This window comes from Thunnus albacares, chromosome 4 (assembly GCF_914725855.1).
Source record: "Thunnus albacares chromosome 4, fThuAlb1.1, whole genome shotgun sequence".
Classification (NCBI taxonomy): domain Eukaryota; kingdom Metazoa; phylum Chordata; class Actinopteri; order Scombriformes; family Scombridae; genus Thunnus; species Thunnus albacares.
In genome coordinates this window covers 2,979,331-3,123,509 of record NC_058109.1, presented here as the reverse complement: position 1 = coordinate 3,123,509, position 144,179 = coordinate 2,979,331, and the positions used below count along the sequence as shown (strand labels likewise).

The window sequence follows — 144,179 nt, the reverse complement described above, 5'->3', positions numbered from 1 at the left end:
TATTTTGTAAGGCAAGTTTATTTGTACAGCACATTTCAACAACAAGGCAATTCAAAGTGCTTTACATAGAGCATGAAAGGCATTAAAACAGAATATAAAAGCAACACAAGTAAAAAGACATATAGAAACAATTAAAAAGTGTTAAATTTGGAAATAAAAAGAAGCTACAAGGGAATAAGACAGATAAAAAAGGGAATAAAACAGTGCAGTGTAAAATATTAACCCTCAAATTTGGTTTAATAAAAGACAAACAGAAAAGTCTGCAGCTGTAATTTAAAAGAACTGAGAGTTGCCGCACAGTTGTATTTGCTTCCTTCACATAAATAGATATTTTATCAGGATTTGTGTCACGGATGATGGATTTCTGACGTCTCCCAGTCCAGTCCAGTTTTGGGATTTTATTTGTGCACAGTTTCTTGAATGCTCCATTGTTCATATTTCTGTCCCTTGTCGTTTTTATTCTGTCACATTGTTCATGCTGCGGCTTGTGACCCAGACTCTGGGCTGGATTTCCTGACAGGAAAACATACAGAGGCTCTGTGGGGAAAAGTGATCCCTGAAGTGCCCGACGCACACAGCTCGAAACATGGCCGGCAAACATCCTCGTTCTACTGACCTACTAGAAACCACAAGACGGTCTTTGCATCACTCATTCATATTTAATAATAAAAATGATAATAAATAAATATAAAAGTGAGAGTTTTGAGGGCTGACCACAGTAATTCATACTTTTGATAAACGTGTATTTATCAATAAATACAACAGTGCAAAGTGTATAAAACTGTAAAAACACTAAAAGTTGAATGTTTTTCTGGTGTTTCTACATGTCCATGTTTTATATTTGTGTTTTGAATCTGGGTGCTTTTGTTTATTAGTTGTCACAGTGAATATGTGGAAAAGTGTGTTATGTGCAGGTTGGTTCATGACGGAATAAATATAAATTAGAATAAACGAGTGCAACAGGATTCACTTAGATATTGCAGAGAGAGAGATTTCCACCATGTTTAAAACCATTTTTATGTAAAATTGTTTTCCATTTGAGTCGATAAACATTTTTATGTTTATCGTCTTTTTGTGTTTGTGAAATCTTGGAGGTAAACAACAAGTCCATCCACATGTTTTTATTCACATTTTCAAGTTGCACAATTTGAGACACCTGAGTGGAAATGTTGAATATTAAAAAAAAATCAATATATTGCAAAAAAAAAAGTTTACTCTCTGCTGAGGTGGAAAACTTTGTGTATCAATAAAAGCAAAATGCGACAAAGTGCAATGGAAACAGATTTAGTGAAGAAACAATGACGTTAATGAATCATTTAACGTCACCTGAAGAGACGAAAACATCAGATCTGTGTGGAGGGATGAGGAGACTGTAATGCTCCCAAAATTAAAGAGATGTCATATTTCCATCAGGTTTTTGGATTGTTTTTCACTGTTGGCTGCTGCTCTTTTAATGTCTTCATCTCTTCTTCTGCAATAGTTTGATCAGCTCCACCTGCTGTTTATCTCCTAATATTCACATAGAGTGGAAGGAAACATGCATTTATTAAAATTCTATTTTGCTGATATCCTGGAAATTTTGTTAAAATTTTCACTATAATTGGATGGAAACCTGCCTAATGAAACGTATTATCTCACACCTGTTGTCCTGGTTACCCTATTAGGAAGTTGTGGAAGTGAAGAAGACATCTAAACTTCTTTTAATCGTCATGAACAAGCCATGTAACTAATAAAGACGTTTTATTAAATTCCACTAGTTTGCTCTTCTGCACGTTTGATTTCAGCTCCTTTTTCCTTCAAGAGCACCAGTGAATATCAAATTTTACCCGCTGAGCATCCCCTTTCTTTGTAAAGTTCCGTTATATTTCTGTATTCTGATGTCTCATTATTGTGTGAGTTTAAAAACCCCCAAATTTCTGATACACATCCTCTCAGATGAAGACTCATGGGGTCAGAAATGAACTGAGGCTTGAGGCAAAAATATGTTTAAATTACAAAACGTTTCCATGAAATTTAAACTCTGAATTCTGTTTGAATACATTCATTTCTTTCTCTGTATTGTAATTAACATGCCAACCTGCCGCCACACTATTCTCTGTGAATTACAGTTCATCTCTTACTGTCTTACTTTGGAGTTTGTTTAATTTTTTGATGAAGATGATGATTTTAACTGTAACAAAACATTTGCAAATAACATCTGTGAACTTCAACTTTTTGTTTTATTAAATTCTTAAGTTCATCTTACAAATTAAGACCAACCGACACACAGAAGTTCACATTCTCCAGTAAATAACATATCGTACAAATAAAATAACAAACAAATCCGTTTATAAAGTGTTTCCTTAAGAATAACCCAAATTCCTGACAGTCAGTTCATTTACTTTATACAATATAATGTATTTACATATAGTCACACAAACATAAGACAGATGTTGATTCAACGAGTAACCAAAAAAAAAACCAACAAACCAAACTGGTTCTGAAATAAACCGTAAACAAAAACGCACACAAAATGAAAACACGTATCAAAATAATCGTTATTGCTTCGGTTTTCATTGCTGCTCCGTACTGAGGAGGAATTATTTGGAAAGTCCTGTAATGCCGAGCGATGAAAAACTACCGTTCATCAGCACAATTCATCACAAAGACAGTAAATAATACAAGTATTATTAACAGTATCTAATATGTTTTAATTAACACTATGTACAAATTTACATATTTGAAAAAAAATCTGTAAAAAGTCAGATGAAAATCTCTGTAATGAAGATCTTAATATAATAAACTTATTTATGGGCGTGACAGCTACTGCAGGGTGTAAACTTCTCAGAACTGTGTTGACAGTTTATCTGCTGCTGTTATTTCTGCTGAGAACAATATTTACCACCTGCATCGCCTCAAAAAAGCCCTTCAGTTTCTACATTTACACCTAATTTCCCAGAATTGTAATGAGATACAGCACCAGGAATATCGTCGCACTGCTTCAACTTCTACTATTTACAGCGAGGTTTGTTCCCTGTAGCAACGTTGTTTAAAATAGGCACATGTGTACCTTTAATTAACACTTATTTTAAAGTCACTGGAGATATTACTGTAAACCTGAAGGCAGGATGATCAAGGCACATGTTGTACATTATAATACAGGAGTGTTAGAAGAACATTTTAAATCGAAGCAAATCTGTGAAATGAAAGAAACAAACTTGACGATGAAGAGGTTTTCTTTACATTTGGGTCTTTACACATATTACATCATTCTTAATTCTCTTATTTTGATTAAAATAAACAAACATTTTTTTTTACTTTTAGTTTGTTTTGTATCAAAAAGCAAAGAACAAATCTGAGCATTAAAACCCATTAAAAGTCGAACTGAAATTAAAATTATTTTTAGTCAAAACTGTAATTACTAAAAATAATATTTTCATTTTTTTATTTTTTCCTGGTAGTTTGGTGCAATATCTGTGTAGACAGCTACACAGGCTGTTAACCAGCTGAGGGCCGGTTAGCTGTCGTTAGCCGTTGTTAGCCGTTGTTTTGTCTCCTCCTTCCTGATTCTACTCGTTCAGTATCAACATTTTTGCAACTTGCCAAACATGTTAATTAACATTTCCTCATTATTTTGAGAGAAAAACATTATTCAGCAGCATTACGTTTCTAATAATACGTTTTTGCAGTTGCAATTTGGTCGTATATGAACGTAATTCCGACAGGAGGAGACAGAGTTGACAAAAGACAGACAGCGTTAGCTAGCTAACGTTAGCTCTGTGCAATGTCTGATGAACACAACACTGAGTGAGAGAAGCAGCCGATGACTCAGCAGGTGTTGAAAAGTAATGTGGGAATCAGTGTTGATGTTAGCGAGCTACGCTAACTAGCTTACGCTTTCTGAGTGGAATTACTGAACAGCATGATGGGCCCTCACGAATCTTGTATGTTTAAAGGCACAGACTCTGATATCGCTAACAGAACATAACCAGCGTTACATCGGCTGTTTGAAAAAGAAGGAAAAACTTGTCCACAAATATGTGAAGAAGGGTTTTATCCTCTTTTTAAATAAAAAAAAAACTGCAGAATCATCATTTATATTTCAAAAAGTGATTTTTAAGTCTTTTACAGCTTTGCCGTGAATTGCCTCTGAGTGTTCCAACGACAAAGACTCCACTGAAAAAATATTAAATTGTTAGTCTTAACTAGCAGTTTAAATTCACATTTTCTTTAAACCGAGGGCAATCTGTTGTCATGTTTCAGCACACAGTTCAGCTGCCATGTTAAAATTTGACAGATGTGTCTGTTAGGACGCTGATTTATATAAAACATTTGAGACTTTTAGCTCAAACCTTTTTTTTCTTTTTGAAAAATTATGATTCAAGTGTCGAAAAATCAGATCAATTTCAATGACTAATTTTGTAAATGTACAATTTGTTTCATGTGTTTTGTAAACCATGACTCCACAAAGAGTCACAACCCGATTGTACTTGAAACGTCTCCTCACATGATAAAAGAGGCGACGTGGTTTCAAGAATCACAGAGGAAAAACGCAGGAACAGACGAAGGACTTTATAAAAACAACCAAGGACACTTTTCTCCACTATAAACATGTAAAAAGAGACACAGAGGGAACGCGGTCTGGATGAGAATGTTTGCAGATGACATCAGTCTGAGTTTAATTCGAGCTCTTGAGCTCAAAGCGACTGTACACCTGCTTGGATTTCATCTTGTTGTAATGGTTCACCAGGTCCAGCTTGCTGTGGCCCAGCGTCATTCGCTTCTGGTCATGCCGGTTCATCAGCACGGGCGGGGAGAGCGGCGGTGGCGGGCTCTGCTGGCTCTCCGGCTCAGTAGGGCAGAGGTCCGGTCCCCCCCAGGGCGAGGAGCTGTGAGGGGAAGGCGGCCTCCGGAAGTTGAAGGTTTCTTTGTCTTTGCTGGAGGAGGGCAGGAAGCGCTCCTGGAGTTTGTTGAGGAACTGGTTGGAGGAAGTCCTCTGCTTGGGGGCAAGTTTGCTGTCGTTGGCTGGGGAGGGTGACGGGGTCTTGGGGTTCAGGTTTTGGCTGGGGTTACTGGGGGCAAGTCCGGCGCTGTGGAACTTGTTCGGTTTGTGGTCGTACAACCCCAACGCCTGGAACTTGGATGACGTGCCGCCTATATTCGATCTAATGATGTCCCCCGGGTTGGGCTTACTCCAGTCGATGCCCATTGGTTGACCGTAGCTCTGCGGCGGTCGCTCGGGAACCGGGCTGTGATTGGATCCTTTGCCGACGGGGACTCGTGGCGCCGGTGTGACGTGACTCTGAGGTGTCGGGGTTTGTCCTCCTCTTTCTCCGCCTCTCCTCTCGGGGCTGAGGTGGGAGTTACCGTTGAGCTCCGTCTTGTCGTGACCTTGAGTGACCTTGTACACCGTGTTGGAGGTCATTCCAGGTGCGGCCTTCACACTGGACATGCTGTTACTCGATTGGCTGCTGGAGTTTTCAGAGCACACCTTTTCCCTTTGCCTGCCGGAGGACGGAGAGAAAATAAAGATCAGCAAACTGAATACTTTTTTTAAACAAGGTTAGGAAATCTATTATTTGTGAAATTAGATACAGACACAGACAAACTCAAGTCAGAACATACTGTAGATACTTTATAAAACTACTTAAATACGTATATATTACACATTATAAACCCATCAACTATAAAACAATATAGCAAATACAAAAACATAAAACACTGCAGTTATTACTGGGGCCAACATATCAGTATATGCTGTTACTTTACCAAAAAAACACGTGAATTTAACAGAAATTCACATAATATAAAATAGTGTATTTTGTATTTATTTGGGTTTTGGATATTTTGTGTGTTAAATGAATATTTTAGATATGAAAACATGATTTCATCTGTGCTTTTTCCAGTCATACATGCTGGCAGATACATGATAAGAAACTGCAGCACAGAAATGTTTTATAGTTTGAATTTCTGAATTTTTTTTGAATGTGTGACTGTCTTAATCAAAGTTTAATATATTTATGTTTTTAAAAATCACAACTCTTTAATAAGCACGTTTGAGGCAGCCTTACTGAAAGATCATTATTTTGTTCAGCTGCTGATATTCTTATCTTACTGTTAATTATATTATTGGCCTTTAAGAATCCAGTATCAGTCGTCGTTTTTATCTCTAATCAAACAGTGAATGTTTGTCCTTGTTTCAAATGTTAGCAGGAAGTTTAGTCAGAGCAACAATAGAAATGATGAAGAAGTCAAAGGTCAACAGACTTAAGGCTCACATGCACACAGCTACGTGGATGTTCTCCTTACATCACTGATGATGTCAGCGGAAGTGTTTGACTCCTGGGTAAAGCGTGGTGAGTTTGGTAAGTTCGAGTTTGGTTCCAGTTCCTCAAATGTGGATATTATCTGGTTACTTTTTTGGCAGTGTTGCACCTTCAGTCGACCAATCATCAGCCAGACAGAAATGTGAGTGAACTGTGAATGTGCGTACGAACCAACCAATCACAGATCCCCGTTGTTTGACTGAGGAAATCCTCTTTTATTTTTATTCTAAATGAATTAAGTTTGATTTTGTTTTGTCAGAACAGACCAAACGGTGAGTTTATTCCAGTGTCTGGATCATCTATCTGTACATACTTCATTATATTCTATGCAACAGCCTGCTTAAAATAGTTTTATAATATTAAAAGGTAGATTTAGATGCATATTGAGGATATAGCTGCTTGAAAAAACGCAACTAGTTAGAGTCAGTTTTGTCTTTAGTTGGATTTTTAAAAATATGCACATTAGTGTTTGTTGGCAACACTGATCTTTGGGTTGTAGACATGCTGGGCTTTGGGAAACACTGAAACACCAAACAAGTCGATTAATCGGGAAAATAATCGACAGATAAATTGATAATAAAAAATAATTGTTAGTTGCCGCCCAACATTTAACTCAAGAAAACTTAAGATTAAATTAATAATCAAAAACTGAATGTAAACATACTTGTCTGTCTTGATTTAAGATGTAAATGTAACAAAATGCTAAACACAAACAAACCAGGATAAAACCAGGAAAAGCAAAGCATTTGTCTTACTAGCTTAACAGATGACAAGCATGACAACAAACACACTGAACAAACGGTTCGTCACAAAGAGCGGTGACCCTTTAAGTAATAATAAGGAAATAAAACGTCTTATCAGTAACAGGACTTCCTCTCGGTACCTGTCAGAGAGTAAATCCAGCCCCAGCCCCATGCCGGGCGCCATCATGGCCTGGTACGACGGGTAGTACGGCATCCCCTCCTCCTCCGGGTTGTAGAAACAGTCGATGATCTGCGAGTCGGCGTACAGACAGCGGAACTCCCGGTCGAAGCTGTCGCTGATGCGACCTGAGAAATGCATCACCATGTTGCTGTGCACCTGAGCCGACAGCCAGGTGAAACTAGAGAGGAGAGAGAAGAGAGAAACGGCCCTTAAAGGACGAGTTCACAATTTTTCAAGTCTGTCTTAAATTAACAGTCAGGAGCCGAAATAAACAGTGAAACATGTTTTTCTTGCTGTAATCATTCCTCCTGTTCATACTGACCATCAGAAGATCCCTTCCTTCTGTGCAAAAATGTATTTAAAAGTTTATCTGAAGCTAATATGAAGCTTCAGCCGTCTGAGTTAGTCATATCAGATATCTGACGTTTTTACAGTCCATCAACTCACAGATATGTTCACAGAGCATATTATACAATAAATGAGGCTCCCGCTGGTAAATAGGGAAGGATAATGTGTTCTATGTGTTGTGCTGCTTCTTAATACAAAAATATCAAAAAATAAATTAAACTAGAGTATTAAAAAAAACACAAATTGTGATGTAGATTTGTAACTGCCAGCTGTCTCTGTGTAAATTATCTCCCTCCGCCTACAGCTGATAACACTGCAGATCAGCCTAGATAGACTCTTAACAATTTCCTGGACAGTGTTGAGTCATCGTGGTGACTCATCAGCTTATCGACCAGACAACAGGTGCACGAACACCGGTGACATCCGTCTGAGCGGCAGTAATAATAATAATAATGATGCCTTCACGGCTGAACAGAGGACTGAGAGTTACAGGAACATACGAGCTGTACTGACGAGGACGAGGAAACTCAAACCTCAACAAAATATAAAAACATATTTGTATCCAAACCCTGTATTTATACTCTGGGGCTCTACTGGAATATCTTTACATGATTTACAGTTAAAAACTCTTTATTTATCTTCTACTGGTCCTTTATGCAGCCCCTCAGTTCAGCCTCTGCCTGAAACAGGCCGTTTTAGCTCCTGTCTCTTTAAGGCCCCGCCTCCTGATGAGCCCTCTCTGTTCTGATTGGTCAGCTTAAGGAAGCTTCCTCCTGCTTTGGAGGCTACGTAAACAAACTATAGTGGCAGGATTTCACTTCTTCTTCTCCTTCTTTACTTCAAATGTCAACTTCTCAGATCCACCTGAACATGTTGGAGCTGAATCAGATCCGAAATATGAAAGTGGACGACGTGAACAAAGACTACGGCACGGACAGACGTTCGCGGGCTTGTGCGACCAATCTGACGTCATCACTGGCAGGAAGTAGTTCTTCCTCTCAGCATTTGCACTGACTTGTCCCGTAAAGAGCTCCAGCAGCTATCTAGTCTTCAAATTTATCCAATTTAATGAATCAACTTTCATTTGCAAAACATAATAAAAGAACATGACTCTAATCCTCAGAGTGTTTTCAAACAACCTCATGAAGGGCCTTTAATAATCTCTGCAGAGACTAAACCACATGCAGCTCAGGCATATTTAATATTTATATACTTATGTATTTAAAAAATACATTTAAATAACTCCAAAGCCATTAGCGGCTTGCTGAGCTGCAGGGGACGCATGCTGAGACGGGACGAGTGTTTCACAGCAGCCAGATAGCTCTGAGGAACCTGCAGGGCAGCTTTCCTCAGTGATCAATCACTCACTGCTCAAATATGTTTGACAGATTTCACCTCAAGTGAAATTCCTGGTATGTTCTGAAGGGGAGCGATGAGAAGACGCCTCCACTGCATCAACCGTAAGGTATTTTTTTCTTTATGAAGGGAGGAGGTTGGACTCGTCTTACAGCTGTATATAATCACTTTATGACCTGCTTTAAGGTCGTGTTTGACACTCAAATCTATCTTCACTTTACCACAGAAGTAATATTAAATTATAAACCTGGGTCATTTTTCTATGGAAGGCCAATCATGTCAAGATAAGCTCACTTATACTGTCATCTGCTTTTTCCCATAACTGTTTATTAATTAATTTATTTATTTACACCTGTGATAATAAAAAAACGCTTTACAGATAACATTCAGCTTGTACTTCATTTCATAACTAATATAGTTCCAACAGCTCCCACAGACTGAGACGTTTTCCCTCCGGCTGGTCGTGTGAAGGGCTGCAACTGACGCTTATTTTCTCGATTCATCGATTTAATTGTTTTGTCCATAAAATGTCGTTTAACGTGACACATGTATGACACATAAAAGTTCTTCACATTTTTGAAACTGCAACCAGCAAATATTTGACATTTATCCTTAAAGCAGCTATAATCAGTATTTTTATAATAACACAGTCTGATCTGTCAGTGTGTAACGGCTTTACGGAGCTTTATAGTGAATTTCAGCTCATTGTTTATCTGTCCGGCTGCAACTTTACTGTTCTGGTTCACTCTCAGCGTCTCATAGCGTCGTTTTCAGAGAAAAAGCTGTAGAAAGCCACTGTACACTACCTAGACTAGCTGGTGAACATATTGGAGCATTTAGCAGCTAAAGAGCCAGATATTTCCCTCAGGAGTCGGTGGAGACCAAAAACAGAGCTAAAAGAGAGTGAATATTGGACTTACATTCACCAGGTGGACAGAAACACGACTCCACATGAATGATAATGTTGCTCCGTAACTGCTGGATGTGGAAATAAACAACTGTTTGCTAACAAGTTCAACATATCAACTTAACGCTGATGATGTGTCAGAGTTCACTACTTGTTTCTGCTGAAAACTAGTGGACAAAACATCAATTAATGCAGGTTTAAAAATGTCTAAAGTGATTATAAGAATAGTTGCTGATTCATTTTGTCGAGCTCTAATCGTGTCACGTCAATTTCAATAGTCGCATTCACCAGTTAAACTCTCATTCATGTCAGATCAACAGTTTAAACTGATCAATTTAATACTTTAGAACCAGGATACATGTTAAATCAACACTATTATCTTCTGCTGCTGTGTAAATACAAGCATCAGATCAGACTCACTTTATTTTTTGTGTAGAACTATAAAGAGATTTCACACTTTCTCAAGCCATATCTACTAAATATCAATGAATCAGTGTTTTTTATTTGCTTTTCAAATAAGTTTATCCGTTTCAAATCGATTGGAACGGCCACTCCTCGGGTATCAAAGTGTGATCCGGCTGTTTCATAGGTTTCATAAGAGACTTATGGACGTTTGAAGATAGCAGAAGAGGGAGAAAGAGGCGTGCTGTGGCGATAAGACAACATTTGCCTTGACTGAGCCACTTGGCGCCTCTCCAGACCTCGCCCTTCATTCCACATTCACAACCTGTCATGCCTGACCCTACCACCCATACAGGTTAGCACACACAGCTGAAACCTCGCTTCATCCACAAATAAAAACACACTCACAGTAAAAAGGAAAATACGATAATCAGAAAAACCAACCTGTGTGGACAGAACCAGGAAGGATAAAAAAGGGACACGATGTGACTTTGGAAGGAAACCAGTAGGAAGCTGGTGACACACCTCGATCAGGTGACTGACTGTACAAAGATGCAAAAATGTGTGTGGGTATGAAAATCACCTTCGTCAAATATTTGTCACCGAGTTTTAATGTCGATATGAATAAGCTGCTGGTTGATCCTGTAATTAGCAAACTCATTGCTCAACAATCAAATCTGACTTTAAGTTGGTAAATATGAGCCTCGCCAGAGTGAAGGATAGCTGCTACGTAGCTAGCTTTGACCTCTGACCTCCCTGAGAGGAACAAAACTATTTGTCTCAATGAATTGATCAGTTGTTTGGTCTATAAAATGTCACCGTTTCCCAAAAGTCCAACATGACGTCCTTGAATGTTTTGTTTTGTCCACAACTCAAAGAGATTCAGTTTACTGTCACAGAGGACTAAATAAACCAGAAGATATTCACTTTTAAGACACTTTAAAAAATGACTCAAAATGATTATTAGATTATCAAAATAGCTTGCAATAAGTTTAATAGTTGGCAGCTAATCGTTGCAGCTGTACATGAAATTATTGTAGCATTGTTTTATTTAGCTGTTGTCCTGGTAACAGCAGCTAATGGAAATCTAAATAAATAAATAAAAACAGGTGTTGGAAAAGCTGGTCGACTTATAATCAGGGTCGTCTTTCATTAGAGGCGATAATGTCTTTGTTAGAAGCAACAGTAACAGGTTTGATGCAGTCAGAGGATCACATCTGGTATTAATATTCGTCTCCACATGTGTCTCGAGTGACCACTTGTGATCCTTTCTCCGCTCTGCAAATAAACACGTACATCATTTCTGTTTGCAAAGAAGAGGAGAGACTCAGCAGACAGACATTTCTCTGTCAGGAGCAGCAGAAATTGTCACTAAAATGAGAATAGCTGGTCGAACCTTAAAGGTCAGTCCACCTTAAGTGAGCCTGGTCAGGTTAGGCTAACCCGTTGTTGCTAACTTCAGGGCTAACCTCCTTCATTTTAATCAGCAGGTGGTCTGTGAGACGTGGATGTTTCAAACTTTACTATGACACCGTTGGCGTGCAAACGAGGACATACCTCTGTTTACGCAGAGGACGTCAGTTAAGTAGACGGCCTTTCGGTGTGGTCCAGGACACATTCAGAACACACTGATAAAAGAACGCGGCCCAGACAACCTGCAAACGTGGTCTGAGTGATCGGATCTCAACGCGTCTTGAGCTGTACTTAAAGCTGATCAGATCACCAAAGACACATTTTAATGCCAGGTGTGAACAGGGCCCGAGAGGCACACAGGTAATTAGAGAAGTGTGATTAAAATGTCAAATAGTAAATGTGCTTTGTGAGGTGATTTCATAAAGCTCAAAAAACTAATAATAGTCTCCTCTTAATGAGAGCGGAAACAGTTTCCTACGTGAAGCAAAACTGTCATTATCAACACTCCCTTGTTAAGAGTTGAGCAGCACCTCCATTAATACACTACAGTACGTGTTTACACTGAAGTGCAAACAGCAAAAGAAAATGGCGCCAAGTCTGAGCTGAGGATGAATCCGTTAACAGAACACACAAGCATTTTCTTCTTCAGATCTTTATATCACGGCTAGATAGATAGAAAATATATATTTTAAAATATTGACATCACACCCATCAAGAAAAGAAACTAAAGCTGCAACCATTAATCGATTACACACAGACCTGCTGCTCTTTATACGTCCATGACACAGAGACAGAGAGCAGAGCAGAGCAGAGGACAGAGACGGAGATGTAACCTGGTCGCTACGCTACCAGTCCCGACCTCACACCCTGCATGCTGTCATTGGCTGGTGGCGACACACCCACCGCCCAAAAGGTTAACGCCTAGAAACATCCCGAACACAGCAAAATAATAAGAAAATACAGGCAGAGGGCACCGCCACACACTTCTAGTAAATGTTATTATGCCGTAAAGTTATGCATAATGAAGGACATGGCTGCTTTGAGTGACAGGTCCGCCAGCCGCTAGGTGGCTTGTTTCAGCCATTCGGCCCGCCTCTTTGCCCATTTTTGATTGGCTGGGAGTTAGACAGAGTCAAGCATTGCCAAGATGGCGACGGCCAGAGCGGCTCGCTTTGAGCTTCAAAACCGTTCTTCAGAAACCGACGGGTGTCGTCACGGTAACTACGTCCATATTTTTATACAGTCTATGGTTTTGGACTGTTGGTCGGACAAATCAAGACACTTGATGACATTACTTTAGGCTCTAGGAAATTGTGATGGGCATTTTTAACTGTTGCTAATTGTTTAATTGAGAAAATAATTGGCAGATTAATCAATTATCAACTAATCGTTACTGGCATCCCTAAAGGAAACCATAACAACACAAAAAGCTGTAGTTAAAGTGAAAGAAAAGTAGAAAAAGGAGAAATTTCTATGAAAACGTCTAACAGTGAGATCCTTTCTGTTACTGTTTATTCAAATCTGCTCTAAATAAACGTGTCTGCAGCCGCTGCTGTTCAGAGTTTCTACTTTCATTTACTTGCTGAGTGCGTAGCTGTAATTACAGGTATTACTCAGGTATTTTCGGTTTCAGATACAGCTCAGTCAGTCGGCTGCACAACACCAGCATTGTTACAAAGCTTTTCCACACAGACACATTTGCAAAGGTCCCAGAGCTTCCTCCTGTAATCCTCCACTCTGCATGTCGTGTTCGTAACTGCTTATCAGGTGGGATGCAAAGTAAATGTCAGACTGTTAAATGTGAGCGTTCCACAGACTCTGTTGCTATCAAACACTTATTTTTATGTTCATACTTTGTCTCTTTATTTCTGTTCTTTCTTACAAAAGGAAGAGTCCACCTACACAGTTTCTTACAGCTACACATCATCAGTCTGTGATCTGTTTTCATTTCATTTCAGCCTTGAGCTCTCCACCGACAAAGTGTTGCATTCTTATAACACCGTCAGACTCATGATGGACACAAGGATCAAAACTGATGCAGCTTTTTTTATTCCACATCTTCTTCCTTGTTAAAACCTGCTAATTTATTCCCAATGCAACTCGTCTCGATTCACTCGACTGTGCAGAGATGAGGAGCTACAGGTCTGCTAACCTCACTTCTTTTTAACTCCACAGATTGCTTTCACTTATCAAACTTGTCGTCTTCAGCCCCAAACGACTCAAGTGACATCATTTGAGTCAATCTATCAGATTTCACACAGCGTCCTCTGAGACACAAAAGTCTTTATACAACTTTTTACACATGGAAACACACTGAGATTGTGTGAAGCACTGACATATATGCAGCAGAGGCCGAGATATCCTGACACTTAGTCCAAAAACACTGCATCCTACATTTCCCAGAATGCAACACTACAGCCTTTTTCATAAAACCCTCCTTGACTGGTAAATGCCAACATCTGTCAAACTTTATGTCCCCGGCTTGCAGTGCAGTTTCTGCTGGTAAGTTGTGACACAGATCCTGTCACACAGCTACTGAGATAGATTTTTACTTATTAGCAGAGTTACAAATGTTAATGAGATTTTTAATGAGGTTTTCTTACATCTGGAACAGAAGATATAAGTTCCTGTTTCACTTCAGCTCTCTACTCTGTCCTCCTGCGCTAGTGGCTAACACAGCAGCAAACCAAAATCATTGATAGTTCAGAAATTTCAGTATTTTTGGGTCATTTTATACCTTTATTAGTGAGTCGATAGTGAAGAGATGACCTACAATACAATCTGTAAAGAACATTTCATGTTTTTTGAGTTAATCCCTTAAAGTCTGTAAATAATGTTATCTGGACACGACTGAAACGTCAGGAACGGTGAACTGACAGAAGTGAGAAGGTTAAGTACATGCTTAATGATTGTTAGCTCACCTGTACGACCCGGCGATGACCTCTTCACAGTCGATGATCATAAACTTCTCCAGGACCTGACCGGTGAACTTCTTGCCGCTCTTGGTGCAGTACGTGTCCCCGCACACGCTGCGAATACGCATGTTCTGCAACCAAACACACGTTTTACTGTTAGAAGTGTGCACACAGTACGGAGGCTCACTGAAGGAAAAACAAACAAACAAAAACAGAAAATGATCTAATTCAGGACTAAACAACAGAATCCTGCTAAAGTTAAAATTGTAACTTTTTTGATTTATTTCTTTTCTTCCAGGTTTTATATCATTTAATTGCACCATTAAAATCAACTTCAGCATCAAGTCACCTGCTGCTATGAGAGGTGTGTTCAAGAACGCTCGGACATCCTAATATCTCACCATGTTTCAACATCTTCTGACATTTTACAACTAGTCGATTAATTGAGACAATAACGGACGGATTAATCAATAATGAAAATAATTGTTAGTTGCAGCCTTAACTAACGAATGAGCAAAAACACCTGTGCTGCCCCTCGACTGGGATACAATGTCTTCACCTAGCGGTGGCTGTATTTTAAACCAATTTTGAATTCTGAGATTGAGTTTTGACCCTTTGAGCTTGCTGTAGATGCAAAGCGTGGAGAAGCAGAATGAGCGAGTAGCGTGAACCAGTTGGTTTCCACACAGCACATGAAATATATGTTTGTGAGTGTAAACATGTTGTTTTATAATGTTCAACATGTGAAGTATGTACATATTGGCCGTTTGTTAAAAGATATTATCATGATGCTAATTTTTGTTAGCATGTTAATGGTAAATCCCATTATGTGTTAGCATCATGCTAATGCAGTAGTTAATTGTCACATGGTTGTAGCAGTAATGCTAGTTATGTCATGTAGTTATTTTATGTTTATATTTATGTTTAAATTTACATTTTAAGACGTCACTTTGTGCTATGAGATATTGTGATTGTGACATTTTTCACAATCTTCAGATGTTTTACAGACAAAATGATAAATAGAGAAAATAATCAGCAGATTCATCAATGAAAAAATAACCCCATTAGCTGCAGCTCTATGACTCCATATATCCAATTCATTCAGTCTGCATTCAGCAACACTGCCTCTCTGCTGTCTGCTTTCAGGCCCTGAACCTCCTCTACATTAGCAGATTCAGTTGATTAGTTGTTCATTTTTTTTTTTTTTTTAAATGTGTCTTCTTCAGTCTTTGTCAAGCTGCTCAGATTTGTTCCACTTCATCACGTGAGCAGAGCCACTAACACGCATGTTGTCTCAGTAAACGGTAAAATAAATGTGAACGTCCTGACTGAACTTTAAAATAGTGGATGAGTCAGACAGTCTAAAGCCACAACCGTCATTAAAACTACAGTGGAGTCTTTTGTCTCGCACGCACCAGAACAGATTTTACATCTTTACGACACTTCAGCAGAGTGAACAAAACAGACGAAAGGTTATAGTGACTCTTGCCAAAGCACATGATGGAGCAGGCAAACAAGAAGATCCTTTACACGTCCCACCTTAACACACACACACACACACACACACACACACACACACACACACACACACACACACACAGTCTTTTCATTCCTCTTGTTGACACTCCAGTGTGACTTCTGGAAGCTGAGTGTAGAGACGATTAAACTGCTGAGTTTGCAAAATACTGTAATAAATTAGATCTGCAACGATTAGTCAATTAATCATTTAGTTGCCAGCTATTAAATTAAATCTCCAACTATTTTGATAATAGATTGTTTTGAGTAATTTTTTAAGAAAAACTGTCTGATTCCAGCTTCTTAAATGTGAATATTTTCTGGTTTCTTTTGTCCTCTATGAAAGTAAACTGAAAATCTTTTAGGTTGTGAACAAATCAAGACATTTGAAGACATCATGTTGGGCTTTGGGAAACAATGATTGACACTAATTGATGACTAATTGATTAATTGAGAAAATAATTGACAGATTATTCGATAATGAAAATAATTGTTAGTTGCAGCTCTAGTCTATTGTGTAGGGAATAGTGCTGTGTCTCAAATCGCATACTTCTGTACTTACACTGAACATTTTGAGTGCATCAGTGCGTTCACACTGAGAAGTATGGGAAAATGTAGTGCACTCATAACGGTCAAAAAGTTGAGTGTGGAACTATGGACACTTCTCACCCTCAATGGTCGCCATCTTGTCTACGTAGCGGAAGGGGAGGGACCACTTTTCAAACTGGAAATGGCAGCCGGGTACGTTGTAACTATGGTGAACATCGCCACATTATACAAATGTAAGATATACATGTGTTTTTTAGCACTAAGCATCACTATACTGTTGTTGGATATAAGCCAGCAGTATGTTTTTTGGGTTAATTTAGCAGTCTGTAATGATTTGGTAGCGCGAACGATAATGCGAATGCTAACGCTAGCTAATGCTAATTTGCGATCGTCATTTCCGGTAAGTGCACAACGGCTGTGTTTGATTTGAGACAACACTACCCTGTCAAAGTTCGTACACTACGCCAGTAAGCACATAGTGCACACGGTGTACTACATGAAAGTACTAACAGAACAGCTTAAGTGAACGAGGGATTGATTTTAAAACACAGCCATCAGCATCAGCATGCTAACATGCTCACAGTGACAATGCTAACATGTTGATGTTTACCATGTTCGTGTTAGCATGCTAACATTTACTAGCGCTAAACACAAAGTACAGCTGAAGTTGATGGAATATCATTAGTTTTGCAAGTATTTGATCATAAAATTAAGTATCGGATGTAATGAAATCTTGAGCTGATGATGGCGCGAGATGGATCACCAAAGTCAGCTGATTCATCCTCTGAGGAGCATGAATGTCTGTACAAAATCCATCCAATAGCTGGTGGGATATTTCAGTTTGAACCATAGTGGTGGACCAACCAATAAACCCACATTGCCATCCTTAAAGCGCGGCTGCCATTCATAAAAATAAAACAATTATTTAATTTAAAGAATCAGATTAATTCTCACTGGTTTCACTGTTTGGTAGAAAATCCTCATAATATCATCTTCCTTCTGTGACCTTTTGCATTTTCTCACCAACTTTCAGCCTAAAGCTGCCGAACCAGAGAAACAGCAGCTCTTCAGTGTCTGTAGCGGACGTGTATTAACTCAGTCGGGGTCTGATACTGTACGTCTGTCTGGGTCAACGTTCACTAAATGTTTGAATAAGTAAAAAACTGGAGTGTGTATGCGACTTACACTCAGGTGTGAGTTCTGGATGTCGAGCGCTGAGCACATCTCTGTGAAGTAGCTGAGGTTCTTCTCGTCCAGCAGGATGTAGACGGGGACTTTGCGTTTGTTGGACGCCTCCATCAGATCACACAGCAGGTCGACGTCTGTAAACACGTCCATCACCAGCGCTATCACCTGCAGCAGCGAGGGGGGAGACCGGAGAGACGTTAGCATGCAGCGTAACATGAAGATTTCATAGCAGCACTGACACTGACAGGTTTGATTAGCAACAACTTTTCTGCAAAGTTACATCATCATAGACTGTATATTTATTTCATATTGCTTATAAATGCATCCTTTGTCCCTCATTGGCCACTGTGGAAGACAAACAGCAGCCAATCACTTTAGCAGGTGAGAAGCAGTAGATGGCTGATCATTAATCAGCAATGATTATAATAATTTATTGTCTTTTTTAAACCAAAATTACCCAGGATTCTCTGTTTTCAGCTTCTTCTCTCTGTTTTATATCACTGTAAATTAAATATTTGTGGGGTTTTGGGCTGTTTTTAAAACTTCACTAACAATTAATATATTAAAAAATATATACTCGACTGAATAATCAATCATCAGCATCAATGCAGCTCTGCTATTATGTTTCACTTCATATTTCATTCAAGAACATTTCTACTAAAACATCCTTTGAAATGTGTCTGTGGGTACAAAATGTACGGAGGCCCGGAGGAGCCATGGAGAAAAAAAACAAACTAATTTGTGCTCTTGATTTAACAGAATTGACCGTCACTACGCTTCTCTCTCTTACTGTAAACACAACACTGATAGACTGATATCTCTGAGATCCTTTAAATTGATTCTACAGGATAAAAGACTTTCACGCTCCTGCAAATATCATCCAGTTCATAAAAACTCAGCGTCAGCGTCATGGTTACAGGAAGTAACTGATGTTACAGAGGAAACATCTTCTTTGTTGCTTTCTTCAAACCTCCAGCTGACTGAATATGTTTGGTGCTTTCTGCAAGAGGTTAACAGGCAAAACAGAATCATTAAGTAGCACTAATTAGTTTCCTTTCTCCGTGGCCCCTCCTGTGCTCCGTAAAAATGTGTTTTGGATAAAGAAAATGATACCAGCGGCCGCCGGTGGTAAAATATCAGATGGGATTTTTAATTACAACTTTATGTTACCAAGAATTTAGAATTTAAAAAAATACAAGTAGCTTGAAAGTAAAAACACTTCCAGAGATCTGAAGTCTCTGGACATTAATTTAACTTAAATAGTGTTTTTTCACTTAACAAATAAACTCTTCACATGCACTGAAATGAAACAGAGGTATGATATATGTTACACACACCAAGACTGTCTTCATGTGCACGTGGCTGTGTGCAAACACACACACATACAGACACGTGCAGCACAAATAGTGGGTTTTATACAAATATTTGTTTCATACAAATATTTAAAAAGTTATTTGTTGTGTTTCCCTGACACAAGCAAAGTGCTCCCAAGGGATTCCATATATGGGGGGGGGGGGGCAAACTTTTCAATATGATGCGCTCCAGTACTCAGACGAGGTCGAAGCTCGTTTATTGTTCTAATCTGAACTTCAGATAAGAGAAACAAACAAATGTCCAGCTCTGCTAACAGCCGTTTATCAGCTGCATTCACAGTGTCATTTGATCTCAAAGCTGCTGACTGTGCACAAACACGCCGCAAAGAGGTCAACGTCAGCGCCACGCCGACACAGAACTGCTCCTCCGACTTGTTTTTCTACAGATTATAGAAAATATCATAAGCTAAAAATGTTTTTATTTTTATTAGCCGCAGACTCAGATAACAGGAATATAAAACAAGTCTATTTATACGTATAAGAATAAGGAAGTGGAGAGCTGACTCATGCTGAGCCAATAAAACCAGCTTTGTTTCTTATTTGCCTGTTCTGTGATCAGTTTGCTGATCATGACACAATTTAGCATCATTCAGTATAAACTCATATTTATATAAGTTACATAAAAGTCATGAACTCACTGCTGTACAGTGCTGATCAAAAACAGTTAATTTAATCAGAGTTAATGATTATAAATGAGCTGCTTTCATCTCATTTTACTGCATGTAAACGTCTCCTATCTGAGGTCAGCTGACTGACTGACTGACTGACTGAGAGACGGAGCGAGCGCTCGGAGATAAGAGCTGATCAAACAGGAAGGACGCCGGCATTTGTTTGTAAGCAAACCAGTCGAGGGAGGAATGAACTCAAGTCAGGTGGGATCCATGAAAAACAAAAACACCCGACTGACAGTTTCCATTAACAGGAGACCAACACTGTCATAATGTTTTTACTCATTACAGGCTGCATTTATTAAAGATCCTCTCAATATAAAAATAAAATCCATTACAAGTAAAAGTCCTGCATGAAAAATCCTACTACAGTAAAAGTACATAAGTATTATGAGCTTGATGTAGTTAAAGTATTGCAGTAAAAGTACATAAGTATTATGAGCTTGATGTAGTTAAAGTATTGCAGTAAAAGTACATAAGTATTATGAGCTTGATGTAGTTAAAGTATTGCAGTAAAAGTACATAAGTATTATGAGCTTGATGTAGTTAAAGTATTGCAGTAAAAGTACATAAGTATTATGAGCTTGATGTAGTTAAAGTATTGCAGTAAAAGTAGTGGTTTGGTCCCTCTGACTGATATATTATTATATATGACATCATTAGATTATTAATAGTGAAGCATCAGTGTTAGAGCAGCATGTTACTGTTGTAGCTGCTGGAGGTGGAGCTAGTTTACACTACTTTATATACAGTTAGCTAGTTTAGTCCAGTGGTTCCCAACCTAGGGCTCGGGCCCCTCCAAAGGGTCAGCAGATAAATCTGAGGGGTGGTGAGATGATTAATGGGAGAGGAAAGAAGAAAAAACAAAGTTCTGATACACAAACCTGTTTTCAGTTTTTGGACTTTTTCTCTAATCTTTGATTTTTGCTGAAATATTGGATCATTTGAACATTTATTGAAATGAAAGCATGTGAGAAGTTTAGAGGGAAAAATCACTATTTGGTGGAGCTGTTAACAACTCATAGACATGTGAAATGTGACCCCGACTACACACTGCTTTTTGTAAGACGTCAAAAGCCAAAAAGGTTGGAAACCACTGGTTTCATCTTTAACAATGTGTTGTATTTTAAAAGCTTGTTATATTATCCATCTGAAAAGTAACTAAAGCTGTCAAATAAATGTAGTGGAGTAGAAAGTACAATATTTCCCTCTGGAATGTAGAAAGTAGCATCACATGGAAATACTCAAGTAAAGTACAAGTACCTCAAAATTGTATTTGTACTTAGTTACTTTCCACCATTAAAGGTGTTAAACATCAGCGTACCAGCACTAGCTTGACTGTAGTCTTGTTATAACTGGCATTGGTTCTGCAGCCCCCCTCCATGCAGCAGGTGTCCTCCCTCCCTGCAGGGCTTCTTCTCACCTGCCAACCTTCACACCCACAGAGACAAACTTCCTTCCATATCATTACCCAGCTCTCTCAAGCATCACGTTGAATTTCAACTTTATGTAGGTTGAAAGAAAGACATTTCCTTGTTCTTGTGGGTTCTTCCATCACATCACAAACTGAGTGTTACAGGTCATCATTTAGATTTCACATGAATCACTGCACAGCGGAGATGACAAACCAAAAAAAAGAAAAAAGTCTTCTGTGATGTTTGTTTGATTACTGAAAGTCCATCTCAGTATATAAGTTGTTTTCACTCTCAGTGAAGTCACACTGAGACCTGTTCTTACACGAGTCAGCTGGAACTTTTCCATCAACGAGACTCCAGAGACTTTTATTGTCAAATCATCCATACAAACAGTGCTAATGAGGTGCCAAAAGGCAACACGAGGTACCAAAACAAAAACTGGGCTGAGACTTAATATTACAAAGACCAGGACTCATCCTATAATCTCTGATTTTAAACTGTACTTAAGTGCTGAACTTGAGTAAATGTACTTATTTACTTTCCACCACAGTAAAAGACATCAGGGCTGCTAATCATTGCAGCAGGTTGTTGTATTAATATTTTATTCCCTCTTATATATAATCTGTTCTACTACTTTTATGTATTTTACTGGTTTTATTGTTTCAACTAGTTTTATTTCTTGTGTCAGTTTTGTTTTGTTCGTCATCTGTAAAACACTTTAAACTGCACCAACCTGTATGAAATGAAGTTTGATTGATTGATTGATTTTCAAGTGAATGTGTGGTGGAGGTTTTAAGTTTCCACTTGTGTAAGTCACATACTGGACCATGACTGGCTGCCAAACTGGTTTTGATGTCATATATCATCCTCATACGTCCACGCCTTAAAGGACAGGTTCACAGTTTTTTCACATGTGTGTTAAAGCAGCAGTCAGGTGTCCGTATGAACAGTGAAAGAGGTTTTCCTCGCTGTAATCATTCCTCCTGTTCATACTGGATATTAAAAGATCCTTCAAATGTCCACAGTGTGTCCACACAGTCATTTAAAGTCTCTGTGAAGCTTCTATGAGGCTTCAGCAGTCTGAGTCAGTCATATCAAGTGGATATCTGACACATTTACAGTCTTTTTAGCATCAAATTCCCTCTTTGTGTTTCCCTGTTGAGCTGCAGGTGGAAGTATAGTAACAAAAAGAGGGACTTTGGCACTAAAAAGACTGTAATGTTGAAAGATATCTACTTGATTTGACTCATTTGGACGCTGAAGCTTCATATTAGCTTCAGATAAACTTTTAATTACATTATGAAGGGATCTTCTAACGGTCAGTATGAACAGGAGGAATGATTACAGCAAAGAAAAACATGTTTTAATGTTCATTTGGGCTCCTGAACGATGAGCTCAGAGAAACTTTCCTCCTTCAGCAGATGAAACTCTGCACAGAGAAAAACATCCAACTGAAGGAACAAGAAGAAAAACAGACTTTAATCTTCCTGTTTGTCTCCGGTGGTGTCATCGTAATTGATGAAAAACACTAGAAATGCTATTTAAATCTTTTAAAATTGGACTAAAACCTTATTTTTGGTTGAAGCTTTGGCTGCTATAATCCCCTGAGGTGTAGCGCGGAGAAGTGTTTACATCATATGTACGGGAGTGACAGCATCATTTAGACTAATTTAAAGTAAATGATATGTTGTACACTACTACGCTCCCAGACACTTGACTCATATTCTACCATTGATTAACTGACAGATTAGTGTTTATGTAGGTATAAGTTTATACTCTGTGCAACTTTATACTTGATTTCAGAAGGAAATATTAAACTTTTTACTCTTATCTCACAGCTACAGTTTCTTCTTGCAGCTCAAGTTTTGTTTCATGCATGATGAGCTTATTAAATACAACACATTAAAGATTAAACCAGTGGTTTGGCTGACAACCTCTCTGGCTTGTTACCTCTTACAAAGAACACGTGTAGACCTATTTGTGTCTCTTTGTCATGTCTGTGAGCTATTAACAGCTCCACCAAACACACATTTTTATTCTAAACGTCTCACATGGTGTCATTTCAATAACTCTTACAGGTCCATGAACAAAAGGTCAAATATTCTAATATTTCACAAAACAGCAAACATTAAAGGAAAGTTTATCAAACAATAATACAAATTTGTGTGTCAGAACGTTGTCAGTCGGGGATGTAAAGTGTATAACATGGTTAAACTAGCTGCTTACACATTGATGCTTCAGTATTAATAATGTCATATAGAATTGTATAATCATGTATAAACCATATACTTCAGAAGACTTTTACTTGTAATGGAGTATTTTTACATTCATGTACTGGTACTTTTGTTTACGTAAAGGGTCACCACTACAATATTTTCATTAATCAGTAAGTAGATATAGATAGTATGTATTTTTTTTAACATAAAACCTTTTCTAAATACAACTTTATACTTATAAAAATGTATTTTATTACTTTTTGTTCACAGACTGGATGCTGTAATAAACTGTTCTCATGTTTTTGAGATCCACATCAGTGTTTTCTCACCTTTTTGGCTTTGTTGATGAGGGACCTGATGAGATCTTTGACGTTGTGAGACTTGTCTCTCTGGAAGTAGATCTGCGTCTCAGACGGTCCGTATCTCGCCGGGGAGTCCGGCCAGCCGAGCTCCAGCAACGGCGGCTCCTCGTCGGACATCATCGGGAAGTAAGTCCCGGAGGTGAGCTCGGACACGGCGTCGCCGTCCCCGAAGTCCCGGTCGTTGGGACCGGTGCCGTTGCTCTCGGGGCCGCCTGTCTTGGCTGCATTCTGGGTGATGTAGCGGATCTCCAGCGGGGAGAGGAAGTTGAGCTCCCGCTCCTCGGTGAGCACCCTCCGGTACTCCTTCTCTCCGTGCTCCAGCAGCGCGTCCGTGGCGAGCCGCGCCGCCTCGTTGTGGCTGAGCTCCAGCGTGGAGACCTGCCGCCACGGGTTCTTCACCTCCTCCAGCCGGGAGGCGAGCTTACCCAGCGGCTTCCTGCCGTTCGTGGCCGGCCGCAGGCCCTCCGAGCTGATCATAGTGCTGCAGTCAGCAGGACCGGGATTAAAGTTAAACCCACAAAAACAGGCAGGCAGTCCTCTAATTAATTAAACTATCCACCGCGATACAGGTGCTGCAGAAACATTACAGCAAAGAAGACACAGGTGGATCAGCAGAGCAATAATCCACAATATACTATACTACAATAAATACACACACACACACACACACACAGATTACAGAGATTACAGAACTCTATAAATCCTTGTAGAGGGAATATTGTTTGTAATCCAGATCAGCTGCAGTTTCCTCCGCGGCGGTGAAATGTTCCTCTGCGCTTTAGTTCCCCGTCAAGTCACACAGGATCTCCCCCCTCCCCCTCCCTCCCCCGGGGTGTGTGTGTGTGTGTGTGTGTGGTGTGTGTGTATGTGTGTGTGTGGTGTGTGTGTATGTGTGTGTGTGGTGTGTGTGTATGTGTGTGTGTTTTTCCTGCTCACCTGTTGCTACCTGTCCCGTCATTGGTCTCCAACGTGGAAAGGTACCACCCCCACCCCCCTCCTTAATCTCTCCGTTGCCATGCCAACCATTCTCACAACAGGTCTGCTGCTTCTGGGTAAGGATTTCAAATTAAAGGCCCATGCAGCTAACGATTATTTTTTTTATTATCGATTAATTATTAGCTGATTAGTTTCTCGATGAATCGTTTGAAAACATAATCATTATAATTTCGTAGAGCTCATGTTGACGTCTTGTTTTGTTGTTGTTCAGTTAAACTATCATGTTTGAAACATAAAGGCCTCAAATTCTCACATTTTAGAAAATGCAAGCACCAATCTATATAAGCCAAAATCTTTTCTTAATGCCTTTTATGCCTCATATAAATCATTTTAATTCACTCGTTGTTTAAAGGTGCTACTCAGATTAACTCTCTTTGCCTTGATGACACTGCTTAGCTGTTAAAAGTTTTAGATTTAAATCGCAGCAACAACAGTAAACATGTGGAAACATCTTGTCATTTTTCATATTGTAGTTGTCAATATCAATATCAGTATCGCTCTACTTGGATACTGGTGTTACTGGTTATATAATATGATGAGTCACATAAATGACTACCTGCTGACTACTTTATGACTACCATTCATTCAGATTTTCATCCTTGACCTCGTGTTGCATATGAACTGGATATTGTGTTCACTCGTCTGTATTGTGTGACAGTTGTATTTGTGTGTTTGTGTTGTTTATGTTTATTGTTAATAATGTTTATGCTGCTTTCTTGGAAAAGAGATTTTAATCTAAATGAGGCTTTTACCTTGTTAAATAAAGGTTATATATTATAAAATCTGATCATATTTAATCATGTATTTTAAACAGCATCAGTAGTTTCAATGCATGTTTATATAAATATTCAACAGTAGTGTTTGTAATACTGTATTTATCTACTTTTTGTTCTTTTTGAATGTGCAGATTTGACAAATGTAATGTTTTCATTGTGAAGGCAGAATTTACTTCAAAGAGAATTAAATACTTATTAATGACTTGCAGCAGTAATCTGCATCATCATTTGCATATATGATAATATCTATAAACACATTTTCTAGTGTCCCTTAAAGTTTATAGGCCTGAAAAAATCTGATTCAGTGGCAACATTTTGAAAAACAAACACCTCTGATGGGAAGTACTGACATGTTTGATGCCGTCTCTCTCGCCCGCTCTCTCTCTCTCTCTCTGCTCACATGATCTGTGAAATGGAAAACCTCCCCGTCGTCCCCTGAGACCGACTCTCTGCCTCTGTCTCTGTGGGAGTGTGTTACATGTAGGCTACAACCCCAATTCACCTAAAAGCTCACTGTTGTCCTGGACATTTCTCTTCCACCTCATACATAATAAAGACCCCATAGAATAATGTTTAGAGGAGTCAGAGTCCAGCTACAGAGCAGCATCTGGTAGAGATGCTCAAAGGTACATTTTAAAGCAGGGATCAAGTAATTATCAGGCCTATTATACCTCCATTTAGGCATTAAAAAAACTTTAAAATGTCTCTATATGTCCTCTAACAAAATATATTTGCAACACTGTTGAAATGCAGTGGAGCAATATGTATCAGTATGTAACTGCCCTTCTGTTAATATACACTTATCTTTTTTATCATTAACATTTCGGCACCTTGAGTTGAACCATATGTCACTTAGTTGCAGCCATTAGGTGTTTAAAACAGCTTCATTAAGAATGTCCACCAAAAAAAAGTGTGGAGTGGAGATTTTTATAATTAATCTTACAAAACAGTTACAGTTCACAACAACATATCCATCATTATAATTCAGCAAACTATTTAAGCTCTTCATCAACAGTGAGAACAGTAGGGAGATAAATTCTAATGTTGCTTAAATTTGATGTAATTATGCAGCTGTTATTCCCTTTTGACATATTTCTATCTAATTTCATTCACACTGGACACTTTGACAAATAAAGCCAACTGAACTTCCAGACTGAGGTTATTAAAACTGTAATTTGTCTGTAGTGATGCTTTCTGGAGCACAAGCAGCTCTGTGAGGCTGTACTGAGCTAAATGCTAACATCAGCATGCTAACAATGACAATGCTAACATGCTGATGATTAGCAGGCATTTATTTAGGTCTCTTTTAGCTCAAGGTTAATCTCCCAAGAGTCCATCAAATAAAGTATAGAATAGTATAATGTTTACCATTTTCACCACCTTAGTTTGGTGTGCTAGCATGCTAACATTAGCCTATTTGTATTAAATACAAAGTACAGATGAGGCTGATGGGGAAAAACAAAACAAAAAAACCCCAAAGAAACAACAAAGAAACATACACAGTCAACAAAATCAGTTACAACAGTTACAGACAGGCAGTGAATGGTTATTAATTATATTCCTGAAGTGTCCAAGAGGTATGAGAGTATTCAGTTTTATGTCACATTGCAAGAGCTTCCTGCAGTAACACTTAAAGCCGTCTTTCCAGGTTCAGACCCGGCACGAGGTACCTGAAGAGCCAGACAGTCACTGGAACAGGTTGGAAGTGGACCAGAGTTCCAGTGTAACAGAGATGTGATGTATGATGATAAGTTTCCAGTCAGGGCTTTATAGATATACAGATACCAGTGATTGATGCCTCTCTTATCATAGAGGATACAATGGTGAGTATTGTTGCTGTTGCCAGTAATAAAGGGCTGACTGATAAACCGAGTCTAAAAGCGTAGGTGTGAAGGCAGCGGCATTTCTGTAAATTACAACCCGATAATCTAACACTAAGTAGATAGTTGATTCAACAATCCTCTTCGCACAGGTTGGGGACATTCAGGTTTATTCATGTATAGAAAGCCAATTTTTTGTTTTAATTTGTCAACAAGGTTCTTGATACGGTGATTGAATGTGAATTTGTCGTCGAGCCAGATGCCAAGGTATTTGTATTCTATGACCCTTCTGATGTTTGAACCATTGATAGTAGAGATATGCAGATTGATGTAGTCTGAATTTTTGGATCTTGAAAATAACATAAATTTAGTTTTATTTGCGTTAAGTATCAGTCTGAGATTAACGAAGGAATGTTGCAGTGCATGAAAGGAAAGTTGCAGTTTCTCAATAGCAAATTGCACAGAATCAGCGATACGGTATAAAACAGTATCGTCTGCGTACAGATGCATTTGGCAGCCATGTAGGGAAGACATGATTTCTGATCTCATGTTTAAAATAAATGGTGAACAGGACAGGGCCCAGAATGGATCCCTGTGGCACACCCTTAGTAACAGGCGAGAATTAATTTTTCAATCTGATGGTGGTGCTAGAGGAAAAGTCAGAGGATCATCAAAGTCAGTAGGATTCATCATCTGGGAAACATGAATATTTGTACCAAATTTCATGGCAATCCATCCAACAGTTGTTGAGATATTTCAGTCTGAGCCAAAGTAGTGGACCAACATTCCCATCCACAGAGCTACACCGCTAGCTCGGCTAACGCTAATCATATAGTAGTGACTAGCGTGTCTGAGGTGAGCTGATCCATTCAGCAGGAGAACACCAAAGACTTCCAGAGCTTTTGTTTCACATCCTGGCCCCACTTTTGGAAATGATCATTTCCCCTGTGAGCTTAACTACACAATACATTCCACAAGAGGGTCAGGAAGGTCAGAGCAGAGGAATAAATACGCAGCCGAGGTCACCAACGGATTTGAACCCACAGTGTTAAGAGGCAGGAGGATGTTCTCAGATTTAATTTTTGTCTTTGTTCACTATTCTTCTTTGTCACCTAAATCATTAAATCTGCTAGTGTTTGTGTCACTTGTACTTGTTATTGAATATGTCAAAGGCATCACTGGAGAATAGAAGAACACACACTGATCGAGCAGTTATTGTAATCTGATAAGAGTTGTTCTCTGAAAACAAACATAAAAAATCCCATAAAGAAGTCATAAAATCATCACTGACTTGATTACGTAACACTGATGTGAAGATTTTTCTATATGCAGATAACATCAGAGTGAAAACAACCTGACGGAAGGTGATACGGGCTGTTGTTACAGTTTCATTCAAGCAACACGTCAATACTGCGTGACTGACAGAAGAAATGGCTTTCAAGCAAAGGGAAGAATTTTAAAAGTATTTAAAAAGACAGAATGCAAAAGCTGACTTTACCAGTGTAACCAGTGATAACGAAGATAAGCACATTATTCTCCTACCAAACCATCTGGTACTTTTACAGTGTGGTTGATAAAAAAATGAACAATGATGTTTAGTTAGAACATTAGTATTTAAAAATACTTACCTGAGCAATGTTGTTGCTGTGGTAACAACTTGCCACGCCCTTAATTATGCATAACTTTAAGCCTTAATATAATTTAAACGGGTGAGTTGTATAAAAATTCATCTCCCTACAGTTGTCATGAAAGGGGAAATTAGCTTTAGAGACCAAAATCTTTTTTTTGTACCAGGCTGTAAACATGTTTATTTCTGCTGTAAAGTTGGACATTTTAACATGGGGGTCTATGAGGATTGACTCAAGTGGCCATTTGAGGAACTGCAGTTTTTGGAACTTCAGCGTGTTGCTTGATCCAAACTGTAGAAGAACTCAAACTATGAGTTACCTAACATTATCTGTTGCAAAAATGAACAAGATGTTTTACCTTTAGAACCAGGAGGCGCCTGAAATATTTCTTCCCACTTTACAACTCTACAAATTTCGATGGTAAATCTGTCATCGCTATCATTGTAAACCGCATTATGTGCTGTGCGAGAATGAAGATGATCAGGCGTAGCAACAGTAACTAAACGTCAATTTAACACTGTCTCCAGTTTCACTATAATTAGTGTCGAAGTGCATCTTCCCATGAATTTACAGTTACACGTCCAGTTCCTTTTTAGGAAATTATTAAGAAAGCGCGAGACCTGTAAAATAAAGAGTTACTGTATAATGTGCAGTTAATTTTCCTGTATCGATGTCAGAGAAACAGAAACAGAGAACATTTGAAGGAGACTGAGAAGGATTCATCATCTCTGGCTCTGCTCCCTCGGGCCACATGACTAAATTAATACATGAATGGAGAATATATCTGATCTAGTCTGTCCTAAATGGTTTTCTGTGTTAATGGAGAGTGCCAGAGTGAAACGATCACAGTATCCTCACATTATACAAGACTTTACACAATTTCTTAACAATATAAAAATCCTAGATTGGAGAACTAAGAGGAGACAAACAGCTTCTCCTGAGGTGTGACTTCAAGTGGAAGAGGAAGGAGCTTGATATCCGTAATGGTCGTAAACATCCGTGAGGATTTCATGTTACTGTATGACTTAATGTTTACCCAGCAGGGTGAGGTGGAGGTGCTCAGACCTCAACTCCTGTTTGACATCATTGTGCTGCGGTGTTTGAATAAGTAAATATGCTTTGTGCAGAGCAAAGTGTGACAGTTATTATAAAGTGATTTCGTTCACATACAGTTTATCCAGGTCATGAGGTAGGTGGAGGAAAAAAGTAGTCCCACTAGACCGGCAACCTGTGTTAAATAGGGCATGATATACCTATGATACGCTAATGCTATGAAGCTGCAGCCAAACATGTTGTTGGTATTCTGTCTGCATGCTGAGATAGTAGTTCACAGCTCGATTTAAGCGGCACAGAAGGAGTTTATATGAACAAAAGATATATTTTCTGTGCATAGATGTCCAGAAAAAATATCAATTTTATCATTTAAATTGTTCTTTTGTTCCAAACCTCCGTGGATAAAATTCCCTGAACTCATTCAACTCTTCAGTGTTTCAGTGTCACATTTATAAGAGAGTCAGTGGAACTGGTGCTCCTGGTTTTTAATATTTTCTTGACAACACGTTACTGTTCATCTGTCGACACTAAACTTAAGATCCTGTCAGTCTGAGACGAGGCGTTTACTGTAAGTTGATGTGTTTTTCTTCAGCTTGTCCGTCAGTGAAGCTCTTTTCATTGTTGACATACTTACCTCCGCTCATTCGAACTACTTCTGTTCAAACAAACACAAAATACACGACCTGTAAGAAGTTTCTTTTTCGTGGGGAGGATCAACAGAAGACCTGCCAGTCACAAATGTTATTTTTAGTTTTTAGAAACCAGTTTGTTCAGTCTTAGAACAGATTAAAAAACATATAATCTGGAGTAGATTTAGGTTGGACTTCTACTATTTGGGTCAAAGTAGCTGCTGATTTAGAAGAAACTTGTTCAAAAATAAATAAATGTGAGTCACTTAATTTGCATAAGATCCTGTTTGGAGGTGTAATATTAACGGTCATATGTTTGAGGTGAGTCAGCTGCCATCATGATGCAGAGAAGTCACCTTCCTCGAGTCACAGTGACTGTCTGTCATCATGGAAAAACCGCTTCCAGGCTTGTATGCATAAATGAGTCACGACTGTATTACAGACGAAAGAATGAGCACACAAGACTTCACCGACATGATGAGAGGAAAAAAAAGGGCAGAAATTAGAAAGAGAGAGAGAGATTGGGAAACAGAGAGTGAGAACTAGGAAAGGCCTGAGGCAGAAATGGCTAAAAATACTGAGATGCAGGTGAGAAAACGAGTGAAGGCAGGTTTGTCCTGAAGGCAGGAGGAGGAGGAGGAAGAGGAGGTGGAGGAGGAAGAGGAGGAGGACTGGGTTCACATCCAGCAGTGAAGCTTATTATTTGCTGCCTCCCTGCAACTTTACCATGAATGTACATTTCAGGACTGCTGGTAACAAACACATCCTGTTCAGTGTTAGGAGGCAGATTTACAATTAACTACAATAAAAACATGTTTACAGTTAAATTTAATTTAATTACAATTAAATCAATTTGCACATAAAACAAAGGTTTGCCTTTAATTTTTTTTGGTTTCAATTTATTTTTATTCACTTTCGATTTATTATAATTTTTGTTTGATTCATGGGAGATTTTGTTCAATTACAATGACACAAATTTAATCCCATGAAACAAGTATTTCCTGTCATCTAAAAGACCAGATGTGATTTTTTTTATACTATTTTTTAAAGAATTTGTCTGGAGATTTTCTATATTTTTCTTCTTGTCAACAAATCTCATGTTTGAATCCAAACCAACAATGAACTGAAGTATTGTGTGTATCCAAATCTGGGCCTGCAGCAGAAATATTTGGCCCCCTTGATGAAAGTTTCATAGTTTACATCAAACACATAAAATAACATAATTTTTCACAAATCTAATGTAGATAAAAATAAACACAATTATTGTAATATGACCTTGTTACAGCCAACACTGCCCTCACACAAGGAGAGGCATTAAAACTACTGTTGTGATTTAAATGATAAATGTCGCTTAAATTAAGTCTAATAAAACTACCAGAAATTAAAGTTTTATGTGTGAATTCTACAACTTTAGCCTATGTGACCATAAGTCCTTATACAGTCCTACAGTCCAGTGTTAAAAATCTATTTTATCCTTAAATTAATTAAAAGAAATAAAGAAAACCAGCTAATGGTTGAACCTAATTACTGCCGCCCTCTTTAACCTCATATCTGAATAAATGTTCACTTTTACAAAGAAGTCATGACAAAAATCTTACGAGTTTGGACCTGAAACATTTCTGCAACCCTTTAACGCGACATAAGTCTGAACCGAATGCCGTCAGATTAACGTAAAGAAAACAGCAGCACAAAGAAAACATGCAGAGATTAAATGTGTCCTGCTGTAGTAAATCCATCATCTCCGTCTTTATCTCTTGAGCACAAAGGAAATAAAACCTGTTTAATAAATAATGAAACGCTGGGAAAGAGCCAATCAGAAGCTGTTGAAGAGATTCTTCTCATATCAGATCAGTCTATAAAAACTATAATTACAACCATAATAGTAATCTGAGCAGCTCTCTTTATACAAATTACACTTTCACTCATGCCAACTGCATGCATGAATCAATGAATATCCAGCTTTACATGCAGCATGTGAGCTAACAGTAAAGACAGCGAACGTCCTGTCATTCAATGCTTGTGCATGCTTGTGCAGCAAAATAAGCAGCAGTAAATATAAGGAAGATTTATTTCTTTAACAAATTATCCATCACTGGTAAGGCTCCTTAATTTGGATGAAGATCAAAGGAAACACACGGAGCTTCCTGTGTTTCCTTTAAAGTTACCTGCGTCTTATCAAAAGTGCTTGACCATCATAAAATAAAAAAATGATATATTTTGCAGATGATTTCCAGCTAAAAGTGTAATATAATTTGTCATTCTGCAGCATCTGCTCCCTGTGGATCAAGTGCAATTTAATTATTTGTCACCACTTTAAATAAACACGGGAGCAGCTTTGGAACAGTTGCAGCTATGAGTCGAGCACATTTTCAGAGGCTGAGTCAAGCCTTGTTGCGTAGTTTGTCAGGAGGACTGACATCAAACCGCATTGTTCCCTAAACCCTTTTTGGCCGGCACTGACTGCACACAAACCCTGTTCCAGTATTTTACCTACGAATAGAAAGGCTGCATAAATACACAGCAGTATTATGTAAGTGCTTAAAGATCAGACAGGATAAGCTTGGTGGAGGATATCTTACGTAAGCAGCTTCACCTTTTGTCAGATTTTGCCGCGTCATCTTAGAGGCCTGGTCACACCTGTATCTAAAACGGCTAAATTTTGCGACAGTAAATCAAAATCAGTGGATTCCTTGAAGAGGGTGAAGTAAATCTATGCAAGGTTTTCATGCTGAGTTCAACAAGGACCGAGTGATACGGCCAAAAAATAATATTTGGATTTTTTTCAAGCTTGGATGGAAACATAATGTTTTTTGCAGACAGTTGAGCAAGAATGATGAGAATCCTGCACCACCTGCAAGGCTTTCATCATTACACATAAAATACAGTCAATACCAGATGATTCGAGCACGGGCGTCCAGTTTAAAGGACAAGTTCACAATTTTTCAAGTCGGTCTTAAAACAACAGTCAGGAGTCCAAATAAACAGTGAAACATGTTTTTCTTGCTGTAATCATTCCTCCTGTTCATACTGATCATTAGAAGATCCCTTCATAATGACCTTACAATGGAAGTGATGGGGGACAAAATCCACAGTCCTCCTTCTGTGCAAAAAATGAAGCTGTGAAACACAAAGAGGGAATTTGATGCTAAAAAGACTGTAAATGTGTCAGATATGCACTTGATATGACTAACTCAGACTGCTGAAGCCTCATATAAGCTTCATATCAACTTTTAAATGCATTTTGGCATAAAATGACTGTGGAAACACTATTTTAAGGTTCTTGTCTTTGAGTTGTTTGCAACAAGGGGAGACATTTCCCCTCACATGGTTTCAAATAAATAGCTGTTTGAGGCCCAGAGAGGTAAAATTCTCCAATATTTCACAAAAATGCAAAGATTAAAGAAACGTTCTGAAAAATTAATCCAAATTTATGTAGCAGAAGTATCTCTATCCTCTCAAAACCTCTGATATACCTTGACCTTCAAACAGTCTCCACCTTCAGCAGCTACAATAGTAAAATGCTGCTTATGCACTGACTCATCAGTATTAATAATGTAATTTGTTAAATGTATTTAATATATCAGTCACAGCCCAATTTTCTGCAAAACGAGTACTTTTACTTAAGTACTTTAAGTAAATTTAGCTAGTAATACTTAAGTAGGATATTAAATGCAGGACTTTTACTTGTAATGAAGTATTTTTGGTACTTTTACTTAGATAAAGGATCAGAGTATTTCTTCAGCTGCTGGTAGAAGCTGGAAACTGTTCAGTCGAGAGAGTCCTCGTCAATAAACAGGAACGGAGAGCACAGGTCAGTGTGCAGAGTTTTCTTCAGTCTGTCCCTCCGGTAGATGCAACTGTTAAATTCACTATGAGACAGTCACCATCACCTGGACTCACGCCAGTCCTGTAAACTGCAGCAGGTGAACATGTAGTGCAACCAATCACGTCACAGTTTACAGGACTGTCGTGACTCAAAACAGCTAAAGTAGCAGTAAACATCTAGTTACTTTTGCACTACAAATAAACTTTTTGTGCACCTTGTATGGACATTTTATACATCACGGTAAAGTGGAAAATTCAAATTATCCGATATATTGCCAGCCTTAAGTTCAACTTTTGTGAACTTTGACCCGTGAATTTGCACTGTTGACCAATGACAAGCCGTATAGGCAGAGCTGACGTTTGAGTGTACAGAGGGTCCAAAGTGGAGGAAGCTATTGTAGCTTATTAGCTGTGTGTCACTATTCACTTTCATTTAACCTCCTCTGTCTGAGTAAAAACTGTTCCACAGAAGAAACCTGTCTTTAAGGCCGTATTCAGACCAAATCAGGCGTTGCGGCACACCTCCACAGGGTTGTGCGGAAGTGTGTGGGTGTGTTTATTTGTAACTGCTGTAATGTTTTATTTCTCTCATTCAAATACTTTCTTGCAACTACCAGCTGTCTTCATTCACTCTCTCTCGCTGGTGCTCTCAGCTCTTTTTCTTTTTCTCTTGTCTTTTTCGGGGAAGCTGTCAGCAAAGCCTAACTTTACTTTTAACGTTATCAAACAAAGAGAAATATGCTCCCCTCCCATTACTAAAGTCTTTGTCCTCCGTCATGGCAGGGTTGTACAGTTCTGATCTGTCTGATTGACGGCTGTGATTGCAGCGTGACGTCTGGTTTGCTCAACTTTCAGGCTGCTGCGGTGTCCCTGCGGCCAAAACGCACTACCCCCATTCAGATGACTGGGAGGACTGGCGTTTTCGCCCTAATGCCTGATTTGGTGTAAATTCAGCCTTATGTGCAATAGTTTTTTACCCACAAGCTGTGAGGCTGCTAAATACCCTGAACCCTGCACCTGACACACACATAAACCTGCCTTCTAAGTTTTCTACAACATTTTAATTTATTTTACTACTCAGGGACACAGAGTTCTGTATTAGTTTTTCACATAAATATCTATTGTGTGTTCTTCTTTGCTTATATGTATCTTTGAGTTGCAAACAAAAAAAATACTATCCATGTGTTATCATTAAAAATCCAAATGCACTAGACATTATTTCTTGCCCTTCAGCATGAAAAAAGTGGTTGTGATTGTTCTGATGCAACAGCTGAGGTCATATAAGAGTTAATATGAGGTGTGTCAGACGCATTCAGATGTGCATCATCAGGTATTTGGAATCTTACATTTATTAGACTTCATATTGTTCCTAAATAACTAAAATAACCTGAATCCTAAACAACAGTTAAACAAATCTTCCACTGTACAATATGTGAGCATGTACATGGATATATATAAAGTTTTGATATAAATATCACCACATAAAGCACATTTCCACAGATATTTTTGGAGCAGCTCCAGTCTTTTCTTCCACTCGGCGCCTCTGTCACTTTGCTTTAAACTCAGTTCAGAAACTGCTGCATCAGCACGTTTTCTCTTTCTGTGGAGCACAAGCAGCTACAGGCAAACAGGTCACTGATTATTGTTCTGTTCTTGTAAGGACTGACTGTCCTCAAAAGGAAAGCAAGATGGAAAATTATCATCGACTCTTAATTTAGGTTTACATCGTGTGTTTGGGGTCAAAATTACATTTAGGATTTAGTTCAGGTTGGTCGACATCATTCAGGTGAACCTCTTTGACCCACAAACTCACTCTGTGCAGCAAACATTGTTCAAACCAGCAGAACTTTATTTCAAAGGAATAGTTTGACATTATGGGGAATTTGGCTCATTTGATTTCCTTGCTGAGTCAGATGAGAAAATAGATGCTTCCCTCGTGTCTGTACGATATATATGAAGCCACAGTCAGCAGCCGGTTAGCTTAGCTTAGCATAAAGGCTGGAAACAGCTGATAAAATCCGCCTACATGTGCCTCTAAATCTCACTAATTAACATGTTGTATCTCATTTGAATGAAACCCAAAGAGTGAAAACATCATGTTGTAGTTTGTTGGACTATTTCTTGACCCGGTGCTGTGACTTCATTGAATTGTGTCGTCACTGCTCCCTGTGTTTCCTGTATTTATGCTAAGCTAAGCTAACCAGGTGCTGCCTGTAGCTACAGCAGAAGTACAGCAATGCAGCAATGAGTGGTATCAATCTTTTCTTCTAAAAGGTGTGTTTCAATCAACCTGTTTTTATTCACTTTTTCAATTTAAAAAAACCTGAGTGGAAATGTTGAATATTAGAAAAAAATCCTGAAATTCTGCATAAAAAAGATTTCACACTTAGCTGAGGTGAAAAAGTTTGCGAATTGATAAAAGCAAAATGCGCCAAAGTGCAATAGTTTAGCAAATAAATGATGACGTGCATGAAGCATGAGGAGACTGTAACATTCCTTAAATTAATACATGAAACAAACAGAAATATTTAATATTTCTATTTGTTTTCTATGTTATTTTTTTACTGAAGTTTCTTCTAAAAAAAGAAGACTGTGTCTCTGAACCAGGATAAGGCGTTTACATCCGCACTAGTATCCCGGTTATGTTTTGCACATGTAAACACTTTATCCTGGTTTTGAGAAACCTGGATATGCTGCCTGGAGTACTCCAGTAGAAACCAGTATACTGTTGCATGTAAACACCTGATCCTGGTTTCTGAGCAGTCTTTGTTGGTACAGAACATGGTGGCTGAGATGGTGAGAAATCAACACACAACTACACACAGATGACTGGAAACCTGGATACTGTTAGAATCATGTAAAGAGGGATATAAATTGTTCATTTCATTTCCTGAATATGACCAAAACCAGGATAAAACTTAAAACTGGGATACTAGTACACATGAAAACAAACTGGATTTTAAGGGGTTAAAGAGAGTTTGTGACCAAGGAAGCTCCTCACAAATACAGAAATGCAAATATGTGTTTGTGTGTGATACACTGCCAGCAGAGTAACATCCTCTTTTGCTACCGGACAGATCAGGTAAAACCTGTCATACACACACACACACACACACACACACACACACACACACACACACACACACACACAGCCCCCTGTTCAGTCTCTCTGTGTAACTCTATTCTGCTGATAAATGGGTACATTGTGTACAAGTTCCTGAGAAAAAACAGGCATTTTGGCTAAGTGTGTGTGTGTGTGTGTGTGTTGTTGTTGTAGTGGTATGTACAGTAGGATCTGTGCACACCTTAGCATAACAACAAACACTAAGACGTCATTGTGGGTTCAGTAGACTCCGTTATATAATGAACATGAACTCTGTGTGTTGGCAGTCGTCTTGAAGCGGTGTGAACATGAGACCGTTGGCCGCACTGTGAATGGCTGCGTTTCATAAAGAAACACTGATCTCTGTCCTTTGTCGGCTGGAAACAGGAAACAGTTGCAAACTGTGAAGGCAGCAGAGGTTTATAAATCCCTTTGTTGGAAGCCAAAAAACAAAACAGATTTAGAATTATAGATTTTGTAACAAGCAAGTCATTTAGAAGAAACTGGAGAGTGAAATATCTCAACAACTGCTGAAAAGATTGCCATGAAATTTTGTACAAACATTCATGATCTCCAGAGGATGAACCCTACTGACTTTGGTGATCTTCTGACCTCCTCTAGCGCCACCATGAGGTCAAAGTTTTCACTTATCTAGTGAAATATCTCAACGTTTACTGAATAGATTGCTTCCAAAGTTGGTTCAGACATTTGTGGTTCGAATCCCTTTCTGACTTCAAAAATTGCTTCCAAGAGAAGTTACTCACCTAATATGCTCCTTCTCTCTCTCTCTCTGTCTTAAAACAAGTAAAAGGTAGAAAAAGTCATTTTTTAGGCACTGCACGTGCAGCATTGTGTCTCTTGTGTCAGGTGGAACTGAGTATTGAGACCAAGTGTCTACTATCACGTTTTGAGGCTGAAGAACCTTAAAGCACCACTGACGGCTGATAGATGCTCCAACTGACTCCCATTCAAAAAGCCTCAACTTCTCTCTATAAAATATTGAGTCAGTCATTGTTTTCAATGAATCGTTAAGGTCCGGATCACTAAATTCAGGCCTTCTAAGAATACATCTATATTAAGCTGACTAAATAGTTTTAGCAGAGAAAGGTGGTATTCAGCTACGTTCAACTCTAAACAAGCTGTCAAAGTAGACAATAAAGAGAACAACACTCGCATGAAGATGTCTGACATTGTTGTTATTGTCGTTGTGTTTCTTCTTCTTCCTCATCCAATGAAATACTGCACTACTGCCATCACACTACAACGCCAAGCCAGCATTTTCACATTTACACACTCTGAAGGACATTTGAGAAAAGCTGGCTAAAATGCCATTTTAGTCTGGAAGGAGGGCTACAACAGCAAAGAAGATGCGTTTATGAATTTAGCTGGCCTAGTGTGGACATGGTCTGATGAGTGTGCCGGTGGTCATTTTGGAAATTATTTTTCTGTTAATAAGATTTGAAGACTAATAGTAGCTTTGATGTCTGCCTTGTGGGTGTTGATTGACAGCTGTGATTGACAGTTGGCTCACCTGCTGCTCTCTCCAGTGTCACATGGCAGAAGTCTTGGTTTTATTGGTGTTTTTTATGTCTTTATGGTTTGCGGTGTTTATTTTATGTTGCATGATTTTATAATGTTTTGAATTGCTTTTATTGCTGTGCTCGGTTTTATTTGCATGCTTTAAGTCTACTGTTTGGTTAATGGATGCCTAACCTCCTGCCACCGTGATCACCACTCAGTACCTGCATCTGGTTGAGTTTTTGCCCTAGATAGACATTGTCGCTGACCAATTGGACACGAGGATGCAGCCGGAGGAACCAATGACGCACGTAGGAGGAGGGACCAGACGCCTGAACACGGAAACAAGGCTGAGGCAAGCAACATGGCGAGAGGAAGGAATCGGGTGAAAAGCAAGGAGAAGAGAGAGCACGCATCAGGAGGAGGGGCGGCAGAGATGGAGAGCAGCGTTTAGTCCTGCCTGTGGTCCAGGTGAGAACCAGATGTGGCCAACTTTGTCATGGACAGCTTGAGTATCCTCTTCCCTTGGTGTACCTACGGGGTGAGAGAGGGAGAAGGCCCAGCAGGTGCCCCACTGTGGCGACCACAGAAACCAGACAGGGTGATGCTCCCCAGTTTCCCAGAAGCACCATTCCCCTCCAGGCGGCTGGAGAACATGCAGTAGATTCAGGGGAAGACACGGGGACCGCAGGCTCACCAGCATGATGGAGGAAACTACCCAGAGTACTACGGTGCAGCACAGACAACGGGCAGAGTGAGAATCTTCTCAGTTGTGTGAGTAAAAGAGAGAAAAGTACTCTTGAGCACAGGTGGGCGGGCTGGTGGTGTTGGGTCTAGTTACTGCCAATTGTGTCTTGTTATCAGTGAGCAGTGGAGGTCGGCGGCCCACAGAGGACAGCAGCTCTGGGGAGGACGAGCCAACAGGCGACTGATAAACAAGCTCCCCTTACGGATAAGGCCAGTTACCCACAGTCATTGTTAAGTAGGCCAACGGGCCAAACCCCCCCGGGTCACTTCAGAGGCGTGTAAAGACTCTGCTCCTCTCCCTAAAAGAAAACAGACTTTAATTGGTACGTTTAAGGGACAACATGGAGGTTTAATAGTTTTAGTATTGTACCTTTATTTCAACATTTATTAGTTTTAGCAGTATATTTTTATTTTTAACATTTTATAGTTTAACAGTTTTTAAACAGATTGCATTTATAACATTTTGTAATAAATTATTTCTTGACCTACTGGGTGGCGTCTGCTCCTTGGTTGCCTCAGTGTCGCTCTCTACCCGATTTTACAAAGAAGAGTCCTGCCTTTACCTACCTCCACCCTTTTACATCGGCTCCGGGACTCACACTGAGTCAGACTATTTTCACAGTATTTCACTAAGTTGAATGTTATTTGATACCTGCCCTGTTAGCACAGTTTAGCTAAAATAGCTAACGTTAGCCCAAGTGTGCATCACTCGGTGTTCCCAGTAAGCTAGCGTTAGCTTGGATCCAAGTTAGCGGGGCATTTCCAGAGTGTGAAAGGCAAACTCTGCGCTCCTTCTCTGAAAGGTCCTGGCTCCAAACAGAAAAGATCCCGCTGACCATAAGGTACGACTCAAACCGGCTCTAATAAAACCAACAGGTGACATCACACTACGCTACGTCCATCTTTATCTACAGTCCGTGGTTCAGACATTTATTTGATTTATTCTCCTTCATCTGCTGTTGCTGGGATTGTAGCTCATTTGTATGTCACTGGACAAAAGCATCTTCCAAATGAATAATTGTAAACTGAAATGTTCCAAGTGAATCTTCTGTAACTTCTTCAGTTTGGAGCTAAAGTCTTGTGTCGGCATACAGACAGACTTTCACAGTCTCTCTCCACCCACAGCTCTCACAGTCTGACTGAACCGCATTGATGAAGTTGTGCTGGTTAGCGGTGAAAGGTTACAGCTCATACCATTGAGTGTGAGACTAAGTATTGTCAAAAGACAATTTGTTCTCTCGGACAAAAGAAAAGGCCAAAATTAAAGGTTGAAATTAAAATAAATCTCACAAAAGATCCTTTGTTGAGTCATCCAGACTCAGAGTTCAGATGTTTGAATAAAACCTACATTGAGGCCTCGAAACACAAGAGATCGACTCAGCAAAACTTATTGAATTCAAGAGCATCACAGTGTAGTGCTGGTTTGAATTCAATGTCATGATTTTGTGCAGTGACAGACGTGAAGAAACAAAATATTCTGACAACCAGACACAACAGGTGTGTTTCGATCCACCTGTTTTGATTTGCATTTTCTATTTCTGCATGATAGAGTAGAAAATCCAAGCGTAAAAAAGTTTTTACACTTGGCATGTTGACAACAAAGTGCAATGGAAACAGATTTAGCAACGAAATGATGAGGTACATGAATCATGTGACTTAAACATCAGATCTGTGTGGAGCGTTGAGGAGACTGTAACCTTCCCCAAATGAAAACATGAAACAAACAGAAATGTCATATTTCCATCACGTTTTCCATTGTTTGAGCTTTGACTGCTGCTCTTGTAATGACTTCATCTCGTTGCTTCCTCTTCTTCTGCAACGGGTTAAAGGCACTGACTGGAGAATTAGCGCCACCTGCTGTTTATCTTGATGAAACAACTCCAAATATTCACACAACGACAGTGGATAGAAACGCGCATTAACAACCTAATGAATGATTCAAACATACTACAGTATGTTAAAGTCACTTTAGGTTGACATTTATTTTACTATTTATTTAAAGCTAACCCTTCATTTCTTCAGTATCAGAGCAGCCTGTAGCGGCCCGTCGAGTCTCCTGCATCACAAGCTGCAACATAACTTCCAAAAACAAAATATGTTTTAGAGATAAAAAGATAAAATAAACATAACAGTTAATCCTTTGTGAATGTAGGTGTGACTTTGTTTCATTTCTGTTTGCATACCTGCAGAGATATGTGTGTTTTAGAATTAGTAGTGTTTAATTTACCGTGAGAGGGAAATACCTCATCATGCTAACCTAGTTTAAGTTATTAGGTCATGTAGTTGTTAGTTTTAGTGACATCATTGGTTTACTAATTTGAAGTTTGTTTTTTCTGTGAAATGTAAAGTGTCAGATATTAAATATTTAGTGATAACTCGTCTCTACATGAGAACTAGTTTGTAGTGCAACCGGTTTTTATTTAGTGAAGTGTATTTCTTTAACTTACCGCGAGGCTGTGCTGCAAAAGATATAATGTGTGATACAAATGTACACAGATGACAAAACAAATGAATGAATGGAAGGAAACTGAACGATGGATCTCACTCCCAGTTTTACTGAGGACAAAAATAAGTGAGAAAGAAAGAAAGAACAAGAACAAGAGAACAAAATAAACAGATGAAGACATTAATAGAGAAAACTGCAACTGCTCAAACTCCACCAGCTGAGCAGAAAACATGAAAACTGAGCTGTGTGGAAAAATTGACAATGTGCTCGATGACTGAGTCATGAGCTGCATTATGAACACTCTGTGCACCAAAATGTCCTGACAGCATGAACATGATTAGAATATTAAACCAGTCATTACACTGTAAGCAAACACTGCTGGCCCGACAGCTGTCATTTCAAATAACAACCTGTATTTTAGACACAGTCATATAATGTTTCATAATGTCATTTGGCAGATGGCTGATTCACAGCAGCTTCATTTACAGAACTTTTTACAGTGACCATAGCTGTGTGGAAAAAAATAACACCCATGACTTTCCGTCTTACATAATATTAATAAAACTTTATTTATATACCACTTTTCAAAAATAAGGTTATAAAAATGATGTACAAAAACACAAAGTAAAGAACAATTTGGAACAACTAAAGTTCCAGAGGAGTCCTGTCCTGCAAGGAGCTGGAAGGACGAGACGTTCAGGTAGAGAGACTCCGTGAGAGGAGAGATGTTCTGGGAGACTACTTTGTCTTTGCACTTTTTCTTTGTCTTTGCACTGTTTCTTCTTTGTCTTTGCACTGTTTTTTCTTTATCTTTGCACTATTCTGTGTCTTTGCACTGTTCTGTGTCTTTGCAATATTTAGCACAGTTTTTGTTTTGGTACCTTGTGTTGCCGTTTTGCACCTGTCTTGTTAGCATTGCTTAAATGCAGCACCTTTGGCTCCACCAGAAAGAAAATCCCTTGTGTGTACTTGTTTGGATGAGTTGACAGTAAATCTTTCTCGAGTCTTGTTGAGAAATGTTTGTCGATGGAAAACTTCCAACTGACTCATGTAAGAACAGATCTCAATGTGACTCGGGGGCACCGAGAGTGAAAACAACTTACATGCTTTGATGGACTGTCAGTAATCCAACAAACATCACAAATACATAAATCATCTTTCAATCATCTCAACCTGAAAATTAGGACAGTTTAAGACTTTTTCTTTCTATAGTGTGCAGTGATTCGTGTAAAATCTAAATTATGTCAAAACACCTGCACAGACCTGACGATCTGTAACACACAATTTGTGATGTGATGTAAGCTGGGTAATGACATGGAAAGGAAATTTGTCTCAGTCGACATACTGTGGGAGTTTAGGTTGGCAGGTGAGCAGCTTAGAGGAAGCCCTGCAGGGAGGGCAGGGACAGGGAGTACACCTGCTGCATGGGGGCGGCCACTACAGAACAAATGCCAATGGGAAAAAGACTACACTAATGCTAGCGCCAGTATGCTATGCTAGCATGCTAATGTTTACCAGATGTAATGTTTAACATCTTAGTTTAGAATGTTAGCATGATAAAATATTCTAAGTAGCCATGAACACGAAGTAGAGCAGAGGAATGTCGTCATAAACTAGAGTTTATGATTGAAATTGCAATTTTGACGTGATGAAGGCACTAGATAAAAGGTCAGGTGATCACCAAAGTTATTAAAATTCAACCTTAGGGGAACATGATTGTCTGTATATCATATATATCATGACAAGTGAACCTCATGGTGGCGCTAAAGAGAAAGTAAGAGGATCACCAAAGTTATAAAGATTCATCCTCTGGGGAACATGCATATCTGTATCAAAGTTCATGGAAATCCGTTGGTCTTGAACAAAGTGGTGGACCGACCAACAGACTGACACTGTCGTCCTGAAATGGCTAAAAACTGATGCATGTAGGAGAGAACATTTGTTGGGCTGCAACTAATGATTATATTTGTTATAGATTCGTCTGTCGATAATTTTATTGATTAATTGATCAGTTTTTTGGTCTATAAAGTGCTAGAAAATGGCTTCATTTCCCAAAGCCCAAGATGTCCTCAAATGTCTTGTTTTGTCCACAACTCACAGTTTAGTGATTATTCAGTCATAGAGGACCAAAGAAACCAGACTTTGTTTTCTTAAAAAATGACTCAAAACGATTAATTGATTATCAAAATAGCTGGAGATAAATTTCCTGTTGATTGACTAATCGATTGATAGAATAATCATTGCAGCTCTAAACGTTTCTTTAAACAGTTTTTTTTTTAAAACAATGGGTAAATCAATAACATAATTGATGAAGAGACTTGGAGAGAAGAGGAGGATGTGATGAAAACCTAAAGAAGATACAACAGAAAGAAAAAGAGGAAAATCATGTACAAAGACACAGAAACACATCATGTCACCTGCAGGACGTTTGTTCCAGCAGGTTTGTTGTGAAGGAGTTTGCCCACATTTTTCTCTGAGGAGGACCAACGGTTTTCTGCTTTATGTGTGTGTGTGTGTGTGTGTGTTTAGTGTCTTAAGTGTCTGTCTTACCAGCGTGTCACCTGGAGCAGAAATGTTTTTAAAAACAGACTATAAAATCTTCTGATATATTGACGGCTGAAGCGTGGGATAATTCAGCCTGTTCAAACAGGTTCAAGCATCATGTGTTTGAATTAAATACTTTCACAATAAACCTCTGAGTTCAGATATTAAATTTACAGAAGGAATAAAACAACAAATGAGGCAAACTTTGCAACACATTTCAAATTGCAGTTAAACTTAAGATTAAAGGAGATATTAAAGAGTCAAACCAACAATCATCTGATCTACTAACAAGTATTGTGTGTGTATCTAAATCCTGATATATCTTATTCCTCCGTTGTTGTCCAATAACTATTAAAAACCCGTCAGTGAGCCACACCGCTGCACTGGGTGACATGTTCCTTCATCATGAAGAGTTTGGTCACTTTAATTTGTTTAGAAACAGCTCCAAAGCCTAATAACAATAATCACGTTTTCAGTCTCAGGAGAGTAGTTCTGTGTAAGGCAGACGCCACTGAGCATGACTCCTGAGTTTATACTAAACTCTTTGAGAAATTTACAATGTAGTACAAAGTCCAGAGGTTGTGATATGTAGCACAACAAGCTAGCGAAGCTGTAAACAGAACCACATACCCGCTAAGTGGTGTCTGCATTACACAGAACTACTCTCCAAAGACTGAAAATGTGATCGTTGTCATCAGTTTTACAGGAATTTTGTCATAAACCAAAGTATTGGACAATGACATTTTGATGAGATGATGGCGCTAGAGGAAAAGTATCACCAAAGTCAGTTGGATTCATCCTCTGGGGAACATGAATGTCTGTATGAAATTTTGTGCCGATCCATCCGACAGATGACTGACTGACCATCATTTCCCTCTCTCTATATATGTTTTGTTCAGTAGAATAAAAGTGACTTCACTCAGTTTGCATTCAGAGCTAAAAGCATTTCTCCCAGTAGGAGATGTTTTCTCCATTAATGTGTCAGGATCTAAACTGGGTCCCTAACCAGGTTTCATTATGGAGGATCCCAGTGTGACAGTCAGCTGCTGACATCTGGGTCACAGAGAAGTTTTAACCTCCCGCACTGCTGCACTCTTTGTCTTTTCTATCTCTCTATGATATGACTCAACCAATGACATCTTCCTGTCATGTGTATAAACAACTAGATGATTAATGTCAGTTTCTTTCTGTATGTGTGTGTGTGTGTGTGTGTTCTGATTCTGCATGTTTGTGTGTGTGTGTACAGTAAATACATTTATAGAGGAGCATTTGTGGGATTAAACCTGATCTGTTCTGCGGTCGGTTAAAAGCAGGAAGAACTGGGAGGCCTATCAGATCAAAACTCGTGTTCTACATTTAATGTCAGACACCATAATCTGGACACACACACACACACACACATACACACACATACACACACACATCAGATCATGGTCACATATGGGGACATTACATATACTTACATTAATTTCCTGAAGACGTACCCTAACCGTAACCATAACCTCTGACCCGAAAATCAGCTTTTTCCTAATTGGGGACACGGCTTTTGTCACCAGTTGGACAAGCTGTCCCCAGTTAGCTGGTCTTAAGTCTGAAATTTGTCCCCAAAAGTAGCCTATGACAGACCACACACACGAGGAGAGAGAATAAAGCCTGGAACAACTGGAAACTGTCACTTTGGAAGAACTGGTTTCTTTATGAACGGACACAATAGTCAGCCGGTTAACCTACTAAATATCCTCCTTTCATCACACTTTAGAGCGGAAACGCACAGAATAGAGACACAATAAATCCTTTTGTCAGAGTAAAAAGGCCTTGAATAAGGCATGTAAACCACCTGACTCTACCATAAATCTGAAACCAATGTATGTTGAACTGGTGTATTGTGGGAACTTCTGACCCGCTGCATCTTAATGGGAATCTCATTCGTTTTGCATATGTAAACCAAAGTATCAGACAAACTGAACTTTTACCCGATGACAGCGTTGAGATATTTCACTAAAAGTCACAAATGTTGACCTCATGGTGGCGCTAGAGGAAGAGTCAGAGGATCATCAAAGTCCAGAGGGTTTCATCGTCTAGGAACTATGAATGTCTGTACAAAATTTTGTGCCAGTCCATCTGGTATCCGATCAAGCTGTGCTGCTAAAAAGTCTAAAAGAGTCTTTTAACATTTTAAATGTTTTAGTCGGTTAAACAAGCTTGTGGCAGCCTGAAGCACAAGTAAAGCTGATTTTGTGAGCAGTTTGACAAATAACCAACACTCATTTTTTTCAATAATTTAAAACAGTAGAATAGTAGCTGATTTACAGGTTGAATGGGGTCATAAAGTTGCATTCAGACTTGATTCATAATCATTAACGATCTCACCGGTTGCAGTGGAGGAGGGGTAGGGATGGGGGTGTATTCAGTTCGCCGCTAGACTAAATCCTACAACTGGTCCTTTAAAGCATAAAGACAGATGACAGAAAAAAGAGGTGAAAGGAAATTAAAGAAAAAGACGAAGAGAAGAGAGAAGCTGAGCGATGTGAGGACAAATGAGTGGAAAAGAACAGAACACAGAAGAGGAAATGAAAAGCAGAAAAAGACGTCGACTTTGTGTTTTATTGAACATGAAAACAAAGAAGCCGCTCTCTGACAGCTCGTCTTGTGAAGAGATGACTAAGTCCGACCGTTTCCTCTTTCGGCCGACTGCTGTTAGTAACAGTCGACAGAGAGAAGCTTTAACGTCTTGAGACACAGATGAGGGTCAGAGGTTTTTTTCCAGTGACTGAAAATCACTGAGGCAGAGAGAGAGAGAGAGAGAGAGAGAGAGAGAGAGAGAGAAATGCCAAATGAAAGAAGCCAAAGCAACCAATATTTTTTTTTTTTTCTTGTTTGTTTGCGTCATTTTCACATGTTCAGCTCCAGACTTTGGGGAAATGTTTCCATGAGTTTACAAAGGACAGATTGTCACATTTAAGCTGAGCAGCAAATGTGCGTTTTTATTAATGTTGTACGTTGTGTTAACTCTCACTACATGTTTTAATCTTCCTGAATGAACAGAACCTGCGACTTTTATACTCAAGAAAAGCAGCAATACTTGAAACTTGTCAAATTATACAACAAACAGAAAGTAAGAAGAACAAAAAAAAGAAAAACATGTGCAGAAGATGCAGACAATAAGTGTTTATTTGCATCTTCAGTTTTCTAAAAACTTTTAGTCAAAATGCCATAAATTAAAAAATATCCTGAAATAATATTTTTTAAGCTTTATACTGTATATACAGTACTGTGCAAAAGTTTTAGGCACTAAAAGTAAAGTAAAGCTTACAAAAACAATGCCATGACTTGTTTTTTTCAATTAACTTGATCCAAAGTTCAGTAAACAGCAGAAACATAAAGTAAATCAATACCTGCTGTGAGCAGCTTTGCCTTTAAACCAGCAGCAGTTCTCCTCGGTGTTTCAGGTTCTCGGCAGGTCGGTTGTTCCTGCATCTTGGAGAAGTTGCCACAGTTCTTCCTCTTCTGTGTCTTCATGTTAATCCCAGACTGACTCCATGATGTTGAGATCAGAGACCATCTGCTGCAGGACTCCTTGTTCTTCTGGTTGATGAAGATAGTTCTTCATGACTCTGGATGGATGTTTGGGCTCGTTGTCCTGCTGCAGATGATCAGACGTCTCCCTGATGGTGCTGCATTACAGAGAAGAACCTAAACATCTAAAGAGCCTTAAACCTGCACACAGTACTGTATATATACAGTACATCCTTTCATAAATGCAGATTAAGAACTGAGTTACTTTTATGATGATTGATTCTTGGCCGTCTTACAACACTGGACGAAACCTTGCAACTATGATCTGTCTGTTCTGCTGTGAAGTTCAGTTTTATATCACAATCTTCTCAGTCAGACGACAGTTTAAACCACAACATGTACAACATATTCTAATTTTATTATAACAAGCTCACTACAGTTTAAAATGCATCTTTTGACAGCAGCCATGTTGGAAAACCTGATGTGAGAACTGCTCAAACTGCAGATAAAACAACCTGAGCTGCTAGAGATCCGACCGATCATCCGACAACCGGATCGTCAATTGATCAGATGATTAATCAGGTGTTGTGACCTCAAACTGCATGTCAATTAACAACTGATCTGACAGATATTCAGCCGGTTTCAGGGACCAACAGTTCAGGATTAAAATCAGGCTGAATCTGTAAAGTGTCTGCTTGGCTTCAGCTGCAGCACAAGACTGAAAGTATCAGAGAAGCAGATTTAAATACAGCTGCAACTAACAATTATTTTTGTTATTGATGAATCTGTTGATTATTTTAGTCGTTTGGTCTATAAAATGTCAGAAAATGGTGATATTCAGTTTATTGTCACAGAGGACTAAAAAAAACAGAAAATATTCACGTTTCAGAAGCTGGAATCAGAAAATTTGGACATTTTTTTCTGAAAAAATTACTCAAAACGATGAATCGATTACCAATATAGTTCATTTAATTGTCGGCAACTAATCAGTTAATCAACTAATTGTTGCAGCTCTAGATGTAACAACGCTGTTTTAGTTACAATAAATGAATAAATAACAGAATAAAAAGATAAGAGTCAAGTCTTGGCCACATGTACAAACATCAGGATAAAACATATTTACTAAATATGTCACAAATTACCACCAGGGACAGATGTAACAGATGTAAATGAGCTGCGGTTCATCAGATTTGCATAAAGATCCGCAAAGTAAGATGATGTTGGAATGTTTTGACGTTTCTGAAAAGCAACGAAGCACAAACGAGATGTTTTTTCTGCTGCTGAACCTGAAATACTTGTTAAAGAGAAGACGAGACTTTTGGATCTGCGAGCGTCTTTTCATCCTGTGAGAAGAGCGAAATATGAGGAAATATGAGATAAATATCCTGCTGATGTCGACTCAACAAAAAGATCAATGATTGAATAAGTTAAAAGTTATTTTCTCAGATTTTGAATAAGATCAGATTTACATTTTATTGATTTTGCTGTAAGAGAACTGAACAAAACAGCTGAGAGACAAACAACACGACCTTTAATACTTCCATTAACCTTCAGTGTAGTTCAAAGTGTCCTTATTGTCTTTATCATCAATTAATTACATGAATGTATTTCAAAAACCATCACCAAATGTGATCACATACTGATCGGTTTTCTCCTGCTGAGTCTGACCACCATTAAACTGGTTTGGTTCAAATCTGAAGCTCAACACAACTAGCAGGTCATTTAACATGTATCAAAGTTATCATTAGAAAAATCCTGAATACATTTATGGACTTTCCTCCAGTAGTTCTGCACTAACAGGCGTTTCTGAAGCATTGATGCACTAATGTTTGGTAAAATCTTGACACATTAACATATAAACGGTATAAACTGGACGTCCTCCTGATCAGATTCTTCTTCTTCTATGTAAATATAAATCTATCTATAATTCTGTCGTCATGTTTTTCCAGCCGCTAATTTTACTTTCTTGCTCTATTGTGTAAACGCAACATCTATTTCCTGTCTGTCCGTCTTGGGAGAGGGATCCTCCTCTGCTGCTCTTCCTGAGGTGTCTCACATCTTTTTCCTGTTAAAGGGGTTTTTAGGGCGTTTCTTCTTTTTCCAATTGAGGGTCTAAAGACAAAGGATGTTAACGCTGTACATACTGTGAAGCCCCGTGAGGCAGATTTGTGATTTATGATATTGGGCCATAACAATAAAACTGACTTGATGACAAAATGTGCAAACGTTAAAAGTCAGGAACGATGTGCAGGAGGAACCTGAGGGACACAGAAACGTGAAGTTGTGTAAAAAAATCTCAAAAAACAAAAACAAAGATGCAGATTTTATTGCACCTGCTTTTCTCTGCCTGTTATTATCAGTCTGAGCTGATAAATCGGATGATGTTTGTATGAATTTTCATTCTCTCCTCACATGTTTTGTGTCTCTAAGCTCCTTAAAATACATGTTGCATGAAACAAAACACAAAATGTTCTATTGTACTGGCACAAAACCTCAGAACGGTCTTTAAGTAAATAAAAAGAAACACGATTTGTCTGTTTAGAGCCTGAAAAGGAGCCTAAATCCTCAGTAAATATCCTCCATGTACCAGGTTTGACTTCTATAAATATTGTAAATCTGACTGAATCATAAACTGAAAACAAATGCTGACAACAACAGAAGCAAATGAACGATACATCATCATCAATAGGATCAATTAAAGTAGAGAGTGAAGATTCATATTTATCATGTTATCACAGAAACAAGTCACTACAACTTTTTAGATTAAAATGTTACATAAAATAATATATAATAAGCTTATAAAATACATGAAATCGTTTTAGATTAAACCAGTCGTTCCCAAACTTTATGGCTCGTTGTGATGTTATGGATGTTTGAGTTGTTCACTGTTCACCAAATAATTAATAGTTCGAGGCCCAAAGAGGTAAAACTTAACAATATTTCATAAAAAGAACAAAGTAAAAAGTCTGGAAAATGAATTAAACTTTGTGCAGCAGAACTTTTTCTTCTTTCCTAAACCGACTGATTTATCCGTCACAGCTGCTACTTTTCTGCAAAAATGAGAACTTTTAATACTTTTAACTAAATTTAGCTGCTCATACTTACACAGGACCTTAAATGCAGGAATTTCACTTGTAATGTTGTAACTTTCCATGTTGGTTTTTGCTACTTTTTACTTACGTAAAGCGTCTGAATACTTCTTCCATCACAGCTGCTTCTGTAACTACACAGACAGAGATGTTTTATTTCCTCAGTTTTTTCAGTATTTTGAGTAGTTTGAGTCTCTTCACACACACACACACACACACACACACGTGGTTGTGGTTGTTAATGTTGGTTTGTGGTTTGCTCATGCAGAGAATCATCCATCATCAGACTAAAACGCTCCTGCTGTCAGTTTCTCCACAAACGTATCTGAACAAACGGTGACTTCTGTGCTTCGTCAGATATATTCTGGGATTTTCCAGCCCGTCAGGTGTGTTTGAGCTCAACATCAAATATCTAGAAATATGGAAATGTTGCAGATTGCTGAATCAGGATCAGCTGGTAAAAGGTGTCATTTAAAAGGAGTGGAGTGTGGCGCCCTCTGCAGGCTCAACGTACAAATGAAGGAAAAATACTGAACAGGAAACTGGATTTAGTTTGTCTGACATAGTCGATGTGAGAGCAAAACATAAGAGCCTTATAAGACTTTGGAGAAGCTTTATGTTGCACTAAAATATCCTCGAACACACTTTCAGAGTGACTTTTTTTCATGGCACCTTATAATTACTCCATTACAAGTACAAGTACTTCATTCAAAATCCTGCTTAAGTAAAAGTACTAGTAACAAAATGTACTTAAAGTATTAAAAGTATTTGTTCTGCAGTGACTGATATATGATTCTATGTTTTACTGTTGTAGCTGCTGGAGGTGGAGCTAGTTTACACTACTTTATATACAGTTAGCTGGTTTAGTCCAGTGGTTCCCAACCTAGGGGTCGGGCCCCTCCAAAGGGTCAGCAGATAAATTTTAGGTTCATCACTACGAGCCACAACCAACACATTACACACTGACAGATCAGACTATGCAGTTATAAAAAATATATATTATAGCCTCTTTGTGTAAAAGTAGCAATATCACCATCTAAAAATACTTGATTACAAGTAAAGTCCTCCATCTAAAATCCAGTTTAAGTAAAAGTAAAATAACTTGTTGTTCAGTAGAATGTCCCTCTGACTGATATATTATTATATATGACATCATTAGATTATTAATAGTGAAGCATCAGTGTTAGAGCAGCATGTTACTGTTGTAGCTGCTGGAGGTGGAGCTAGTTTACACTACTTTATATACAGTTAGCTAGTTTAGTCCAGTGGTTCCCAACCTAGGGGTCGGGCCCCTCCAAAGGGTCAGCAGATAAATGTGAGGGGTCGTGAGATGATTAATGGGAGAGGAAAGAAGAAAAAACAAAGTTCTGATACACAAATCTGAATTTATTTCATGGATTTTCTCTCATCTTTGCTATATTTTTATCTCTATAGACTTGTATTATCTGTGTATATATCTTATTCCTCTGTGCTGTAAACCTCCAGAGAGCCACACTGCTGCACTGGGTGACATGTTTGACTTTGACTCAATCTCACACACATCATCCTGCTGCCAGAAATACTCACTAGAGCACCGAAAGTGGATTCATCCGCCACTGAAAATAGTACCTGACAAATGCATCATTTCCTCCTGTTTGTCTGTTAAAAACTACAGTGACTCCTGTGTTCTTTTTTAATGTTTATCCATAATTCAATCTTTATTTGCACAGCGTCTTTCATGCAGGTCAGTTGGTTTCATAGAGCTTCACAGATGACTGACAAGCTGATGAGACAGAACAAGACAGAAAAGTGTTTTATTATCTCAGTTGAACCTGCAGGAGTTTCTGAAGGTTCGTGTTTTTTTCTGCCGCGGTGGAAATAAAACTGAAAATGACGTCTTTACTGCAGGACTGACAGGAGACAGTGAGACCTTCTGCTTTCATGGAAGTATTTCACTTTTACGACACTGGATTAATAGTATCTCAGAGAGAGTTGAAAATGTGCTGGAGCTTCAGTCTTTTTCCAAAACAGCGGTTGAGCCAATAGAGAATATATTTTTAGTCATTTCTACATGTTTACATCTTCAGTAGGAACCAATGGGCTTGGAGCCAGAGACAATGTAGAGAAGTCAAATTATTAAAAGACAAGTGAAGCAGCAGTCAGGTGTCCATATGAACAGTGAAAGAGGTTTTCCTTGCTGTAATCATTCCTCCTGTTCATACTGGATATTAAAAGATCCTTCAAATGTGCTTTCAATGGAAGTGATGGAGGCTGAAATCCACACTGTGTCCACAGTCATTTAAAAGTTGATGTGAAGCAACTGACTAACATGTTGGTTTTGGTCTTTTCATTGGATTTGTTGATGGTGAGAAAAATACAGAAAAACACTTTTAATTAGTTCCACTCAACTGAAGCAGTGTGTAATGTGTTTGGCTCGTATTGATGAACCTACAGAGAATCATCAGAGACTCTGCAGCTCCTCTCGGCTTTACGGAGCTTTATAGTGAGTTTCAGCTCATTGTTTATCTGTCCGGCTGCAACTTTTACTGTTCTGGTTCATTCTCAGCGTCTCATAGCGTCGTTTTCAGAGAAAAAGCTGTAAAAAGCCTCTGAACACGACCTGCTCAGCACCAAACAGACACAGTTAGCTGTAGACTAGCTGGTGAACATAGTGGAGCATTTAGCAGCTAAAGAGCCAGATATTTCCCTCAGGAGTTGGTAGAGACCAAAAACAGAGCTAAAAGAGAGTGAATATTGGACTCACATTCACCAGGTGGACAGAAACACGACTCCACATGAATGATAATGTTGCTCCGTAACTGCTGGATGTGGAAATAAGCAACTGTTTGCTAACAAGTTCAACATATCAACTTAAAAGCTGATGATTCGTCAGTGTTCACTACTTGTTTCTGATGAAAGTAAGTTTAAATGAAAACAGCAGTTTTTGCAAAGCCTGGTTCTTTTCCTGCATTAAACGTTGACATCTAGTTTTGTTTTTAGGAGGCAAATCTTCTACTGTATTTCATCCTTAATATTAATTCTGTAAATTTTCATCAATTTACTGCTAGGCTTCCTGCTATGACAACATATTGTTATTGGCCTTTATTAAGTTTCATATGTCAGTAAAATTCATCACAAAAAAACTGCACTATGTAACCCTTCTGTCTTTTATCTGATCGAGAATGGACTATTTTCCATAATTGCAAACATAAATCATGTATTTTCCCCTTAAATTTATGATAGAAAGTAGAGCTGCAGTGATTAATTGATTCGCTGCCAACTTTTAGGTTAATTGCCAACCATTTTCCTAAGAGATTCATCATCTTCTCAAACGTGAATATTTTCTGGTTTCTTTCATTCTCTCTGACAGTAAATTGAATATTTTTGGGTTGTGGACAAAACAAAACATTTCAAACCATTTTCTGACATTTTATGGACTAAACAATTCAATTAATAGAGAAAATAGTCAACAGATTAATTGATACTGTAAATAATCGTTAGTTGCAGCTCTACACATCAGTTAATCAGTTATTGCAGGTTTAAAGTGTTTTTTCTTCTTTGGTTTAAAAAAAAAAAGTAGAACAACAACAACAAAATACTAATAGCTCAGAGGTTTTTATACATCCAGAGAACATTTTATTAATTCACTTTTTAAAAACCAAAAAAAACAGATCTGATTGTTTTTGATACAGTGATGTCGTCCAGCTTCCTGTTCGGGTCTGAGAGCGTCATCATGGGGGGGAAGGGGGGCCGGGGAGGGGGGGGGTTGAACGGTTGAAACCTTCCAGAGATTCATACAGACTGTAGATGTTCAACAGCAGAGATGTTGAATTACAGACCTCCGACAGACACAGCAGCTCGGTGGAAAACACGCATTTTGTTTCCTGGAACCATTATTATATTCATACGTCACCTCTTCAGAGTGAAACTTTATTTAACATACAGTGAAGGAGTGAAGCAGCGTCGGAGGTCGTAGCTGAACACCTCTGCAGGAGAAGAGCGTAAACATGGAGGTATACAATATAAATACAGAGGAAAAAAAACACAAAAAATATAAATACAGAGCGTCTCGTTCTCTTCTTGTGTGTGTTTTTTTTCCTGCTTGACAGTTTGCTGAGAGGAGAGGAAGCGGCGGAGGCTCTCAAACCCGACAGGATGGCAACTGAGGATGATGATGATGAATGGCGTTGCCAGTTATTAAACTGGTTTGTTGGGTAGTATGTGCGGAAAATCAGGCTGCAGAAATAATCCTGACCAACTATCCTGCCTATACTGTTCCTCCAGAAACAGACTTCCGGTGGACAAATCATCCGGGAGAGGAGGAAGGAGGGAAGTTTTTGGGAATACAAGAGGAGAAAAAGAGAAGGAAAGAAAGACATGGATGAGAACAGACAGCATGTCAAATTTAAAATCCCATCTTCTATGAGGGGAGGAGGAGGAGGAGGGAAATGTGCTCCATCTTAGTACATGATTACAAGAAGGAGAAAAAAGAAGGGGGGGGGTTGGGGGGGGGGGTGAAAACAAAAAGACAGGAAAAGGAAATCAAGAGGTGAGAGACAGAAGAGGACAGAAGAAGAGGACTTTGGGGGATCTCTTCGTCTCACAGTCCGGCGTCGTTGTACGTGGGTGTGACCACCTTCAGGATGCTCTGTGCGTTCTCCTCCACCAGAGGGCGCCACTTCACCTCGCCTGTCAGCATCAGGTCCTCCCCGTCCAGAGCGTCGATGTACTGCATCTGCACAGAGACAACAAGAGTCACAGTCACACACACACACACACACACACCGGCAGGATCTGAGAGGAGTCTTGACACAGATCAATCAAGGTGTTAATTTAATTTCCACACGATGAATAATCAAGTAAAGGTCAGTTACAATCTGCTGACACATTCAGGAACATAGAGAATGGATCACAGGTTTTCAAGTGTGTCTTAAAGCAACAGTCAGGAGCCAAAATGAACATTAAACATGTTTTTCTTGCTGTAATCATTCCTCCTGTTCATACTGACCATTAGAAGATCCCTTGATAATGACCTTACAATGGAAGTGATGGAGGACAAAACCCACAGTCCTCCTCCTGTGCAAAAATGTATTTAAAAGTTAATCTGAAGCTAATATGAAGCTTCAGCGTCCAAATGAGTCAAATCAAGTAGATATCTTTCAACGTTACAGTCTTTTTACTGCCAAAGTTCCTCTTTTTGTTACTATACTTCCACCTGCAGCTCAACAGGGAAACACTGTCCGAGGAAACACAAAGAGGGAATTTGATGCTAAAAAGACTGTAAATGTGTCAGATATCCACTTGATATGACTAACTCAGACTGATGAAGCTGAATAGAAGCTTCACAGAGACTTTTAAATGACTGTGTGGACACACTGTGGATTTTGGCCTCCATCACTTACATTGAAAACACATTTGAAGGATCTTTTAATATCCAGTATGAACAGAAGGAATGATTACAGCGAGGAAAACATGTTTCACTGTTACTATGGACACCTGACTGCTGGTTTAAAACACTAGAAAAAATAGTGAAATGAAGTTCCTGCACATGCTCAGTAGCGTCTGCTTTACACAGAACTACTCTCTGAAGACTGAAAACATGATGCTGTTATTAGTCTTTGGAGCCGTTTCTAAACAAACTAACGTGACCAAACTCTTCATGATGAAGGAACATGTCACCCAGTGCAGCGGTGTGACTCACTGACGTGTTTTTAATAGTTTCTGAAACAACAACGGAGGAATAAGATATATCAGGCTTAGTCGATCATTGGTGGTTTGGATCCAAACATGAGATTTGTTGACAAGAAGAAAAACATAGAGAATCGGCAGCCTGATCCTTAAAAATGTGTCCGGCAGCAGAAGGAGGCCTGCAGGTGTTTCAGAGTGCTTTCAGTCTCTCAGAGGGAAAGAAAACATCCAGCGAGCAGAGCGAGGAAGAGGTGAGGAGGTCAGCAGGTGAGGAAAAGTGCTCAGAGAAGGGGGGAAGGGGGGCCTGACGTCAGTCAAACAGCTAACATTTCATATTTAATTTCCTTCATTTTATAAGTTTATAGCATCGTCAGCATCATGTGTTACCCAGATATGCCATATACTGTTATTTTCATTCTGCATGAGTGGTTGTATACGTGACTTTATGAAAAAAAAAAAAACAATGTAAATAAACTTTATGTCTTTATGTCCAGAAGTTTTCAATCCAGCACAAATATCTGATAGGAAAAGTTCATTTTTTGATATTGTCTATACAATGTTTGCTTCTTTGTGAAATACTGAACCTTGAACACTTGAAACTGAAATGAAACCATGTGAAAGGTTTAGAGAGGAAATGTCTCTTTTAGAGGAAACATGACAAAAGGTCCAACTGGAAGATGTCACAAACCAAAAAGGTTGTGTTTGATCTTTTTTCCCCTTTAATCGATACATCATAAAAGGGGACATATTCTGCTTTTTGTGATTTTCTGTTATTTATTTCCTGTTGATGATGTCAGATGTTAAACATGGTCAAAGTTCCAAAACTTGCGGTGAACGTATGTAGAAATGCTGCCTGCAAGTCAAAACTCAGGGCTTCAACCTGCTCTGAACGCTTCGTTTGTAACGTTTTTATTTCTACCTTCCTGACGAGCTGACATCGGCTCGTCACACATGCCCATAAACGGCCTTCTCTTCTTTAGCCTTGGTTGCTAAGGTGGTTGCTAAGGTGTTTGTTAGTGTTGTCCGCTCTCGTAACAGATCGGCTTTTGGCTCCAACATGTACGGATGGATTTGAGAAGTTGACATTTGGAGTAAAGAAGGAGAAAAAGAAGTGAAATCCTGCTACTATAGTTTGTTTACGTAGCCTCCGGAGCCGGAGGAGGAAGCTTCCTGGAAGCTGACCAATCAGAACAGAGTGGGCTCATCAGGAGGCGGAGCCTTAAAGAGACAGGAGCTAAAACGGCCTGTTTCAGACAGAGGCTGAACTGAGGGGCTGCATAAAGGACCAGTAGAAGATAAATAAGGAGTTTTTGACTGGAAATGATGCAAAGATATTCCAGTAGAGCCCCAGAATATAAATATAGAGGCTGGAAATATGCAGAATATTTGTTCTTTAATGTAAAAAACGTTAATCTGAAAAGAAACCAGTAACTGTATCTTTCAAATAAACGTAGAGGAATAAAAGAAAGTAACAGAAGGTGGAAATACTCGAGTAAAGTACAAGAACTTTAAACTTAGACTTAAGTTAATAACTTCAGTAAATGTATTTAGTTACTTTCCATCTGTTGATGCTACTGAGTCGATCTTTCCTCTTCAAAATTAAAATATCGTTTGGTTTCTCTTCTTGTGCTTAAATAATTAACTTAAGTCATGATTTATGGTTTCTTTTTATCTACAGTTTCCATATTTCATCCTCTTCTATTGTTTCGGATTTTACCATTTGACGGTGAAAATAAAGCACAGCTGGTCCGCAGCAGGAAGGCAGAGGAGGAGGAGGAGGAGGATGAGGAAGAGGAGCTGTGATGTGGCAAAGCAAACGTCAAACAGCAGGAATCTGAACGTCTGCTGAGAGGATGCATCATTTAAATAAAAGACCAGCTCTTTTAAAAAGAGACTTGAACGGAGAACACAATTACATCAATATGTGAACGCATGCACGCACACACACAGACACGCACACACACACACACACACACACACACACACACACACACACACACACACACACACACACACGTCGGATATGTAAACAAACGCACCTGTTTGCGTACGTATTCCACCATCAGCTCCAGCTGTTTGGGGTCTTCGCACTGATAGTTGAACAGGTTTCTCCACAGAGCTGCTGCCAGCACAGTGTCATCAGCCAGGACTCCCTACACACACACACACACACACACACGCACACACACACACACACACACACGCACACACACACACACACACACACACACGCACACACACACACACACACACACACACACAATTGATCCACACATCCTTCATTCTGTATAACTACAGATATTCCTGTCTCTGATTTGTCTTTTCACTGCATTTAATTCTTGAATTATTAAATATTTATACTTTCAGAGTTGCAGCCGTTAATCGATCCAACGATTAATCTACTAATCCACAACTATCCTGATAGTCAATTAATCATTTTAGGTCATTTTTAAAGAAAAAAAAGCTTCTTAAATTTTCTGTTTTTGTTTGTTTTCTATGATCATAAACTGAATATCTTTGGGTTGTTGACTGGACGAGACATTTGAGGACGTCATCTTGGGCTTTAGGAAACATTGATCACCATTTTTCATCATTTTAGGACATTTTTTTTTTTAGACCGAACAACTAATTGAGAAAATAATCAACAGATGAATGAATAATAAAAATAATAATGAGTTGCAGCCTATAACGTATACTATAATGTGTGTGTGGTTGTGAATTCTTGAATAAGAGAATTTAGCCCCAATAAACCATTGAGCACATGAAGAAGAATAAAGATGCTTTCAGACAGCGAGGACGGAGAGAGACGATCTAAATCTAGAAACTGTAAATGTTAAAATACATATATATATATATATATATATATATATATATATATATATATATATATATATATATATATATATATATATATATATATATATATATATATGTATTTCCAAACAAGAATCAGTCGGGAAGATTTATAAAAAGTGAAGGTAGCATCTGCAGGATGGAAACTGTTAAATAACAGATGTTTGATTCCTTATTTACTCTGAGATCTTCAGTCTCACCTCATCGTATCCAAATATCGCAGCATAGAAGGTCTCCGTCATCGCTTTCGTTCCTTCCTTTCTATGCGTGGCGTCGATCTACAATCACACAGAGACAAAAAAAACAAACCAAAGTGAAGAACAGCAGAAAGTTGTTTCAGGAGTTTAATCTCATCCACTGCAGAGGAAAGTGTCAGAAAACCTGTTTCTCTACTTATATAACTTTTTAATCAGAGCTCCATGTTTCTACAGAGAGACAGACTTGTACCAGTTTGTTTTTCTTGCTGTAATCATTCCTCCTGTTCATACTGACCAGTAGAAGATCCCTTCATAATGACCTTACAATGGAAGTGATGGAGGACAAAACCCACAGTCCTCCTTCTGTGCAAAAAATGTATTTAAAAGTTTATCTGAAGCTAATATGAAGCTTCAGCTGTGGATTTCAGCCTCCATCACTTCCATTGAAAGCACATTAGAAGGATCTTGAACAGGAGGAATGATTACAGCGAGGAAAACCTCTTTCACTGTTCATACGGACACCTGACTGCTGCTTTAAGACACTTGAAACATTGTGAACGTGTCCTTTAATGTATAAATCACACATTTGAAGTCATTTTAATGAATGTCATCGGTCTTCAGGATGAAGCTGGCGGTAAAAAGAGTGACAGCGGAGTCGTTGTTAAGCTTCAACCGGCTGCTGCAGCAATTATGAACCACGGAGAACATGACCAATGTTTTTACTGCTCCCGACCACAATTAGCATGAAACCTGAGAGCAGCTCCAATCACTGGCCCTGTAAAAATACATGTGCTGCTGATGTAGAGCTTCATTAGGAACATTACACACACACACACACACACACACACACACACACACAGTCTGTGTTTCAGTAAAAACACACTTTCTCAAAACAGAAAATATTACTACATGATCTTCGTGGTATAAATATCGTCGTGTCTGTAATGTATGTTGAGGCTCCGCAGGTGTGTTGTTATAAAGAGACTCAGTGTTCAGCTGTTTGTTGACTAAAAGAATTCTGTCTCTTGTTCCTGAAGAAGGTCAAAGGTTAATATTATGTTTTATTCGTTATTTTATGGTTTTTCTTTCCCTTTTTCTTTTTTATTTATTTGTTTAATTTTATTTCTTTTACTCTTTTCTTTCTCTTTGAGGTTTTATCTGTTTGTCATATTTCTTCGTACTCCGAGTGTTGACACCTGTGATCGATGATTATTATATTATTATATTATTATATTACTCCACTGGAGACGTTAATAGTTGCAGATTGTCGTCATTTTGACTTGTGTAAATGTAAAGTGATGTTGAAGATCTGATTGATTGAAACATTTGCAACCGTGAATAAAAAAATCATTGTTTTACCAAAGAACTGCACAGATTTTACAGTTTGTCATGACGTCCAACACAGTTTGCTTTTGGGGGGTGGATGTGTGTAAATTTTGTTCAGTTGGAGACGACTCAAACTGGAATTATTATTATTATTATATTATATTAGCTTATCCGGCTGCACAGAGGTTGTTTGGGGATGTTTGTGAGGCTAACAGCTAGCTACAGCTACAGTGATCAATAACACTCGACTCTACGCAGGTTTGCAGAGATGTTGATGTTTGTCTCTGGAGAAGCAGAAAGTTTCCATCCAGCTTTAATGTCATGAAACGTGTTTACATGTGTTTAAGTCACCAGGTTACTGTCGGCTTTCTCCATAAAACTCATTTCTTAACTGTAACATCAACAAGAAACTTGGTTTCTGTAACCAGGGTAGAAGATTACAGAAATATTTTGAAAACATGCATATTTCTTCATGTGATGATTTGAAGAAACCAGACGTGTCAACATTAATTTGACACACACACAACATCTGAGACATCCTAATTTCTATATTTTGTCCTGCGTCTATGATTGTTTACAGGAAGTCGGTGAAGAGAACTGGATCCATGTTTGAATTTAGGATTTATTGTATTTTGAACTTGTATTTGTATTAATTGCATTAGTTGTATCAGTGTTTGTGTTACTAGTAAAAATACATCTGACCTCCTGTTGTACAACCTGCAGATAAATGGAATAAACTGAAAAGGAAACTTAACAGACTGTATGTTTTATAGAATATTTCTCTGGAATTTAAAATAATAAATAAATAAATAAGTCGGTGTCAGAATTCCACTCAGATTAAAATGTTTCTATTTATCTTCAAGAGAGATATTTGGATTTGTTAGTTTTTGGAGTAAATGTTTGTGTTTGGGTCAAAACGATGAAGATTTTTTTTTTTTAAAGTTCTCAGTCACGTGTGTACGAATGTGTCGGCATACGCAAACATATGTACACATGCTGACAAAAGTTCATATATGCAGCTGTGAAAACACCTGCAGCCCCCCCCCCAACACACACACACACACACACACACACACACACACACACACACACACACACACACACACACACGCCCAATGCATGCGTGCACACACACCAGGAGTGACCTCACAAACCACAGTGTAATTTCTCATCTCTGACCTCTTTCTGTCACATGACGCAAAACGAGCAAAACTAAAAGAGCTCACACTATAACGCCTCGGCTCCAGTTCAAACATCCCTCTCAGTTAACATCACGGATCATTTACATGTGATTTTTGAGTGTTTAGCTGCCACAAAACTGTTTTTTTTTATAAGTAAATATAAGTGACTTGGATTATGTGTTTTTTTAAATACTGGCAGGGAGAAAACAGTGTGTGTGTATCCAGAGTCTGATATATCTTATTCCTCCGTTGTTGTTGTTCCAAAAACTATTAAAAACACGTCAGTGAGTCACAGCGCTGCACCGGGTGACATGTTTCATTCATCATGAGGAGTTTGGTCATGTTAGTTTGTTTAGAAACGGCTCCAAAGACTAATAACAGCGTCACGTTTTCAGTCTCCAGAGAGTAGTTCTGTGTACGGCAGACGCTACTGAGCATGTGCAGGAACGTGGTTTGTGTTTACAGCTTCATATCAGGACCAGAGCTGCGACGATTTATCAGTTAGACGATCGACAGAAAATTAATCTGCAACTATTTTATCGGCACGTCATCGGTATCGGCCGATATGAACATTTTCTGCCGATTATGAGAAGCCGATTTGTCGCCTTCTCCTCCGCCGCCTGACTGTGTTTTCCTCCACGGACTGTTTCACCCTGACGGTCCCGGTGTTTCCTCCGCAGGCTGCACTTCACTCAGCTGCCCGTCAGACCTGCTGCTTCTTCTAGCTGGAGGCTAGCTGGCTGTGCTGCTGCTAGCCTCTCAGCTAACGTTAGCCTCTCAGCTAACGTTAGCCTCTCAGCTAACGTTAGCCTCTCAGCTAACGTTAGCCCCGGTTTGTTATTCAGTTAAAGTGGGAGGAAGCAGCGGGTCTGTCGGGCGGCTGAGTGAAGTGCAGCCTGCGGAGGAAACACCGGGACCGTCAGGGTGAAACAGTCCGTGGAGGAGCTGCTGTGTTCGGCTGCACAGATAGGAAACACCTCGGCTGACAGGATGTACCACTCTGTTTGAAAAAAAAAACTTCTTTTTGGTTTATAACGGCGGTTGGCAACCAGCGTATTAGGTGCATTACATCACAGTCTTCCTAAGTTCTTCCTTCATACATTGTCTTTCTTGATCATACTTAGTACAATCTATGATTGCATACATAATAGTCTTTCCAGCTGGAAAAAAAAATATGCGAATATATCAGCATCGGCCACAATGAGTTGGAAATATCAGCATATCGGATATCGGCAAAAAATCCAATATTGTGCATTGTTTATGTGATTGTTTATATAATTTTTCAAGCAAAAAAGAGAAACATTTGCTGATTTTGTTGGTCTTACATCACTGTACATGTGATATTTGTAGTTTTCAGGACAAAATAAGACATCTGAGGACGTCACCTGAGATTATGATGTTAAACTAAATGATGTCTGTTCATGTTCTGAACTTTCATAAAATGTCATGTTGGAACTTTCTCCCATTGTTTGTTTTTCACAGTTTATTCTTTCAAGATGAAAAAGTAAAAGATCAAGAATAAAAAATAAACTTCAGTAGGTTTCTCTCCTCTGATCTTTGAGAGTTCATTCCAGTATAATTTGAGTGTTAGAAAGTCTTTCTGAAAGCGACATGTGAGCAAAGCCAAGATTTAAGTCTGTGATGTCAATGAGCGACACTTCCTGGAGCTGCTCCACTGAGAAAGAATAGAGCAGCAGCTCTGTGGACGCCGTGCCTGCGGGCCAGGCCGACTCTCCGGGGATTCGGCTACACTTTCTGCTTGAGAAGTGTTGGCACAATTATGCAGATGTAAAAAAACTTTTAAATAAACAAAAAAACCCCTGCATCCTACGTAGCGATGCAATAGCACGGATAAAAACTTCACGCACTGTTGAATATGAATGAATGAATATTTATTTAACAGAGTGACATTTAGTCGTTTTCATGCGGAGCGCCGGTGTGGAAGTTTTTATATTTGTCTACAGATGTTTATTGCCACAACTGAGCTGCCGTGGCTACAAACAAATCATAAAAACCGACTTTTACTGCCGCAGTCACAGTTTCCAGGTGTTTGGAGCACGACTGCATATGTGCAGAAAAGTAGCAGAAAGCTTTTTTTTGTGTCTCCAGAAGGAGCTGAGTGAAATCTGATCAATTGCCTCAAGTGATGTCATGTGAGTCAGCGGGAGGTGTGGAGTCTCGTCTCTGAGGCAGATCTGATCTGATCGTTCCTAAACTGCCACACACACACACACACACACACACACACACACACACACACACACACACACACACACACACACACACACACACTCATGCAGATTTAACTGAAATGTGAGCCGCACACGTACAAGAATAACAACGATAAAACCAAATCATGACGTGGCCACTAGCGAGACGCGTCCGGGATTATTTGTTGTTCGAGATGATGAAGATGAGAAGGTGACATGTTTGTTTTTACCGGGCTGTGAGGCGCCGACGCTGAATGATGACGACGGGAGACATGTGCAGAGAAGTGAGACGTTAAAACTGATGTAGGACCACACAGGTAAGATGCCAAGTCTGATCAGATCTGGTCTGTTCAAAATAACTGGATCTGAATCACTCGGAGGCAAAAAAAAAAAAGGGTTTAGGCCACTTCAGCATGAAATGTGAATGTAGCCTAAATGATTTAAACACACGTTTCCTGAGCAGCCAATCAGGAGAGATGCTTCACGCTGCATTAGGTATTTTATAACTTTTACACACTTTTAATGTCTCCGACTATGTGAAATCTGATGTTTTAACATTACAGACGATGTTAAAACAAAAGTCTTTCAGGTGAAACATGAGACTGATGTCGTCTGCGGCTGCTCTGCTGGTGTGTTGACTGTACTGTAACTGGACGGAGGCTGTGAATAACTTCTCATAATTGTAAGTCAGGTGTATTGAAGGAAGAAATATTAGTAATAATGTTGAATATTTATAAGAATGAAAACATTTTGGGTTGTATTCATGGTTCACTCAATGTGAACCTTTAATAAGTCGGCTAAACTTACAGCTCATTTGGGATGAAAGAACTCGTCAATATTCATTACTTTGTCACCAGATCGATAAATAATACAGTTTACGTGGATTTGCTGCAACAGATTAAACTTTTACCACAAAGATCTATCGCAGGACTCTGAGGTCGAGTATCTGTGTGTCTGCAGGGCTGCAAACAGTGGAATTATTGTCACATGATTACTGGTATACAGACATCAGGTTAAGGCTCTATATTTAGGAGATCCTATGGGATATATCACAGGCATACTGTACAGTGTCATGTAATGTAATGTATGTACAATATGTATTTATGGTGGACATGCCGTTACATGATCTGTTCCTGTTCCAAAGACTAATAACAGCGATCACGTTTTCAGTCTCCGAGGAGGGAACGCGGTTCTGTTTACAGCTTCGCTAGCTTGTTGCGCTACATGTAGCATAAGACGCTTGAATTTATAGTGAAGCTCTGTGAGAAATTTAAAGTTTTTAAAGTTGTGATATGCAGCACAACAAGGTGGCGAAGCTATAAACAGAACGGCGTTCCTACACATGCTCAGTAGCGTCTGCCGTACACAGAACTACTCTATGGAGACTGAAAACATGATCCCTGTTATTAGTCTTTGGAGCCGTTTCTAAACGAACTAACGTGACCAAACTCTTCATGATGAAGGAACATGTCACCCAGTGCAGCGCTGTGACTCACTGACGTGTTTTTAATAGTTTTTCGACAACTTGTTAGTAGATCAGTTCATTGTTGGTTTGTCTACTACATGAGATTTGTTGACAAGAAGAAAAACATAGAAAATCACCAGTCTTATGCTTTAAAACTCAAACTGGTCTTCACAAAGACAGACGTGCAGTATAAGAACACAGAGACAGAATTTACCCCCATGATCTTGCTCCTCTGCTCTACATCCTCCCACATGGAGTGGACGATGTAACGGCACATGTACTTCCCTTCTCTGCCCTCCTGACGCATCCGCACCAAACACATCCTAACAGAGGAAAAACAAAGTTAAAGACAATATGACCCATTACAGGCACAAAAAACAGCCACTGTGTGTGTGTGTGTGTGTGTGTGTGTGTGTGTGTGTGTGTGTGTGTGTGTGTAACTCACCATACATGCAGCTGTGCTACCAAGAACCAGGAGTTGAGTGTGTCGGGGAGGGTGCATTCTGAAATAAAACCACAGCGTTAACGAGCGTTAATACACCTGTTCTTACACATTTACATCACTGTCTCCTATAAAAACACTCTGATATGAAGCAGCTTCAACCTTTGTCTTAACTGATTCATTTGTTTTTATTTCTTACTTTTAAAACTCAGCTACAACCATTATTACATCTTTGTAATAGTTGTAATTAGTACTTTTATGTCGCGCTCCAGCACTAACTCTGGAGAGTTCACACTAGTAAACACACACACACACATATATATATATATATATATATATATATATATATATATATATATATATATATATATTCTAGTGCTGTAACTGTGCTCCTCTACTGTCCAGTGTGATCGACTCTCCAGCTGACAGATCTGTCAGCAGCCGAGCAGAAGAGACGCTCTGTGCTGTGCTATTTTATAGTTGAACTAATGTCAGGACACACAGTTTTTATTTCTCTGACTGAGTATAAATCTGATGTCTTCACATCACAGACGATGAACGACGGCGTTAAAACTCGAGTCTTACAGGTAAAACATGAGGCTCGTGTTATATGAGGTCAGTATGAGGCAGCTGGATCGTACTGGAACCAGAAGCTGTGAATATATTATATACTGTAAGTGCAGGTAAAGTGTTTTGAAGAAAAAAAACATCAGTGTGTGTAAAAATGAGAAATATTTATAGGTAAGAAAAAGCTTGAATCACAAGCACATGCTCGCCAGGTTGATGAATCAGACCGACTCTGAAAATCCTGATTCTGGTTCACTAGAGTCCTGATATGACAGTTATGAACCAGGATCAGGCTCCTTTTACCAAATTCAGATTTCAGACTTAAAGTGAAAAGAAACCAACGAATGCCAAACACGACTTTATAAAGTGAGTACAAGCGATGGACAACATGCAGGATTTCAGACCCAGCAGACTCGGACCAGGTCTGGACCCGTCAGGAGACAGAGTGAACACACATGAGCTGTGGTAGCAGCTTTAACAGGTGTGTGTGTGTGTGTGTGTGTGTGTGTGTGGATGTGAGTAATATGAGTGAGGAGAGTGTGTGTTTGTGTTTGTCTCTGTGTGCCAGGTAGTAAAGTGTCAAATAAATGTGTCAGACAGGCAGTGACAGCGACGCGGAGGACTACCAACGCCTCGACGCTCAGCGTTCAGAGCAGAACTACTGCTGAAATGTGTGTGTGTGTGTGTGTGTGTGTGTGTGTGTGTGTGTGTCATTTTGAACCAGTGATTTTCCAGCTTTTCTCTCTGTGTGTTTATATAAAGTTTTTTTTTTTTTTAAAAAGATGCAGCAACATTCATCATACTTTGAAAGATGTTATCATCTACTGGATGTAAATCTGCTCTGCTGGCAGTAAATGCTGCTCATCAGTGTTCATGATGAAGACTTTCAGAACTTTCTCCAGATTATTTATTGATCTCTTTAATGTCTCCAAACTGCAAGAAAAAAAAAAAAAAAAACAGCTGCTGATACAGCTGTTAATCTAATCAGATCCTTTCAAAATAAACTCATCTGCAGTTAAGAGAAAAGTTAAAATACAAAGATTCCTTAAGGTGTTTATATTTATATATATAAATAAATAAAACATCTTTAAAAGGGGCACTCCACTAATTTTACACATTAAGTTCTATTTTCTCATCGTTGTTAGTTCTACTGATGTATAATTTCTTCTGTGTTTTTTTTTTTTGTAGCGTTTGAAAGATGTGGGAATTTACCAGGAAAGATGCTTTTAGTTGCATGATGGGAAATGTAGGATGCAGCGTTATTGGAGCTGGACTCATACTAGGCAGGAAAAAACATTTCTTTAAAACTCTTCTTTTTAAAACTCTTGCAAACCAGGAAGTACAAAACTAAACTGCAGAAGGACGACTAGTTTATTCTCATCACAGCCTGAACTGCACAAACTCTTTCTTTCCAAAACCTTTTGGAAAAGGGCGGCACTTTCCAAAAATACTTGGCAGGTGATTGGATGAACCGTCTGTCTGTCACCGTCTTACTTCTTACAGGCAGCTGGACTCACAAGATCACCTGAGAATCCTCACAGGAAGCTGATTGGTCTGTGACTCAAACCAATAACCTGAAGCCCGACAAGACGGATTCTCACGTGATCTCGTAATGTCGTGAATCCAGCTGGTGTTTAACATCATGACATGTTTCTGCAGACAAGTTTTGGGCTGATACGAGACATTTTTAGAACCAGATGACACAACTGAACATCACAGACGACCACTAACGAACCACGACTGTTTATGGTCATCTTACTGTAGCTGTAGGTGAGAACAGGCCTTCATACTGACACAACGTTAAACTTACTTTCAAAGAACTCGTCGTAATTGATTCTCTCTACGCAGCACGTGTACATGCGCAAGGCGGCGATCTTGATTTTCTGTGGAGACAAAAAACAAAAAAAACTTGTTAAAACATTTTATTTATAAACTGAAAATTAATTGCAGTGTTTAAATTGAAGACATTTTTAAGAGAAACTGAAACCAGCAGCTGTATTTCCACGCAGGCTAATCTGTCCTTTTACATTAAAACATCCGCACACATAACCTGAACTTTCCTACAAGGTGTCATTTACTTCTAACTGTCTTCCTTCAACCGACTGATGTCATTATGCAGATTATTTCCAGGATCTGAGGACTTTCTGAGCTGCTGTTTCGGGGGTCTGTAAGGTATCCCCCCGGTTCACTGTAGAGGAAATAAAAAATCCTGAAGGCGACACAAAAGCTCTGAGCAGAAACAGGACATGAGGTCAGAGACGTGTAACCGCCGCTTGTACCCAACGTTTGCCAAGCCGGCGTTTAGCCCGACACTTTCCTAGATGACGACAACATTCCTGTGCACATTCGCCACATCTGTAAGTCTTTATCCCCCCCAAAAAAAACCCTCCCGCATAACCAAACCATGTAAATGTTTATGCTTTAATGTGTCAGAGCAGCGCTGTGCTGCAACATCATGGATGTTGTTACAAAGCTGCAGTGATTAGTCGATTAATTGATTGACAAGCTGGTTTCAGCTTCTCAAACGTGCTTATTTCATTATTTTCTTTGTCATACAACAGATTATCTTTTGGAGCCAGACTTCTATCTGACTCTGGGAAACTATAACAGGCGTTTTACACAATTTTCAAACAAGCTACACTCAATTTATGGTGCAGCAGCTTCGTAAAAAACAAAATAACATGAATGTAGCTTCTGTCCAACATCCACAGTCTGGGAATAAAAGTCCTGTGTTGAGATAAATCCATAAACTTTCATTAAAAAATCCGAAACATGTGATACTGTAAAGCTTGTAGGGAACTAGAAGGAGAGACGTTGGGTGGCGGTTCACCATCTGTAGGCAGAGCGCTCCGTCTTTAGCGTTCCCTGCTCGCTAAGAATGTGATCTGATGAGGATTTAATAGAGATTTATGGAAGTCGAACAGATTTCCCGGAGCAGAGACTTGAGGCTTTTTTACTTTCCGTTTCTCTAAGTGTCAGTTTGTTGTCGGGAGAATTTGATAAAAGACACAGAACAGAAAAAGAAAGTCTTTGCTGTCTGTTGAAACTGGACTGAACGTCACTGTTAAGTTGATTTTATTTATTGCATTTGATGATATTTTCAACATTCAACCCACTTTTACAGGATCTCATGGACAGATTTCTTGGCAAAAGTGCACAAAGTGAAGTGAAGTGAAGTTCTTTTTATATTTGTTACAATAAACGCAGTAATGGCGGCTTGTTTGATTCATCTGTGTACATTTAAACAGCAGTGAGAGTTTTTCAGGGTGTGTTCCAGTGTTCACACGCTGGGGAGGAATATTCCTGGCTGACAGCCCATAATTTAAAAGACACTGCTGGGACACACAGAGAGACGGAGAGACAGAGGAGTCATGTAACTGTCCTCTACACAAAGAAAAACTCCAACAGCAGCAGTCCTGTTTATTAAACTCCAACGGTAGTAAACAACCACCGTGTGTTGTTGGAGTGTTAAATTACGTTTATTTCTGGTCATCACCTACAAAACAAAACCTTTCACCAACCCCCCCCCCCATATCTCACTGATCTCCTGTACCCCGACCAACCCTGTCAGTCTCTCTGCTGGACTTCTCTCCACCCCCCCCCCCCCCCCCCCCCCCCCAAGTCCAACATTCACAGTTTCGGGGACAGATGCTGCATCTCAAATCGCGTACTTCTGTACTTACATGTAACATTTTGAGTGCATCAGTGCGTTCACGCTGAGAAATATGGGAAATGCAGTGTGAGAACCCGGATGGTGCACTCATAACGGTCAAAAAGTTGAGTGTGGAACTATGGACGCTTCTCGCCCTCGATGGTCGCCATCTTGGCTACGTAGCGGAAGGGGAGGGACCGCTTTTCAAGCAGGAAATGGCGGCCGGGTACGTTGTAACCACGGTGAACATCGCCACATTATACAAATGTATAACTCCCAGTTCTCGCAGATTTACCACAAACAGAGCACATCAAACATTGCACTGTATTACGAACATCTTTTGGTCAAAATAATCATAAAAAACTCTTAAATAAATATCTGCACCTGAAACCTGGACTGTACCAACCTCCTGCAACAGGACGGGGGGTTTGGAGAGAGAGCCTGTCGTTTGTGTATTAGTGGTAGATTTTGCTTAATTAATATTAAAGTTATAGGCAAACTGTCTATGTGTTTATTTGTCGTTAATTTAGTTATTGTCTTCTGGTTTGGTCGGCCGGTATAAACTGAATGTTCCCTTCATCTGTCATTAGTGACGTCAGTCTGTTGAGATCAGTTCAGTTTGTTGATTGCTTTGTTCTTTTTGCATTTTTTGGGTAAATTAAAAAAAAAAATCAACCTTTTGAAACCACAAAAACCTGCGTCCTCCTGTCCCTTACTGTTCTGTCCCTAACGGGGGAGCTTTTCCTTTTCCGAACTGAAGGATTGAGGACGTCACATGTTCTTCTCTCCATCACTCACCCATTTGTTGTATTTGAGAGGTCCTGTGAAGCCCATGGCCTCGATGAGCTTCGTGAAGGCCCCGACTTCTTCCTCTGTGTGCTGCGGCGTCTCCTTCACGTTACGGAGCTGACAGACGGGACGACAAACAGAAAAAAAAAAAAACAACAGCGAGGAAGAGAGAGCGTGAGACGTAACCACGGCAACTAAATGTCAGCGTGAGACAGAAGAAAGGAGGGAAGACAGATGGAGGTGTAATATTCTCTGTGTATAAACTGTATAACCTTCATTAAATCAACAGCACACACACACCTGGAGAACATGGCCTTTACTGGCCGCCTGCAGCTGTTGAGTAAATTAATATACTGACCTATTCTGAGCTGCATGTTGTCTTCATGCCTCGACGGTTTTATTACTGTTACCGTGACCCCAGTTACCCCAGTTACCCCCCCATCTCATAGTTCTGCTTTAAAATGACAATAAAAAGGTTTCGATCAAAGTTTGTTCCATCTGAGTTTGTCAGACCTGCTCAATATTCAGTAAAGTGACACTGTTCATTCAGTTTATTAGAGATAGATTAGTCAATTTATCAATTGATCAACAGAAAATAATCAGCAACTAGTATTATAAACCAAGTACATTTACTCAAGTACTGTACTTAAGTACAACTTTGAGGTACTTGTACTTTATACTTTCTACTCCACTACATTTATTTGACAGCTTTAGTTACTTTTCAGATGAAGATTTGACACAATGGATAATATAACAAGCTTTTAAAATACAACACATTGTTAAAGATGAAACCAGTGGTTTCCAACCTTTTTGTCTTTTGACGTCTTACAAAAAGCAGTGTGTAGTCGGGGTCACATTTCACATGTCTATGAGTTGTTAACAGCTCCACCAAATAGTGATTTTTCCCTCTAAACTTCTCACATGCTTTCATTTCAATAAATGTTCAAATGATCCAATATTTCAGCAAAAATCAAAGATTAGAGAAAAAGTCCAAAAACTGAAAACAGATTTGTGTATCAGAACTTTGTTTTTTCTTCTTTCCTCTCCCATTAATCATCTCACCACCCCTCAGATTTATCTGCTGACCCTTTGGAGGGCCCCGACCCCTAGGTTGGGAACCACTGGACTAAACTAGCTAACTGTATATAAAGTAGTGTAAACTAGCTCCACCTCCAGCAGCTACAACAGTAACATGCTGCTCTAACACTGATGCTTCACTATTAATAATGTTCATAATAATGATCAGTGTCTCTGAAAGCCAAAGATGAAACATAACACAACATATTCACATTTGAGAAGCCGGAACCAGAGAATATTTGTATTTCTTTCATCCATCCATCTGTCCATCGACTAATCGTTGCAACTCTTTGTACTTTATTAAATATATCTAACATATCAGGTGCAGTAGCTGATTATCTGCTAAACAAGTATTCTTGTTTTTAATCCTTTATGTACATTAAGCTGACATTCATTAATTAAATGCAGGAGTTGTATTTTTCCATTGTGATATTACTACTATAATACTTCTTGCACCACTGACGACACCTGAATGAGCGTTTCCATCATGGTGTGCGTGTCTGGTTACCTGTGTGGTGACGTGCAGCGTCCGACATGGTGTTAAACAAGGAGACGACTCTGTGGCCAGTTGGCAAGCTGCTAAAGCTCTGACGAAACAGGCTTCTTGGTCTAAAACCTGCAAGAGACACAGAGAGAGAGAGACAAGAAGGACAAAGAGAAAGAAAGAGATAATTAAATAAATAATGTAACATGAAGGCTGTTGACACTGAAATGACATAATGAATAAGTAGATATGTGTAGACAGAAGCACAGCGGTTCTACTGTTATCATAGTTATTTCATACTATCAAACTTGATAGTTGGATCATTGTTAAAATCAATTCAATGCTATCAACCAGAGATCTAGAATTACTGATCAATACTCTCATTTTTTCTTCTACAACTACTCTTTTTTTCTGTCTCAGCCAAGCAGCCGTGTCCCGCCAGACAGCTGACCAAAAAACCAACCGTAGATCCTCACATCCCTTCATCCCTTAAAGTATAAAATAGATTTGAAGATGCTGCTTGTCACTAACGAGGCCTTACATGGTCTTTCCCTTCATACATTTCCAGACTTTTGCATCCTCTAGGCCACCTTTATAAGGTGCTTCATCAATAAAATCTTACTAATTATATACAGATTATTTTCTCACCACCTTTGTATTTTAACCTCTAGTGTCTGATTGACAAAGCATCACTACTTGAAAGACCTCAAATCCTGCCTCTTCCTGTTCCTCCTCTCCTAAAAGCTTTCTAAGGAAGCTGAATCAAAACGTATTTATTATTTATAGTTATAATTCTAAGTACATATTCTTAAGAATTCATCCAATTTTATTCTACTTTATACTTCTATTAAACTGCAATTGAGAGAGAAATAATTTTCTTTTTAGCGCCACTAAATTTACTTGACAGCACTGGTTACTAGTTCTGTTAGTGGGCATGTAGGCCACCAATCACACGAGAGCTCCCGGCTAATTAACAACATGGTTTAGGGCTGCAACCGGTGATAACTAATCGATTAATCTGTCAGTTATTTTCACGACTAACTGATTAGTTTTTTGGTCGTTAAAAACATCCAAAAATGTTGATCACTCATCCCAAACCCCGAGGTGACGTCCTCAACCAACATTATGACTCTCTGTATGACCTAATTTAATCATATTGATATGTTTGATAAATTCACAATGTCCATCTGCAGCTCAAAGTGATTTCATTAACCAAGTGTTGGAAAAATGGAGCTGAGAGCAGCTGCAGGTGAAAACAAGCTGCTACAGAAACAAGTAAAAAGTTTATCTGAAGCTAATATGAAGCTTCAGCGTCCAAATGAGTCAAATCAAGTAGATATCTTTCAACGTTACAGTCTTTTTAGTGCCAAAGTTCCTCTTTTTGTTACTATACTTCCACCTGCAGCTCAACAGGGAAACACTGTCCGAGGAAACACAAAGAGGGAATTTGATGCTAAAAAGACTGTAAATGTGTCAGATATCCACTTGATATGACTTTTAAATGACTGTGTGGACACACTGTGGATTTTGTCCTCCATCACTTCCATTGAAAGCACATTTGAAGGATCTTTTAATATCCAGTATGAACAGGAGGAATGATTACAGCGAGGAAAACCTCTTTCACTATTCATATGGACACCTGATTGCTGGTTTAAGACACACTTGAGAAATGGTGAATCCGTCCTTTAAGGTTTGACACACATATGAGTTTATAAAATGTTTTATTAAAGATCAAATAAGAGTCTGTTTACAGAATCAGACTGTAGTTGTGTCTCGTCGTCAGTTGTTAGATCTTCAAGGAGACATTGTCCCCCTAAACTTACAGATGATTTAGTTTAAACGAGCCCAGAAAGGGCAACAAATCTTCAATATTTCACTAAAAGAGTAAAGATTAGAGATTTTTTATTTCCTGTTGTTATTTAATTAACCTGCACGTTCAAGTTCACCTACAGAAACCAGCTGACAACCTGCACAGGTAATAATCTTATTACACTAACAGCTCGGTGACACACACACACACACACACACACACACACACACACACACACACACACACACACACACACACACACACACACACTAATAATCGATGTATCGATCCTTCACGTCTCATATTGACCTGACTCATCACCTCCGGCCTCTGAGTGTCCAGCTCAGCTGTTCATGACCTGCTCATCTTATTTACCTGTTCTCCGTCTGTGACGCGGCGGGTTATATTAAACCCTATTAGCCCGCTGAGCTAACGTTAGCCGCAGGTATTTATTTACCTGTCCGCGCGCGGTTCTGGACGCGTTGATGACGCTTCTGACGGTGGACTGCAGCGGCCGCCGGTACATGACTCCACGATCTCCCCGAACTGCAGCTGCACTGCGGCTCCAACAATAATAAACCTGCCGGTTTGGTAACAGTCCTGTTCCTCCTCCTCTGCAATGTCAACGGAATCTGCCCGCCTCCTAATCCTGTCCGGTCAGAAACAAGGACTCAGCGAAGAAACGGTCCGCTTTCAGTCCCTCCAGGATTTCACGGCGGTTTTTTTGTGATTTTTGAAAATGTTTGATTTTACAGCGGCTTTTATTAAAAACTGTGATACAATTTGCGATATTTTATGTGCTGTTTTTGCGTTAAAATTACTGGAATTGGGAAATATTACAAGCAAAGAAAAATAATGTAATTTTTTGAAAAACTACCAATTAATCACTTCCTTCAATAAAAAGCATTCTACTTATCACAGAAACAACTGTACTCCAGTGATAGTTCTTTAATATATTTACTGGACATGAGGACGATGGGCTCAGTTATATAAAAAAGAAAATACTGTACTTGAGCTCCATTCATACAACACGTCTTTATTGAATAAACTTTCAGCTCAACATTAACACCAAATAAAATCAGTCAACATTGCCGTTGAATTAAACCACACATTACCTGCATAAAAATATAGTTTCATTTCCAAAGTGTCCATTTTCATGTTGGAGGTAGATTATGTTCATCTTTGCTGTCTCAACAACATCAGCTTGTATTCTTCTGACTGAATCAAACCTCATTTGGGAACATTTGGGATTGTTTTGATTGATTTATGGCATCATTTTTGTTGGCAGGTGAGATTTGTCCATCCTCCACCTGAATCCTTGTGAATGCTACAATGACATAAGTTATCATGTCACCAAATGCACCAACTGTTTATTGATTCTGTTGATTTGGTCATTTACTGCAGAAAACTTGCGACAATTTGGCAAAATTGTGAACTCTCGCAAATATTTTGAAGATTTCTAGAATTTGAGTTAATTATTGTCATTGCAATTTCCTGGAGAGACTGATTATTACTATTATTACTCCTGGGTATTTCAATTGTGTTTTATTTATTTCATTTTGTGTATTTATTATTGACGACCCAAGGTATTTACCAAGGTGTTCAAGAACTACACTAACTGAGCACTTTATTAGGAACACCTGAGCAATCTGATGCAATCCAGTACAACAGCTCTGCATTAAATTCTACATTTACAAGATTTATACATTTTCTGTTTTTGTTGACGTTGTCAGAAAGGTGATAATTCTACTTTATGTTTATTATTGAGGTAGTAGTTGGTGGTGGTGAACTGGAATGTGTTATTGTATTGAAAAGTGTTCCTAATATTTTGTCCACTCCATTAACATACATGAAGGGGTAAAATATTAGGAACACTTTTCAATATAATTCACTCTAGTACACCACCACCTACTAGCACCTCAATAATAAATTGCACAGGTGTCCCTAATAAAGTGCTCGGTGCTTGTAAGTACGACATAATTATTATAGTTTTGTATCTTTCATTTATAGAAAAAATACTCTTTTTAAAAAACTGTATTTTTATAGTGTTTGGTAATTTTACAGCACAGATCATACACACAACCCACTTGCTGACCCTGCACAACAACAACAATATAAACACACTACTACTACTACTACTACTACTACTACTACTAATAATAATAATAATAATAATAATAATAATAATGGGAAAAAAGAAGGAGGACGGAGGAGGACAGAAAAGCTGTGACCTCCCAGCAGGGTCTTAAATTATGAGCTGCCAGCCAGAAATATTCCTCCCAGCATGTGAACACTGGAACACACCCTGAAAACTCTCACTGCTGTTAAATACATACAGATGAATCTGGGCTGCAGGAGGAAGTAAACAGGTCGCCATTACTGTTTCAGCATGTAAAAGGATCTCACTTTTTGAGCGCTTTTGCCAAGAAATGTGTCCATGAGATCCTGTGAACTTCTGACGGAGTAAACTGTGCTCTTAAGTCTGATATTCACTCTCCTTTTAGCTCTGCTTTGGTCTCCACCAACTCCTGAGAAAAATATCTTGGTGTTTAGCTGCTGGATGCTCCACTCTCTTCGTCAGATAGTCGCTAACACTTTCTGTTTGTCATTCAGTGCCGGGCAGGTAGCGAACAATGAGGTTTATCAGAGCTTTTTCACTGAAAACAGCTGCACACATCGGTTGAAATGTGGCTCAGACTCAGCGCTGCAGTTAATGTTTAAAATCTAAAGCAGAAAGTGAACTAAAGGAGGCTGCAGAGTTGGCTTCTTCACTACAAATGACCTCTTCCACATGATTTAATACATTGTTGATACATAAAATACTGATTAATGAAGCTTTATTTAGGTTAAAGTGGAACAAAAAAGAAAAACGTTGTAACTTCTCCTCCCTTCTTTGTATTTTAAAACTATCGAATGAGGAGTCATCCTGAAGATTAACATTACAAAGCTTCAGTTACGGCACCCAAACATTCCTCCGCCAGTGCCCGGCAGGATGCAGATACTCCAGGGCCGCAGAGTAAGCAGAGCCATGCATGGCTGCCTCCACAGATTGTTCAAAGCCATCCAACTATTCAACTGCTTCCTGCTAAAGCCCCAGGCCAACAGTCACTGTATGTGATATATTTATGCATGAAAGATTTGAAGATTGTGTGTTAGTCCCATCCTCACGAAAGACAGAATTGCAACAATATGGGGACATATTTTCATTATCTGTGGTTGTGTCCGTTCATTAAAAGATACTGGAAGCATATAAGAAAGGAACTCTGCCATTTTCCATGTGGAGATTAAAATACAGCCAGGACTGTTTTTGCTCAGACTTCACTCCTGGGCAACACACACTGATAACAAAAGCTTCTTCTGTTAGCGAGACGGTGCATTTTGTTCCAGTGGATTAAAGAAAAGTCCCCAACTGTATTGCAGTCATACAAAGAATTATATAAGGAATGTTTCACTGCTGCTTTAAAGAGGACATATTCTGCACATTTCCAGGTGTATATTTATATTCTGGGGAATATCTTTTCATGATTTACAGTTAAAAACTCCTTTTTTATCTTATACTGGTCCCTCAGTTCAGCCTCTGTCTGAAACAGGCCGTTTTAGCTCCTCTCTCTTTAGGGCCCCACTCCCGACAAATTGAATTTTCAACTTGCGTCATTAGCGTGAGTTTACCCACTCGACTTTTTGTGTTTATTCACCCAAAACAGCAAAAACACCAACAGTACATTAGCTGTAAGCTACCTAGCGATGGACTGACATCAGTTCAGCCTCCGACTGAACTCAGAATCACCAGAAACTCTAATTTTCTCTATTATTCCCCTCCAGTCTCTCTCCTTTTTCTCATCTCGTCCATGAATATTTATGCAGCAGGGGCCAGTTTCAACAAATCTGCAACACGCCATCATTTCCTTTCGCATTATTTTTTAACACATTTAGCTAAACAAAACAAACACTATACTTGTGACACATGAGCGGGCGTACGAGAGGACTGTAGGAAATTTATCTGCAATTTGAGAGTGACAATTATTTGTGAAACGGGACCAACTGTAGCACCATTTGCAGACATGTGAATATCTTGCGCAAATTGAAACAGTTCAGGTTGCAGATGCAGACGCGTCTTTCCTTTGACTCTGTATTTAATCATAACACATCAGTAGTTGTTGAGATATTTTAGTTTAGACTAAAGTGGTGGACTGATTGACCAACATTGCAATCCATAGATCCATACCGCTAACATGGCTAAAAACAGACCTCACAAATAATTTTTTCTTTGTTTTCTGCAGCTGTGGAAACATTTAAAGACTGTAAATCCACCCATCTGTCTAAAAAAATACAGCATTCTGCATGAGCAAATTCTATTTTTTTCACATTGACATACAGTATAATAGCATTTCAGACATTGGATAATCAAAACAAGGTGTAAACACACACACACACACACACACACACACACACACACACACACTCACACACTTTACATCTTAAAAGCAGTAACAGCAGTGGCAGGCTGCTTGTTGAAGAGGGGATGTTATTTTGGTTTAACAGAACAGGTGAGGTAATGTTTTAGTTGCCTCTGCATCACATTCAAACTCTCTGTTTTTAATGTGTCTCATTTGGAAAGTGTGTGTGTGTGTAAAGTTGACAGGTCCCCCCCCCCCCTTCAGTTTCTCTTATGTCACGGTCAGGAAGGTCACAATCATTAACGCTAACATACTGGTGTCACTTTCAACACACACGACAGGCGAGTATTACGGCATGCTTAGAGAATGAACCCTCGTGTTACATCGTCTAAATATTGTTTACGGGCAGTACGTGAATTTGTAGTTGTAGAAGAAGAAAAGACAAATGTGCAGCAACATTCGGGGAGCAGTTAATATATTCTGAGTTACTCTAATTCCTTTACTTTCCCTCATTTTCAAATTATGTCAAAATGAACTTTCCTGGCACGCATGACAGAAGACCCAGTTCAGGCAGCAGTAAACGTTCCTGTTATTATTTTTGTGTGTTTTTTTTTTTTTAATTTTTTGCCTGTGTAGCCCTTTGATTCCAGAGTAACAGCTTGTGGACACGATCAATCACTTTCTGATTTATGGAAACGAATAAATGACGATGTGTGTGTGAGAGGGAGAAGAGAATAAAGACAGAAAGGGCGTGAAAGGGAAAACTGAAAGGTCAAGTGGAGTTCTCCCTCAAACGTCTGAGTCCAAGGAAATGAAATCAGCGGCTTTAGATTGATGCCGAACGCTAACAGTTACAATAATACCTCAGCGGTGAGTTATGAGACGCGACTGAGTGGGGTAACGTCAGGTCTAGCCGCTGCTATTTCCTCGGCAGTCAGTCAGATGCTGTACTCCCTGCAGTGACCTCACCTGACACACGCACACACACACATACAAACACACTAACACACACTATTTCCCATCTATGACCTTCATCCAGCAGTGAACAACACTCCCAGGAAGCTAAAGCCCCAGCAGTCTGCTTCTGTTTCAGACTTCACATGTGCCAACTAGATTAAATCTCAGTAGTTTATTTATTTAACCTGCCAAACTTAAAATTCTAAGAGAACCCCAAACTCCTGGTTTGTTCATGGCATTAAAAGATACAGAAAATTAGAAGATTGTTAGCAAATATCAGGAACTATCACATAGCACAGTGTGGTAGGATCAGGTACTATAACACCTGTGTGTCACATGGCCTTGCAGAGTGAATTACACCTCAGATATACCATTGTTGGTATTACGGGACTTAAAGGATATTTCTGACGATTTTCTATATTTTTCTTTATGTTTGGATCCAAACCAACAATGAACTGATCTACTAACAAGTATTGTGTGTGTATCAAAGCCTAATATATCTTATTCCTCTGTTGTTGTTCCAGAAACTATTAAAAACACGTCAGTGAGTCACACCGCTGCACTGGGTGACATGTTCCTTCATTATGAAGAGTTTGGTCATGTTAGTTTGTTTAGAAATGGCTCCAAAGACTAATAACAGCATCATGTTTTCAGTCTCAGGGGAGTAGTTTCGTGTTCGGGCCCTAAAAATCATTGTATAAGAAATAAAACACTTACATGAGGCAGAATTTGTTGTTATTAATATCACCAGATATCATCAGACTTCTGACAGATACGTGATACACTGAATAAGAATATAAAACCATAATAATGTAAAAGTTTGAGAAAATACAGCTGATGTGATCTCAAAGCAGTGCGATGGATCATATTCATCATATTTATCATCTGTTCCTTTAATAAACTCCACAGGATATCAAGCTTACAGGATATCATCTGACACAAAGCAGAAAACAGGTTCTAACTGGTCAGCGTCGCTGGAAGGAGGCAGACAGACGGTAAGATTTACCTTCTTTACAAAGCTGTGATTTAAACTGAGAGACGACAATTACAGCAGGAAGCACTGAAGACCTGAAGTAGTGAAAAAGTTCAACTTCAACCTGCTCCTGACTGGAAAAACATGAGCCAAAGTGCAGGAAACACAACTGACTTCCTGTTTCAATGTCTTGCCTGCTGTGTTTTTCTTTTACATGAAACACACTCTGTGTTACATGTGAAGCAACAGCATTTATTAAAAGAGGTCTGACAAAGCTTCACCTCTCAGCTGAGTCACCTGAGACAAAGCAGGAAACAGTTTATTCTTCGTCTCTAAAGAGACACACAGACTGAAAAACAGACGATCAGATTCACCGTCAGACCAAACTAACAACTTCCTCTGAGTGAGTACAGCTACAGGAGAGAAAAGTGGAAAACTAGAACTCTGCTGCTTCAACCTGCTGACTCTCCACACACTGAATGTGAGTTTGACTAAAAACTGGAGTCAAAGTGAAAGTAAATGTCAGTGAAGTTAGTAGAGGAGGGAGGGGAGTCATAACTGACTGTACTAACTGTCTGCTGTGTTTTCAGCTTCACTCGGAGACAAAATGGCTTCCAGATCAGAGGAGGATCTCTGCTGTTCGGTCTGTCATGACATCTTTAGAGATCCTGTTGTTCTGTCATGTAGCCACAGCTTCTGTAAAGACTGTCTGAAGAGCTGGTGGAGAGAGAAACCAACACATGAGTGTCCAGTTTGTAAGAGAAGATCTTCAAAGCCAGAACCACCTCGTAACCTGGTGTTAAAGAACCTGTGTGAGTCCTTCTTACAGGACAGAGATCAGAGAGCTTCAGAGGTTCTCTGCAGTCTGCACTCTGAGAAACTCAAACTCTTCTGTCTGGACCATCAGCAGCCAGTGTGTGTCGTCTGCAGAGATTCAGAACAACACACCAACCACAGATTCAGACCCATCAATGAAGCTGCACGACAACACAAGAAGGAACTTGAGGAAACTCTGAAGCTCTTAAAGAAGAAGTTAAAGGTTCTTGAACAAGTTAAAGTGAAGTTTGATCAAACAGCAGAACACATTAATGTCCAGGCCGGACACACAGAGAGGCAGATTAAGGAGCAGTTTAAGAAGCTTCACCAGTTTCTAGAAGAGGAAGAGGAGGCCAGGATGGCTGCTCTGAGGGAGGAAGAGGAGCAGAAGAGTCAGATGATGAAGGAGAAGATGGAGGCTCTGAGCAGAGATATAGCAGCTCTTTCACACACAGTCAGAGCCACAGAGGAGGAGCTGAGAGCTGAAGACGTCTCATTCCTGCACAACTACAAGGCTGCAGTGGAAAGAGTCCAGCGCTGCCCCCTGCTGGATGATCCACAGCTGCTCTCAGGAGCTCTGATAGACCAGACCAAACACCTGGGCAACCTGGCCTTCAACATCTGGAACAAGATGAAGGAGATGGTCTCATACACTCCTGTCATTCTGGATCCAAACACTGTTTATCCAGAACTCATCCTGTCTGAAGATCTGACCAGTGTGAGACTAGGAGAGAAACAACAGCAGCTTCCTGCTAATCCAGAGAGGTTTGATCACTTCTGCTGTGTTCTGGGCTCTGAGGGCTTTGACTCAGGGACTCACAGCTGGGATGTCGAGGTTGGAAACAGTTCAAACTGGTCACTGGGTGTGTTATCAGAGTCTGTCCAGAGGAAGGGAATCATACTGTCTGGATTATGGACAATACGGTTCGATGAAGGTGAATACTCAGCATGGTCACCACCTGGTCTCCGCATTGATCTCCCAGTAAAGAAGAAGCTCCAGAGGATCAGAGTGAATCTGGACTGGAACAGAAGAAATCTGTTGTTCTCTGATCCTGATACTAACACACACATACACACCTTCAAACACACTTTCACTGACAGACTGTTTCCATACATTAGCACTGGGGATAAACTCCCACTGAAGATTTCCCCACTGAAGGTCTCTGTGACAGTAGAACAGAGCAGTTACAGACAAAAAGTATGGTTGTTTTAATTATTGTCATTTATTTCTTAAAGGGAAAAGTCGCTGAATTTAACCTCTGAAGCTTCTGTCCTCCTGCTGTCTCATTATTCCAAAATATGTTCATGCTGTTTCACTTGTTGCTGTTTTTGTCAAACATAAAATGATTCAACTTATTTTCTGATCTTTATATTTGGTCTCTTCAGCCTTTAGTTTTTTATTGATACTGTGTCATTGTAAATGGTTGTTAATGTTTTCTGATGTTGACTTTGTGTGGAGCCATGAAGACCAGCATCCAAGAATCAATTACTGCATGTTGAACTTTATTTTAAATTTCAGTTCAGATTATAAAGTTTACAAACATTAAATGTAATTCATTGTTTAATTCAATATACTGTATGTAAAACTCAATATGACATAATTCAAAATATTTGCACAACTTTTCATTTGATGTGATGAAATCAAAATAATTCTGTCTGTAAAAGCGTATTAATTCAGTTTTCATCAGTTGAATTCTGTCATTTAATCAGAGGAGGAGTTTTATTTAAGGTGGATGTGAGTTTTAAGGTGGACATGTGAGTTTGGGTTCATGTTGGTGATTTAAGAGCTGAGGTTTTCTCTGTTGTTTCTCTCTGAATGAGAAAACCTGCTAAATGTAGAAAATGTAAATGATTCCTGATGTTTGCTGGATGTTCATGTAACCTGTAACCTGCTATGATTCCTTTGAAAATACTGGAAAAAATTGTTGCTGAGCAGCTTCTCCAAGTTGTGGAAAGAAATATTATCTTTGATAAATTTCAATCTGGTTTTCGTCAAAACCATAGTACTGAAACTGCTCTGTTACGAGTCATGAATGACATCCTCATGCAGGCTGATAAGGGGGAACTCTCCATCTTGGTCTTACCTGACTTGAGCTCTGCCTTTGACACCATTGATCACTCCATCCTCATTAATTGACTAAATACATGTGTTGGTATCTCAGGGAAAGCTCTAGAATGGTTTATGTCATATTTGTCAAATAGAAGTTTTTCTGTCTGTATGGGTAACTATGTGTCCTCATCCACTCCGCTGCTATATGGGGTGCCCCAGGGGTCAATACTTGGTCCAATTCTTTTCTTTTTGTATATTCTGCCCTTGGGCCAGAGAATCAGTCGCTTTGGTTGTATATCCTATCATTGCTATGCAGATGACACTCAGCCATATTTTTCTGTAAAACCAGATGATTTTAGCAACCTAAACACTCTCCACAGCTGTTTAGCTGCGATAAAGGACATGATGTCTGTCAACTTGCTTCAGTTAAATTCTGACAAAACTGAGCTTCTCATTTTTGGCCCTGAAACTACTGCTAAATGCATCATTCAGCATATTGGCCCACTTGCCCCCTATGTCAAAACTAACGCCAGGAATCTTGATGTTATATTTGACCCGAAACTAAAATTTGAACACCATGTCAATAAAATGGTTCAATCCTACTCTTTTCAACTTAGGAACATTGTAAAAAATTAGACCATTACTGTCAGCCTCTGACCTAGAGCATATCATTCATGCCTTCATTTTTTCCCTTCTCGATTACTCCAACTCCCTTTTCACTTGCCTTAGCCTTTGCCTTAGCTGACCTGTCACATCTTCAGCTTGTACAAAATGCAGCAGCGAGGCTATTAACCAGGACCGGCCACAGATCCCACATCACTCCTGTTTTAGCCTCACTGCACTGGCTGCCAGTGAAGTTCAGGATTGATTTCAAGATTCTCTTAATCACTTATAAGGCCTTACACGGTTTAGCTCCTGCATATATATCCGAGCTACTAATCCCGTATATTACCATGCAGTCACGTGCCAAACTAAAAACCAAAGGCGACTGTGCTTTTGCTGCCCTGTCACCCAGACTTTGGAACAATCTCCCCACTTCCATCAGATCAGCTGAATCTGTTGACTGTTTCAAAAAACACCTAAAAACCTACTTTTTTAGAATGGCTTTCTCATAACATTTCATAAATTCAAGTGTGTGCTCTGGGTGATGATTGTATGTCTGCTGTGTTCGTATGCGTGAGATGTCTGTATGTTCTTGAATGTGTCTTTCATGGTTTTTGTGTCCTTTTTTCTTTGTGTCCCAATGTCACTGTAAAAGCAGTTTGTAACCTGTGTTAAAAAAGGTGATATATAAAAAAAAAGTTTTACTTACTTACTTACTTACTTACTTACTTTTCAAGTGAAAAACTTTGTGTGGAAACCAATAAAAAGTGGGAAATGTGTTCAGATTTATTGTCATCATGTTTTAATTCTGACCTCCATTTTATCAAACGTAACAATACACACAGACTCTACAGGATCCATCATGTTTTTTAACTATTTGTCTCTTTTCTCTCAGTTTCTGTTAGTAAATTGTCTCCACAGGTAGCCTTCAAATCACACAAATCTCCTGCTGTCTATATGTTGTTAACTTATTAAAATAACCATATCTGTAATCATGGGTCAAGTTTCTCCCTGACCTCTCTGGTTTCACTGCAGACATACAGAGCTACTGTTGCTGTGTACATAAAATCAATGGATCAATCAATAAAAACAAAGCAGTTTTCTACCTGTAAACTCCTAATACAGCTGACTGTAAAAAACTATTCATGTCCAGTATTTTGTGTTTAGTTCCTGTCTGAATCTATTTGTTAACAGTAATTAGCTCAGTGCCTGGTTAGCTATGGAGGCGTCCCGACCGAGGATACAAGTTTGGTTTCAGAAGTCAGACTTTCTTCACCTAGAAAGTGCAGAAGATGTACAGGACTTTTTATCAGCCTTCAGTCGTGTCTGCAGTTGTCCTCACAGGCAGACACACACACACACACACACACACTCTAACACACACTATTTCCCATCTATGACCTTCATCCAGCAGTGAATAACACTCCCAGGAAGCTAAAGCCCCAGCAGTCTGCCTCTGTTTCAGACTTCACATGTGCCAACTAGATTAAATCTCAGTAGTTTATTTATTTAACCTGCCAAACTTAAAATTCTAAGAGAACCCCAAACTCCTGGTTTGTTCATGGCATTAAAAGATACAGAAAATTAGAAGATTGTTAGCAAATATCAGGAACTATCACGTGGCACAGTGTGGAAGGATCAGGTACTATAACACCTGTGTGTCACATGGCCTTGCAGAGTGAATTACACCTCAGATAAACCATTGTTGGTATCACGGGACTTAAAGGATATTTCTGACGATTTTCTATATTTTTCTTTATGTTTGGATCCAAACCAACAATGAACTGATCTACCAACAAGTATTGTGTGTGTATCAAAGCCTGATATATCTTATTCCTCTGTTGTTGTTCCAGAAACTATTAAAAACACGTCAGTGAGTCACACCGCTGCACTGGGTGACATGTTCCTTCATTATAAAGTTTGGTCATGTTAGTTTGTTTAGAAACGGCTCCAAAGACTAATAACAGCATCATGTTTTCAGTCTCAGGAGAGTAGTTTTGTGTTCGGGCCCTAAAAATCATTGTATAAGAAATAAAACACTTACATGAGGCAGAATTTGTTGTTATTAATATCACCAGATATCATCAGACTTCTGACAGATATGTGATACACTGAATAAGAATATAAAACCATAATAATGTAAAAGTTTGAGAAAATACAGCTGATGTGATCTCAAAGCAGTGCGATGGATCATATTCATCATATTTATCATCTGTTCCTTTAATAAACTCCACAGGATATCAAGCTTACAGGATATCATCTGACACAAAGCAGAAAACAGGTTCTAACTGGTCAGCGTCGCTGGAAGGAGGCAGAGAGACGGTAAGATTTACCTTCTTTACAAAGCTGTGATTTAAACTGAGAGAGGACAATTACAGCAGGAAGCACTGAAGACCTGAAGTAGTGAAAAAGTTCAACTTCAACCTGCTCCTGACTGGAAAAACATGAGCCAAAGTGCAGGAAACACAACTGACTTCCTGTTTCAATGTCTTGCCTGCTGTGTTTTTCTTTTACATGAAACACACTCTGTGTTACATGTGAAGCAACAGCATTTATTAAAAGAGGTCTGACAAAGCTTCACCTCTCAGCTGAGTCACCTGAGACAAAGCAGGAAACAGTTTATTCTTCGTCTCTAAAGAGACACACAGACTGAAAAACAGACGATCAGATTCACCGTCAGACCAAACTAACAACTTCCTCTGAGTGAGTACAGCTACAGGAGAGAAAAGTGGAAAACTAGAACTCTGCTGCTTCAACCTGCTGACTCTCCACACACTGAATGTGAGTTTGACTAAAAACTGGAGTCAAAGTGAAAGTAAATGTCAGTGAAGTTAGTAGAGGAGGGAGGGGAGCCATGACTGACTGTACTAACTGTCTGCTGTGTTTTCAGCTTCACTCGGAGACAAAATGGCTTCCAGATCAGAGGAGGATCTCTGCTGTTCGGTCTGTCATGACATCTTTAGAGATCCTGTTGTTCTGTCATGTAGCCACAGCTTCTGTAAAGACTGTCTGAAGAGCTGGTGGAGAGAGAAACCAACACATGAGTGTCCAATTTGTAAGAGAAGATCTTCAAAGTCAGAACCACCTCGTAACCTGGTGTTAAAGAACCTGTGTGAGTCCTTCTTACAGGACAGAGATCAGGGAGCGTCAGAGGTTCTCTGCAGTCTGCACTCTGAGAAACTCAAACTCTTCTGTCTGGACCATCAGCAGCCAGTGTGTGTCGTCTGCAGAGATTCAGAACAACACACCAACCACAGATTCAGACCCATCAATGAAGCTGCACGACAACACAAGAAGGAACTTGAGGAAACTCTGAAGCTCTTAAAGAAGAAGTTAAAGGTTCTTGAACAAGTTAAAGTGAAGTTTGATCAAACAGCAGAACACATTAAGGTCCAGGCCGGACACACAGAGAGGCAGATTAAGGAGCAGTTTAAGAAGCTTCACCAGTTTCTAGAAGAGGAAGAGGAGGCCAGGATGGCTGCTCTGAGGGAGGAAGAGGAGCAGAAGAGTCAGATGATGAACGAGAAGATTGAGGCTCTGAGCAGAGAGATAGCAGCTCTTTCACACACAGTCAGAGCCACAGAGGAGGAGCTGAGAGCTGAAGACGTCTCAGTCCTGCACAACTACAAGGCTGCAGTGGAAAGAGTCCAGCGCTGCCCCCTGCTGGATGATCCACAGCTGCTCTCAGGAGCTCTGATAGACCAGACCAAACACCTGGGCAACCTGACCTTCAACATCTGGAACAAGATGAAGGAGATGGTCTCCTACACTCCTGTCATTCTGGATCCAAACACTGTTTATCCAGAACTCTTCCTGTCTGAAGATCTGACCAGTGTGAGACTAGGAGAGAAACAACAGCAGCTTCCTGCTAATCCAGAGAGGTTTGATCACTTCTGCTGTGTTCTGGGCTCTGAGGGCTTTGACTCAGGGACTCACAGCTGGGATGTCGAGGTTGGAAACAGTTCAAACTGGTCGCTGGGTGTGTTATCAGAGTCTGTCCAGAGGAAGGGAATCATACTGTCTGGATTATGGACAATACGGTTCGATGAAGGTGAATACTCAGCATGGGCACCACCAGGTCTCCGCACTGATCTCCCAGTAAAGAAGAAGCTCCAGAGGATCAGAGTGAATCTGGACTGGAACAGAAGAAATCTGTTGTTCTCTGATCCTGATACTAACACACACATACACACCTTCAAACACACTTTCACTGACAGACTGTTTCCATTCATTAGCACTGGGGATAAACTCCCACTGAAGATTTCCCCACTGAAGCTCTCTGTGACAGTGGAACAGAGCAGTTACAGACAAAAAGTATGGTTCTTTTAATTACTGTCATTTATTTCTTAAAGGGAAAAGTCGCTGAATTTAACCCCTGAAGCTTCTGTCCTCCTGCTGTCTCATTATTCCAAATATGTTCATGTTGTTTCACTTGTTGCTGTTTTTGTCAAACATAAAATGATTTGACTTATTTTCTGATCTTTATATTTGGTCTCTTCAGCCTTTAGTTTTTTATTGATACTGTGTCATTTTAAATGGTTGTTAATATTTTCTGATGTTGACTTGTGTGGAGCCATGAAGACCAACATCCAAGAATCAATTACTGCATGTTGAACTTTATTTTAAATTTCAGTTCAGATTATAAAGTTTACAAACATTAAATGTAATTCATTGTTTAATTCAATATACTGTATGTAAAACTCAATATGACATAATTCAAAATATCTGCACAACTTTTCATTTGATGTGATGAAATCAAAATAATTCTGTCTGTAAAAACGTATTAATTCACTTTACATCAGTTGAATTCTGTCATTTAATCAGAGGAGGAGTTTTATTTAAGGTGGATGTGAGTTTTAAGGTGGACATGTGAGTTTGGGTTCATGTTGGTGATTTAAGAGCTGAGGTTTTCTCTGTTGTTTCTCACTGAATGAGAAAACCTGCTAAATGTAGAAAATGTAAATGATTCCTGATGTTTGCTGGATGTTCATGTAACCTGTAACCTGCTATGATTCCTCTGAAAATACTGTTGCTGAGCAGCTTCTCCAAGTTGTGGAAAGAAATATTATCTTTGATAAATTTCAATCTGGTTTTCGTCAAAACCATAGTAGTGAAACTGCCCTGTTACGAGTCATGAATGACATCCTCATGCAGGCTGATAAGGGGGAACTCTCCATCTTGGTCTTACCTGACTTGAGCTCTGCCTTTGACACCATTGATCACTCCATCCTCATTAATCGACTAAATACATGTGTTGGTATCTCAGGAAAAGCTCTAGAATGGTTTATGTCATATTTGTCAAATAGAAGTTTTTCTGTCTCCATGGGTAACTATGTATCCTCATCCACTTCGCTGCTATATGGGGTGCCCCAGGGGTCAATACTTGGTCCAATTCTTTTCTCTTTGTATATTCTGCCCTTGGGCCAGATAATCAGTCGCTTTGGTTGTATATCCTATCATTGCTATGCAGATGACACTCAGCTATATTTTTCTGTAAAACCAGATGATTTTAGCAACCTAAACACTCTCCACAGCTGTTTAGCTGCGATAAAGGACATGATGTCTGTCAACTTGCTTCAGTTAAATTCTGACAAAACTGAGCTTCTCATTTTTGGCCCTGAAACTACTGCTAAATGCATCATTCAGCATATTGGCCCACTTGCCCCCTATGTCAAAACTAACGCCAGGAATCTTGATGTTATATTTGACCCGAAACTAAAATTTGAACACCATGTCAATAAAATGATTCAATCCTACTTTTTTCAACTTAGGAACATTGTAAAAAATTAGACCATTACTGTCAGCCTCTGACCTAGAGCATATCATTCATGCCTTCATTTTTTCCCTTCTCGATTACTCCAACTCCCTTTTCACTTGCCTTAGCCTTTGCCTTAGCTGACCTGTCACATCTTCAGCTTGTACAAAATGCAGCAGCTAGGCTATTAACCAGGACCGGCCACAGATCCCACATCACTCCTGTTTTAGCCTCACTGCACTGGCTGCCAGTGAAGTTCAGGATTGATTTCAAGATTCTCTTAATCACTTATAAGGCCTTACACGGTTTAGCTCCTGCATATATATCCGAGCTACTAATCCCGTATATTACCATGCAGTCACGTGCCAAACTAAAAACCAAAGGCGACTGTGCTTTTGCTGCCCTGTCACCCAGACTTTGGAACAATCTCCCCACTTCCATCAGATCAGCTGAATCTGTTGACTGTTTCAAAAAACACCTAAAAACCTACTTTTTTAGAATGGCTTTCTCATAACATTTCATAAATTCAAGTGTGTGCTCTGGGTGATGATTGTATGTCTGCTGTGTTCGTATGTGTGAGATGTCTGTATGTTCTTGAATGTGTCTTTCATGGTTTTTGTGTCCTTTTTTCTTTGTGTCCCAATGTCACTGTAAAAGCAGTTTGTAACCTGTGTTAAAAAAGGTGATATATAAAAAAAAAGTTTTACTTACTTACTTACTTACTTACTTACTTTTCAAGTGAAAAACTTTGTGTGGAAACCAATAAAAAGTGGGAAATGTGTTCAGATTTATTGTCATCATGTTTTAGTTCTGACCTCCATTTTATCAAACGTAACAATACACACAGACTCTACAGGATCCATCATGTTTTTTAACTATTTGTCTCTTTTCTCTCAGTTTCTGTTAGTAAATTGTCTCCACAGGTAGCCTTCAAATCACACAAATCTCCTGCTGTCTATATGTTGTTAACTTATTAAAATAACCATATCTGTAATCATGGATCAAGTTTCTCCCTGACCTCTCTGGTTTCACTGCAGACATACAGAGCTACTGTTGCTGTGTACATAAAATCAATGGATCAATCAATAAAAACAAAGCAGTTTTCTACCTGTAAACTCCTAATACAGCTGACTGTAAAAAACTATTCTTGTCCAGTATTTTGTGTTTAGTTCCTGTCTGAATCTATTTGTTAACAGTAATTAGCTCAGTGCCTGGTTAGCTATGGAGGCGTCCCGACCGAGGATACAAGTTTGGTTTCAGAAGTCAGACTTTCTTCACCTAGAAAGTGCAGAAGATGTACAGGACTTTTTTTCAGCCTTCAGTCGTGTCTGCAGTTGTCCTCACAGGCAGACACACACACACACACACACACACACACACACACTCTAACACACACTATTTCCCATCTATGACCTTCATCCAGCAGTGAACAACACTCCCAGGAAGCTAAAGCCCCAGCAGTCTGCCTCTGTTTCAGACTTCACATGTGCCAACTAGATTAAATCTCAGTAGTTTATTTATTTAACCTGCCAAACTTAAAATTCTAAGAGAACCCCAAACTCCTGGTTTGTTCATGGCATTAAAAGATAAAGAAAATTAGAAGATTGTTAGCAAATATCAGGAACTATCACGTGGCACAGTGTGGAAGGATCAGGTACTATAACACCTGTGTGTCACATGGCCTTGCAGAGTGAATTACACCTCAGATAAACCATTGTTGGTATCACGGGACTTAAAGGATATTTCTGACGATTTTCTATATTTTTCTTTATGTTTGGATCCAAACCAACAATGAACTGATCTACCAACAAGTATTGTGTGTGTATCAAAGCCTGATATATCTTATTCCTCTGTTGTTGTTCCAGAAACTATTAAAAACACGTCAGTGAGTCACACCGCTGCACTGGGTGACATGTTCCTTCATTATGAAGTTTGGTCATGTTAGTTTGTTTAGAAACGGCTCCAAAGACTAATAACAGCATCATGTTTTCAGTCTCAGGAGAGTAGTTTTGTGTTCGGGCCCTAAAAATCATTGTATAAGAAATAAAACACTTACATGAGGCAGAATTTGTTGTTATTAATATCACCAGATATCATCAGACTTCTGACAGATACGTGATACACTGAATAAGAATATAAAACCATAATAATGTAAAAGTTTGAGAAAATACAGCTGATGTGATCTCAAAGCAGTGCGATGGATCATATTCATCATATTTATCATCTGGTCCTTTAATAAGCTTCACCTCTTACAGGACATCATCTGACACAAAACAGGAAACAGGTTCTAACTGGTCAGCGTCACTGGAAGGAGGCAGACAGACGATAAGATTTACCTTCATTACAAAGCTGTGATTTAAACTGAGAGAGGACAATTACAGCAGGAAGCACTGAAGACCTGAAGTAGTGAAAAAGTTCAACTTCAACCTGCTCCTGACTGGAAAAACATGAGTCAAAGTGAAAGTAACTGAGACACTTTCTACAGCAAGAAACACAACTGACTTTATATTTTAACGTCTCGTCTGCTGTGTTTTTCTTTAAAATGAAACACATTCTGTGTTACATGTGAAGCAACAGCATTTATTATAGGAGGACTGACAAAGCTCCACCCCTCAGCTGACTCAACTGAGATGAAGCAGGAAACAGTTTATTCTTCGTCTCTAAAGAGACACAGACTGAAAAACAGATGATCAGATTAACCGTCAGACCAAACTAACAACTTCCTCTGAGTGAGTACAGCTACAGGAGAGAAAAGTGGAAAACTAGAACTCTGCTGCTTCAACCTGCTGACTCTCCAAATACTGAATGTGAGTTTGACTAAAAAATGGAGTCAAAGTAAAAGTAAATGTTAGTGAAGTTAGTAGAGGAGGGAGGGGAGCCATGACTGACTGTACTAACTGTCTGCTGTGTTTTCAGCTTCACTCGGAGACAAAATGGCTTCCAGATCAGAGGAGGATCTCTGCTGTCCGGTCTGTCATGACGTCTTTAGAGATCCTGTTGTTCTGTCATGTAGCCACAGCTTCTGTAAAGACTGTCTGACGAGCTGGTGGAGAGAGAAACCAACACATGAGTGTCCAGTTTGTAAGAGAAGATCTTCAAAGCCAGAACCACCTCGTAACCTGGTGTTAAAGAACCTGTGTGAGTCCTTCTTACAGGACAGAGATCAGAGAGCTTCAGAGGCTCTCTGCAGTCTGCACTCTGAGAAACTCAAACTCTTCTGTCTGGACCATCAGCAGCCAGTGTGTGTCGTCTGCAGAGATTCAGAACAACACACCAACCACAGATTCAGACCCATCAATGAAGCTGCACGACAACACAAGAAGGAACTTGAGGAAACTCTGAAGCTCTTAAAGAAGAAGTTAGAGGTTCGTGAACAAGTTAAAGTGAAGTTTGATCAAACAGCAGAACACATTAAGGTCCAGGCCGGACACACAGAGAGGCAGATTAAGGAGCAGTTTAAGAAGCTTCACCAGTTTCTAGAAGAGGAAGAGGAGGCCAGGATGGCTGCTCTGAGGGAGGAAGAGGAGCAGAAGAGTCAGATGATGAACGAGAAGATGGAGGCTCTGAGCAGAAAGATAGCAGCTCTTTCACACACAGTCAGAGCCACAGAGGAGGAGCTGAGAGCTGAAGATGTCTCATTCCTGCACAACTACAAGGCTGCAGTGGAAAGAGTCCAGCGCTGCCCCCTGCTGGATGATCCACAGCTGTTCTCAGGAGCTCTAATAGACCAGGCCAAACACCTGGGCAACCTGACCTTCAACATCTGGAACAAGATGAAGGAGATGGTCTCATACACTCCTGTCATTCTGGATCCAAACACTGTTTATCCAGAACTCATCCTGTCTGAAGGTCTGACCAGTGTGAGACTAGGAGAGAAACAACAGCAGCTTCCTGCTAATCCAGAGAGGTTTGATCACTTCTGCTGTGTTCTGGGCTCTGAGGGCTTTGACTCAGGGACTCACAGCTGGGATGTCGAGGTTGGAGACAGTACAGAGTGGTCACTGGGTGTGTTATCAGAGTCTGTCCAGAGGAAGGGAATCATACTGTCTGGATTATGGACAATACGGTTCGATGAAGGTGAATACTCAGCATGGGCACCACCAGGTCTCCGCACTGATCTCCCAGTAAAGAAGAAGCTCCAGAGGATCAGAGTGAATCTGGACTGGAACAGAAGAAATCTGTTGTTCTCTGATCCTGATACTAACACACACATACACACCTTCAAACACACTTTCACTGACAGACTGTTTCCATTCATTAGCACTGGGGATAAACTCCCACTGAAGATTTCCCCACTGAAGGTCTCTGTGACAGTAGAACAGAGCAGTTACAGACAAAGTGTATGGTTCTTTTAATTATTGTCATTTTTTCCTAAAGGGAAAATTCGCTGAATTTAACCTCTGAAGCTTCTGTCCTCCTGCTGTCTCATTATTCCAAAATATGTTCATGTTGTTTCACTTGTTGCTGTTTTTGTCAAACATAAAATGATTTGACTTATTTTCTGATCTTTATATTTGGTCTCTTCAGCCTTTAGTTTTTTTTATTGATACTCTGTCATTTTAAATGGTTTTTAATGTTTTCTGATGTTGACTTTGTGTGGAGCCATGAAGACCAGCATCCAAGAATCAATTACTGCATGTTGAACTTTGTTTTAAATTCTAGTTCAAATTATAAAATTTACACATATTAAATGTAATGCAATTTATTGTTCAATTAAATATATTGTATGTAAAACTGTATATGAAATAATTCAAAATATTTCTACAATTTTTCATCTGATGTGATGAAGTCAAAATAATTCTGTCTGCAAAAAAGTGTTTTTATTTAGTTTTCATCAGTTGAATTCTGTCATTTAATCAGAGGAGGAGTATTATCTAAGGTGGACATGTGAGGTTTAAGGTGGACATGTGAGTTTGGGTTCATGTTGGTGATTTAAGAGCTGAAATTTTCTCTGCTGTTTCTCTCTGAATAAGAAAACCTGCTAAATGTAGAAAATGTAAATGATTCCTGATGTTTGCTGGATGTTCATGTAACCTGTAACCTGCTGTGACTCTTTTCAATTGGAAAACTTTGTGTGGAAACCAATAAGAAGCGGGAAATTTGTTAAGATATATTGTCATCATGTTTTAGTTCTGACCTCCATTTTATCAAACGTAACAATACATTTGTCTCTTTTCTCTCAGTTTCTGTTAGTAAATTGTCTCCACAGGTAGCCTTCAAATCACACAAATCTCTATCTATATCTATATGTGGTTAACTTATTAAAATAACCATATCTGTAATCATGGATCAAGTTTCTCCCTGACCTCTCTGGTTTCACTGCAGACATACAGAGCTACTGTTGCCGTGTACATAAAATCAACGGATCAATCAATAAAAACAAAGCAGTTTTCTACCTGTAAACTCCTCATACAGTTGACTATAAAAAACTATTCTTGTCCAGTATTTTGTGTTTCGTTCCTGTCTGAATCTATTTGTTAACATTAATTAGCTCAGTGCCTGGTTAGCTATGGAGGCGTCCCAACCGAGGACACAGGTTTGGTTTCAGAAGTCAGACTTTCTTCACCTAGAAAGTGCAGAAGATGTGCGGGACTTTTTTCAGCCATGAGTCGTGTCTGCAGTTGTCCTCACAGGCAGACACACACACACACACACACACACACACACACACACACACACTATTTCCCATCTATGACCTTCATACAGCAGTGAACAACACTCCCAGGAAGCTAAAGCCCCAGCAGTCTGCCTCTGTTTCAGTCTTCACATGTGCCAACTAGATTAAATCTCAGTAGTTTATTTATTTAACCTGCCAAACTTAAAATTCTAAGAGAACCCCAAACTCCTGGTTTGTTCATGGCAATAAAAGATAAAGAAAATTAGAAGATTGTTAGCAAATATCAGGAACTATCACATGACACAGTGTGGAAGGATCAGGTACTATAGCACCTGTGTGTCACATGGCCTTGCAGAGTGAATTATACCTCAGATATTCCATTGTTGGTATCACGGGACTTAAAGGATATTTCTGACGATTTTCTATATTTTTCTTTATGTTTGGATCCAAACCAACAATGAACTGATCTACCAACAAGTATTGTGTGTGTATCAAAGCCTGATATATCTTATTCCTCTGTTGTTGTTCCAGAAACTATTAAAAACACGTCTGTGAGCCACACCGCTGCACTAGGTGACATGTTCCTTCATTATGAAGAGTTTGGTCATGTTAGTTTGTTTAGAAATGGCTCCAAAGACTAATAACAGCATCATGTTTTCAGTCTCAAGAGAGTAGTTTCATGTTCGGGCCCTAAAAATCATTGTATAAGAAATAAAACACTTACATGAGGCAGAATTTGTTGTTATTAATATCACCAGATATCATCGGACTTCTGACAGATACATGATACACTGAATAAGAATATAAAACCATAATAATGTAAAAGTTTGAGAAAATACAGCTGATGTGATCTCAAAGCAGTGCGATGGATCATATTCATCATATTTATCATCTGGTCCTTTAATAAGCTTCACCTCTTACAGGACATCATCTGACACAAAACAGGAAACAGGTTCTAACTGGTCAGCGTCACTGGAAGGAGGCAGACAGACGGTAAGATTTACCTTCATTACAAAGCTGTGATTTAAACTGAGAGAGGACAATTACAGCAGGAAGCACTGAAGACCTGAAGTAGTGAAAAAGTTCAACTTCAACCTGCTCCTGACTGGAAAAACATGAGTCAAAGTGAAAGTAACTGAGACACTTTCTACAGCAAGAAACACAACTGACTTTATATTTTAACGTCTCGTCTGCTGTGTTTTTCTTTAAAATGAAACACATTCTGTGTTACATGTGAAGCGACAGCATTTATTATAGGAGGACTGACAAAGCTCCACCCCTCAGCTGACTCAACTGAGATGAAGCAGGAAACAGTTTATTCTTCGTCTCTAAAGAGACACACAGACTGAAAAACAGATGATCAGATTAACCGTCAGACCAAACTAACAACTTCCTCTGAGTGAGTACAGCTACAGGAGAGAAAAGTGGAAAACTAGAACTCTGCTGCTTCAACCTGCTGACTCTCCACATACTGAATGTGAGTTTGACTAAAAAATGGAGTCAAAGTAAAAGTAAATGTCAGTGAAGTTAGTAGAGGAGGGAGGGGAGCCATGACTGACTGTACTAACTGTCTGCTGTGTTTTCAGCTTCACTCGGAGACAAAATGGCTTCCAGATCAGAGGAGGATCTCTGCTGTCCGGTCTGTCATGACGTCTTTAGAGATCCTGTTGTTCTGTCATGTAGCCACAGCTTCTGTAAAGACTGTCTGAAGAGCTGGTGGAGAGAGAAACCAACACATGAGTGTCCAGTTTGTAAGAGAAGATCTTCAAAGTCAGAACCACCTCGTAACCTGGTGTTAAAGAACCTGTGTGAGTCCTTCTTACAGGACAGAGATCAGAGAGCTTCAGAGGTTCTCTGCAGTCTGCACTCTGAGAAACTCAAACTCTTCTGTCTGGACCATCAGCAGCCAGTGTGTGTCGTCTGCAGAGATTCAGAACAACACACCAACCACAGATTCAGACCCATCAATGAAGCTGCACGACAACACAAGAAGGAACTTGAGGAAACTCTGAAGCCCTTACAGGAGAAGTTAAAGGTTTGTGAACAAGTTAAAGTGAAGTTTGATCAAACAGCAGAACACATTAAGGTCCAGGCCGGACACACAGAGAGGCAGATTAAGGAGCAGTTTAAGAAGCTTCACCAGTTTCTAGAAGAGGAAGAGGAGGCCAGGATGGCTGCTCTGAGGGAGGAAGAGGAGCAGAAGAGTCAGATGATGAACGAGAAGATGGAGGCTCTGAGCAGAGAGATAGCAGCTCTTTCACACACAGTCAGAGCCACAGAGGAGGAGCTGAGAGCTGAAGATGTCTCATTCCTGCACAACTACAAGGCTGCAGTGGAAAGAGTCCAGCGCTGCCCCCTGCTGGATGATCCACAGCTGCTCTCAGGAGCTCTGATAGACCAGGCCAAACACCTGGGCAACCTGGCCTTCAACATCTGGAACAACATGAAGGAGATGGTCTCATACACTCCTGTCATTCTGGATCCAAACACTGTTTATCCAGAACTCATCCTGTCTGAAGATCTGACCAGTGTGAGACTAGGAGAGAAACAGCAGCTTCCTGATAATCCAGAGAGGTTTGATCACTTCTGCTGTGTTCTGGGCTCTGAGGGCTTTAACTCAGGGACTCACAGCTGGGATGTCGAGGTTGGAGACAGTACAGAGTGGTCGCTGGGTGTGTTATCAGAGTCTGTCCAGAGGAAGGGAATCATACTGTCTGGATTATGGACAATACAGTTCGATGAAGGTGAATACTCAGCATGGGCACCACCAAGTCTCCGCACTGATCTCCCAGTAAAGAAGAAGCTCCAGAGGATCAGAGTGAATCTGGACTGGAACAGAAGAAATCTGTTGTTCTCTGATCCTGATACTAACACACACATACACACCTTCAAACACACTTTCACTGACAGACTGTTTCCATTCATTAGCACTGAGGATAAACTCCCACTGAAGATTTCCCCACTGAAGGTCTCTGTGACAGTAGAACAGAGCAGTTACAGACAAAGAGTATGGTTCTTTTAATTATTGTCATTTATTTCTTAAAGGGAAAAGTCGCTGAATTTAACCTCTGAAGCTTCTGTCCTCCTGCTGTCTCATTATTCCAAAATATGTTCATGTTGTTTCACTTGTTGCTATTTTTGTCAAACATAAAATGATTCAACTTATTTTCTGATCTTTATATTTGGTCTCTTCACCCTTTAGTTTTTTATTGATACTGTGTCATTTTAAATGGTTGTTAATGTTTGTTGACTTTGTGTGGAGCCATGAAGACCAGCATCCAAGGATCAATTACTGCATGTTGAACTTTATTTTAAATTCTAGTTCAAATTATAAAATTTACACATATTAAATGTAATGCAATTTATTGTTCAATTAAATATATTGTATGTAAAACTGTATATGAAATAATTCAAAATATTTCTACAATTTTTCATCTGATGTGATGAAGTCAAAATAATTCTGTCTGTAAAAAAGTGTTTTTATTTAGTTTTCATCAGTTGAATTCTGTCATTTAATCAGAGGAGGAGTTTTATTTAAGGTGGACATGTGAGTTTTAAGGTGGACATGTGAGTTTGGGTTCATGTTGGTGATTTAAGAGCTGAAATTTTCTCTGTTGTTTCTCTCTGAATAAGAAAACCTGCTAAATGTAGAAAATGTAAATGATTCCTGATGTTTGCTGGATGTTCATGTAACCTGTAACCTGCTGTGATTCTTTTCAATTGGAAAACTTTGTGTGGAAACCAATAAGAAGCGGGAAATTTGTTAAGATATATTGTCATCATGTTTTAGTTCTGACCTCCAGTCTATCAAACGTAACAATACATTTGTCTCTTTTCTCTCAGTTTCTGTTAGTAAATTGTCTCCACAGGTAGCCTTCAAATCACACAAATCTCTATCTATATCTATATGTGGTTAACTTATTAAAATAACCATATCTGTAATCATGGATCAAGTTTCTCCCTGACCTCTCTGGTTTCACTGCAGACATACAGAGCTACTGTTGCCGTGTACATAAAATCAACAGATCAATCAATAAAAACAAAGCAGTTTTCTACCTGTAAACTCCTAATACAGTTGACTATAAAAAACTATTCTTGTCCAGTATTTTGTGTTTAGTTCCTGTCTGAATCTATTTGTTAACATTAATTAGCTCAGTGCCTGGTTAGCTATGGAGGCGTCCCAACCGAGGACACAGGTTTGGTTTCAGAAGTCAGACTTTCTTCACCTAGAAAGTGCAGAAGATGTGCGGGACTTTTTTCAGCCATGAGTCGTGTCTGTAGTTGTACTCACAGGCAGACACACACACACACACACACACACACACACACACACACACACACACACACTATTTCCCATCTATGACCTTCATACAGCAGTGAACAACACTCCCAGTAATATCATGTTACTGTAGAAAATCACAGTAACCATTATGTTACTATAGAAAATCACTGTAAGCATTATACTACTGTAGAAAATCACAGTAAGCATTATGTTACTGTAGAAAATCACAGTAACCATTATGATACTGTAGAAAATCACTGTAAGCATTATGATACTGTAGAAAATCACAGTAACCATTACATTACTATTGAAAAATCACAGTAATATCATGTTACTGTAGAAAATCACAGTAACCATTGTGTTACTATAGAAGATCACGGTAAGCATTATACTACTGTAGAAAATCACAGTAAGCATTATGTTACTGTAGAAAATCACTGTAAGCATTATGTTACTGTAGAAAATCACAGTAATATCATGTTACTGTAGAAAATCACAGTAAGCATTACGTTACTGTAGAAAATCACTGTAAGCATTATGTTACTGTAGAAAATCACAGTAATATCATGTTACTGTAGAAAATCACAGTAAGCATTATGACACTGTAGAAAATCACAGTAACCATATGTTACTGTAAAAAAACAGTAACTATTACGTTACTATAGAAAATCACAGTAAGCATTATGATACTGTAGAAAATCACAGTCACTATTATACTACAGTAAAAAATCACAGTAACCAAAAGTAACTATCATAGTACTGTATAAAATCACAGTAACCATCATGTTACTGTAGGAAATCACAGTAAGAATTATGATACTGTAGAAAATCACAGTAACTATTATAGCACTGTAGAAAATCACAGTAACTATCATAGTACTGTATAAAATCACAGTAACTATGTTACTGTAAAAAATCACAGTCACCATTATACTACTGTAGAAAATCACAGTAAGCATCATGTTACTGTAGGAAATGACAGTAACCATCATGTTACTGTAGGAAATCACAGTAAGAATTATGATACTGTAGAAAATCACAGTAACTATCATAGTACTGTTGAAAATCTCAGTAACCATCATGTTACTGTAGAAAATCACAGTAACTATGTTACTGTAAAAAATCACAGTCACCATTATACTACTGTAGAAAATCACAGTAACCATTATGTTACTGTAGAAAATCACAGAAAGCATTATGTTACTGTAGAAAATTACTGTAAGCGTTATGATACTGTAGAAAATCACTGTTACTATTATACTACAGTAGAAAATCACAGTAACCATACCTTACTGTAAAAAAAATCACAGTAACCATTGTGTTACTGTAGAAAATCACAGTAACTATCATAGTACAGTAAAAAATCACAGTAACCATACCTTACTGTAGAAAATCACAGTAACCATTGTGTTACTGTAGAAAATCACAGAAAGCATTATGATACTGTAGAAAATCACAGTAACCATTATGATACTGTAGAAAATCACTGTAAGCATTATGATACTGTAGAAAATCACAGTAACCATTGTGTTACTATAGAAGATCACGGTAAGCATTATACTACTGTAGAAAATGCTGTAGAAAATGCTGTAGAAAATCACAGTAAGCATTATGTTACTGTAGAAAATCACAGTAATATCATGTTACTGTAGAAAATCACAGTAAGCATTATGACACTGTAGAAAATCACAGTAACCATATGTTACTGTAAAAAAACAGTAACTATTACGTTACTATAGAAAATCACAGTAAGCATTATGATACTGTAGAAAATCACAGTCACTATTATACTACAGTAAAAAATCACAGTAACCAAAAGTAACTATCATGTTACTGTATAAAATCACAGTAACCATCATGTTACTGTAGGAAATCACAGTAAGAATTATGATACTGTAGAAAATCACAGTAATTATTATAGCACTGTAGAAAATCACAGTAACTATCATAGCACTGTATAAAATCACAGTAACTATGTTACTGTAAAAAATCACAGTCACCATTATACTACTGTAGAAAATCACAGTAAGCATCATGTTACTGTAGGAAATGACAGTAACCATCATGTTACTGTAGGAAATCACAGTAAGAATTATGATACTGTAGAAAATCACAGTAACTATCATAGTACTGTTGAAAATCTCAGTAACCATCGTAGTACAGTAAAAAATCACAGTAATCATACCTTACTGTAGAAAATCACAGTAACCATTGTGTTACTGTAGAAAATCACAGAAAGCATTATGATACTGTAGAAAATCACAGTAACCATCATGTTACTGTAGAAAATCACAGTAAGCATTATGATACTATAGAAAATCACTGTAAGCATTATACTACTGTAGAAAATCACAGTAAGCATTATGTTACTGTAGAAAATCACAGTAACCATTATGATACTGTAGAAAATCACTGTAAGCATTATGATACTGTAGAAAATCACAGTAACCATTACATTACTATTGAAAAATCACAGTAATATCATGTTACTGTAGAAAATCACAGTAACCATTGTGTTACTATAGAAGATCACGGTAAGCATTATACTACTGTAGAAAATCACAGTAAGCATTATGTTACTGTAGAAAATCACCGTAAGCATTATGTTACTGTAGAAAATCACAGTAATATCATGTTACTGTAGAAAATCACAGTAAGCATTATGACACTGTAGAAAATCACAGTAACCATATGTTACTGTAAAAAAAACAGTAACTATTACGTTACTATAGAAAATCACAGTAAGCATTATGATACTGTAGAAAATCACAGTCACTATTATACTACAGTAAAAAATCACAGTAACCAAAAGTAACTATCATAGTACTGTATAAAATCACAGTAACCATCATGTTACTGTAGGAAATCACAGTAAGAATTATGATACTGTAGAAAATCACAGTAACTATTATAGCACTGTACAAAATCACAGTAACTATCATAGTACTGTATAAAATCACAGTAACTATGTTACTGTAAAAAATCACAGTCACCATTATACTACTGTAGAAAATCACAGTAAGCATCATGTTACTGTAGGAAATGACAGTAACCATCATGTTACTGTAGGAAATCACAGTAAGAATTATGATACTGTAGAAAATCACAGTAACTATCATAGTACTGTTGAAAATCTCAGTAACCATCATGTTACTGTAGAAAATCACAGTAACTATGTTACTGTAAAAAATCACAGTCACCATTATACTACTGTAGAAAATCACAGTAACCATTATGTTACTGTAGAAAATCACAGAAAGCATTATGTTACTGTAGAAAATTACTGTAAGCGTTATGATACTGTAGAAAATCACTGTTACTATTATACTACAGTAGAAAATCACAGTAACCATACCTTACTGTAAAAAAAATCACAGTAACCATTGTGTTACTGTAGAAAATCACAGTAAGCATTATGATACTATAGAAAATCACTGTAAGCATTATACTACTGTATAAAATCAAAGTAAGCATTATGTTACTGTAGAAAATCACAGTAACCATTATGATACTGTAGAAAATCACTGTAAGCATTATGATACTGTAGAAAATCACAGTAACCATTACATTACTATTGAAAAATCACAGTAATATCATGTTACTGTAGAAAATCACAGTAACCATTGTGTTACTATAGAAGATCACGGTAAGCATTATACTACTGTAGAAAATCACAGTAAGCATTATGTTACTGTAGAAAATCACCGTAAGCATTATGTTACTGTAGAAAATCACAGTAATATCATGTTACTGTAGAAAATCACAGTAAGCATTATGACACTGTAGAAAATCACAGTAACCATATGTTACTGTAAAAAAAACAGTAACTATTACGTTACTATAGAAAATCACAGTAAGCATTATGATACTGTAGAAAATCACAGTCACTATTATACTACAGTAAAAAATCACAGTAACCATCATGTTACTGTAGGAAATCACAGTAAGAATTATGATACTGTAGAAAATCACAGTAACTATTATAGCACTGTACAAAATTACAGTAACTATCATAGTACTGTATAAAATCACAGTAACTATGTTAATGTAAAAAATCACAGTCACCATTATACTACTGTAGAAAATCACAGTAAGCATCATGTTACTGTAGGAAATGACAGTAACCATCATGTTACTGTAGGAAATCACAGTAAGAATTATGATACTGTAGAAAATCACAGTAACTATCATAGTACTGTTGAAAATCTCAGTAACCATCATGTTACTGTAGAAAATCACAGTAACTATGTTACTGTAAAAAATCACAGTCACCATTATACTACTGTAGAAAATCACAGTAACCATTATGTTACTGTAGAAAATCACAGAAAGCATTATGTTACTGTAGAAAATCACAGTAAGCATTATGATACTGTAGAAAATCACAGTCACTATTATACTACAGTAAAAAATCACAGTAACCAAAAGTAACTATCATAGTACTGTAAAAAATCACAGTCACCATTATACTACTGCAGAAAATCACAGTAACCATTATGTTACTGTAGAAAATCACAGAAAGCATTATGTTACTGTAGAAAATTACTGTTACTATTATACTACAGTAGAAAATCACAGTAACCATACCTTACTGTAAAAAAATCACAGTAACCATTGTGTTACTGTAGAAAATCACAGTAACTATCATAGTACAGTAAAAAATCACAGTAACCATACCTTACTGTAGAAAATCACAGTAACCATTGTGTTACTGTAGAAAATCACAGAAAGCATTATGATACTGTAGAAAATCACAGTAACTTTCATAGTACTGTAGAAAATCACAGTAACCATATATTATTGTAAAAAATCACAGTCACCATTATACTACTGTAGAAAATCACAGTAACCACACGTTGTTGTAAAAATCACAGTCACCATTATACTACTGTAGAAAATCACAGTCACCATTATACTACTGTAGAAAATCACAGTAACCATCATGTTACTATAGAAAATCACAGAAAGCATTATGATACTGTAGAAAATCACAGCAACCATCATATTACTGTAGAAAATCACAGTAACCATTATGACACTGTAGAAAATCACAGTAACCATCATGTTACTGTAGAAAATCACAATACGCATTATGATACTGTAGAAAATCACAGTAAGCATTATGATACTGTAGAAAATCACTGTTACTATTATACTACAGTAGAAAATCACAGTAACCATTATGTTACTCTAGAAAATCACAGTAACTATCATAGTACAGTAAAAAATCACAGTAACCATGCCTTACTGTAAAAAATCACAGTAACCATTATGTCACTGTAGAAAATCACAGAAAGCATTATGATACTGTAGAAAATCACAGTAACCATCATAGTACTGTTGAAAATCTCAGTAACCATCATGTTATTGTAGAATATCACAGTAAGAATTATGATATTGTAGAAAATCACAATAACCATTATGTTGCTGTAGAAATTCACAGTAACCATTATGTTACTGTAGAAAATCACAGTAACCATCATGTTACTGTAGAAAATCACAGTAAGAATTATGATACTGTAGAAAATCACAATAACCATTATGTTGCTGTAGAAATTCACAGTAACCATTATGTTACTGTGGAAAATCACAGTAATATTCATATTACTGCAGACACCATTATGTTACTAATAATTACTTATTTAAGGTCGCAGCTTTCCCTTTTGTAAAGAAAATCACTAATTTGAAGGTTATTTTGTAATACCTTCAAATAAAATCCTCAAATTCATGGTGCAGATTAAATAATTTAAACATAAGTTTGAAATAATTATTCTTTTCATATGAATTGAAATACTTCAAGATGAGACCTTGTTTGTTGATGCTTCTGCAGGCTCTTACTTTCAGTTTTTAAATTTGTCTCAATGTTTATCAGGTCATGACAGGCTGTCAGTGAAGTCATGAGATGATTGGTTGAGCCAAAGAAAAACATCATGTGAATAGTGTCACTGAGTCAATGTGGGCGCTGAAGGAATTTACTTCACTGCAGCCGGTTTGGGATTTAACAGCTCTTTGGATTACTACATTATCTTTTTTTACTTTAAAGGATTTTCTTTTTAAGAGTACTCATGTTCTTGTCCGTTTTTTTTCAGCGTAAGATTGTCATACGGTATCATAGATGGATAATGTGGACTTTCTGACCTCCTACAGCTTGTTAACTTCACCAGCTAACATTTAATTGCAGAATACTCTGAAATAAAGGACGCAACAAACTTGGAACATTCATAAATGCCGCTTCATGTCACAAATATAACTTGTCATCATGCCTTAATGTTAAAGATGTTAGCTTTATGTATTCTGCCTTCATAGCACATGTGAGAGCACTGTAATGTGTGTTAAGCCTGTGTCACTCCCTGGCTAACTCAACACTGTTAGACTAGTTCAACTGTGAAAACATCACCCTCTGTTTTTCATCCCTGCAACTTAATAGTTAATTATTTTAACATTAGGTCTGATAGAGAAGGCAAAATGGTCTGCTGTGTGTGAATTTACTGTGTTCCAAGATGTATATGTATTTATGTATGTTTGTGTGTGTGTGTGTGTGTATATGTATATATATGTAAAGGACTATTAATTAAAAAGCAAACACCCTCAGTAAAAATAATGTTTTCCAAAGTGATGCACGGCTCTTAATCCTGATGCCTTTCTTCATCTTATTTCTACTCCTCACAGCTGATGACCACTCCTGCTGATGCCAGAGACCAGTCTCTCCATCATCCCAGGTCTCACTGTGCAAGGTAAGATTTAAAATCCACAGACAAAGCCAAGTTAGTAAGCGCTTGTGGCAGCTGTGCTTGTTATACTATGTGCCTGTTTTTAGATATTTTATATTTATATTTTATATTTATTTTGGCTTAACCACAAGCATCTCAGCAGTCATCTGCTTAGATCTGTTCTCATGTACTAGCTCAAAAATGATATTGTCTCTGTTGTATAAGCTTCTTAGTTTTCACAGAGAAAACAGTAAAAAACAGTAAAAACTTTATGGTAATAGAACTGTTGTTAATTCAGTGCTTGATTATTATTCATCAGGAGAACCTGAACCTGAGATCCCGTGTATGACTAAATGGATGCTGCTGATGAAGACCTGACTTCACCACCACCTTGGCTACCATCTTCACATCTTGCTAAAGGTTCACAGTTGAATATCAGGAGGAAACAATGACATTGCTGGAGCCCGTTCAAAAGGTATTGCTCATCAACATTTTTACATCACATCCTATTGTTTTTAGATTCATTTTACGTGCATTTTCCCTGTGATTGTTAATCTTGCTGTTAAGATGTATTTAAATGTTTGTTACAATAGGTAATTAAAATCTTGTTAGGTGTAGCCTATTCTACAAAAGCTTACTTTGAGAGTCTTAAAAACATGTATTTTGATCATAGGTTGGCTATTACACTGACAGTAATGGTAAAACATCCAATTTGCTGAAGAACACGAAGCAGCAGTGGAGGATCAAAGTGAAATCACCCAGCGGTTCCTGACCTGCATCCAAAGCCTATTGGCCCAGTGGACTTGTGATGTAAAGTGGACTGAGGTGGGCTGTTGGACTCTTTACAGACAAGTACGCATCCACAAACATAATTTTAAAGACTCTATGGACACCTGAGTACCTGGTGACATCTCCCACAGCTGAATATCCATGTTTAGATTACCTGAGAGTGTTTTGTTTCAAGGAAATGACAGTGTCTATTGTCAGTGTCTATATATATATATATATATATATATATATATATATATATATATATATATATATATATATATATATCAAGTTCAGTGATTTGATTTTGTTTTTTGTTTTTTTTTAACTTGTGGTGGGCTTATTAAATGGCATCTGTATTATTTTTTTCATGATGATTTGTTTAACTGTGGTTACAGATTTAAACAAGCTTTTTACATATTGTATCTTTAACGTTGTCATTGTAATATTTGCTGTAATATACACATTTGAAAACTTTGTTACAGAATGATATTTAGAGGACAGAACGTTGCATATGGTCCCTGCTTCTTTAATGGCAAACATTGGAAAGAAAACATTTATTTACTTCACTTTTATTTACTATATTCTCATTTACTGTGTTTAATTAAGCTGTGTTAAATAAGCCCATGCAGTCAGAATATTTCCTGCTGTTGCTACTTCATATTAAAAGCTTCTCACTGGTGAACCACTGTGTGGCTTTTATTATGAAGCATGCACAGGAAATGTAAAACAGACTGCAGTATTGGTCAGTAAACATTGGTCTATGCAAAATGGGTTTGTGCCATTTGGTCAGCAGATCAGTTTTATATATTGCAAAGGAGAATTGGTAAAAGAGGAATCAGCTGCAGTGAGCTGGTAGACGTAGAACTGCAGGCAACAGGCTCTTTTACGTCATTAATGGTAAACAACTTATTTTGTTCTGCTGTCCTGTCTGAGGGAAAACCATTTGCACTGTGCATCACAGATTTAATGGCAGCGGTTCACTATTCAATGTGGGTATTTCTGCCATATGGAAGAAGGCCATTAGATTTCTGTAAACATGGTGCACAATCCCTGTGCACAGTGAAAATAAGTAATAAGTAAAATGTAGTAGTTTCTGTTCAACAGTTAACAATGAATAATTGTCATTTAAAGAGTTAGTTCTGTACTCATTTATTGAAATTTAAAAGTGGTTTGAAAGTTTACAGCATTATATGAATAACTGTAATCTAATTTACTGCAAAATGTCTGGCACTGTAATCCATTACACAGTAGCATAAGATTACTGTATTTTATTTTACAGTTACATACAGCTACTGTAACAGTAGATACAGTACCATTAAAATACTGTTTCATTTTATAGTTGCTACTGTAAATAAAAACACAGTACACTTACTGTAATTTATTTTACAGTAAGTGCACTGTGTTTATATTTACAGTAATTAACTGGCAGCAATTGACAGGTAACTTACTGTAAAATAAATGACAGTAATTAACTGGCAGTAATTGACAGGTAACTTACTGTAAAATGAATTACAGTAAGTTTTTTACAGTGTAGTTTATTTTTTTAACCTGCCATGCCAAACTTAAAATTCTGGGAGAACCCCAAAGTCCTGGTTTGTTCATGGCATTAAAAGATATAGAAAATTAGAAGATTGTTAGCAAATATCAGGAACTATCACATGACACAGTGTGGCAGGATCAGGTACTATAGCACCTGTGTGTCACATGGCTTTGCAGAGTGAATTACACCTCAGATATACCATTGTTGGTATTTCTTCTTGTCAACAAATCTCATTTTTGGATCCAAACCAACAATGAATTGATCTACTAACAAGTATTGTGTGTGTATCAAAGCCTAATATATCTTATTCTTCCGTTGTTGTCCAGAAACTATTAAAAACACGTTAGTGAGCCACACTGCTGCACTGGGTGACATGTTCCTTCATCATGAAGCGTTTGGTCATGTTAGTTTGTTTAGAAACGGCTCCAAAGACTAATAACAGCATCATGTTTTCAGTCTCAGGGGAGTAGTTTTGTGCTTAGGCACTAAAAATCATTGTATAAGAAATAAAACACTTACATGAGCCAGAATTTGTTGATATCACCAGATATCATCAGACATCTGATAGATACATGATACACTGAATAAGAATATACAACTATAAGAATGTAAAGTTTGAGAAAAAATCAGCTGCAAAGTTTTTCTCAGTTTACTTTTTTAAAATGATCTGAAACCCATTAGATAATTTTCAGAGAAATTTAATTAAAATATCCAAAACATATTAGTGATTTTTATTGACTTTATTTATTGATGTTGGCTTTCTTGTTTATTTGTATTTCACTTTCACTGTTTTTGTTAGTGGTGCTACAGTTATGTTGGTACTAGTGTTGTCATGTCTCTTTAACTCCATGAAAAACAAACCAAAGTAAAAACCAGTAGAATAACAGTGGAGATGAGTTTGGTTTCTTGTGTATTTTTCCATTTGAGATGCAGACAGCTGACAGAGCTTCATCACATCATCATCTTCTCTTTGTGCTCTTCCCATGAAAGTTATGGTGACATTATGATGTGATCTCAAAGCAGTGCGATGGATCATATTCATCATATTTATCATCTGTTCCTTAAATAAGCTCCACCTCTAACAGGGCATCATCTGACACAAAGCAGGAAACAGGTTCTTACTGTTCAGCTTCACTGAAAGGAGGCAGACAGACGGTAAGATTTACCTTCATTACAAAGCTGTGATTTAAACTGAGAGAGGACAATTACAGCAGGAAGCACTGAAGACCTGAAGTACTGAAATAGTTCAACTTCAACCTGCTGCTGACTGAGAAAACACGAGTCAAAGTGAAAGTAACTGAGACACTTTCTACAGCAGGAAACACAACTGACTTCCTGTTTTAATGTCTTGTCTGCTGTGTTTTTCTTTTCAATGAAATACATTCTGTGTTAAATGTGAAGCAACAGCATTTATTAGAGGAGGTCTGACAAAGCTTCACCCCTCAGCTGACTCACCTGAGACGAAGCAGGATGTTCTCTAAAGAGACACACAGACTGAAAAACAGACAGATGTGAGTTTGACTAGAAACTGGAGTCAAAGTGAAAGTAAATTTCAGTGAAGTTAGTAGAGTAGGGAGGGGAGCCATGACTGACTGTACTTTCTGTCTTCTGTGTTTTCAGCTTCACTTGGAGACAAAATGTCTTTCAGATCAGAGGAGGATCTCTGCTGTCCGATCTGTCATGACATCTTTAGAGATCCTGTTGTTCTGTCATGTAGCCACAGCTTCTGTAAAGACTGTCTGAAGAGCTGGTGGGGAGAGAAACCAACACATGAGTGTCCAGTTTGTAAGAGAATATCTTCCAGGGAAGAACCACCTGTTAGTCTGGTGTTAAAGAACCTGTGTGAGTCCTTCTTACAGGACAGAGATCAGAGAGCTTCAGAGGCTCTCTGCAGTCTGCACTCTGAGAAACTCAAACTCTTCTGTCTGGACCATCAGCAGCCAGTGTGTGTCGTCTGCAGAGATTCAGAACAACACACCAACCACAGATTCAGACCCATCGATGAAGCTGCACGACAACACAAGAAGATGCTTGAGGAAACTTTGGAGCCCTTAAAAGACAAGTTAAAGGTTTGTGAACAAGTTAAAGTGAAGTTTGATCAAACAGCAGAACACATTAAGGTCCAGGCCGGACACACAGAGAGGCAGATTAAGGAGCAGTTTAAGAAGCTTCACCAGTTTCTAGAAGAGGAAGAGGAGGCCAGGATGGCTGCTCTGAGGGAGGAAGAGGAGCAGAGGAGTCAGATGATGAAGGAGAAGATGGAGACTCTGAGCAGAGAGATAGCAGCTCTTTCACACACAGTCAGAGCAACAGAGGAGGAACTGAGAGCTGAAGACGTCTCATTCCTGCACAACTACAAGGCTGCAGTTGAAAGAGTCCAGCGCTGCCTCCTGCTGGATGATCCACAGCTGCTCTCAGGAGCTCTGATAGACCAGGCCAAACACCTGGGCAACCTGACCTTCAACATCTGGAATAACATGAAGGAGATGGTCTCATACACTCCTGTCATTCTGGATCTAAACACTGTTTATCCAAGACTCATTCTGTCTGAAGATCTGACCAGTGCGAGATATGGAGAGAAACAGCAGCAGCTTCCTGATAATCCAGAGAGGTTTGATTATTATGTCTCTGTCCTGGGCTCTGAGGGCTTTAACTCAGGGACTCACAGCTGGGATGTCGAGGTTGGAGAAAATATATACTGGAGACTGGGTGTGTTATCAGAGTCTGTCCAGAGGAAGGGAATCATACAGTCTGGATTATGGACAATAGAGTTCTATAATGATAAATACTCAGCATGGTCACCACCAGCTCTCTCCACTGTTCTACCAGTGAAGAAGAAGTTTCAGAGGATCAGAGTGAATCTGGACTGGAACAGAGGAAATCTGTCCTTCTCTGATCCTGATACTAACACACACATACACACCTTCACACACACTTTCACTGACAGACTGTTTCCATACATTAACACTGTGAATAAACTCCAACTGAAGATTTCCCCATTGAAGGTCTCTGTGACAGTGGAACAGAGCAGTTAGAGATGGTGATGATGGTTCTTATAATTACTCTCATTTATTTGATAATTTAATTAAATATACTGTATGTGAAACTCTATATGAAATAATTCAAAATATTTCTACAATTGTTCATTTGATGTGATGAAGTCAAAATAATTCTATCTGTAAATGTGTTTTTATTTAGTTTTGATTAGTTGAATTCTGTCATTTAATCAGAGGAGGGTTTTTATTTAAGATGGACATGTGAGTTTTAAAGTGGATGTGAATTTGGGTTCATGTTGGTGATTTAAGAGCTGAAGTTTTCTCTGCTGTTTCTCTCTGAATAAGAAAACCTGCTAAATGTAGAAAATGTAAATGATTCCTGATGTTTGCTGGATGTTCATGTAACCTGTAACCTGCTGTGATTCTTTTCAACTGGAAAACTTTGTGTGGAAACCAATAAAAAGTGAAGCGGGAAATGTGTTCAGATTTATTGTCATCATGTTTTAGTTCTAACCTCCATTTTATCAAACGTAACAATATACACAGACTCTACAGGATCCATCATCTTTCTTAACTATTCATCTCTTTTCTCTCAGTTTCTGTTAGTAAATTGTCTCCACAGGTAGCCTTCAAATCACACAAATCTCCTGCTGTCTATATGTTGTTAACTTATTAAAATAACCGTATCTATAATGATGGATCAAGTTTCTCTGTGAGCTCTCTGGTTTCACTGCGGACATACAGAGCTACTGTGGCCATGTACATAAAATCAACAGATCAATCAATAAAAACAAAGCAGTTTTCTACCGATTCAAAGAGATTCCTCTTTGAGCTGGCCTCCAAGAACTCAAGAAATTCTAATGACATCTCTTTAATTTGTTCTTCAACTAAATATATCCTATTTAATCTTGTATTGCAACAAGTTAATTTGTTTTTGTAACATTATTTAGACATAATTAGTAACATTAAGTCTCGTATTTCCATGTATAGTAATTTAGTTTTGAAGTAAACACGTACAGCATATTATTTTGAAGTAGACACCGCTGAAGACTTGAGCGTAGTCAGACTAAACGTTACAACACTCATCTTAAGTTAATACAAGCCAACTAAAGCCTGAATCCGCAACTTAAGCTCAAGAAGAAGAAGAAAAAGAAGAAGAAGAAGAAGAAGAAGAAGAAGAAGAAGAAGAAGAAGAAGAAGAATGTTTGAAACTGAACCTCTACCTGCTGTCTGAGAGCAATACTGCGAACTAGAAGTGAAGCCTGCCTAAAGACTCTGTCGGAGCAGTCTGAAATGACTTGTAAACAAACAACGTTAGCTTTAATGATAGCTGCTTAACATTGCTAGAAACTCATCAGAAGTCCAGGAAATCATTTGAAGGCCAGTCAAGGTTTGCTTGTATTTACTGTGAGATAGTGATGAAAATAATAATCCCAGTTGTGATTTGCAATCTTTGTTTTAACAGACTTTAGCTGTTAGCGCTAGCATTAGCCTTTAGCCTGCTAGCATGAACTTATTAGCTATTATAGCTGAACTGGTTGTTTCATGTGTTGGCTGCTGTTTGTGGTGATAACATGATATAATTTGGCTGCCGTAATGCTTGGTGACACATATATCTGTTTGTTTAAACTTGTCAATTGATCTCTGTGTAAACTGTTAGAATGAAGTTGGTGTTAGTGGCGCCCAGTTATTGTTCTGCGCTGCCATGCGCAATTGAAAGGACACTATAATAATAATAATAATAGCGCTATTTGTATAGCACCTTTCATACAAAAATAATAATCGTAATAATGATAATAATGCAGCTCAAAGTGCTTGCAACAAGAGAAATAACATGCACCAAGTGCTGCAAATCACAAAAGACATACATTTAACAAATTATGTAAATGTATATCAGAAGGAAAATAAAAACATGGTGATAATGTAAATAAACATAAGATAAAATAAAGTGAAAACATAGAATGCGTAGAATGTATACAATGAAGTAAAATTCAACATTATTAAAAGAAGTGCAGCTGTGTAAGTGCATAAGTGCAAAGCAGACTGAGACAAAAGCTAGTTAAAGGCTAAGGTGAAGATATAAGACAAGACCCTGTGTGGATTAACGTTAATTAATGAACCCACTGCTGCGAGACTCCAGAGCGGATGATAATAATTGTGAACAAGTTAAGTGCAACTTGTTGAATTGAAGTACTAATGGTGCCCCAATTACTGAACGTGGCTGTGAGATTTCAGCACGTATGAACTTATTGCATACATATAATTGAAAGACCTTAAGGCTAGCCTGACTGCCACGAAGTTCCGTAGTCACCCCTGCCTAGGTTAGCAGCAAGTGCATATCAGTGGGCGAAGCCAAAGAATCTGCATTTACAACTTCCAGGACACCCTTATCTGCTATTTACAGAAGTACAATAAGCTACAGCACCCTATTTGGATTTAATTAACTGAATTTGGCATGTGAACTTCTTTTTAAAACATTTACAGGCTATTGTGTGAGTCAAATGAGAACTCTAACAATTTGAACCAGAACAAATTATTTGAATGTTAATGCTATGGATTTTGATACTTTAGCTTCTGTACTGAAATTGTTGTCTGACTATCCACATCAATTGTGGAATCAATATTAGACTAACTTAAAATAGCTGACCTTAATGACTAAAATCTATTGTACTCAAACTATAGTATACTATTCGAAATTTGCCATTAGTTCTCACTATTCACACCATTAATTAATTAATTTGAGATTAAATTTCACACTTAGATTACAAGAAAAAAAAATCATAATAAATAAGTAAATAAAATAAGATTATCTTTCTCTTTCCTCTGACATCCTAATACTACACTAAGTGAACATTGAAAGTAATTATCCAGAACCACTGTGGAGTTTACCAGTTTTAGCTTTTTCTGATTCTCTCATCAGTTTCACTGCCTCTGGATGCCTGTCTTTCTAAATCCACATTGCTGCAGCTGTGGATTGTGAAACAGGGTGTCAGGGGACTGTACGGCAGAAATTGTAGTTTCAGAGTTGGCTTCTTTGGTGACTGTCACAGTGGGGGAACCTTTGATAACTGACTTAACTTCATTAAACAATAAGTAACCCAGACTGTTACTTACATAGAATTCATCCTATTCCTAACACTCATTGAATAGAATAAAGATAAACTTGTGAAACTTTAATTCAAACATTTTCGAACATTTTAGAAAACAAACAAATTAAAACCTATAAGCAAGAAGCAATGAATTACAAATGTATAGGCAAGAGCATCAAAACAAAATCTTCAAACAAGAACAAATCATTCAGGTTGGAAACAAACAAAATGTTACAAGTTCCTCTTAGGTCATGTTTACTTCCTATGAGTCGAAACAAGCCTTGGACACTGTTAGGTAATTGTTGAGTTTTGTCTGTACATGATTTGGGCAGTTTTGAAGTCGACCAAATCTTTGAATTTTAGTGCTTTTAATTTAATAAAGAATGGATTTGCTGGTTCTCTATAAGTAGTGTTGTTTACAATTCATATGGCTTTATCTTTTTATGGATGAAGATTGGTTTAGTGTTTGTCTATATGTATTTCTCCAATCTTCTACAGTGAGTTAGTATGTATGGAACTATAAAGGAACAATGTAAAGTGTATAATGAAGCTCGATTTAGAAAATCTTTGGCTTTATATAGTATTGCAATTTATTTTGATATTTTACATTAATATAATTTATATATAGCTTCCAGCACAATTTATTATCTATTGTCACTCCAAGAAATTTAATTTCAGTCACTCTTTCGATTTCTACATCATTTATCATGATTTTCTTATTTGAGTTTTTGAATGATTACCAAAGATTATAAATTTCATTTTACTTAAATTCAGTATAGTTTATTTGCATCAAAATCACTCTTTAGCTTTTACAATTCCTCTTCAAAAGTTTGGTCCAAGTTGTCCCAACAACAGAGGAAACTTGTATTATCTGTAAATAGAACACTTCACATATGTATTTATGTACAAAATAAACAACAGTGGTCCCAACACTGAGCCATGGGAACCGCACAAGTAACCTTCAGTAATTGTGATTTAAAATATTGTATCTGAACATACTGATATCCCTTCTTGAAGTAGCGGGTAAGTCAGGAGAATACTGTCCCTCTACTTCCATATCTCTGTAATTTTGTCATCATTAGACATGGTCTACCGTGCCAAATGTTTCTTTTGAGATCCAGAAATACAATATTACATATTTATTTTCTATTGCTGTAGTTATCTCGTCTACCAATTCTATAAGTGCAAACAAAGTGTCCTATTAGTTCTAAATCAATATTGCTGTTCACACAGTACATTATGTTTTGTGATGCAACCATCTAGTCTTGTACAAAATTCTTTTATTATTATATTATTTATATGACTTTAGAAATGATAGAATCATATATATTTGACACAGTAACTCACAAAGAAATTGAAAATTGAACACCTTTTAGTAGGTTCTCTGAAATGAACAATTCTGATTTTGATACGAGGAAACAAATTCAATAACCAAATTACTTTTTTTTTACCTAAATTGTACAAAATCAGACATGGCAAATCCAGCCAAGTCTGTAATCTCAGAGCAGAGAAATTCTTTGAAAGATTTAGGATGAATGATTGGAAAGCATGAATGGTGAACAGTAAAGTGTCATGGCTTGACCACGTACCCTAATCAGCTGACAACTGCGTAAACTGAGCACAGTAGGATCTGCGAAAATGAAAAGGCAACCACGTATGTACTCAAGTGTATCAGATGTTAGTAACCAAAGCCATAAAACTAACCCACATTCCTGAGGACTTTGTGAAGCCTCCCTGCAAATCTGAGGCAAACCTGAAATTCATTTAAATTAAATGTCTAATCATTAGGCAACTTATATCATGTTATTTGTCATATAAATACAAGAAGAATGGTATAACTTTCATGGGTGTATGACTGTCTACTAAAGAGATATAGGACTTAGATTGTATTAACCTTTGCACTACAGTTAACCATACCGCCCTCTATTGACAAGAGTTAAATTCCCTTATGTGAAGAGTTAATGAATGTTTGATAACCATATATTTGTATTGTAAAATCATCCAAGTATTTATTACTCATGATCTATTAACCTCATAGACAATCATATTTTAATAGTTAAATTAGACGAGCAGGTGTGTTGAAAGAATGAAGTTTCTGAAGTATTAGGAATGTAAAGATATAATGTTTGAAGGATTTGAGTTTAAAGTTTTCTTTTATTGTTAAACAATAGTCATGTTGAATACTTTTTATTATGGAGTAAGAGTTATGTTCAATTTATATTTAAATATGTTTCTGAAAGTAATCTAATCACATAAGTGTTGCCTAACTTTAGTTCCTTTCACTATAGTATTAAAGTTTATTTCAGTAGATGGTTTAAAATGTGTAAATAGTTTGAGAAAGTTGAACCAATGAAGGTTGTATGCTTAGACATCATGAAGTGTTAATATGAAGGTTAATGTTTGTTATTAGATGAACTGACTTATTATGAAGCATATGTAAACTGCTTAACCGTTATCAATCAGAAAATATCATGAAATGCTTGGACTTTATGAAAAGAATGTATCTACAGCTTTAATGTGAAATGTTAGGCCCCGGTGACTCTGAAGTGTGATTTTTGGTGTGTAAAACTCAGAATTAGACTTCAGGAGATGCAGACTGCAAAGCACCAGCCACACCTAAAGTCCCAAAAGAATATAATATTCATCAATAATTCAGTGTGAAATCCTCCAGAACACACCCAAACTCCTCCCGTTTTATCCTAACTTACAAAAACAGCTTTTATTTAGCAGGGTAATATATAGCTGATGTCATGTTACTGTGAGTTTTTATTAGTGGTGCTACAGTTGTGTTGGTACTAGTGTTGTCATGTTTTTCATGTCTCTTTAACTCCATGAAAAACAAACCAAAGTAAAAACCAGTAGAATAACAGTGGAGACGAGTTTGGTTTCTTGTGTGTTTTTCCATTTGAGATGCAGACAGCTGACAGAGCTTCATCACATCATCATCTTCTCTTTGTGCTCTTCCCGTGAAAGTTATGTTGATATTATGATGTGATCTCAAAGCAGTGCAATGGATCGTATTCATCATATTTATCATCTGTTCCTTTAATAAGCTCCACCTCTAACAGGGCATCATCTGACACAAAGCAGGAAACAGGTTCTTACTGTTCAGCTTCACTGGAAGGAGGCAGACAGACGGTAAGATTTACCTTCATTACAAAGCTGTGATTTAAACTGAGAGAGGACAATTACAGCAGGAAGCACTGAAGACCTGAAGTAGTGAAATAGTTCAACTTCAACCTGCTGTTGACTGAGAAAACACGAGTCAAAGTGAAAGTAACTGAGACACTTTCTACAGCAGGAAACACAACTGACTCCCTCTTTTAATATCTCGTCTGCTGTGTTTTTCTTTAAACATTGTAAAGTAAACTGGTTGCTCATTTTTCAGTTTGTCTGTTTGTTCTTTTTTCTTCTTCTAACTTTTCATAAGTTGGTTCTGGAAAAAGATAGTCCACCCAAAATATACTTTCTGCCTACACTATTGCTATGTGAACCTGAACTTCCTGCACAATAAAAGATCCATTACAACAGAACCACGGAGCCTCTGAATGACAGTTTATTTTCTAAGCTTCATAAAGGTCATGAAGTTCTGTACTGTACAGATAAAATCAGATAAAATCTATTAGTCTGTGACCTGTAGATATGATGGTAGGTGTGTTTTTGAACACCGGAATGAAACACACTGTGTTACATGTGAAGCAGCAGCATTTATTAGAGGAGGTCTGACAAAGCTCCACCCCTCAGCTGACTCACCTGAGACAAAGCAGGAAACAGTTTATTCTTCGTCTCTAAGGAGACACACAGACTGAAAAACAGACGATCAGATTCACCTTCAGACCAAACTAACAACTTCCTCTGAGTGAGTACAGCTACAGGAGAGAAAAGTGGAAAACTAGAACTCTGCTGCTTCAACCTGCTGACTCTCCACACACTGAATGTGAGTTTGACTAGAAACTGGAGTCAAAGTGAAAGTAAATGTCAGTGAAGTTAGTAGAGGAGGGAGGGGAGCCATGACTGACTGTACTAACTGTCTGCTGTGTTTTCAGCTTCACTCGGAGACAAAATGGCTTCCAGATCAGAGGAGGATCTCTGCTGTCCGGTCTGTCATGACATCTTTAGAGATCCTGTTGTTCTGTCATGTAGCCACAGCTTCTGTAAAGACTGTCTGAAGAGCTGGTGGAGAGAGAAATCAACACGTGAGTGTCCAGTTTGTAAGAGAAGATCCTCAAAGGGAGAACCACCTGTTAGTCTGGTGTTAAAGAACCTGTGTGAGTCCTTCTTACAGGACAGAGATCAGAGAGCTTCAGAGGCTCTCTGCAGTCTGCACTCTGAGAAACTCAAACTCTTCTGTCTGGACCATCAGCAGCCAGTGTGTGTCGTCTGCAGAGATTCAGAAAAACACACCAACCACAGATTCAGACCCATTGATGAAGCTGCACGACAACACAAGAAGATACTTGAGGAAACTCTGAAGCCCTTAAAAGAGAAGTTAAAGGTTCTTGAACAAGTTAAAGTGAAGTTTGATCAAACAGCAGAACACATTAAGGTCCAGGCCCAACACACAGAGAGGCAGATTAAGGAGCAGTTTAAGAAGCTTCACCAGTTTCTAGAAGAGGAAGAGGAGGCCAGGATGGCTGCTCTCAGGGAGGAAGAGGAGCAGAAGAGTCAGATGATGAAGGAGAAGATGGAGGCTCTGAGCAGAGAGATAGCAGCTCTTTCACACACAATCAGAGCAACAGAGGAGGAGCTGAGAGCTGAAGACGTCTCATTCCTGCACAACTACAAGGCTGCAGTGGAAAGAGTCCAGCGCTGCCCCCTGCTGGATGATCCACAGCTGCTCTCAGGAGCTCTGATAGACCAGGCCAAACACCTGGGCAACCTGACCTTCAACATCTGGAACAAGATGAAGGAGATGGTCTCCTACACTCCTGTCATTCTGGATCCAAACACTGTTTATCCACAACTCATCTTGTCTGAAGATCTGACCAGTGTGAGATATGGAGTAGAGAAACAGCAGCTTCCTGATAATCCAGAGAGGTTTAACTTCTTCTCTGTTCTGGGCTCTGAGGGCTTTAATTCAGGGTCTCACAGCTGGGATGTCGAGGTTGGAGAAAATATATACTGGAGACTGGGTGTGTTATCAGAGTCTGTCCAGAGGAAGGGAGCCATAGAGTCTGGATTATGGAGAATAGGGTTCCATGATGATAAATACTCAGCATTGTCACCATCAACTCCAGACACTGTTCTCCCAGTGAAGAAGAAGTTCCAGAGGATCAGAGTGAATCTGGACTGGAACAGAGGAAATCTGTCCTTCTCTGATCCTGATACTAACACACACATACACACCTTCACACACACTTTCACTGACAGATTGTTTCCCTACATTAACACTGTGAATGAACTGAAGATTTCCCCACTGAAGGTCTCTGTGACAGTGGAACAGAGCAGTTAGAGACGATGATGATGGTTCTTATAATTACTCTCATTTATTTCTTAAAGGGAAAAGTTGCTGAATTTAACCTCTGAAGCTTCTGTCCTCCTGCTGTCTCATTATTCCAAAATATGTTCATGTTGTTTCACTTGTTGCTGTTTTTGTCAAACTAACAAAACAAACAAACAAACAAAAATGATTCGATTTATTTTCTGAGATTTATATTTGGTCTCTTCAGCCTTTAGTTTTTTATTGATACTGTGTCATTTTAAATGGTTGTTCATGTTTTCTGATGTTGACTTTGTGTGGAGCCATGAAGACCAGCAGCCAAGAATCAATTACTGCATGATGAACTTTATTTTAAATCACAGTTCACAGTAATTTATTGTTTAATTAAATATACTGTATGTAAAACTGTATATGAAATAATTCAAAATATTTTTACAATTTTTCATCTGATGTGATGAAGCCCAAATAATTCTGTCTGTAAAAAAGTGTTTTTATTCAGTTTTCATCAGTTGAATTCTGTCATTTAATCAGAGGAGGAGTTTTATTTAAGGTGGACATGTGAGTTTGGGTTCATGTTGTTGATTTAAGAGCTGAAGTTTTCTCTGCTGTTTCTCTCTGAATAAGAAAACCTGCTAAATGTAGAAAATGTAAATGATTCCTGATGTTTGCTGGATGTTCATGTAACCTGTAACCTGCTGTGATTCTTTTCAACTGGAAAACTTTGTGTGGAAACCAATAAAAAGTGAAGCAGGAAACGTGTTCAGATTTATTGTCATCATGTTTTAGTTCTGACCTCCATTTTATCAAACGTAACAATACACACAGACTCTACATGATCCATCATGTTTTCTAACTATTTGTCTCTTTTCTTAGTTTTTGTTAGTAAATTGTCTCCACAGGTAGCCTTCAAATCACACAAATCTCCTGCTGTCTATATGTTGTTAACTTATTAAAATAACTGTATCTATAATGATGGATCAAGTTTCTCTGTGAGCTCTCTGGTTTCACTGCAGACATACAGAGCTACTGTGGCCGTGTACATAACATCATATCAATTATAGCGGTCTTACATTAACTGTAGATTTTTGTAAATATAAACCTAATTATCTGTGTTAGTAAAGTGTTTGCTAAAGCTTTGTGAAGCTAAATCCAATTTGTTGTTGGAGGATATATCCTTGTTTTATATTACATAGCCATCAAATTTGCATGATTAATGTAAAAAATACTTAAAAACTCCTCCAATTATACTTCATATCACTTGAAATTAGCAATATAATGTTGTAAATATAAATGTGATTATCTGTATTACAGCAGCATTATGACATTATTTCTTAAAGTAAAGCAAAGGTTTTAGCAGGAGTAGATTTTTTTTTTTTTTTAAGTATCCATTAATTAAGTTAAAAAACTGTACTTTTATGAGATAGTTATTCTGACGTCAGGTTAAATATCGTAAGGTTTTATCTGAGTTTTTAATATTTTAAATTGAGTTTCTTTTATTGTTTGATTCTATTTTATATTTATGTATTTGACAGAGTGTTTGAAGCATATTTAGAGTGATGCACTGCATATTTACAGTTGCGAAAATTTTGAATTTATTATCAACTACGCCAGTAGTCTGCTAGTTATCTTGACTAATCAGCTAACTAGCAGACGAGGGTAGGCCACACATATCTGTTTATTTATTGAACTATAGCTCCCAGGCTAAGTGTTTTAGCATCCATTCACTAACATGATATGGTTAGCATTAGCTTTGCAATGCTTCATTTTAAAGCTACTTATCAACTCCGTAATTAATACAGATTTGAGTGGTTAAGCTAGTTAGCTTAATACAGTAGCTTTCAAACCATGTCAGGCTAATTTGAATTCTCAATCTAGCTAAAAGAAAAGAAAAATGCAGTACACTGTTTTCTCATGGGTGATATGAAGTGTTGTGAAGTCAGCTTGACTGGACAGCCACATCAATCATCTTTCTCCTAAATATGATTGGGCAGGTATTTATTATGTAATTAATAACCTTGATTAGCCCTGCCTAACTGCAACCCAGTAACAAGGGAAGGGAGAGAAACTTTCTAAGGAATTAGATAGTTATGTCAAAAGGTTATGTTCATACTTTTTAGGTGTTTACTACATGCACATTAGATCCAAAATTACATTATTAATAGCCAATCATGGATTTGTCTTTACAGGAGCTTTAACATTTAAATCTGAGAACTCATAGTAACAGACATGTAATCAGATTTTTTCTGTCCGTTACTGAAATCATAAAGTTTTTGAATCGTTTGTCTCAATTCTGTGACATTTTTCTTTCTTTCTTTTCTAAAGTTGGACACTGATTGCATGAGTGAGGAAGAGCCGGTTTGACTGCTGTTCGTTTAATGACATCATCTCAATGGTTTAATGACATCTGACTGTTTAATTCAACAACTAGATATTCGCTTAACAGCAGTGGATGGAAATGCACATGAAACTGAATTTTCTTTTGCTGATTTTCTGGGAAGTAGGTTAAAATTTGCACTACATTCAAATGGAAACAATTTTTTTCTGTGTGTATTATTGTGCCAGTGTGTGTGATATTGTCTGTATCCTCCATGCATACCTGACATGCATAAGTGTGTCTATTTTTTGCATGTATGCGTATTTGTGTATGTGTAATTGTCTGGTCTGCATCTGTGTCTACAATTTGTGCATTTGTGTGTGCATGTGTGTGTGTGTTTGTATTAATAAAGAGTGATAAATGACGGGCTCAGAGGAAATGTTGGATTCCTGCTCGGCTCCTGTTCCTGTGAGAAACCTCGCTAAAGAAAGCAGACATAAATAACAGCTGCCACCCCGCCATCCTGCCCGCAATACTACACTGTGTGTGTGAATATATGTGTGTGTATGTTAGTCCACTCTTAACAGTATCCCATTGGAGAAAAAGTGCAAAGAAAACAAAGGTCAAGGATGTATTTATATTCACGCACACACACACATGGACATATTCACACAGACACACACACACGTAAGTGAGTGATGGCGCTGCCTCTCCTCAAAGACACATAGTAAAGTGTATGTGGTGTGTGTCAGGGCAAAAAGTCAGTGAACGTCTCACCAAAGTGTGTTAGCTTCTTGTTTCCACATGGCCCCCGGTTTGAAAGAGTTGTTTCTGAAGGGACGGGGCTATTAAGGAGCAACGTTATTAGCACTAAAGTACAGGAGCTATTAAATCGACCTGTAACAGATGATTGCAGCTTTAGATCAGATTCAGAGGTGATTTACTTCATAATGAAAACGGCTGCATTAACCACATGCTGCTTGTACAGTAATGGGGTCTTGAAAAGAATAAAAGGGAGCTCAGATTAGATTCAAAGTTCATAAATGGAGACAGATGGGAGTCGTCCTGGTGGGTCAGTGTGCTGAAGCTGTTGCACACAACATCTCTTCAAACTGTTCTTTCTTTTTCTGTTATTCTTTCTCCCTGATATTGATAGTTGTCTAAAGACCATTGCAGTTATTGGGCCAATTATGATTTGGGAGGCAAAACAGGTCTTAAAGGTGTAATTTCCACTTTTCAAAATCTTATTTTTGTCCCCCAGACTTATGGTTTCAGTTTGATTTGGGGCCGTGCACAGCCTGAAATTAAGACATTTCAGACATTTCTTTGTCTGTTCTTCTTTTTTTTTTTCGTAATAAAATCCTTTTACCATGTTTTTATTTACAGTCATATTTGTAAACACTATCTATCATAAAGGTTTACATAACAATTTAATCAAAATTTGTCATTTGCTACATTAATTTAAATGCATATGATATATATGAAGCATAGCTATGCTATTGCTATATCTTACATACATATACTGTATGTGTCAACATATATATAGTTACTATTTCTTACATTATATTATGTTGCGTAATGCTGTGCTATGTTTTTGTACTGCACTGAATTTGTTGGGAAGAGGTCGGGGTGGATGGTTGACACCAGAGACTAAGCTTCACATCCCGAGTCCTGTGTGTTTTCAGGTTTAGGCAACAAAAGCACTTTAGTTAATGAAAGATGGTGGTTTCACTAAATGTTAATAAACACGTGTTTCATGCTTCAAGTCACTGCAGACTTGCTCTGTATCACACCAAGACCATGATCTTTCTCTAACCGTAACCAAGTGCTGCCAGAGTCTAAACATAACCATAAAAAAGATCAATAATGCTGCAGTTGCTACCAGTGGACATTGTATTGCAAGATCAAATATTGTAGGAAAATGAATCAAACACTTTGTTAGTGAACATTTAGCGGTGGGACTTCCGGTTTGTCGAGGAGGTAGGACATGTCTCCCCATGCTCCGAGAAGAATTGACTTAAATTTACCTATTTTTACTGTTTAACATTTGTTGGACAACTTTTAGACTGAGGTGCATTAATACTTTGGTTGGCTTTACCGATAAAAGGCAATCGACGTGCAAAACAGACTCTCTTCCATGATGGAGATGGAGTCGCTTTAACTTGACATTTTTTTGAAAATCAACTCATCATCCTCCACATTCCGTGCAGAGATGTCTTCCATTAAAGAGGAGCTGGAGAGTTCAATTGACTCAACACAACGGAAGATTGACTCCCAGGGAGAAACTATACAAAAGTTAGAACAAGCATCCACTGACCACAGTGTCTGTTACTGAGCTGGAATCTGCAGTGGCTATGCTGACTACACAACTCTAATGCGACCGGACAAAAAGTGCGAGGACCTGGTAGCAAGATCTAGGAAGAACAACATCCGTGTGACAGGCATCCCAGAGGGCCCTCGTATGGTTGACTTTATGGCCCAATTTTTGCAAAAACTACTCAGTCTGCAGGACAAGCCCATACTCAATAATGCCCATTGCTCCCTACGCATAAAGCCCAAAGATGGCAAACCACTTTGTTCATTTATAGTCAGAGTTCACTACTTTTAGGTCCGAAACCAGATTCTGCAACTAGCCAGAGAGGCTGGATCTCTGTTTTCCTTGATTATACGATGTCTGTTTCCATGAAGCGGGTGGCATTCAGGCAAGTCAAATGCCAGCAACGTTCCTTTTCTAAACTCAAATGGGGACGTCTCTACCTGGCAACACTGAGGATCACTCTGCCAAACAGGATCTCACACAATTTTTCGGAACCAACTTGCCATTAAGCCTCTCCCCATTACACCTCGCTCCCATGCAGGCGTTTCTGGTATTAGAAGGAATGATGTAGAGCAGAGGGTGTCCTTGTATGCAGACAACCTTCTGCTGTGTGGCTCCAATCTTCTGGCATCCACTTCTCTTATCCCTACAACCCAGGAGTGTTTTGCTCTCATGTCTGGCTATAAGCTAAACTTTGTTAAGAGTGAACTATTCCCCTTAAATAAGGCAACATGCACCTATGCAAAATGCAATTCACCATTTAAGATCTCTGAACGTAGTTTCATTCATTTTGGGGTTAATGTCACAGATTGATTTGTATAACACTAATTTTTCCCCACTTGGTAATTTATCTAGGGATGAATCTAACTTTGGCTGCAAGAGTTAATAATTTCAATGCCTCCCTCAAAATTAGACACTTTATTTTATGAATTCATCTGGGATTTAAAAAAAAAACTCCAAGACTGCGCAGAAAAATCTTACAAAGGCCTAAACCACTAGGTGGACTGTCCGTTTAGACCCTCCCCAATTTCAGGTACTATTATTGGTCTGCCAATCTTACAACCATACAATATTAGTTACAACAAGATACACTGAGCTTCCTCTCTTCCTGGCTTGTAATAGAATCAATGTCTTCCAAGCCAGTGTCACTTGCAGCTCTGGTCCACTCCCATATTTCACACCCTTCTTCTCCATATACAAAGAATATAATAGTTAAAACCTCTTTGAAAATCTGGAACCAATTCAGATGCCGTTTTGGCTTTCAAACATTTTCATCCTCTGCTCCATTAACAGCAAACCATGCCTTTCCTCCGTCCTTGACTGACGGTGCATTTAAAATATGGTTCAATCTTGGTATCCAAACATTCCAGGACCCCTGCCTTGATAACACTTTAGCATCCTTGCAGCAGTTATAAGTGAAGTATAGTCTCCCTAAACATCGCTTCTTTAGATATCTACAAATTTGCGGTTTTATCAGCAATAAATCCCCTTAGTTCCCTTACCAGCCTGAGATTATGCCTTTGGATAACTTTCTCACACCTATCACTAAGTTGAAAGGCATGTTGTCTTATCTTTATGGTGAGAAACACTCGCTACGTCTGGCTCCTCTAGACTCTGTAGGAACCCTATGGGAGAGTGATCTTTGGGAGGAAGAGCTCTGGAAAAAAGCTCTTAACCGAGTGTACACATAATCTATCTGTGCCAAACATGGGCTCATACAGTGCAAAAATATTCACCGCCCTCAATATACTAAGGTCTGACTTGTGTAGATATAGACCTAATCTAGCTCCAGCTACATATACACGTTTTAATAATAACAATAATAATAATAATAATAATAATAATAATAATAATACATGTTATTTATAGAGGGCTTTTCAGGGTACTCAAAGACACTTTACATAAGTTAAATGATTATAGAAAACAACACAAAAAAAATTATTAACACACAACATTAATCACACATTCAAAGCAGTTCTGAAAAGGTGAGTTTTGATTAGTGATCTGAACATGGACAGAGCTCTGTCACCCCAGGTCTGATGCTTGGTCCTGAGTGGTGGAGACAGGATGTTGGCATCAGAGGAGCAGAGGCTGTGGTGGTGGAGCAGGTCAGTGAGGTGGGAGGGGGGCTGGTTATGGAGAGCTTTGTGAGTGAGAGGACGGACTGGTCTTGACCATCTTTACAAACTGTCTGGTCTGAGCGTTTTGAGACATTGTCGGGAACAGTTGGGAAGCTGATTGCCCCACCGCTATTATCACTCAATTCAATAAAATGTGGGGCCTGTTCTTGTTTAAGGGGTTCAGTTTCCCAGCTGCTCCTGAGTGAATCACATAAGGGCTCCCTCCCATTTTCTGTATTTATTTTTGCACTTGGAACTGTGATATAGAGTGTAAACTTATATGATTATACCTCACTTTATTTGTATGATGTATGGTGAATGACGTATAGTGTGACTGAAATCCCTTTTATATAGTTTTATATATATATGATGCACATTTTCTTTTGTTTGTTTCTTTAACTTATTATTAGATTTGTCTAACTGCTCAAACAGAGTTTTTTCTCTGGGTGAGGGGTAGGGCTGGGTGATGTGGGAAAAATCAAATATCATGATATTTCTGACCAAATACCTCAATATCAATATTGTATTATAGGGATGACTATTGGTGCTTTCACAAAATATTTACACAATGAGATTTTATGATAAATAATCATCAGTAATATGGATATAATGACTAATTTGTAATTGTATATTTCCTTTGTTTAAAAATGTAATAAAAAATAAGTGAACCTTTTAATGATCACAACAATTGTGATTTGCGAGCTCTGCCTACACACAGATCACAAATATTGCAATGCCCTGTTTCACTAATGTTTGTCAAACTGCTGAAGAATTTGTGAGGGGTCGTAAGAATGGTGTTTCTTTTGATTAGTTAAACGTATCAAAATTAATGTGAGATGAAATTATCTCATGAGTACGGGTACGTTAATTAAAAACATCTCTTTACGTTGATAAAAAAACTTAATTCAGCCGGCAGGAGGCGTACAACAGAGAGGAGTAAACAGGAAGCGGTGGCGGAGAGAGATTGTAGGTGAATGAGAGGGAGGAATGAGTACAGGAGAAGATGGAAAATAAAGCAGCAGACATACAACATCATTGGAAGAATAATGGATGCAACTTAATTAACAAGGTGACTGCAATGTTAACTTCTGCAGCCTGTGCAGAACGTTTACTGACACATTCACACAGAACTCTATCCAGGCACCATCAGATCTGTCGCCCACAACTACATCTGCATATGTGAGCCGTGAGTAATAACATGGACCAAAGGAAATTCCCCGTGGTGATCATGGATGCCAAACCCGGTGTAACAGGATTAAAATGCAGCATGTCAGAATAAAAAATACCACGATGAAGCACTTTCCAGAAACTCGCATGACTCACCTTCAAACCAAGTAAAGACGGATACCCAATAAAACCACTAACCTGTCATCAACTGTTGTCATTACTGCTTCGGTTTTTGTTCTGTTTGAGAGGAGGAGAGAAGGGAAAGGAAAAAACAGGAGTGATAAGAAGAAGAAATGAGAAAACACACAGAGGCGACGAGTGGATAAGTAAGATGATGCTAAGATAATTTGTGGAAATATAAGAAGATTTGAGGAAAAGGGTGCGATGACAGATCGGGCTCTCCTGCTAAGACAGCCTGATTTCCTGAGTGTTTAAATGGTGGGGCTAAAACAACAGCATGAAATGACACGTCTGAGGTTCGGGTTATGCTAACACTCCACCTCACTCCTTCTTTCTGTTTCTCTTTTACTCTCTCCGTTCTCCTGGCTCTTCCTTCCTTCGCTCCCCTGGCTAATGTTACCACTAACACCTACTGACGCAGGCCTGGGTACCAGCCTGCTGTACAAACTGATGATCTAACCCACACAGCTGCTCCGTGAGTGTTTTGGTCCAAACGTGTGAGTGAGTGTGAGAAAGAGGGAGTGTGTCCATGTCCTGTATGTGTGTGTCCGCATACACGCATGTTGTATGTGAGCATGTGTTTATTCATGAAACATAATATACCCTCTGATCAATTAAACAGTGTGAATGATACTTTAATGTCTTTTTCTGAAGTGTGAGTTTCTGGTGACACTTTGTAAGGATTTTTTTTATGAAGCTTTTCTTCTTAATTTTCAATTTTCAATGGTTAAAACATGACAAGAGTTCAGTACATGTACGAATGAATCTTTAAAGTGAACTGCTGAGTCGTTGTCAGAGACTGAATCAGTAAAGTTTAGCAGTGGAGCTCCTCACTGGTGACTGAGCGTGCCGTGGTCATCTCAGCTATGATTCACAGTACGTTATGTCCTCATTAAAAGCTTATTAAAAGACAGCGAAAACCACAGAAAGAGTCATAATGTGATTACTGGTTGCAATGAGTGGTTGCTGAGCTGTAAATCTTAAAAACAGAGCTGTATAGTTCTGGTTTTGTACTGAACTCATCATAACAGCTTGAACCAGCAACAGACTGAGTAAGTCAGGATCTGTATGAACGGTGATGCGTTCACTTACTGTTGTACACACTGAGGTACATTTAAACAGAGATGAGATATCTTAGTTTAGAAAAAAAGTGACAATGAATCTTATAAACTGAACTACAAAACAATCACTAAACTGATTTGTAATTCACACCTCTACCACAGCCATGCCTGCTGCTCTGTGAGGCTCTGCTTTGGCATAGCAGCACTTTGAGCTACATGCTAACAAGCTGATGTTAAGAAGGTGTAATGTTTACCATGTTCACCATCTTAGTTTAGCTTGTCAGCATGCTAAGATGCTGATGTTAACAAAGTGTAATGTTTACCATGTTCACCATCTTAGTTTAGCTTGTTAGCATGCTAACATTTGATAATTAGCACTAAGCAGGAAGTACAGTTGAGGCTGTTGGAGTGTCATTTGTTTTGCAGGAATCATAAACCAAAGTATTGGCAAAACACTCAATGAAAAGTCAAGATCACCAAAGTTACTACAATTCATCCTGAGAGGGGCATGAATGTGTGAACCAAATTTCATGGCAATCTATCCAATAGTTACTGAGACATTTGTTATGTTCTCGGTCTACGGGAAACGGTCTATTAAGAGTCCCCACTCTTCCCAGTACATCATTCGGAGTTCAAAAAGTAGCAGTTTTTTTTTTTTTTTTAACAAAGTTTCAGATATGAACAATACCCAAAACCACAAACACAAGTTCACTTAGTCCAAACGCTAAACTTCTCTAAACACACACACACCGAGGAAGAGGAGGAGAGAGAGATCTGTTAGAAATCAAATGACAAAGGATGATAACACATTTCAGTCTGGATCAAAGTGGTGGACCAACCAACACTGGAACAACACTTCCTGACAAGTTTATAAGGGTTTATAAGCTGTAATTAATGGCTTTACTAATAATTTATACATAAACAATTGAACTAATAAGACATTAATAAGAACACGTTTTGGGTTGCCAGGTTGGGTAAAATCCTCCTCCAGCATCACATTTGCTTTGTCTTTTTAGCTCTTTAAATTATAACGAGGATGTCTTTGATGGACTGTCCAACCACTTACTGTTGTGTAAAGGCTGCAGGGCATGTTCACTAAAATAATACAGCTCCTAATTACTACAAAACTACTAATAAAGCTATAGTAAGTGACTATTAACCATTATTAAAGTAATTAATTACAGATTATAACCCTTTCAAAAACGTGCCTTATCAGCAAGTGGTACCTCACGCTTGTTACTGATCTATCTAGAGGCACTCTGGTGATCTAGTACCACATTTCCATAAAGTTGTGGGACTCACAAGAAACTGATTTTAAGAATAATAATCAAAAGTGAAGCAGTAGAAGCTGAGATATGATGACTTTTAGTGCCTTGTTTGGGTCAGGCTCTAAAAACACTAAATCCTACATTTCCCACAATGCAACCAACAATAGCCTCTTCATGTTCGACCCTCCAGACCCCTGGTAGGAAAAGCTTTCGTCATAAAAGTCAAACCTGTTAGATATAATTGTGATGATTGTTTTCATGGTCAAATCGGGGTTATAATCAGCTCTTTATATCATGTATTTCATAACCTTTCCACACACCCACACTCACAACCCCGGCTGCAGCTGCTCCGATATTTTATCCTTTGTGAGCACTTACTTAGGAAAACATCGACCTGAGGAAACACTAGAAGGTTCAGAGCAGCAGACAGGTAGAGACGGTAATGTGCCGACAGTGCGGTTTGGAAACACTTCCATCTGTTTAATGAGAGACAGAAACAGAGAGACAGACAAGCAGAGAGAGAGACAGAAACAGACAGACAGACAGTTGAGGTGAATGAATGACCTAGAGGAGTGAGAAAGCTAAGTTTCACTTAAGTGTTTCCTGGCAGTGTGTGTCAAACTCCCCCAAAATATTAAGACTACAGTATTTGTACTGTATTCCTCTGTGTGTGTGTGTGTGTGTGTGTGTGTGTGTGTGTGTGTCTGTGTTTGAGCTTACACATATAAAAATGTGATGTGTTTGCACGTCTGCATGTATTCCTAATTTTAGGGTGAAGACATGTAGAAGACTCATGTTCGACGGCTCACTCTCTGCCAGAGCTCAGAAGCAACCACAGCTCAGAGCGCCGTCACGTTACAAAGATCGAAGAGAGTCGAAGTAAAACCGGAATCCTGCTCCAGAAGTAGGAAAAACTCATTAAAATTATCTGCTAATAAGTATAAATCCAGCCTTGGATCAGAACCTTTCTCAACAGGAAGTCCTGTGGTTTGTTTGATACGTTTAGATCGGGACGGGAGTTTTCTGAAAAAACATCTCGTATCGTTTTTTTAGTATTTACGTTTTTTAGCTGCCTTTAATGAACATCGTTTCTCATAACTAGAGGTTTGAACGTCACGGCTCGTCAGAGGAGACGAGTCGGTGAGCGAGCGGAGGGGCAACGAGTTCAGACGTGTCTGTAACAACAGCAGGACAGAGAGGAGCGAACGCTGTACAAGTCTTTTACACAACACAGATTACAGCTACAAACAGAAACAATGACTGTAGAAGTGTTGGGGACGAAACAAAGTTACAGTGACGGAAGTACTCGCGCTGCTGCAACTTTGTTAAAATAACAAAGGTTTAACTGTCTGATAACTGTAGTGAAGCTGAGACGATTTTTCATTTTTCAGAAAGACCAATGTACGAAACCTTGAATGACAGATTACACTGAGTTACAGACGCCAGGAGGCTAACCGGACGTGATGTCATGACTTTGGCTCTCTTAATTTAAAACCGACAAATAATGAATGCAAAATGCAACACTCTTAGTTTAGGTAAATACATCTATGAGCACATATGTGATGACCAGTGTTGTTTTATTCCACCTCAAACAAGCAATAAATACAAGTTCACTGCTCAAAGCAACATTTTTTTGCATGTGGTTGCTCTTTAAATATAGTGGAAGCGAGGGTCCTGGCAGAATTTGAGGGTGCACTTACTCTTTACAACGTGGTTTTATGGTTAAGATAACTTTAGGTTAACGGTCTGGATCAGGCATGTGTTGGTTAAGGAGTCAGGAGGAGCTTTATGTCAGCGTGCATGCACTGTATATGTACAGCGTGGCATCAGATGCCTCTGGCTCGGACATACCTGAGTTTAAGCCAACGTACACTTTCATTTTTTTCATAACTGAAGTTTGGATGGTTGACCTCGATTTGATATTCAACGCAACGCCTCCCACATCTCAAAAGGGATCAGTCATGCAGGGATAAAGAAAACCAGAATCAGATTTTATCGTCCGCTTGTTTGCTCTCTACAAGCCTCCAGTGAACATTTTTTAGAATTAGAATACATTTCAGTAGTTTGTCTTGGCTTCGGGTTTGTTATAATATTTTATATATGTGAGAGACAATGCCAGCTGTTGATTACAGTAAAATAACAGAAATGGTAAAAACAGAGTGGGGAACTTGGACTTCCTGCTGGGCTGAGGTAAAAGTCATGTACAGAACTCAACTTTTTGTCATTTGACACTGCTTTTGGTCTTATTGGACAAAAACCTGAATACATTTGAGGCTTCAGTAGATTTAAGTTATTTAAAGCATGGTTTCTCACTCCATGATACAGTATGTCGCAGTAATTCATTACAACCTTCATAACATCATGAAACTCATGTTGCTACTTATTGGTTTATTTTCTTTCTGCTGACATCACAGGTTGTTCTATCCAGCAGCTACAAACTTAAATGTAAATCTAAAACATTAAATATCTACAGCTTCTTTCTATGCTGTAATAAAAACATTAAAGGAGACATATTTAGCTTTTTGTGGTTTTCTGTTATTTATATCCTGTTCTGATGTCGGATGTTAAACATGAACGTCAATATTCCAAAACTTGAGGTGAACATATGTAGAAATGCTGCCTGCAAGTCAAAAGTCAGGGCTTCAAACTGCTTGTGCGTCGTTTTTCTACATTGAAGACAAGCTGACGTTGGATCATCACACATAAACAGCCATCTGCTCCGTAGCCTTGGTTGCTAAGGCCATTGCTAAGGTGTTTCCATGTGTTGTTTGTGTTTCCACTCTCATATTTCGGATCTGATTTAAACGTTTGAGAAGTTGACATTTCAAGTAAAGAAGGAGAAAAAGTTGTGAAATACTTTATACTACTACTTTAGTTTGTTTAATGGTTTGTGGACCAGAGGTCGGCCGTGACACAGCTTCCTGAAGCTGACCAATCAGAACAGAGTGGGCTCATCAGGAGGCGGGGCCTTAAAGAGACAGGAGCTAAAATGGCCTGTTTCAGACAGAGGCTGAACTGAGGGGCTGCATAAAGGACCAGTATAAATCATACACAGATATTCCAGTAGAGCCCCAGAAAATAAATATGTCATTTATGCATATATAGTTCCATCCACCCATTTTATGTATTTTTAATTTGCACATTAAAAAAAGCAGAAAATCTGAAAAAATCTTGCAAAAAAGTTATTATGCTTGACCAAGGTGAAAAGTTGATTTATCGATAAATGAAAACTGAAACAGATTTAGCAAATAAATGATGACGTACATGAATCATGTGACTTAATCATCCACTGATGAGCTGAAAACATCAGATCTGATCTGTGTGGAGCGACGAGGAGACTGTAACCTTCCTCAAATTAATACATGAAACAAACAGAAATGTTGCGTTTCCATCAGTTGTTTTTCACCGCTCTTTTAATGACGTCGTCTCGTTGCGTCCTCTTTTCTGCAACGGTTTAATGGCCTTGACTGGAAAAAAATATGACTCATCCAGTAGAGGCCATGTTCACAGCTCTGATGCACATACATGTACGTGTACGTTACTTACACACATACATACAATGTTTTTACATACTTTATAGAAAAAACACAATTTCTTTCCTTTCCTGTCTTGCTCTCTGTCACACACACACGTTTACCTCGGTCACTTTTCGAGACTCACCCTAACAATAACCATAACCACCCTAAACTTAACCACTGAACCAAAATCAGCTTTTTACCAACTGGGGACACGGCTTTCGTCCCCAATTGCACAAGCCATCCCCAATTAACTGGTCTTAAGTCTGATGTGTCCCTGAAAGTAAGCTAAGTCATACCCCCCACCCACCCCAACCCCACACACACACACACACACACACAAGCTTGGGCACAGTTGGTTTGTTCAGTGTTTCCTGGCTGAGGGCAGGTCATACCTAGGTGGAGAAACTGTGACATGTCAAAGACGCCCCTGATTATAGCCACTACGGGAACACAGCCAAAACTAATACACACGCACACACACACTCAATATACACCACCAGTTGGCCTCTGGTGTGTCTGCCAGTGGTAAAAACTCCTAGTTTGGGGCTCAGCGACAAAGGAATCAGGGCAAATCTGGCCAACACACTTAAAATGAAGAAGGAAAACGAAATCTGTGATGACCTTAGTGTTAACTTAAACAAATGGAAAACTTCAGTTGGACTTGATGAACAAGTGACCATGTGTTTTGTCATGGTCACCCCGACAACCCAGATGCTGATGAGGGTTGGTGTAATGGATGTGTATGCTGCACTTTGCGAAATGAAAACATGGTGGAGAGCGGACAAAACGTTGGATTTGTAAATGTAGATTTGTAACATTTAAAGTCACAACTTTACAACCACAACTATTGGATGGATTGCCATGACATTCATGGTCCTAGAGACTCTAGCACCACCATCAGGTTAACATTTTTGTATTTTAGTGAAATATCTTGACAACAAATGGATGGATTCCCATTGAATATGAGACAGATATTCATGGTACAAAGGGGATACATTTGAATGACTTTGGTGACACCTTGACTTTTCCTGTAGCGTTACCAGCAGGTTTTCACTTATTTCTGAAAATTTTCAAAATCTACTGAATAAATTTGCACAAAATGTTGTGCATTCATTTTTGGTTCCCAGAGAGTGAAGTCAGATGTTGGTGGTCTCCTGACTTTTCCTCTAGTACCACCATCAGGTTGACATTTTTGGTTCAGAGTGAAATATTAGTGGTTTTACATGACATTTTGTACAGACATTCATGTTCCCCACCACATGATTCATAAGAACTGTGACTCTTAGTAATTGTCTAGCCAGTCAGTCACGCTCATGCCTGAGCATTTAGCTCAAAGCACCATTGTGTCTAGTACAGCCTAACAGAGCAGCCCTGCATTAAAACAGGGCAGGACGCTGCGTTGGTGGGATTGTAAAGTTACAGGAGAGACAATGTCGAGATCCAAGAGGTCCAGTTGGAGTAACAGATTTATGCGTTTAAACGCTCATCAGACGTCAAAACACCACACAGCTGTCCTCTTAAACAGGGTTTTACATCTCTGGAAAGTTATCGTCATGAGGATTGTGAGGTAAACAATAGAAAAACGCCGTTCGCATTACAAAGTAATCTACTGGGAATGCGTGTATGTGACAGGACAACGCAGCACTTTGCCAGATGACGTCTCGTTGCGTTGCAGCAAAAACTGAGTCTGGTTCAACTTTTTTGACAGAGCCTTCTGTGTCGCACCCCCCCCTCTGCTGCGTTGACGGCCTGTTAAAAATTGTACTCCGTCTCAGAGTCAGTCAGTCAAATCTTTACTCACAGACATGAAACACATATTGATTTAATTCAGTGTCACTTACACTTCCCGAGGATATCATTATCTCTGATGTCCATCGCCAATAAACCTCCATAACTCAGCTTAGAAATCAGAGAAAAAAGAGGCTGCAGAACTGGCCTGAGAATCATCACATTTTTAAGTTTTCTTCATCAAAGTAATCCAGTGATAGTTGTTGTTGTTACACTGCAAACAGGAGCTGATTCAACAGACTTTTAATGAAGCCAACATGCCAAAGTGTAAATGTATTTAGGCTAAAAGTGGGGCTGAATAGAGAACAGCAACACCTACCTGTAGATGACATTACACCAGGACAGTGGATGAGTTTTTATGGGGTTTTGCTTTCCTGTTTATTTTTAGTCATCATATTGGTTCCTAAATGGGCCTGTATGTTGGTGTTAGCATGTTTCCATCTGTCAGACTAGCAATAACATTTTTAGAAGGACAAGCAGCTCTTCTTCTCTAAAACTTAAAAATACAATGACTTCACTCCAGGTAGGATTTAAATGACAGGGATTTAAATTCTGCTGAAAAACAGGTCAGCTGTAATTACTACTGGGGTGGGGGTGAAAAATGACCCACAGACACTGCGGACTGGATAATATCACGGACCAGGGCAAGCTCTCCTGGAGAACTGAATCCCATCCGAATGCAGTTTTAGTCTCTTTTTGCTCTGCCGTTCACAAACCAGGTCACACAGAGAATAAAGTTTTAATGGTTGGCATGATGTGTCATCACTCCAGTGATGATTCATGTCCCCAAAAGTGTTTAGAAATCTGTGGTTGATGTAATGAAATTTTATTAGGTGCTTTGACAACTGAAGACAGATCTCAAATTCATGCTGAAATGTCTCCTGTAAGTGAGTCACTAATATTATTAAAATATTATTACTGATGCATTATGTGTTAGCAGCATTTTAATGTTTTACTTGGTGGACATTTTATGTATTTTAAACAGCATTTGATCTGTAACATTGCATCTTATTTTATAACATTATCACATATTTTATATGTAAAATCTTCATTTGTAAAAGCAACTCATAATAGTAGTGTCAGTGAGGGTGAAAAGTACAATATTTCCTTCTTAATTGTACTGGAATATGCATAAAAAGTGGCATGAAATGGTAAATACTCAAGTAAAGTACCTTAAATTTGTATTCGAGTAAATGTAAATGTACTTTCCACCACTGCTTCCTATCACATTTTTCCTGTTTATAGTTGCACAATCTTACAAACATCACATCAACTTAATTCTAGCTACGCAGGTGATTGAACGACTGGCAACTTTGGTTGCCTAGTGACAGCAATGCAAAGATGCAACTTTACATTTAATGCTGTTCTTGTTTCCTCAAAATAACCACAGCATGGTTACCTGGAAGATGACCAGCAAGCAACAAAAGATAAAACAGCAAGAGGAAGGAGTGCTTTCTATTCTGTTAATTCTGCATCTTCCTGTCATCGCTCCTCCAGCCAGTGACCCAGAGACTGATCGAGGTCTGCAATCATCACGGATGTTTCAGTCATTCAAATGTGTAAATGTTCATTTCATGTCACACTGTGCAAGATAATAACTCTGATAAAATCTTTGTATCAATGTGTCAGACTGCACGATATCTGTTTGAGGCTGTCAGATTGTGAGATGAACGTGTGGTGAATCGTAGTGCTACGATGTGTGTGGGATTTAGTGGCATCTAGTGGTGAGGTTGCAGATTACAACCAACTGAATACCCGTCCCCTCGCCCCTCCCTTTCAAAGTGTGTAGGAGACCCTACGACGGTGGCTGCGAAACTCGTGTAAAACGTGAAAGGTCCTCCCTAGCATAAACATACAGTACATACATAGACACCACATTGGCACTATCAAACGAAGAGAAATGTCCTCCCCTCGTCCTAAACTGGTCCTAAATTGACAGTAGAGTTGGCGTCCTTGTTTTATGAATGAAGCAGTCACGCTGTGTGTTTGACCAATCAGTCATCCCTGCAAACCCCGCCCTCAAAGTTCCTGTACATTTGGAAAGTACTACCCCCCCCCCCCAAAACAAAAAACAATTTCCCTGGAACTTAATTTAGACCCTCGTCCCTCTGGTGGAAACACAGGTAGAAGAACTGAGTTCCTCAGAAGGTTCTTAGTACCTTGAAACGTGACTTTAGGTTGCCAAAGCTCCAAATTGGTCGTCAGTGGACGATTCTCTCACAATTGTCAACTTTCATCCAAAATCACACAGTGTCAAGGAGCCTTTGGAGAGAAGAAGCACAGGTGTATCGTACCTGGAAGTTTTATACCGGCTGGCAACCTCGCTTCGATCTGAATCTGTTTATTGATCAGTCAGCTGATCTGATTGGACAGTAAGAGGGAGCAGTCTGGCAGTGATGGAAACAGCTTCACGGTAACATAAAACTTGTTGTATGATTATAATGTTGTACAGTAATCAAACTGCTTGTGGAAACAGGAACCACAGCTCCAACCACAACTCTGAAGTTATTCAGATGTATTCATAAAATAAAAAATATTATACGTGTCTAGAATATGAACCATGAATGAATCATAAAAACACTCAACTTTGTCTACTTTTTCTTCATCAACTGACATACTTTTCTTTTTCCTCTACTTTCTTCTTTTCAGTTCCAAGTGTGTTTTGGCTCATTCAGGAGAACTACACAGTAAAACTTACTGGGTCCAAATTTTACCTAGTTTGGGTCAATATAGCACCATCACAATACTGGGTTAACGTTACCCAGAAAGCCAGTCAAGACAAAGGGCTGTTTTAAACCAGTTTTAGCATCATTTTGTAGTTTATTGTTGGGTTATTTACACAAACTAAATCTTTCTAATCTGTTCTACTCCTTTTTAACTGACATGTCACCGTTTGTTATTGATTGTTAATAACTTGTGTATCTTTTGAATGTAATATGCACATCGTTTTGTACAAGAAACAATAAATTTGTGGCAGTTTTTAGCTAAACCCAATGTTGTATTGGTGCTATATTGACCCAAACTGGGTAAAATATTAACCCAGTGATTTTTAGTGTGTATACAGCTGCAGTCACAGTTATTATTACCCTAATAACATCATCATGAGCCTGAAAAGGATGCCAGACTTACTGTAGCTGAACTCTTTCACAAACTAATTAACCTATAGACTTTATTTGGAACATTTATAGCTGTTTTATTACTCCCTCACAACTCTTCTGTTCTTTTAGTAAAAAGATAGTAAAATAATTTAAATTGTTTATTTGTGTCACATGCTGTGATGCCCTGATACTGCAATAGATCCATAATCAGTATTGGCATCAGGTGTTCTTCTTTTATACTGTTACAGTTAATTATTTCTGCACATTTCTTTCCTCAAAATGACACTGGAGTGAGCGTGGACCTCTCTCTCACATCCTCGCTGTGAGGAGGTAAAAAGGCGCGGAGCAATGTTAGCTGAGTGGAAACCATCCAATGAGATGAGGGAGGGAGGGAGCGAGGGAGCCAGTGACAAGCCAACAGGTTGACCAGTCCAGCCAGCCCAGTGTTGGTGTTGGCAACACATGTCAGTACACTGTCACACTCACACACACACACACACACACACACACACACACACACACATATCCAGTAGAGTGACCTCACTTCTGTAAAGTTTGTGCTAACATATAATCACCCACTGAATGGCCAGAGCTTTCTTTATAGACTCCTGAGACTCAGGAATTGAACACACACACATGGATACACACATACAAATATGCATGTACACAAATACACACTCTCAAAACACATATGAGCCACACATGTACACACTCACACCCTGGGGTTGTACACTTACTCACCTCTAACAGCTCACTGTAACTGCCCACTTAATGCTTAAAACCACAAAACAAGCCAAACCGCAGTATTAACCTCAGACACAACCACAGAAGAAGAATAACAAGAGCCTGCAGCCATGCTAGTAGCTCAGTGAGGCAGTGAGTGCTTTCAGCTAAATGCTAACATGCTCACAATGACAACGTAAATGTGTTGATGTTGAGCAGGTACAGAGTTGTGAGGTGGGAGGAGCTATTTCAGACGTAAAAGTCAAATAAAATTCCCATTTTTTCCCATGGACAGTGTTACATGACTCACAGTTTTCTCTCTTCTACTGTTTGGATCAACATGAAACTCTCCTGGTTGAATCATCACAACAAATGATGAACAACTGTGTTGGAAAATATCTGGTTCTTTGATAAAAAGTCAAAGGTTTCTGAGGCACTTTTGAGGGAATTCAGTGACTATGGCGCTGCGTTTTCATTACAACTGCAACAACTACATGTTTTTAATTCATCACCACTGCTTCACCTCTGACTGGCTTCTTCTCCATAGCAACAGCAGCTGAGGCTCTTGGGTATTGTAAAAATAGCACAAAAAGTAAGGAATTTGTGTTTGGTAGATTATTTCTTTGTTGTAACAATGCCTCTTGGCAATAAATCTTATACCGTTTGAAAGCCTGTTTATTTCCCTTTTAAATGGTGCCACATTTGTAAGGAACATGCATTTGTGGGATGAGCAGCAGAACTGAGTATGTGGGTTGCGCCCATGAAAAATATGCCAAATCTTCTCTGCCAATGCCAAACAGCTTATTCTACCATTGACTCTTGTTTGGTGTTTGGTGGATTGGATGATTGAAGTTTGAAGAAACAAGACATATTGGAAATTTAACAATTTATTCATTTAACAAACAGGAGCCTCAGTAGCATGTGGAAGAACCATACACAGCCACAACAGCCTGGCACCTCTTCCTCATGCTGGTCACCAGCCTGGTCACATACTGCTGTGGGATGGCATCCCATTCTTCAACCAGCATTTGTCGGTTTGTGGGGTTTATCAGAGACTACCTCCAGAATTTGGGAGTGGAGAGGATGGAATGGCCTGCCAGCAGTCCTGACCTCAACCCCATTGAACACTTGTGGGATCAGCTTGGGCGTGCTGTTCGTGCCAGAATGACCAACACAACCATGTTGGCTGACTTGCAACAAATGCTGGTTGTTAAATGAATAAATTGTTAAATTGCCAATATGTCTTGTTTCTTCAAATTTCAATCATCCAATTGACCAAACGCAAAACAAGAATAAGCAGAATAAGCTGTTTGGCATTGGCAGAGAAGATTTGGCAAATTTTTCATGAGCGCAACCCACATACTCAGCTCTGCTGCTCATCCCACAAATGCATGTTCCTTACAAATATGGCACCATTTAAAAGAGAAATAAACAGGCCTTCCAAAAGTATAAGATTTATTGCTGAGAAGCATTGTTTCAACAAAGAAATAATCTACCAAACACAAATTTCCTTACTTTTTGTGCTATGTTTAGTATTCTCAGCCATCTGCCAAAATGATGTCAAAATGTGATTTCTCATAAACAAAGTTGACGTAATTGAAACTGGTGTTCATAATATAAACCTATTGCAGTCCCTCCAGGAAACTGTGATTTTGCAGTCGTAATAATTAACGCAAATTCAAGAAATCTCCACAATATTTGAGAGAACCGCAATTTCTGCAGTACCGTGACTTTTCTGCAGTAAATGGCATAGTCAGAAGAATACAAGTTGATGTTCAGACAGCAAAGACGGACATAATCTACCTCAAACATAAAAAATGAGAACTTTAATAGCATATTGAAATATTGACTGATTTTATTTGTTAATGTTGAGTTGGAAGTTTATTTAATAAAGGCTTATAAATGGAACTCAAGTACAGTGTTTTCTTTTTCATATAACTTTGAGTCCATGGTCCTCATGTTCAGAGAATACATTAAAAATTATCACTGAAATATAGTTGTTTCTGTGACATGCAGTATGCTTTTTATCCAAGGAAGTGATTACATATGACTCTTTATTGGTAGTAGTTTTTTAAAAAAAATCACATTATTTTCCTTTGCTTGCAATTTTGCCCAGTTCCCATAATTTTACCACAAAAATAGCACATAAAACATCACAATCACAATTTCTGAGAAAAGCTCCTGCAAAATCAAACATTTTTGGTTGTAAAGATCACAAAAAAACCTCTGTGTGTACATTACATTATCCAGGAGAGTCCTGAGTTTCTATGTTCAGTTATATTGAGGAGACTGTTTAAGGAAAAATCTGAAATGGGAATACAGAATGAGGAAAAGCACTTCCAAAACCTGCCACTTCTCTTTGTAACTCTGTATGTTTACTGTGATTACCGTTCTAGTGTAGCTTGTTAGCACAAAATAGCACGTTAGTGCTAAATTAATTAGCACTAAAAACAAAGTACAGCTGATTCTGATGGGAATGTCACCACTTTTATAAGTTTTTCTTCATAAAGCAAAGTACTGGACAAAGTCTGAGCTGATGGTGGCACTAGATAAAAAGTCAGAGGAACATGAAAGTTGGTGTGATTTATCCTCTGGGGAACATGGACGTCTGTGTAAACTCTGATCACAGTCCAACCAAAGTGGTGGACCCTCCATAAAAAAAAAAACTAGAATACTAGTTTCTGTGGAAACAACAAATTAATGAATTAATTCGCATCCATCTCTTCCTCAAGGCGACCACATCAGAGAAAATAATATTTATTAGTTTGACTATTTCCGCTTCATCAGATACTGTGTAGACATGTGAACAATGAGGTCTGTGACGCAGCACAGCAAAAATTATTTATGTTCTGATATCACGTTCATATCATGTTGACACTTAAATGTTCCTGACTGGACATCAGGTAGTTCAAATCACTTGGAGCAATGTTCAAACATGTGTGTGCCTCATATCAGTGTGGTCATGTAAGATGTTTTGCTGTGTTTGGCTGAGAACAGCGAGGGGAGCTGTTTCCTCATTTCCTTCCTGCTCTGTTCAGATTGGCTCAGACACATTCTTCTTCTTCTTTACTTATTCAGCTGTCAGCCTCCAAAACTCTGTCAATCAGCTTTATCTGTAGCGTGTCAAAGTGTGACATATCATCTTGGCTCCGAGACAACGTGTCCGGCCTTTCTGTTGTCAATGCTGCCACCTGAAGACAATAGTGACTCTGAACACACACACACGCACACACTTGCACAACGTGAAGACAATGGTGTTGTTTTAGTTTTTATTGTTAAGTTGGGAGTAGTGTGGTGTGTGTGTGTGTGTGTGTGTGTGTGTGTGTGTGTGTATGTGTGTGTGTGTGTATGTGCAGCATGTAG

General features: G+C 38.6%; 8 protein-coding genes and 1 long non-coding RNA gene across 12 annotated transcripts; 7 read left to right on the top strand and 2 right to left on the bottom strand.

Annotated features, from left to right (window-relative positions):
* Positions 1-4,536: 4,536 nt before the first annotated feature.
* Positions 4,537-25,083, bottom strand: fam83c (family with sequence similarity 83 member C). Its single transcript, XM_044350117.1, has 6 exons — positions 24,793-25,083; positions 23,824-24,428; positions 17,820-17,987; positions 14,577-14,701; positions 7,189-7,407; positions 4,537-5,483 (listed from the first exon to the last, which is right to left on the bottom strand). Exons 2-6 carry the CDS (start codon positions 24,331-24,333, stop codon positions 4,658-4,660), a joined length of 1,848 nt encoding a protein of 615 aa, XP_044206052.1. The 5' UTR covers positions 24,334-24,428; positions 24,793-25,083; the 3' UTR covers positions 4,537-4,657.
* A 13,560-nt stretch (positions 25,084-38,643) lies between these two features.
* LOC122981093 lies at positions 38,644-40,256 on the top strand. Its single transcript, XR_006403157.1, has 2 exons — positions 38,644-39,978; positions 40,069-40,256. It is a non-coding gene; the product is annotated as an uncharacterized LOC122981093 (long non-coding RNA).
* Positions 40,257-55,631: 15,375 nt separating this feature from the next.
* LOC122981218 (ubiquinol-cytochrome-c reductase complex assembly factor 1) lies at positions 55,632-75,933 on the bottom strand. Its single transcript, XM_044349863.1, has 9 exons — positions 75,724-75,933; positions 73,481-73,588; positions 71,905-72,012; positions 69,265-69,337; positions 66,891-66,948; positions 66,660-66,768; positions 60,267-60,344; positions 59,253-59,366; positions 55,632-56,260 (listed from the first exon to the last, which is right to left on the bottom strand). Exons 1-9 carry the CDS (start codon positions 75,790-75,792, stop codon positions 56,126-56,128), a joined length of 852 nt encoding a protein of 283 aa, XP_044205798.1. The 5' UTR covers positions 75,793-75,933; the 3' UTR covers positions 55,632-56,125.
* A 5,621-nt stretch (positions 75,934-81,554) lies between these two features.
* Positions 81,555-84,715, top strand: LOC122980978 (nuclear factor 7, ovary-like). 2 transcript variants are annotated; one of them, XM_044349450.1, is made up of 2 exons: positions 81,555-81,615; positions 82,184-84,715. In XM_044349450.1, the coding sequence occupies exon 2, from the start codon at positions 82,201-82,203 to the stop codon at positions 83,620-83,622; it is 1,422 nt and encodes a 473-aa protein (XP_044205385.1). In that variant the 5' UTR covers positions 81,555-81,615; positions 82,184-82,200; the 3' UTR covers positions 83,623-84,715. The 2 variants fall into 2 exon arrangements, with proteins under 2 accessions (XP_044205385.1, XP_044205386.1); XM_044349451.1 differs by lacking the exon at positions 81,555-81,615 and adding an exon at positions 81,990-82,074.
* Positions 84,716-87,758: 3,043 nt separating this feature from the next.
* LOC122981047 (nuclear factor 7, brain-like) lies at positions 87,759-89,583 on the top strand. The gene is made up of 2 exons (XM_044349546.1): positions 87,759-87,843; positions 87,953-89,583. Exon 2 carries the CDS (start codon positions 87,970-87,972, stop codon positions 89,389-89,391), a length of 1,422 nt encoding a protein of 473 aa, XP_044205481.1. The 5' UTR covers positions 87,759-87,843; positions 87,953-87,969; the 3' UTR covers positions 89,392-89,583.
* Positions 89,584-93,685: 4,102 nt separating this feature from the next.
* LOC122980492 (nuclear factor 7, brain-like) lies at positions 93,686-95,172 on the top strand. Its single transcript, XM_044348552.1, has one exon. It carries the CDS (start codon positions 93,751-93,753, stop codon positions 95,170-95,172), a length of 1,422 nt encoding a protein of 473 aa, XP_044204487.1. The 5' UTR covers positions 93,686-93,750.
* A 2,204-nt stretch (positions 95,173-97,376) lies between these two features.
* On the top strand, positions 97,377-99,619 carry LOC122981370 (nuclear factor 7, brain-like). 2 transcript variants are annotated; one of them, XM_044350067.1, is made up of 2 exons: positions 97,377-97,427; positions 98,021-99,619. In XM_044350067.1, exon 2 carries the CDS (start codon positions 98,038-98,040, stop codon positions 99,454-99,456), a length of 1,419 nt encoding a protein of 472 aa, XP_044206002.1. In that variant the 5' UTR covers positions 97,377-97,427; positions 98,021-98,037; the 3' UTR covers positions 99,457-99,619. The 2 variants fall into 2 exon arrangements, with proteins under 2 accessions (XP_044206002.1, XP_044206001.1); XM_044350066.1 differs by lacking the exon at positions 97,377-97,427 and adding an exon at positions 97,748-97,911.
* A 10,954-nt stretch (positions 99,620-110,573) lies between these two features.
* Positions 110,574-113,502, top strand: LOC122981371 (nuclear factor 7, ovary-like). Its single transcript, XM_044350068.1, has 2 exons — positions 110,574-110,892; positions 111,358-113,502. The coding sequence occupies exon 2, from the start codon at positions 111,375-111,377 to the stop codon at positions 112,770-112,772; it is 1,398 nt and encodes a 465-aa protein (XP_044206003.1). The 5' UTR covers positions 110,574-110,892; positions 111,358-111,374; the 3' UTR covers positions 112,773-113,502.
* Positions 113,503-118,821: 5,319 nt separating this feature from the next.
* On the top strand, positions 118,822-121,412 carry LOC122981372 (nuclear factor 7, ovary-like). Of its 2 annotated transcripts, none has more exons than XM_044350069.1 (2): positions 118,822-118,960; positions 119,869-121,412. In XM_044350069.1, exon 2 carries the CDS (start codon positions 119,886-119,888, stop codon positions 121,272-121,274), a length of 1,389 nt encoding a protein of 462 aa, XP_044206004.1. In that variant the 5' UTR covers positions 118,822-118,960; positions 119,869-119,885; the 3' UTR covers positions 121,275-121,412. The 2 variants fall into 2 exon arrangements, with proteins under 2 accessions (XP_044206004.1, XP_044206005.1); XM_044350070.1 differs by lacking the exon at positions 118,822-118,960 and adding an exon at positions 119,174-119,759.
* Positions 121,413-144,179: the final 22,767 nt, after the last annotated feature.

Coding starts and splice junctions, on each gene's coding strand:
- fam83c (XM_044350117.1), bottom strand. CDS start 24,333: ATGATCAGCTCGGAGGGCCTGCGGCCGGCCACGAACGGCAGGAAGCCG. Junction 17,988..23,823: donor TCATCAACAAAGCCAAAAAG/GTGAGAAAACAC, acceptor TCGCTGCTGCAG/GTGATAGCGCTGGTGATGGA. Junction 5,484..7,188: donor CTGGATTTACTCTCTGACAG/GTACCGAGAGGA, acceptor GTCCTCCGGCAG/GCAAAGGGAAAAGGTGTGCT.
- LOC122981218 (XM_044349863.1), bottom strand. CDS start 75,792: ATGTACCGGCGGCCGCTGCAGTCCACCGTCAGAAGCGTCATCAACGCG. Junction 72,013..73,480: donor CGCTGCACGTCACCACACAG/GTAACCAGACAC, acceptor CCCGTCTGTCAG/CTCCGTAACGTGAAGGAGAC. Junction 69,338..71,904: donor CTCTCAAATACAACAAATGG/GTGAGTGATGGA, acceptor TTGTCTCCACAG/AAAATCAAGATCGCCGCCTT.
- LOC122980978 (XM_044349450.1), top strand. CDS start 82,201: ATGGCTTCCAGATCAGAGGAGGATCTCTGCTGTTCGGTCTGTCATGAC.
- LOC122981047 (XM_044349546.1), top strand. CDS start 87,970: ATGGCTTCCAGATCAGAGGAGGATCTCTGCTGTTCGGTCTGTCATGAC.
- LOC122980492 (XM_044348552.1), top strand. CDS start 93,751: ATGGCTTCCAGATCAGAGGAGGATCTCTGCTGTCCGGTCTGTCATGAC.
- LOC122981370 (XM_044350067.1), top strand. CDS start 98,038: ATGGCTTCCAGATCAGAGGAGGATCTCTGCTGTCCGGTCTGTCATGAC.
- LOC122981371 (XM_044350068.1), top strand. CDS start 111,375: ATGTCTTTCAGATCAGAGGAGGATCTCTGCTGTCCGATCTGTCATGAC.
- LOC122981372 (XM_044350069.1), top strand. CDS start 119,886: ATGGCTTCCAGATCAGAGGAGGATCTCTGCTGTCCGGTCTGTCATGAC.